The sequence below is a fragment of the Chanodichthys erythropterus genome, chromosome 20 (genome assembly GCF_024489055.1).
Source record: "Chanodichthys erythropterus isolate Z2021 chromosome 20, ASM2448905v1, whole genome shotgun sequence".
Classification (NCBI taxonomy): Eukaryota; Metazoa; Chordata; class Actinopteri; order Cypriniformes; family Xenocyprididae; genus Chanodichthys; species Chanodichthys erythropterus.
The window spans coordinates 10,633,139-10,755,443 of record NC_090240.1 but is presented as its reverse complement, the minus strand read 5'-3'; the positions used below and the strand labels follow the sequence as shown (position 1 = coordinate 10,755,443).

Here is a 122,305-nt window from a genome sequence, read left to right as displayed (position 1 = left end):
GTATGTCAAGTACAAGTTTGCCATTCAGTTTTGCTACCAAATAAAACTTTTTTTCTTTTTTTATTCTGAGTTATCAAGTAGCCAAAAAGTATTTTTGGTCCCACTTTATATTAAGTGGCCTTAACTACTATGTACTTACTTTTAAATTAATAATTTGATACAATGTACTTATTGTGTACATACATATTTTTACATTGTACTTATTAAAAAACACCTGCATGTAATTACATCTGTAATTAATTTCTGTAATAACATTTATAATTACACTGTTGACCCATCCCTTAACCCTTACCCCTATCCTTAAACCTACCCGTACCACCAAAGCTTTCCCTAACTTTACCTGTATCCCACCTCAAAAGGCAGCAAAAGTGTTTTTCAATTCAATATGAACCCAATAAGTACATTGTTCTTATTTTTTGATGTAAGTACATAGTAGTTAAGGCCACTTAATATAAAGTGGGACCGTATTTTTTGCTTATTTAACAAGTTGAGTGGTGTAATATCCTCTTGCAAACAGACGTTAAGGCCTTCAATCCTGCTAAACTCTTCAAAGTTTAGTTCCAACCCTAATTAAACACACTTTAACCAGCCAATCCATCTCCTCAGGATCACTTGAAAAATCACAGGCAGGTGTGCTGAAGCAGGCTGGAAATAAACTTTGCTGGACAGTGCGTCTCCAGGAGCAGGGTTGAAGACCTCTGCTTTATAGCATACTTATTTTCCTTATTATTGGACAGAGAGAAATTAAGGTTTTATTATTTCCTTCCTTCATTTTTTCTATGATTAGTTTATCTTGCTCTAAAGGAAGTCGCTGTTCATCTCAATGGAGAGCTGGCTGACTGCCACCTCACTTTGGGTAGAGCAAACCAGGATGCGTGCTGTCTTTTGGGGTGTGATGTCTAGGTAATGCCCTGTTTGTCTTTTTGGACAATGTCTGCTTGATTGGTGGGTCTCATTCAGTCCATTAGAGACCCATGTGTGGTTACAATTATCCTTTGTGTTCAGTTTAGAAAGACTTGCTGTGGCTTTTTGTTGGCTGTCTGTCTGGCACATGCAGGGACAGAATGTTCTCTTGCATTTTGTGGCATCCCGGCAGAGGGATTTTCGGAAGCTGGGCTTAAAGACGAGGTAGACCATTGGGTTGTAGAGGGTGGATGACTTGGCAAACATAGCTGCCAGGGCAAATGCTACTGGAGGTACCAAGTCTGGATCACTAAAGGCTGCCCACATCGATACCACAGCATATGGGCTCCACGCCATCAGAAATCCAATACATACTGCCACTGATAGCTATATGAAGAGGAAACACAAAAACATCAACACACATACATTGATACATATAAAACACATTGTTCTGTGTGGTTTGCAGCAGGGGCGTCACTAGGCCCTTTTTAGGGGGGCTTCAGCCCCCCTAAACTTCTGCCCAGCCCCCCTAAAAAAATATTTGATTAATAAATTTTTGATCGCTTCAGTCCCCTTTAAAAAAACTCATCTGAAACGGCGGCAAGCTGCGTCAAGTTTCGGCTCCTACCCTTATCTGAGTCTGCTTGGATTTAGCGCATATTTCAATCTGCAGGGGCGCCGAGCAGAGCGAACATCAGAGAGCACAAGGTGTGTGTCGTGTGTGCGTGCATTTATTGATAGATTGCTAATGCTATGATATTACATCTGCATCGGTGCAGTTCTTTGTCATAAATGCATTGCAGTTTACATAATGTAATGTTACTGGAGCATTGGGAGCACACGGGACGGCTCGGTTTCTCATCCAATACCAATACGTTTCGCTGCGTTCACCTTCAGCCCTTGTGTGATAGTTGTTTTTTATTCCTACAAAAATGAAGTGATTTACACCCATGAAAACATACTTTAGATTCAGAAAACGATCATGATTTATTTTAATTTACTTTTTACAATTACAGACATATTATAATGTATTTTGACATTACATTATGCAGCCATGCACAGAAATGACACACATCATTGTCTGAAAGCACTAACGTTAGATGGCCCAGAGAGAGAATGTGGAGTTATTTTGTTTTGTATTATTAAATATAGTTTTGTATTAAGTAATAATGAATCAGGAGGAGTGTCATACATAAATTAGAGTAAGCGTAGAGTAAAGGGATTTTTGATTTTCTTGATTTACTATTTATACTAGATTTGTACTTGATTTATAGAAGTGGCAAATTGATAATTCATGTTGTTATTTTTAATAAATAGAAATAAATATAGAACAGATTAATCATATTGCCAATAGACAATTACATTAATACATGGTTTGTCTATATTCTTAATGAATATTAGCTGGTTAGTTAAAATACTTAAAATGACATCAATTTTCATGGGGTGACTTTATGAATATCCAACCGTATTGTTGATTATAAAGGCTAAAAAGCTAAAAAAAACTAAAATAATTTATATTTCATTGTAGATGGATATACGACATTTTTTCTTGTCGTGCGGGAGTAGGTCTGCAAATGAGCAACAGTCAGTCAAATAATATTTTTTTAATCATACCCTTATTGGGGGCTGAGCCCCCCTAAAATCAAAATCCTAGAATCGCCCCTGGTTTGCAGTAAACAAAACAAGGGACATTAGGCCTGGATGCCCTGGATTACAAATGGTCAGATCTTCTGCTATGTACTTTTCCTTCTCTTCCACTTATCTGGGCTGTCCTGAGATGTGCCTGCTTCTCCAGCTAGTAAACACCTACAAACTACCATTGGTCTGTGGTAATTACATAATCTGCTCTGGGGCTCCTCCTTGTTTAATGTGGAAATCTTCTCCAGTTAATTTCTTCTTTCTTAAGTCCGACAAAGTCAGATGTGATAAAAACATGAACACACTGGAGAGCTACTTTATAGAAGAAAAGAAAGTCTAATTGAAAATGACACTGACAACATTGGCAATCACAACATGATTTTTTTCATGTTTAACTCTGTAAACCTGCTTGCATTAAAGCAAAGTATGGTAGCACTTTATTTTACAGTACGTGTACTTTCCTGGTACATATATAGTAATTATGTTGTACATACAGGTAAAAGAGTGGTAACACAAGGTACTTACCTGACATGTATATACATGGGAACTAATAAGAAACACTGCTGTACTTTCCAATGGTACATACATGGTAACTACTTTGTACCTATAGACAAATGTTGGGTAATAACAGGTGCTTACTTATAGTGTCCGTATATGGTAACTAACAGACACATTACTGTACTTACTAATGGTATGTAAATGGTGAATATTTTGTACTTACAGGCAAGTGTGGGTAATAACAGGCACTTATGTATGGTAACTAGTAAGACACATTACTGTACTTACTAGTGGTATATACATGGTAACTATGTTGTACTCACGGACAAGTGTGGACACAAATAACAGACACTTACTTAACTACTGTGAAACAAATATGCTTACCAAAATGATACACTGCAGTAACTATACAGCACTTCATAGTGTTAATACTTATCAAGTAGTCCTTTTTAAGCAAGGCTTTTGACACATGACAACTGAGTATACCAAGTACAGTAGTGTTACTGATGTGCATGTATGTCACCAAAATACCCCTATTAAGTGAATTATTGTCCTGTAAAGATTAGGCAAGTTGAACCGCAAAAGTATATCATCCAGTATCTTGTACCATGCTTATACCTCACCTTAAGTAATGTGTAATTTACGCCTTAACTAACTGGTATATTCACTTGTATGTTCATAATAAGTACATGGAAATAGGACTGTAAAGTAAAGTGAACCCTTGTACATAAACATTACATAGGAATTACCGTGATCTCATGAGAATACGTGTGTATTTTTACATAAAATGTGGTTTAACCACACGTACGTTTTCATACACACAAAAACATACAACACTGACGTATTTAGAGAACTAAAACGTAAAAATACTTACGTATTAACAGCAATAATAAATCAAGTAACGTAAAGTTTGAATGTAAATGAATTCCCCTGTAATAAAATCATGGGATTAATGTTTTAAGTCTGTTATATGTATTCAATTGTCATATCAATACATGTTTTCAGTCACATTTTTTTAATACAGTTTACTCATCTACTTAATATGAAATAACATTTCTGTTCGTGACTTGTAATATTTAGTTTGTTTGCTGTGAGACAGAAGGCATTTTCTCCTATGCAGCAACTGACAATACAACCATAAGATACATCAAAACACAACATACATTCACAAATCACACCCATTTTATTTGTTTGCTGTACTCCATATCTTTAGAATCCATATGTTTGTAAGGAACAGATTCAAATTCAGCCCTTTATCCATCAATCTTCATCTTCATTCTCAGCAGCAGCGACCATCACAGTCAAAGCTCGCGCTCGTTATAATTTAAATTTGAAAGTAGCGCCACCCTCGAGAAGCGTTACGACATGGTTTACGGCACTGATATCGAACGCTCATTGGCTCTCACCTGCTTCGTCACAGATTGCGACATGCCGTGTTTCAGTGGATTGACATTTTGAATGAGTGCGCGCCTTCACGTAGAGAAGCCGGATTCATCATATTCTGCTCTGTAAAAAAACTATTATTTACGGCCAAAGAGGACTGCGAGTGCAACTCATCATCATTTGGACTACTTTTGGTACGACCAAGCGGCAACCTCCCCCAGTTTCTTGTGAAGCCAATACGGAAGTTACTTAAACTGCGATTCATCGACTTGCCACTAGGGACAGGCTGCAAAAGGGAGCAGAATCTCATTGACCATCATGTTAAAACAGCCAAGTTTAGAGCAGAAAAAAACATGTTTACACTCTGGTTCACATTGTGTTTTGGTCTATACTGCTAATTTTGCCCTTCATGACAACTCTGAGGGGGGTGAATTTTTTTATAACTCATCCGTTTAAATTATATTAAGCCTTAAAGTTCTGCATAATTAAGGGCGTGGTCACTTGAGTGACAGGTATGCCGCTGCTGTCTGTGAGCCGTCATGTTACCTCAGCAGCTCATTTCAGCCACTGAATTTGGCATCTCAGTCGTATTTGTGCTTTTTTCTGGATTATTTTATACCATATATGGCTTGCTGCATACTTGAGACAGATGTCAGTCTGTGTACATGTGCTCGCATGCGGAACACACGTTGTTGGATCGTCGTGGCATTGGCTAAAAGTTTTGTTCCTGAGATTTACAACAATGACAATACCAGGAGGATATACAACTCCGACAGCACTGCTTGGATACTAGACTAAAACTGCTGCACTATTTTGAAAAATTATACTTTGGACACGTGCTCATTAGTTTGAGAGAACATTTGAAAGTTATACAGATATCTGGTAAGTTACCTATATATGTACGTATAGAGTTTTACATTATAAACAATGTTTTATGTTTTGAAATGGACATTACCAAGTGCAGCGGATTGGATTCTCTATTTCATTATAAAGGTATGAAATCCCATTTGATTTGTGTTATTTGCACACCCCACACAAATTAATTAGCCTACTGGTGTTAGAGCATATATAACGTTATCTTAAAATCACCGTAGATTGACAGTAAACCTTTAGTACTTTCTAATGATATTGTTATCTTTATTAATATTTTAGATAGTATCTAAGATAGATATGCTAGGCGGGCGTGGTTTCAGCAACAAGTCGCATGGGCTCCAACTATGTCCCACCTCTTTGCCCATTTTCAGTTATCCGTGAGTGACGTGCGGTCACGTGCAACTAAGATGGCCGCGGCCTCATTTTTGCATCAAAACTGCTGTTCAGAACTCTATGGGTGACGTCACGGACACTACGTCCATATTTTTTACAGTCTATGGGTACGACATTTTCGCAATAAATAAATTGTTGTGATTATGCTTCTTTGTCTGTCATTCTTTTATTTAAAACAGTATGGAGTTTTAAATGTTTATGGGTTACTTAAGTTTAAAGGTAGGTGTAGGATTAGCAGCTCAAAATATCGTTTTGATGTTATATTTTTAATAAAATTATCATTTTCATTTACAAAAATGTATGTTTTGTGTCTTTGAAAGTTACGTATGCTCTTACCAGGTGTAACTTGCACATTAACTGGTATAACGTTACTGGTAATTAACTGGTACGTTCAGAGTAAGTACATGGAAATAGGACTGTAAAATAAAGTGAACCATAAAGTGAACCCTTGTACATAAACATTACATAGGAATTACCAGCTCTTACCAGGTGTAACTTGCACATTAACTAACTGGTATATTCACTAGTACGTTCATAATAAGTACATGGAAATAGGACTGTAAAATAAAGTGCATCCTTGTACATAAACATTACATAGGAATTACCACCTCTTACCAGGTGTAACTTACACATTAACTAACTGGTATATTCACTAGTACGTTCATAGTAAGTACATGGAAATGTAACGAAATGTAGCGGTTATTAACCAATTTATGGATGAAATATGAATATAATAGTTCATAAGATTATGAATAAATTATGATTCATATATCGACCCAACGGGGAATTAAACATATATTGTGAATCAATTACAACGAATTATAATCAATTACATATATGATTAGTTCTGGTATAATAATTATTTAGAGAAATTGTTCGTTTGTCCATCAAACTAAGTCCCTCACAGAATATTATAAACAGAGTTATTATCTGGCCATGAAAATAACTTGCTATTATAACATCAAAGCATAAAGCGATCGAAAAACGTTAAAGTGACTTGGTTTTCAGCTGAAAGAACAAACAGAAAAATCGAGCGTGAATAACGTTTTAATATATGCAAACTACGAATACAGAGGTTATACATCTAAATATATATACAAGAAAATACACACCTATGTACAAGAGTGGAAGTAGAGAAGGAAAGAGAGAAGGCAAGAAGCAAACTCACAACCAGTCCTAAGCCAGCACGGAAATCAGTTTCATCATCTAAGATTGAGAAACGGCAGTATACTTGCATTGGTTGCGTGTGTCGAATTTCAGGTTAGCGCTGGTGCAGTTCGTTGGCTTCCTCCGTTCCGCGGGAAAGTTTAAACTGAGGACTTGAGAGTGAGTTTCGCTGAAAGATGGCGGTCCCGGAGCTGAGAGCGATGGCAGCGCGTGGTCACCGGAGATGTCCGGGAAAAACGTGCATGAGAGGCTCGTGAGACAATCGGGAGAGAACACACAAGAAATTGTGCGTCTTTGCTTTTATGACAGATAAGCCGACACACCTCCTTGAGGTGGGGTAGCCAATAACATGGGTGCAAAGTTGGCGGGAAAGCTTTCCCTTTGTTTGGCCTCACGACTTAATCCAAAGATTTATGACTATCAGATCAGATCTCCAAATGGAGTGTGTTCTTCACAGTATCATTAAACACATAGAAAAATGCATTTGTCAGCTGTGTGACATATCTCAGTGAATAGCTTGTGTCCGGAGCTTTACGGAGAGACCAAACTCGATAGGTCAGAAAGGCATAGGAGAGAAGTTATGGTTTACAGACAAAATTATATCGTTAAAATGCACACTAGCACAAATACACTCATTTAAACACCAGGAAACATGCATAGGCCCTAAAATATATGAAATATATATTTCAGCATAGTGGTAGTTTACAAATACAGTTCAAAATGCATGATTGTGGGTTTTTGTGTGTGTCTGTGTGTGTGTTTTTGTGTGTCCCTGTGTGTGTGGGGTGTTGGAATGTGGATCTGGTCAGTCTCTGGGGGGGGGGGGAGTTTTGAAGTCACCAAAGTGAGGAAGTTGCCGTTTTCTGTTTACTCTCTCAGGTCCACAAACCTGCCGACAGTCACAGTCGTCCGGAGCCGTGTTAGTGATTAACAAACAAAGTTCATCAGGTTAAAAGCGTTCTGAAAACTCCAAAGTTTGATTATCCAGATACGTGTGCATACGCTACAGATTTAGGACTGTAAAATAAAGTGCATCCTTGTACATTAACATTACATAGGAATTACCAGCTCTTTAACCTTTGCAATAATAAGCTTAAGCATTTTAAACAATTAGTAAGTACAGTAATTTGTCTTACAAGTTACCATAAATAAGTGCCTGTTATTACCCACACTTGTCTGTAAGTACAAAATATTTACCATGCATGTACTATTAGTAAGTACAGTAACGTGTCTGTTAGTTACCATATATGGACACTATAAGTAAGCACCTGTTATTACCCGACACTTGTCTATAGGTACAAAGTAGTTACCATGTATGTACCACTGGAAAGTACAGGAGTGTTTCTTATTAGTTCCCATATACATACATGTCAGGTAAGTACCTTGTGTTACCACTCTTTTACCTGTATGTACAACATAATTACTATATATGTACCAGGAAAGTACACGTACTGTAAAATAAAGTGCTACCCGAAGGGTAATATAAATTGCTATATGAATAACGTGTTGTGAATTGACTGGACTGCTGCGTTTAAGAGCTTGTGAAAACATATTTACATCTCTATGATAATATGCTTTCTTAACTGCTATTTTCTCACAGCTGTCAGTTTTGTTATGTGTATATTTTGTTTTTGAGAGAAAAAGGCACAGCACATAATTACATATTCATCTAAACCCCTGTCAAGATGGGAGTACTCAGAAATGAGGGACAGTTGGATCCAGATGCAGATAGGGTTTATTAAAACAACAAGATGCAAGAAAACCAGGAATCCAAGAAACAAGACACAAGGAACTGACCTGAGAGCACTGCCGTCAAATCCATGTACAACACCAGACAATAAGGGTCCATGAATAATCATGTACTAATACCTGAATTAATACTTAATTCAGCATGAACTTATGATTATTGAAAGCATGAACTAATCATGAACCAATTAAGGTGCTAACCTTAACTGAGACATGAGTCATAGGATTCATGCATGAATAACAGCAGCCTTAACTACATGTTGAGTTGAGAAGTATATACTTCCTGATGTTCTATTCATAGTAATTGCTTACTATAATACATGTCATTTGGAACTGCACCACTAGGGGGCTCTAGTCAGAAATTGTGTTGAGTAATGGGGAGAACAAGAATAAAAGTCCCCGTTTCTTTCTGTCAGTGGAGAGCCACCGATTCCATTAGAAACGTGGCAAAAAATTGTCATAATTACATGATAGTTATAGAGGCGACCGGAGATGCATGGCCGCAGACATGCAGATGAGCAGTCTTGCTGCATTGCTTGGGGACAGAGGACCAGTTTTATACTCTGCCAGACCAAGGTACTACTTTTGATGAAGCAATGTCTGCACTTCGGAAACACTTTGTGCCTAGAGTTAACATTGTAGCATGCCGACACACGTTCAGACAACGTGTGCAAAGAGCGGATGAGACTATTACACAATACATTGCTGCTTTAAGAGCATTAGCAGCCCCATGTGCATTTGGCCAAATGGAGAGTGAAATGCTCCGTGATGAGTTAATCGCAAATGCTTAGTTGACTGTGGTAAAGGACAAATTACTATTAGAGGAGGATCTCACTCTAGAGAAAGCTATTACAATCACATGTCAAGTGGAAGCTGCAGTTAAAAATTCTGTAATTCCACTGCTACTACCATGAAATCGGTACAAGCCATTGGTTTGGATACTAAGTACGGCAGAAGGGGAAAGGGGCCACGCTCAACTAAGCAGTCACAGCCTGCTTAAAGACGATCGGAGGATTGAAAACAAACAGCGACCGCCCAGCAACATCGCTTTAGATGTGGATCGGACAAACGTCTGGCAAATGATAAAAACTGCTCTGCTGCTAAAGTAACATGTAGACACTGGAAAAAAAAGGTTGTTTTGCTAAAGTGTGTAAAGCAGCGGTGAGTGAAGTAAGAAAGGTGGTAGTTTCAGATGTGATTGTGCTCTGCGTGGATAACATTAAACAATCTACTTCAGCCAATGATAAAATCACCTGTGAAGTGAATATTGAAGCACCAGGATGTAATAAACATATGTTACAACTGGTTGTGGATACAGGTGCGTCAGTTTCCATACTTCCAGAAGCTGCGTATAAGAAACACTTCTCACAATGCACATTAATAATAATAATAATAATAATAATAATAATAATATGTTTTATTTATATAGCGCCTTTCAGGAACCCAAGGACGCTTTACAGAAAGTTGCAATATAATATGAATACAAATAAGTATACAGTCAGTATCAATCAACCAGATGGAACAGACAAAGACGGTTAAATCAACATTAGACTTACAAAAAAAACAAGCACAGTGCTGGAAAGTTGAGGCAGACAATCAATTAACAAAACATAAAGTGAATAAGTGTGTTTTGAGGGCAGTTTTAAAGTTCTGAAGAGAGGAGATATCACAAAGGTTTTGTGGTAGCTTGTTCCAGAGCTTAGGAGCTGATATGCTGAAAGCCCTACCACCCACACTTGATAGACGGAACTTGGGTACAGCAGGTTTTCAGTGCTCGATCTCAGAGTACGGGCAGGGACATAGGGGATAATCATTTTGCAAAGGTAGGAAGATGCTAAGCCATGACGAGCCTTAAAAACTAGAATAAGAATCTTAAACTGGATGCGGTAATTAACAGGGAGCCAGTGTAGTTGCTGTAAGACAGGGGTGATGTGAGCTGATTTTTTGGTAAAAGTGAGGACCCTAGCAGCTGAATTCTGAATGAACTGCAAGCGATTTATGACTTTTTTGGGTAGACCATAAAGCAAGGAGTTACAATAATCAAGACGTGAAGTTATAAAAGCGTGAACAACAGTTTCTGCATCTTTGAGATTTAGTGAGGGTCTTAAACGGACAATGTTGCGAAGATGGAAGAAACAGGACTTGACAAGCTGATTGATGTGGGGTTCAAAACTTAGCCTAGAATCGAACAACACACAGAGGTTTCAAATAGTGGGAGAGGGTTGAACCAGGACACCGTCAATGTTAACAGAAAAATCGTGTTGGGTGAGATCAAGGGATTTAGGAGCTACTAGCAGAATTTCAGTTTTTTCCATATTCAACATTAAGTAGTTTTGAGCCATCCATATTTTGAGATTGTGTAAGCAAGATGTTAAGGAAGGGGGAGGAAAAACAGAGTTAGGTTGTACAGTGAAATGTGTCGTCAGCATAACTGTGAAAATTAAAACCATGGCGCCGGATGATCTGACCTAGGGGAAGTGTGTAGATTAAGAATAAAAGTGGACCAAGGACAGATCCTTGAGGCACTCCACGGGAGAAGGTGACAGAATGAGAGTTGAATTTGTCAATGCTAATGAACTGTTGCCTGTCTGTGAGATATGATTTTAGCCATTGTAGAGTTTCTGAAATGCCGATTGCAGACAATCGGGACAAAAGTACAGAGTGGCAGACAGTATCAAAAGTGGTCCAAAAGTACCAGAATGCTGAGAACACCAGAATCAGAGGCGAGGAGGAGATCATTCACTACTTTGAGAAGAGCAGTCTCTGTACTGTGGAGGAGGCGAAAACCAGACTGAAAGGGTTCCTGCAGATTATTCTTGTCCAAGTGAGTCTGCAGTTGAGTGGCAACCACTTTTTATAGGACTTTAGACAAAAAAGGAAGATTGGAAATTGATCTAACGTTACTCAGTACTGTGTCATCAAGGCCAGGTTTTTTAAGTATAGGGGTGATCATGGCTATTTTCAGTCCAGGTGGTACATAACCAGTCATCATGGAAGTTGTGAGAGTAAAGTTCGAGATTGGGTAGAGTATCTGGAAAGTAGAAGTTTCTGAGGGAGTTGAAGAAGAGAAAGATTGATAGATATTGTCAATTTTGTGATTTCACAAAGGTCAGAAGAACCATTAAGCAGTGTAGATGGTGGTTTAACAAGTTTGCTGATCTCAGAAAAAAGGGTCCTGGGTTTACACTTTGCTCTGTTTATAATATATTTGATAAGTAAGTAGCACGTGCAGTGTTAAGGGCTATTTTATATTGTGATATAAATTCAGCGTAGAGGGTAGCATGAGCAGGAAGACAGGTCTTCTTATAGAGACGTTCAAGACGCCTAGCCTTCGCCTTCATTAATCTGAGCTCTGGGGTGAACCAGGGGGAAGAATAAGCTGAGGGGACAGTTCTTGTCTTTAATGGGGCCAGAGCTTCCAAAACATTAGATGTAGATTCATTATATGATGAGAGAATCTCACCAGGACAACAGAGATTAACAGAGAGAGGCAGGGAGGAAGCAGCAATAGCAGTAGAGAAGTTGTCAGCGTCTATATTTTTCAGGTTTCGATAAGATATTGAAGATTTGATTTTTGATTTGGCAAGGGGGAGAGAGAAACTAAAGTCAATGAGTTTATGGTCAGATATGTCAACTTCGAGACCCTGGACACAAACATTGTTAATTCCAACAGTGCAGATTAAATCAAGGGTATGAGAATGGGAGTGTGTAGGAAAATCAATGTGCTGTGTTAAATCATAGCAGTCCAATACAGTCATAAAGTCCTTAGCAAAAGTACCGTCAGAATCCACATGAATATTGAAATCACCAAACATAATAATGTTATTATATTGAGCACATGCAATAGTAAGCAACAAGATATCAGAGAGAAAGTTAGCATGATGTTTAGGCGGTCTGTAGATCAGCAAAATCAAGAGTGGTGTGGGACCGTCTCGGTTACAAAGGTAACCCTCGTTCCCTGAAGGAGGGAACGGAGACGTACGTCGGACAGACCGACGAATAGGAATCTCGCCAGAGAGGCCAATCTACTTCGAGTGTAACTAAACGAGCCAATGCACATTGGCATGCAATCATCTGCATCAGCTGCTCGCCTCGCAGCGCTGGTATATAATGAGCAGCAGGTGCGTTTTATCTTCAGGTTTTCGCTGAGGAGCCGAACCAAGCAGGCGGCAGCACAGCAGGACAAAAACTGTGGCGACGGGACGTACGTCTCCGTTCCCTCCTTCAGGGAACGAGGCTTACCTTTGTAACCGAGACGTTCCCATTCAGTCGGTCACGTTCGACGTACGTCGGACAGACCGACGAATAGGAATCCCTACCAAAGCACCACAGGAGCTGCCCTCCTCCAGCGCTTTGTTGTAAGCCACCTGAACCCCCTTGCCTGCGGACGGTGGGACAGGGCTAACACACAGAGAGGGTCGATCACTGTTGTTCCAAAACCTATTCAGTGAGACTATTGGATAACGCTGGGAAAGCGTAACCTTCGTTTGAAGGAACGCTGCGGAAGCCACATCCTTCCCCGAAGGAGTTATGTGGAGAAGTACATATGGACTAACCCTGCAGGGCTGTGCTACATATGGAAGAACTGGGGTGACTCCAACTCGATAGAGATGGGTTCTCCCAGAGGGAAAGACACGGGCTTCGTTTAGGAGCAGCCGTGGAGAAAGCCATATGGGATCCCCGTAGGGTCACACATATGGAACCCAGCCTAAATCCGGTTCTCAGGGATGCAACGGAGTATAGGCCTGGCACCGGACGCTCCGCCACATCGGCTGCCGAAGGGTAACCGGAGGACTCGACAGGGTCTGCCTTGTAGGGACTCTCTGGAGCAAAGAAGCGCACGCAGCGCAGCAAGCCGACACTAAGCCGGGGCCTCTCCGTGCCTCTGACCTGAGGCGAGAACACGGGAGGAGACCGGCTCGACACGAAGGCTATAGTATCTAGCAAACGTGTTGGGTGTCGCCCAGCCCGCAGCCCTACAAATGTCTGTTAGCGAGGCGCCACGAGCCAGCGCCCAGGAGGATGCCACACCTCTCGTGGAGTGAGCATGCAACCTGAGCGGGCAGGGCACGCCCTGAGCTTGGTAAGCCAGGGCGATGGCATCCACTATCCAGTGGGCCATCTTCTGCTTGGAGACAGCCTTTCCCTTCTGCTGGCCTCCGTAACAGACAAAGAGCTGGTCTAAGGTCCTGAAGCTTCGAGTTCTGTCTATGTACAGTTGCAAGGCGCGGACTGGACAGAGCAAATCCAGGGCTGGGTCTGCCTCCTCCGAGGGCAGTGCTTGCAGGCTCACCACCTGGTCCCTGAAGGGAGTGGTAGGAACCTTGGGCACATAGCCAGGCCGGGGTCTTAGTACCACGTGGCTATCACCCGGCCCGAACTCCAGGCACGATTCGTCGACCGAAAATGACTGCAGGTCCCCTACCCTCTTGATGGAGGACAATGCCACCAGCAGCAAAGTCTTCATAGACAGAATCTTTAAGTCTGCTGACAGCAAAGGGAGCAATCTGGAGTGCTCTGAGCACCAGAGTAAGGTCCCAAGAGGGTATGGAGGGGGGACAAGGAGGATTTAACCGTCTCGCCCCCCTAAGGAACCTGACGACCACGTTGTGCTGACCAACAGATTTGCCATCTATGTGGTCGTGGTAAGCGGAGATAGCAGCAGAATGGACTTTGAGGGTGGAGGGGGACAGCCTACGCTCCAACCCTTGCTGCAAGAAGGAAAGCACGACACCGATCGAGCATCTTCGGGGGTCTTCTCAGCGAGAAGAGCACCACTCGACGAACAGGTTCCACTTCGAGGCGTAAGCACGTCTCGTAGACAGTGCGCGAGCCGAAGTGATGGTGTTAAGTACCTCGGGGGGTAAGTCACCTAGAACCTCCGCGTCCTGTCCAGGGACCAGACATGGAGTTTCCAGAGGTCTGGACGCGGGTGCCAAAGAGTGCCCCGTCTCTGAGAAAGAAGGTCCTTCCTCAGAGGAATGGGCCAGGGAGGGGCTGTCGCGAGGAGTGAGAGTTCTGGGAACCAGATCCGGTTGGGCCTGTAAGGTGCAATCAGCAAGACCTGCTCCTCGTCCTTCCTGACTTTGCACAGAGTCTGTGCATGTAGGCTCACTGGGGGAAACGCATATTTGCGCAGGCCCCGGGGCCAGCTGTGTGCCAGTGCGTCTGTCCCGAGTGTTCCCCCGGTCAGAGAGTAAAACAACTGGCAGTGGGAGGTTTCTGGTGAGGCAAAAAGGTCTACCTGAGCCTTTCCGAACTCTCTCCAGATCAGCTGAACCACCTGGGGGTGGAGTCGCCATTCTCCTGGCAGCGCAGCTCATGATAGCTCGTCGGCCACACGGTTGAGCACACCGGGGACATGAATGGCACGAAGCGACCTCAGAAACTTCCGACTCCACAGGAGGAGATGGCGGGCGAGTTGCGACATGCGACGGGAGTGTAGACCACCTTGACGGTTGATGTACGCAACGGTCGCAGTGTTGTCCGTACGGACCAGTACATGCTTGCCCCATAGCAGGCCTTTGAGGCGGCTCAGAGCAAGGCGTACTGCCAGCAACTCGAGGCAGTTGATGTGCCAATGCAGATGGGGTCCCGTCCAAACCCTTGACACTGCATGCCCGTTGTACGTGGCACCCCAGCTGGTGGCAGAAGCATATGTGAACACCACAGCATGCCGGGACACCTGTTCTAGGGGCACTCCTGCCCGAAGAAACAAGGGGTCCGACCACGGACTGAAGGTTCGGCGGCACTCCTGAGTGATTGGCACCCGGAACGTGCCGCGCTGCCACGCCCATCTCGGGACTCGGCCGTGAAGCCAGTGCTGAAGCCGTCTCATATGAAGCAGACCGAGCGGTGTTACAGCCGCAGCAGCCGCCATATGCCCCAGGAGCCTCTGAAAGAACTTCAGTGGGACCGCTGTCCTGCCGTTGAACGTATTCAGGCAGTTCAACACCAACCGAGCACGTTCCTCTGTGAGGCGTGCTATCTGCTCGACCGAATCCAACTCCATACCGAGAAAAGAGATCCTCTGCACCGGGGCGAGTTTGCTCTTTTCCCAGTTGACCTGAAGCCCCAACTGGCTGAGGTGTCTGAGCACCAAATCGCTGTGTTCGCACAACTGATCCCGGGACTGTGCTAGAATGAGCCAGTCGTCGAGATCTCCCTCCACGACCTTCGTGAAGACGCGGGGAGACAGGGCCAGCCCGAAGGGTAGGACTCTGTACTGATATGCCCGACCTTTGAACGCGAACCGCAGGAAAGGCCTGTGTCGCGGAAGGATCGAGACATGAAAGTACGCGTCCTTCAGGTCGATCGCTGCAAACCAATCCCGGGGACGGACGCATTCGAAAATGCGTTTCTGCGTGAGCATCTTGAACGGTAGCTTGTGAAGGCTCCGATTCAAGACGCGCAGATCCAGGATCGGTCGTAACCCGCCGCTTTTCTTGGGTACAATGAAGTAGGGACTGTAGAACCCTGACCTCATATCGGCTGGAGCGGCTCTATCGCATCCTTCGCCAGTAGGACTGCGATCTCCGCACGCAAGACAGGGGCATCGACATCTTTCACTACAGTGAAGTGGACACCCCTGAACCTGGGGGGACGCCGGGCAAACTGAATCGCATAGCCGAGCCTGATGGTCCGAATGAGCCAGCGGGACGGACTGGTGAGCGCTAACCAGGCCCCCAGAGACCGGGACCAGAGGAACCACAGGCGCACCTGCAGCGGGGCAGCGAGGTGGAACGCAGGGATGCGGCCCGGGGGGCTCTCTCTGCGAGGCGGCCCGAAGCGGCGTCACAGTGTGCTGTGCAACACTTACCTGCTTCCACGGGTGGACAGAGGGAGCAGTCGAGGCTTTGACTGCCTGCTGCTCGCTGCTGTCCGCTGGCGAGAGAAGAGGGGGATGAGAGTGGTGAGGTTTTTGCCCTCCCACTGCTCTCCGAGCCCTCTTCGGACCCGGAGATAGAGGAAACTGCTCTTTTATTGAGAATTTGGGTACCGCTGGCTGTTGGGCCAGCGACGGAACAAAAACAGAAGGAAACAAAAGATTCTCCACCCGGCCCTCCTCTGGGGGAAGGAGCGGTGCGGTCACCACCTCCTGTAGAGCAGTCCCCTCCATCTCCGGGTCGCCCGTCCTAGGGCCGCTTGGACTTGGCCTTGCCACCCTTCTTCTTGGGGGGTGGCGGGACGGGCTGGGCGCCCCGGCCGCGACCGGCTCCACGGCGCCGCTTAGCCGGAAGCTGCTGCTGCTGGGGCGTGGGAGCGGGGGCGGCCGCAGGGGGGCGCCCTCGGCGACGAGCAGTCTGAGGTGCTGCGGGCGGTGGTGGAGCAGCAGCTGACCGCCTCGGCAGGATATGACTGATGGCCTCAGACTGCTTCTGTACAGTCGAGAACTGTTGGGCAAAGTTCTCGACCGCGTCGCCGAAGAGGCCGGTCTGGGACACGGGGGAATTAAGAAACCTGACCTTGTCGGTATCCCTCATGTCCGCGAGACACAGCCAGAGATGGCGCTCCTGGACCACAAGTGTGGACATCGCATGACCCACTGACCGCGCCGTAACCTTCGTCGCAAGAAGCGCAAGGTCCGTCGCGGCACGAAGTTCCTGAAGAACTTGTGGGTCATGAACACCCGCCAGGTGGAGTTAGGGCACAGTTGCATAGCAACGGCCCGTTCCACAGGGGGTATGCGCGTATAACCCTTCGCTGCCCCGCCGTCAAGGGTGGTGAGGGAGGAGGACCCACCGACACGGTTTCGGGCAGTAAAAGGTGCCGTCCACGTGCCAGTGAGCTCTTCATGCACCTCCGGGAAGAAAGGCACTGGGGTGGGGGGCTGAGAACCAGCCCTTGCCACCCCGAGATACCAATCGTCCAACCTCGAGGGTTCGGGACATGGTGGAGGATTCCACACGAGCCCGACCCTGTTGGCGGCCCGGGAAAGCATTGCCATCATTTCCCGGTCTGAATCGGGCACAGTTGTCACTCCCGAGGGAGGCAGCTGCGCCGAATCGTCATCCCCGGAAGCATCAGGCTCACCCTCCGATGCAGCGATCGACATCCGGTCGTCTTGGGGAGCTCCGAAGGATACGGATGGTACACACCTCTGGGGTGGTCCACCGCGCTCCCCTGGCAGCTCTACTGGCTGCGGAGTGCAGGAGGGATGAGGGTTCCTAGGGGGTTGGTTCCCCGAAGGAAGCACGCTCACCGTGATCCTCAGGTCACCAGTGCCGCTGCCCGAAGCAACCCTCTGAGGAGGATTGGAACGAGGCAACGGCACTGGGACTCCGCCCCTTTGCAGGAACTGGAGTCTAGACCGCAACTCTGCGACGGTCATCTTCCCACAATGGGTACATGACTCGTCCACAAACGCCGCCTCAGCGTGCCTTAAGCCCAAGCACGCGATACAGCGTTGGTGACCATCCCGAGGCGCCAGGTAACGACCGCATCCAGCAGCACACAAGTAGAACGACATCTTTAAAAAGACGCGAACTACTCGTGTAAGCTCTTTCAGGGACTAACTCTCTCAGTGCCGAAGCACGCAGGGGAAAGCCGCTGCAGCACAGACAGGGAATGTGCAGCCTGTCGTGTGCACTCTCTTTGCAGACGCTGCTCTTACCAGCTGTGAGAACAGCTTTTTAGCGCTCTTAAAGCGCACCGTCACCAGCCGTGAAAACGGCCTTCACGCTGATACACAGCTTTTTTTTGCTCAAATAAAAAAGGCAAAACACAAAAGCAAAGAAGAAAAAATCGGCCCCGCTGCTGTGCTGTTCCTCCTGCACCGGACGAGAAGAGCAGTCAGAGAGAGAGCTGGCTCGTTGAAGTCCGTTCTTCAAACACTCGCTCGTAGAAACCACCGTGTTTGCTCAGTAGTTCGGCTCCGAAGCGAAAAGCTGAAGATGCAACGCACCTGCTGCTCATTATATACCCGCGCTGCGAGGCGAGCAGCTGATGCAGATGATTGCATGCTAATGTGCATTGGCTCGTTTAGTTACACTCGAAGTAGATTGGCCTCTCTGCCGAGATTCCTATTCGTCGGTCTGTCCGACGTACGTCGAACGTGACCGACTGAATGGGAACAGCAATTCTAAATGACAGATATTCAAAGCTAACAACAGCATGGAAGTCGATATTGATAGTTTTATATTTGTTCTTAATCACAGCTGCCAGGCCACCGCCTCTGCCAGTGAGACGTGGTTTAGACAGATGGTAGTATCCAGGAGGCGTCAGCAGGTTAAGCTCCATAAAGTCATTAGATGATTGCCAGGTTTCAGTGAGCAGTAGTATGTCCAACTTTCTTTCGACGATAATGTCATTCAGAAGTGTAGCTTTATTGGCCAGGGAACGAGTATTGAGTAGAGCAAAGTTATGTCTAAGGGGTGTATGAGTCTCACAGGAGTATGTCACATCTCTAGCCAGAGGTGTGAGAGTATGAGACACGTTATTGCAATGAAAGCGCTTGTCGTTATGGTGACACATCAATCTATGTGAGCGTATCACAGGTATTGAAGATGGGGAAATGGAGTGTTGAATCAGCCAACACTTAGGAGACCGATGAATTTAACGAGGGCGACGAGAAATTCCGAGGCTTTTACACCATTCATATGTAGAAAAATACAGCCAAGAAAAAGAGTTCATTTGGTGCAGTTGTGACGAGGTTTAAAAAAGTTCCATGTTAAACAAAAGAGAAAAAGACAAGAGATGAAAAGGGGTCTAGTGACCGCGAGTTTATTTATGAAGTACATTGCCTTACACAGTTCGAGACGAACAGCACTCGAACAGCTAATACGCAGCCACACCAAACACTGTTGCACGAACTACGTTAGCCAAGCCCAGGGGGGTACGATCGCCAGATCTGTCATGACCCGTGAATTCAAACGTACAGAAAACCCAGCAATGGGCACGGGCAGAGGGCTCGCGTTGAACAGAGGAGTGGGGCCGCACCACACACGTTAGCCAAGCCCGGTGAGGAAAACAAGCAAAACGCAAACAATGAGGAAGGTATTGAGCATTAAACCAGACACAGGCAAGCTTGCGGTGAAAATTGAGGCGTGTCACGAACACCAACCATACAGGTAAAGGCAAAAGTTTGTAAAAACCAGGAAAACAGTCCAGTAATGTTTGATGATTTTGTATCCAAAATGGGGAAAAAACACAAGAGAAAACGATGATTGATGTTGATAGTGATGGAGGAGACTGAAATAACGGTGATAGATTTGATCAAAACAAATAATCCAGACATACGGGTCAAGACAGTAACATGTTGTAGTTAGTAGAAAAAACGAGTCCAAAACATACAGACAACCAGCAACAAGGACAGGATGGTGATACACAGCTTGCAAACGGTTAGCAAACAGGAAAAAAAAAAAAAACAGTGAACATTGACGATGAGAAGCAGCAGCAACATTGACTAAGCCCAAAATCAAACTTGTCACATATGCAAAAGAATGACAACGTAGTCCCCACTACTTTTTATGTAGTGACTGCGGGATTTCCCTTGCTAGGGTTAGATTTGATTAGACTGCTGAACCTGGACATTGTAAGTGGAAAAGTAATGATGTTTTATAAACGTAGTTCAGGAGGAACAAGTCAAATAAGACACCCAATCATTACATCATCTTAATCATTACATCATCTCAACCAGCTGTCAACAATCTGTAATCAACGTATCTACCCAATCGGCATGAGTTCAGGCCTGTATATAATCACAGTCAAACTCACCCAAGGATCCTCGACAGTTTCCAGAATTTGGTGCCGCCCTAAGTTGCTATCATGTCCGAAGTCGCGTCCGATGAAGAATCTTTCATCCTCGAGGAATCTTTGCCACAATCCTCTGGCATTAAGAACCATTTTTCTCCAATCCAACGGCATTATTTCGGAGGGGCGTCAGCCCAAACAAACGGGTCCCTGCACGCCAAAACGCTGAGGCCTGTCACCACGTCCGAATCATCCACGATATCCTTCTGTGTATTTCCCTACTCTGGCCCATTCAATCATTACTGTCATAGAAAAATGACAATAAGGCAGCCGAGCACCAAGCTCGAGTCTCGGGCAATGCCGCCTCTTCCCGCGACGGAACGGGCCTTCTTCCAGTGCCAGGCCGCCGCAGCAGGCCTTCAGTAAACCCGGAGCCGCGCCGCGGCGCAGATCCAGTTCCCAGCCGGCTCACACTCTCCACTCCATCGGCTCAACCCCGCAAGAAGCACAGTTTAAATCTTTCTCGTCGTCTTTCCTGAATTTTCAGTCATTCCATCTGGATCAATGTTGATCGGGGGATTGTTTCTGTGACTTGCCATTATAAATTACTGTGCCGCTTCCTTGTGGTTAAACACGCAAACAGTGGCTCATATATCACGTTCAGTTCGCTCGCTGAATTACTATGAAACTCGGAACTTCTTGTCATCGCTGTTCTGCGATTTATCAACAAATCGCTTGGAAACTTAAAGTAATAGTATGCATTTCTGTAACTTCAACCCACAGCTTCACTATTGAGACGAGTGAATAAACTGTTATGTTGTATGTTCCTACGCAGTTTGATAAAGCATGGAATTTTTTGAGTATGATTTAAGTAATTTGAGTACCAGGTCTGGATAAGTATTGGGAAATAGAACTAAAAAGTAAACAAATAAATGTAATAAAAAAAATAAATAAATCATTCAAGCAGCGTGTTCATGGTAAATTTAGTGCTTGTTGAACACCATTGAATAAATCCAAGTTGCACATTTTTATTATGCAAAGCTCTTTTTACAAGCTAGTCTCTTTTGATCTTTACTAAATGAAGGTGCACGTGACTCAAACCAGCAACAGTTAAAAGAACAAACGATCATCTAAATCAGTCTGTAGCCTACTTTGCTGTTTGATGATTGTTCAACATCAATCAATTACAGTACAAACTGTAAACGACAGTATGGTATCGAACAATCGTGCCAGAGGTGAATATATGCTGGTTATAAAACATTTTAGGCTTATTAATAAAAATTAATAATCGATTTCTCAGCCTTGCACAGTTTTGCTGAACTCAAACTGAATTTATGGGCTTTAACTTAAATACAGTTAATTTCTAGGCCTCACCACATAAGGAAAAATTGGATATATATATTTTTTATTTGTTTCCATCTTCATAGCAGTTCCTGTTTAGAACAGTTTGGACCATCTATCTTTGCTCAGATATCTTCATGATGCGCATAATCCCGCAGGTCGCTTTTTCATCTCCTCTCTCTTGCTTCTTCGATTCATGCACTAGAAGACCGGCATCAGGCCACAGCAGCAGCGGGCCTGGGCTGGGCCCCAGATTCCCCACTCTCCTCCTCCCTCCGCCTAGCCACACACCACATACAGCTCCCTTCGCCCTCATGGCGAATGCCTTCCCTCCTAGCGTGAGGATGCCTCCGCTAGCGGAGCAAGCTCCGCTGTTTCAGCCATTTCATCCCACCGTCTCTTACCCTATCCATTGTCTGTGGCCTGTAGATGTTAGCGTGAGGATGCCTCCGCTAATAGCGCAGGCCCGGTCATCAGTCTCAAACTCTCTTTTTGTCTTTGGTCTACAGCTCAACCTCGGACCTTAGCGTGAGGCTGCCTCCGCTAGCGGCGCAGGCCCAGATGCCATATTTTACTCCCCAGCTTCCCTCTTTTCTACATTTCTTGTTCCTCCCCAGGCTCCAGGGACTGACCCAAGCGTGAGGTTGCCTCCGCTAGCGGCGCAGGCCCAGAGGCCTTATTGGACTCCCAGCTTCCCTCTTTTCTACACTTCTTGTTCCTTCCCAGGCTCCAGGGACTGACCCAAGCGTGAGGTTGCCTCCGCTAGCGGCGCAGGCCCAGAGGCCTTATTGGACTCCCAGCTTCCCTCTTTTCTACACTTCTTGTTCCTCCCTAGGTTCCAGGGGCCAGCCCGAGCATGAGGCTGCCTCTGCAAGCGGCCTCGGTCCCAGCCATTCCTCCAGCCTGCCTTTCCTGATTTTCTCTTCTCAACATTACTTTATGTATATCATGTAAACAGCATTAAGAACCTCCAAGCTCCCAGCAGACCACTTTTCCAGTAATTCGTTCCCCATAGGAGCAACAACCACAGCTGCTTAATAAGGCCTTTCCCAGCATCAGATTCAAACACTTGGTCACTGGTCATAAGAAGCTTTTAAGAACTACATCAAACTGTTTCCACATTAAAGAAGCCTAACAAACGCTAATCAGCTAGGTTTTCAGCTCCAGCTCATATTCTCACACATACCCACAAGCCATATCAAACTCAACTAATACCATCATTCCAATAAAATGGGAATGATCTCATTGCCAGTGCAGTGATGTCGCCTCGGCTCCCGCAGGAGCTCAATTCTTCTGGCCCTTCTCTCCACTGCCACAGCAGTGATGTCCCCTCGGCTTCCGCAGATCATTTATTCTGGCTAATTTCTCCACTGCCGTAGCAGTGATGTCACCTTGGCTCCCACAGGGGCTCAGTTTCTCTGGCTTTTTCTCTCCACTGCCGCAGCAGTGATGTCACCCCCGTTCCCGCAGGAGCCCAGCTCTGCCCAAACTCGCCCTCATCCAATGTTGCAAGAAATCTCCCAGTCTTAAACTAACCCTCTAAACAGATGATTCAAACCACCCAGTCAAATCAGTCAAACTTCAATCTGACACCATGAGTATTGAGCTCCCATAAGAACCTCAGAAACGGTATACATTTTCTATTCTCGTTCAACTATGGCTGGGCTTATCCGTCCGATCGCTGCGAGTATTGAACTCCCGTCGGACTGCGCAAAAGCCCTCTCAGTTGAAAATACCTAAACGTTTTGCATTTATGCCATCAGGGGCTTACCCCTCCATTCGCAGCGAGTATTGAACTCCCGTCAGACGTTGCTAGAGTGCTTACCAATCTAAAATAATTAAACGTTTACCTCACTGCCAGCAGGGGCTTACCCGTCCGATTGCTGCGAGTATTGAACTCCCGTCAGACGCCATGAGAGCCTCCCAATCCAAAATAACTAACGCTAACCTCTCTGCCAGCGGGGGCTTACCCGTCCGATTACTGCGAGTATTGAACTCCCGTCGGATGCCGCAAGAGCCCCCCAATTACTAAACGTCCTCCCCACCGTCAGCTGGGGCTTACCTGTCCGATCGCAGTGAGTATTGAACTCCCGTCGGACACCTAAAGGGGCCCCCTCAGCTGAAGCTACCCTTCTAGTCACCGCAAGTAACGAACTCCCGTTGGAAGCCATTCCTTCTCAATGTTCTGGCTGGTGGGGTTTTACCCATCCGATCGCTGAGAGTATTGAACTCCCGTCGGATGCTGCAAATCTTATCTTAGTTTTCTGGACGAAGAGGTTTATATTCATTGGTTCGCTGTGAGTATTTAACTCCCATCAGATAGAACCCTCCCGATCCGGCAGACAGCTTTCTCCTTGCAAACATCAGCCTTATTTTTATATTTTTGGGGGGTTACAGTTCCCGGCTGCTGTCCGTAGCAAACATTTTGCATTTTTGGGGGGGTACTCTGTGTTCGGGCCGATTACCGAGCTCGGAGCCCTCTCCCCGGACAGCACGCCAAATACGTTTACCAATTAATTTACCTGACTTATTTGTAAGTGTGAACTTGTGAAATGATGTTTTATAAACGTAGTTCAGGAGGAACAAGTCAAATAAGACACCCAATCATTACATCATCTTAATCAGCTGTCAACAATCTGTAATCAACGTATCTACCCAATCGGCATGAGTTCAGGCCTGTATATAATCACAGTCAAACTCACCCAAGGATCCTCGACAGTTTCCAGAATCCCTCCACCACCCCGTCTACTCACACTCTCTGGATTACTTCATATAATCTAAAAGGAGAGGGGGGGGGGGGGGTACTCTATGTTCGGGCCGATTACCGAGCTCGGAGCCCTCTCCCCGGACAGCACGCCAAATACGTTTACCAATTAATTTACCTGACTTATTTGTAAGTGTGAACTCGTGAAACGCACTGTCACAGACACGTCAGGTTCCAACCTCCACCAATCACAACGCACGCCATCTCCCGAGTACTGATCACCGCCACCTGCACCTCATTACCTCACTCATCATCACCAGTATAAAGCACACACACACACACAGCACTACTTGTCCGGTCTCGTTCGCATATACCCAGTGTGATGCTTACCTCAAGGACTACTCTTCATATACTTACCTGTCTCCAGCGTGTCTCCTTCCCATGGTGTTCCTTGTCTGCTGTGTGTGTGTGTTTACACCAACTCCATTGTTCTCCAGCGATCTCCAGTCTTCAGCATTACTCCAACTACAAAAGAAAGGACAGTAATTATCTCATTCATATCTACTCCACGAATTCCAAGTATCTGTTCACTCACCTGTTTCATCCATTTGCTCTGCTGTGGTTAAATAAACTCTACATTACCTATTACGTCTGTGTCCGTCTCCAGTGTACTGTAACAAGCACATAGACAATGCAATGAAATCTCACCTGCACCTTCTGAGACGACAGAACATTCCACAAGTCCTGTGTACACAGTGTCACCTGTATCTGCTACTCACCTCAGATGTGTGAAAGGATTCATCCACAAAGATCAAGTTAATTCAACAGTGACACCAGTACATCAAAAATGTTGATGCTTACCTCTCAGCTTCCGCAAGAAAGTGTCCACTGAGCTTAATCGTCTTCATACAGCGGGCATAATTGATCCAGTTGATGTTTCAGAATGGGTTAGTCCATTGGTGGTGGTACGTAAACGTAATGGACACATTAGACTTTGTGTAGACCTCCGTGAGCCCAATAAGAGTGTGATTATGGATTGCTAACCATTACCTCATATGGAGGATTTGTTTAAAGAACTTGCAAGTGCTTCACATTACAGTCAAATTGATCTGAGTTCTGCTTACCATCAGCTGCCTCTCCATCCTGACAGTTCTAATCTGACTGCGTTCATAATGCACAAAGGCCTTTTCCGTTTCACTCGGGTTCCATTTGGGCTGGCTTCAGCGCCATCAGCCTTCCAAAAAATGATGCAACTGGTCCTAAGGGAGCTGGAAGGTGTTCAGAATGACTTAGATGACATTATAGTGTATGGTAATTCTCAGGAGGCCCATGATAAGAACCTTCAAGCTGTTCGTCAAAGGCTAGTGGAAGTTGGCTTGCATATTAACTTTGACAAAAGCTCCTTCAACGCAGGCAAGCATTCTGTTCCTGGGCCATGTAATTTCTAAAGAAGGACTACGTCCCAGCCCAGACCACCTGACTGCCATTGCGGAGGCACTTCAACCTACAGACATGGTAGCTTTACATTCATTCCTAGGACTCACTTCGCGGTTCAACAAATTTCTTCCGGGGTCGGTAACTAAAAAAAAATCTTTGCATTAGACGTCTGCACGAGTGCACCTTTAGAGAACATTCAACCTTTGTGATCAGATTTTGGACGAGAGATGTTCTGAAACGGTCGTCATTCTGTTCTTGCATGGATAATAAAAAAAGATTTCAATTTGCAATATAGCTAGTAAGCCAACAGTTTTCGTTTATATGAATTTTTGGCTTAGCCTATAGTTTTGAGGGAAATGTTGTAGGATATTTAATTTAACCTATTTTTCTCTGTGATATTTAGCCTATATTATTCTTTGTGACATTTTTTTCTCTGACATTTTTTAGGGTGTTGACAACATCATAAGACAAATAACAAATCAAAATCTTGTATATGCAACATTTTATATTTGTTATCCCCAATCTCTTTCTTTAGGGGAAGTTTCTGGATGTAAGATTCTGGAAACAATCTAAATTTCGGGTTGGGAAGAAAATCACTATATGCGGATAGCGGGTGAACACAGAGTGAATTTTAGGCGGGAGCGGGTGCGTGCGGAATAGATCCTTGTGGGAGCGGGACGAAAAAAACAGTGTGATAGCTTTTGCTTCCAGGACGCTATCAATGTCTGAGCGGAAATACTCTACTGTGGAGAATGAGGCGCTTGCGTGTGTTTGGGCAGTAGAAAAGTGGACAACGTATGTGTGGGGACATTGTTTCTCATGTATGCCATTGAGCCATACAGACAGACTGAAATCGCAGAAATTCAGGTGCTTCTGACAGCATTGCACCTAGTGGACTTTAAAGCTGAATGCGAGGACTGTCCAGAGCTGTCACAGTTACGCCAGACAATTCAGTCAGGTTGGCCTAAACTGAAAAAATCTGTCTCCAGTGACTTGTGTCTATACTTACCTGTTAGACATGAATTGGCTGTTGAATCTCCATTGATTTTCAGAGGGAATCGTTTGATTGTTCCTATTGCACTGCGGGAACGCCTCATCCATCTGGCACATGAGGGACATCAGGGGCTGGTGCAAACCAAACAGTATCTAAGAGAGTTGTATTGGTGGCCACGAATGGATGATCTTGTTCACACAATCCTATCTGCATGTGTAACCTGCCAGGCCAGTGATAAATCAGCCAAAATGTTCACAGTTCCATTTCAGCATGTTGCTATTGACATAGTAGGACCTTTCGAGAAGTGAGCTATTGACTGTAAGTTTTCAATAACACTGATTGACTATTTTAGCAAATGGCCAGAAGTTGGTTTTGCTTCATCAGTAACAACAGGGACTGTTCTGAAATTTCTGACCATGATCTTTGCTCGAGAAGGAAACCCCTGCACCATCAAGACAGACAATGGCCCACAGTTCACTTCGTCTGAATTTGCTGATTTTGTGAAAACACAGGGAATGAAGCACATTAAGACAAGTGTTTATCACCCTCAGGCTAACAGGGCCATTGAACGGTTCAACAGGGTGCTTAAAGAATGTCTTCAGGCAGCTGACTTGGCTTGTAAGCCCTGAAAATCTGCAGTCCTAACCATGCTGAAGAGCTATCAAGCAATACCCCATGCTACAACGGGTGAGACCCCTTTCTGCTCTTGAGGGGCCGACCAATGAGAACAAAGTTGAATGTTCTTCTGCCTGAGGATAGCCTTGATCAATTCACTCAGGTCAGAGCATGTGTGACCCAAAGACAGAACAAAAGTAAATAATACACCGATTGTAAGAAAGGATCCAAATTCCTTAAAATTGCGATTAGAGGTAAGGTGAGAGTGAGGAAACCTTTTCATGTGAAAAAAGGAGAAGCCCAGTTCAATGATCCATTGTCAGTACAACAACAAACAGGACTGAGCTCTTTCATCTTAAGTGATGGGAAAAGATGAAATTCTGCACGTCTTTCACTATGCCCAGAAAGAAAGGAAAACTCTGTACAGGATGAAATAACTATTATAGGAAAGAAAATCTGCAGTAATTGTGGCATGGAGGGGTCAAAAACTAGCCCTGACGAAGGCCTGTGTGCCGAAACGCGTAGGCAAAATAAAGTTGATACTTAGCTCCAGCATCATAGTTTTTTGTTTATATTTTTGACCCCTCTGTGCCACAAGTGCTGCTGGTTTTCTTTCCTATACTACATATTTACCATTCCATGCACCTTGTTGGATGTGAAGTTGCACCAGACTAATTATATTACAGGGTGAAATAACTGAAAGAGGCTGTATAACGGAGAACACTGCTTTGAGTCTGAATAGGGGCTTAAGACAGAGATGCCCACCTGTGTGGACTCAAGAATATGTGATGGAGTAATGGGTCTGATAAGAAACAAATAATCAGACCAAGAAGATATGTAAAGGGTGTAGGCAGATCGCTGCCCTATCTTAAAAAGTAAAATGTATGTTAAAAGGATAGCAGTGTGCTAGAAGATTTCATTATGCTCCTTTGAAAAGCCTATTTGAAATGTTTTGTAAGTTTTCATTTGAATATGATTATTTGAGATATTTTTTTTTGTTTGTGTAAGTAAGACTTGAATAAGGTAATGATCTTATAAAAGAAGTAATTCTGTTTGAGTAATGGGGGAGATGTTGAGAAATATATAATACTTGATGTTCTATTCATAGTAATTGCTTACTATAATACATGTAATTTGGAACTACACCACTAGGGGGCTCTAGTGAGAAATTGTGTTAAGTAATGTAGAGAACAAGAATAAAAGTTGAAGCTTAGTGGTACACTGCATAGAGTGTGTTCTGTTTACAATTTACAATGTTAGTACATGTTTGATAGTTAAAGGTGCTAAAGAGGATCTTTTCGTCGACTGAGAAACAAAAGACTGTTACTGAATTTTTGAAATGAGCGCATGCGTAAGAACAACCCCCCTCCTTCAGAACTCATTTCAAGGGAACGCCTCCCAAAACTTGTGCACGAGTATTGGAACACGAGTGTTTGTTTACCACCGGCATTCGCTGTTAGTGTATTATTATGTCGGACTCACCGCAGGTAACTCATAATCTGCAGTTGTTACTCCTGTCTCCTGACAAAAACATTGCATGCAGCGCCTGTGGAGTGTGGAAAGTTACTGGAATGTGCAGCCGCGCTCGTCTCTCACAAGGAACGTCATGGCAGTGATTGACAAGCCAGAGGGCCAATCCGCGCACGTCTCTCACAAGGAACGTCACTGCAGTGATTGACAAGCCAGAGGGCCAATCATTGCATAAACGATTGGCTGATGTTTTTAAGGCCCTACCTTGTGCACAGATTATGTATATTAATATTATTCCTTTCAGTGCACCTAATAAATAGTCTTTTATCAGTTAGTAAACACAGTTTCAAGTAATATTACAAAAATGTATAAAACAAAACATCCTCTTTAGCACCTTTAATGCATTAATTAAAATGTATGGCTTATCAAACAGCCTCTTTAAGAAGGAATAAGAAGAAATCTGACTTTGAAACAAGTTTAGATAATATTATCAGAATTTAAACTTCTGACTGCAGCTTTGCCATAAACATTACGGAATAGCATAAACATTACGGAATAGCACAAAATTAATTGATTCTCCTCATCAAATGTAGAAAACACTAAATACGCTGTTTAGTTTTCTGCATTTCTACATGCTATAAAAGGTCTTTATTTGTTTTGTGATGTTGTCTTTCCCTTAAACTCACCCTCCTGCAACTTATGCGCAGCTAAATAAAAATTCAAAACCCACAAAGAACATTTGTGGTACAGTTCCCAAAGAAACGACCAAACTGGGATCATGGTTAGAAAGTTTGCTGGGATCAGTACAGTTCAATCTCCATCCAGACGCAGGCCGCGATGATACTGTATTTCCTCTCGCTGACTTCTTTAAAAGCCACACAACATCACTTAACTGGCCTGAACACTAGTTGTGTTAATGCATATGTATTTTATAGTAAGTTTATGATAAATAATGTGCTGAATTTAGTAAGTTGTTAACAGTGAGTTAATTATAATTGGGCCCTCTCAAGTAAAGTCATTACAAAATAATGCATTAACAAGACATGAGTTGATGTTAGTGTATGGTTAGTTAATAATGAGTTAATTATGATGGGCCCTCTCAAGTAAAGTCATGACAAAATAATGCATTAACAAGACATGAGTTGATGTTAGTTAATAATGAGTTAGTAATGATTGGGCCCCTCAAATTAAAGTCACGACACGATGCACTAACAAAACATTATAAATTAAAGCTGCAAGCAGCGATGAAAGGGCCCTCGCACCCTGGGCCACCACCACCCGGTGGCCTTAGGAAAACAGTGAATAGTGGGTGACATGCATGTAAGCAAGTAAATACAGTTGAAATATGACAAAGTCATTTCGACGTGCCACACTTCCTGCTGCCAACAGGTGGCACTTTGACTATTACTGAATATTGCCATGTAGATGTCTTAAGGGTAAGACTATTATCAATCATGTGAAGTTTGGAGCAGATCGGACATTCGGTGCATTCCAAATGGGATATATCGCCCTCCAAAGTTACATTCGGTGCATTCCAAATGGGATATATCGCCCTCCAAAGGGCACTTTGGAGTAAAAACAATCATGGCCGCCATATTGCAGGTTTGTTCCAAACCGAAGTGCTCAAAACTGGCCACTTCAAAGGGCCAGCTGATGGACACTTCGGGACCCCATGATCCTTTGCACAGGGAAGTTCTTTGACGTCACAGAATGGGTACAGGGGGCTCGGAGTTCGATTTTACCTATAAATGTCTGTATAGTATTTTTCTATACTACTGTAATATTTATACGAGTTAGATTTGGTACATTATTATGGTCAAAATTACATTGTACTTCAACAAAAATACTTTACAGCTCCCTTTATCAGTCCATTCAAATATTTCAAATACATCGACACAATATACAATATGGTGCGATAAACCAAAAATAAATAAATAAATAAACTAACGTTAAACAAAGGGCGCAGCTTGCACAATGTACTCTTCCTTGATTGTCTCGTTAAGATGACGCAGAAGTGCGTTTAAAAAAAAAAAAAAATGTTTTTTTTACCCCTACACCCTCAATCCCTTCGAAGCTCTCACTCCGGAGGGTAAACTCTTTGAAGGGATTAGGGCATAGGGATGAGCCCTTCCGAATGGAACGCAGGGATTGTTTGCCTGAGTTACAACAACTTAGTGTTTCGTGGCATTAATTGCATACTTTAGCACTTAGCCAAATGTTGCATGATTTAACGTGTTTCTAGTATGTTTGGTACTTCATGGCATATTTAAATGTGTTTCTGGGAGTGAATTATTGTGCAAAACGACATTTCCTGTTGCCCGCAGGTGGCACTATGACTGTAACTGAATATTGCATTGTAGATGTCTTCAGGTCAGATCTCTAATGAATCATGTTATGTTTGGGGCAGATCGGACATTGTATGCTCAAGTTACAACAACTACCTGTTTCATGGCGAAACATCAAACTAAAACATCAAACCGCCACGGACGCACCCTTCAGGGTGATATGGCCAGCAGCCATATCACCCTGTAGCCCAAGACCGGTTGCCCACTGAAGCTAAGCAGGGCTGAGCCTGGTTAGTACCTGGATGGGAGACCTCCTGGGAAAACCAGGTAGCTGCTGGAAGAGGTGTTAGTAAGGCCAGCAGGGGGTGCTCACCCTGTGGTCTGTGTGGGTCCTAATGCCCCAGTATAGTGATGGGGACACTGTACTGTAACAGACACCGTCCTTCGGATGAGACGTTAAACCGAGGTCCTGACTCTCTGTGGTCATTAAAAATCCCATGACACTTCTCGTAAAGAGTAGGGGTGTAACCCCGGTGTCCTGGCCAAATTCCCTCCATAGGCCCATACCAATCATGGCCTCCTAATAATCCCCATCCATTGAATTGGCTCTTTCACTCTCTCTCCTCTCCACCTTCAGCTGGTGTGTGGTGAGCGCACTGGCGCTGTTGTACTGTGGCTGCCGTCGCATCATCCAAGTGGATGCTGCACACTGGTGGTGGATGAGGAGGGACCCCTGATATGATTGGAAAGCTCTTTGGGTGTACAGTTGTACATATGAAAGTGCTATATAAATGCCTCATTCATTCATTCAGTGAAAAGTCAAGATCTTCGCAAATTAACGTCACAAAGGCCTTTAGATTAGACTGACCAAATATGATCTTTATCTGTTTAAAGCTCTAGGAGGAGTTTGTTAAAGTACAATGTCTGGAAATGGCAAAAACTACAAAAATTTTGCAGAGAAAATTCAAAATATCTTACTTCCTGTTGGGTTTTCAAATTTTGCACCCTGTTTTTGTAGGTATTGGGCTGTTACATCTGTCTACTGAATTTCATATCTGTACGTGAAACGTAGTGTGAATGGTGCTTAATTGAAATTTTGTAGGTGGCGCTATTGAGCCATATTGCCAGACCTAATTCTGAAACCCATATCAGATGTAAATTTTCACCACTTCTGACGAAAAGTTTCATCAGTTTCAAGCATGTTTAGGCCCTTAAAAATGTGATTCATTTCAGAGAAGAAGAATTGACTGAGCAATTACAATAGGGTCCTCACACTATCAGTGCTCGGGCCCTAATAAAATATGATTAGCAGTAAGAGTTTCATTGGGTTCCGAGCACTGATGGTGTGAGGACCCTATTGTAATTGCTCAGTTAATTCTCCTTCTCTGAAATGAATTGCATTTTTGAGAGCCAAAACATGCTTGAAAACTCATGAAACTTTGCACACGCCTCAGAAGTGGTGAAAATTTACGTCTGATATGGGTTTCAGAATTAGACGTGGAAAAATGATAGCGATAGCGCCACTTGCAAAATTTCAATTAAGCGCCCTTTACGTTACGTTACACGTATAGTTCTGAAATTCGGTGCACACATGTAACAGCCCAATACCTACAAAAAAGCCAATGGGTGAAAAATCTGTAAAACCAACAGGAAGTGAGATATTTTGAATTTTCTCTGCAAAATTTTTGCAGTTTTGGCCATTTCAATACGGTGTACTTTAACAAACTCCCCCTAGCGCCTTAATCAGATCAACATCATATTTGGTCAGTCTAATCTAAAGGCCTTTGCGACGTTTTATTGTGAAGATCTACAGTTTTCGCTGAAGGGCATGTCCGTGGGGGCCTGACAAAGTCTGATGTTTCGCCATGAAACAGGAAGTTGTTGTAACTAGGGCATACAATGTCCGATCTGCTTTGTTTGTTTGATAACAGTCCTAACCTGAAGACATCTACATGCCAATATTCAGTTACGGTCACAGCGCCACCTGCTGGCAACAGGAAGTGTGGCACTTTGAAATGACTTTGTCATAATTCTCCTGTATTTTCTCGCTTACATGCATGTCACCCACTGCTCACTGTTTTCCTGATGCCAACAGGTGGCGGTGAGCCTCGGTGCGAGGGCCCTTTCATCGCTGCTTGCAGCTTTAATTCTTATTCCTTTTCACCACCCATACAAAAAACAGATGATAATGGTTATCTGAAGCTATTTTATTATTTATTGACATCAAACATATATGGGCTCAAAAGAACAGACCTGTAAATACATGGAACGTTTACAATCAAATATGGTGTGTCCACAAGCTAATGCTAATCTAATGCTAATCGAACCATATACCATTTAATTGACAAATGCAGTTAATTATAGTTCATAACTTCCTGAAACCAGCTAACAGCAGATGGAGATTATGCTCGGTACTCTAGTGCTTTTCCTGCAGTTCCCGGATGTGAAATGTTGAAATTTTAACCACTGAATTTGTGGACGCGAAATAAAATGGACTGAAAATTGCCTGTTGGATATTATAGGTGAAATCTGAAAGGTGAATATGGATTAAAGGGGTCATGAACTGCGTTGGTTTATTGTTTTATTATGTTTCCTGGGGTGCACTTATAATGTTAGTATGCTTTTTACATCCAAAATTGTTATAATTTATAAATAAAAGGCATTTTTCCTACCCTGATTTTAGCCCTCTGGTTTGAACGCTCTGTTTTACGGGGCGTGTCTGCTGTGAGACTTCAGTGTAAACGGCCACTACTGTGATTGGCTGACATCTTTGAATATTAAATAACTTATTACTCTCTCTTTTAACGCATTTTTACTATTACAGCTCTCAAGGTTAACTAATCGTGAAAAGTGTTGCATTACATTTAGATCCATGGCATTATATTTAGATAGTGGCATGAAAGGTTGCAGAGATGAACACTGTGTAACCGAACACAGACGTGTTGTTGAGCGCATGAAAGCAGTGATCTCGTCATTGCAACTCAATTTCTGCACACTAACGAATCTTTTCATCTTCACTTACAGTGCAAACGCGATATAACTAAAAGATTTGTTGAATAAAACGGGAGTTTTGCGCGTGTGTCACTGATAAACTTGTGCTGTTTGATCGACAGCTTCAGTGTGCGCTGCTCCAGAGATTGCAAAGGGTCTTTGATCGCTTTCTTTATATAATTGAATCACCGTTAAATAACAGATTATTTTCATCCTACTAAGAGAAACAACGCAAGTTGCCGTTTAGTCACGGGTTTGATTTACTGACACACAGACAAAGAACATCTGACTGTACATGAATCATTAATATCAGATCAGGCATTAGAATTAACACTGTTACTCACATGTTGTTGCGTTACTGTTGTGTCCAGGCACTGCACAATATTTTGTAATCCTCAACGCTATGTTTATTGCTTGGTAGCTCGATCTGGTTTAGCACCACATATGTTATTTATGCGAGATTCGGTGGGTGGGGCTAAACAGGCAGTGATGAAGTAGGCGTTCATCAGAGGCGGTGCATGCTGCCCTTTGACATCATAGATCCCCACTTTGTAAATCCTGTTGTTTGCTGGGTCTGGTGTCAATTAAAGCTTTTATTGGACTAACAAGGACATTTTCAGCTCTAAAACTTACAGGATATTCTTAAAGTATGATGACCTCTTATATGTCAAAAGCTCAAGGAAAATTTTCTCAGTTCATCACCCCTTTAATGATTTTTTAACAATGAAAATGTGTGTGAAATGTTTTAAATTGAAATGTTCACAGCTTAAATATACAACCATGTTGAATTTCAGTCCATGAATGCAAGCCCTAAAAATACAGTGCATGAAAATACAAGCACTGTTAATGCAATGCATATTTTTTTTCAAGTAGTGCAATTTAACAAGCTTTTTATTTCAAAAACATATGGCATTGTTTTACTTCCATAAGGTTAGCTCTTCATTGGTTCATGATTAGTTCATGCTTTCAATAATCATTAGTTCATGCTGAATTAAGTATTCCCAGCAGGCACAGAACGTCATAAGACGTTAATATTTGGTAAAATTTAGGTCGCGACGTCTGGTAACCAAAATGTTGGTTTTAGGTTGTGGTTTTAACTAACCAAAATCCAACATCGAATCAACGTCTTAAACCAACGTCAAAATTACGTCAAATACTGACATTTAGTCGTCAGGTATGGCAACCAAAACCCAACGTCTTCTATACGTCAAAGTGGTAACGTCTAATCAACGTCAAACTCTAACATCATTAGACGTTGATCTTTTGTTATTTTAGGTTGTGGAATTTACTAACTAAAATCCAACATCGAATCAACGTCTTAAACCAACGTCAAAATGACGTCAAATACTGACATTTAGTCGTCAGGTATTGCAACCAAAACCCAACGTCTTCTATACGTCAAAGTGGTAACGTCTACTCAACGTCAAACTCTAACATCATTAGACGTTGATCTTTTGTTATTTTAGGTTATGGAATTTACTAACCAAAATCCAACATCGAATCAACGTCTTAAACCAACGTCAAAATGACGTCAAATACTGACATTTAGGCGTCAGGTATGGCAACCAAAACCCAACGTCTTCTATACGTCAAAGTGGTAACGTCTACTCAACGTCAAACTCTAACATCATTAGACGTTGACCTTTTGTTATTTTAGGTTATGGAATTTACTAACCAAAATCCAAAATCGAATCAACGTCTTAAACCAACGTCAAAATGATGTCAAATACTGACATTTAGTCGTCAGGTATGGCAACCAAAACCCAGCGTCTTCTATACGTCAAAGTGGTAACGTCTATTCAACGTCAAACTCTAACATCATTAGACGTTGATCTTTTGTTATTTTAGGTTGTGGAATTTACTAACTAAAATCCAACATCGAATCAACGTCTTAAACCAACGTCAAAATTACGTCAAATACTGACATTTAGTCGTCAGGTATGGCAACCAAAACCCAACGTCTTCTATACATCAAAGTGGTAACGTCTACTCAACGTCAAACTCTAACATCATTAGACGTTGATCTTTTGTTATTTTAGGTTGTGGCATTTACTAACCAAAATCCAACATCGAATCAACATCTTAAACCAACGTCAAAATGACGTCAAATACTGACATTTAGTCGTCAGGTATTGCAACCAAAACCCAACGTCTTCTATATGTCAAAGTGGTAACGTCTATTCAACGTCAAACTCTAACATCATTCGACGTTGATCTTTGGTTATTTTAGGTTGTGGAATTTACTTACTAAAATCCAACATCGAATCAACGTCTTAAACCAACGTCAAAATGACGTCAAATACTGACATTTAGTCGTCAGGTATTGCAACCAAAACCCAACGTCTTCTATACGTCAAAGTGGTAACGTCTATTCAACGTCAAACTCTAACATCATTAGACGTTGATCTTTGGTTATTTTAGGTTGTGGAATTTACTTACTAAAATCCAACATCGAATCAACGTCTTAAACCAACGTCAAAATGACGTCAAATACTGACATTTAGTCGTCAGGTATGGCAACCAAAACCCAACGTCTTCTATACGTCAAAGTGGTAACGTCTACTCAACGTCAAACTCTAACATCATTAGACGTTGATCTTTTGTTATTTTAGGTTGTGGCATTTACTAACCAAAATCTAACATCGAATCAACGTCTTAAACCAACGTCAATCCGACGTCAAATACTGACATTTAGTCGTCAGGTATTGCAACCAAAACCCAACGTCTTCTATACGTCAAAGTGGTATCGTCTATTCAACTAACTAAAATCCAGCGTCTTAAGCCACTGTCATATTGACGTCAAATACTGACATTTAGTCATGAGGTATGGCTACCAAATCCCAACCACTCTTAGACATCATAATGATAACGTCCACACAACAACAAATACTAACATCAGTAGACGTCTTTAGTTGGTTTTAGGTTGCACGAACCAAAATCCAACGTCAAGTAAACGCCATATTCATGTCAAACACTGACATTTAGTCATGAGGTATGGTGACCGAAACGCAATGTCTTCTAAACGTCACAATGGTAACATCCACATAACATGAAATTCTAACATCATTAGACATACTTTTGTTAGTTCTAGGTTGTTGTAATAACTAACTAAAATCTAACAAATGTATGGAAACAACATCATCTTGATGAGAGTAATCTGAGATTTAGTCATGAGGTACACTGTAAAAAAATAATTTTGCTGAAAATAACTGTACATATTTTTTCCTGTCATTTTAAATTCGGTTGTAGCTCAAATGTAGCTCATTATATTAAATATTTATGTCCATACTAGCTGTTTAGCATTCTTCTTTGTAATTTTAAAGTACATCATCTTAGTTTTATATTTAGGTGTATTTTTACATTTAAAAAACTCTTGTGTATTCAGAACACAAATATAGCTGACTTTTACATCAAATAATGCATAGTCTGTTTTTTAAAGAGACCCAGCTAGCACACAACGTCATAAGACTTCAATATTTGGTTGCATCTTGGTTGAGACGCAAGGTGACCAAAATTCAATATCAGTTCAACGTCTAATACTAAAATGTTAATTTGATGTACAATACTTACTTCATTAGACACTGATATTTTGTTGGTTTAAGGTTAGATTGTAAAGTAACCAAAATCCAACATATAGCCAACATTTAAAATTAATGTGAAACTGACATCAAATGCTGGCAAGTAGTTAGTCGGTATGGTGAAATCCAAAATCCAACGTCTCAAGTCAACGTCAATTTTGACATTGAATACTGATATTTAATCATCAGGTATGGCAACCAAAACCCAACGTCTCCTTACCATCATAATGGTAATTCCCGAACAATTTCAAATTCCAAAATCATTTGACATTAAACATTGTGTTGGTTTTAGGTTGTAGTATTAACTAACTGAAATTCAAACTTAAGCCAACATCTGAAGCCAACATCAAATTAATGTCAAACACTGACATTTAGTCATCAAGTAAAGTAACAAAAAATCAACTTCAAGTCAATGTCTCAAGCCAACATTAACTTACAATTGTGTGGACGTAACATATGTCTCTAACCAATGTCAATTTACAGTGTACTTTTGTTCATAAGATTATATGATATATGTGTTGGAAAGTACAGTAAGTGCATGAAGACAATGCAAACATTACTACTGTTTATTGTACAGTCTTGTAATTAATGTTTTATTCAATGTATAACTAATTCCTTTGCTTTTTAATTTGGTCTGTTCTTTATATTATTATTATTTTTTTAAATAAAATAGCTAATCAGATTGATTGCTGCTTTCTTGGAATTTATATCTATATCTATATATATATATTGTCACGATCATTGCCCGTTCCTGTTCACTCCGGACTCCATTTCCCATAATCCTCCCTGTCAATCACATGCACTCACTCCACCAATCACCTGTTGCCACATACAGCCATGCACACTCCACACTAATCACCACACCCAGCTGATACTCATTACCAGGACTATCAATGACTCACACACACACCACCTCACAGCGAAGTCTTGATTCACCCTGTGACAATTACGAGCGTTATTTCCCTGTCTGCCTGTCTGTTACCGTTACTGTCTGTTTCCTGTTTATTGACCCATTGCTGCCTGTCCTGACCCTTGCTTTGTATACCGACATGTGAGTGATATCTGCCTGCCTCAACCTACTGCCTGTACCCTGACTACGATTCCGCCTGTTCTTTACTGTTCCTGTTTGTTCCTGTTTTGACCCTGCCTGTACGACCACTCTACTTTAATAAAAGCTTGCACATGGATCTTATCATGACTCCCGCATCGTTACATTATATATATATATTTATATTTATATATATATATATATATATATATTTATCCACCTGAAAAACAGTTTAAATAAAGTTTAAACATGTAGGTTTTTCATTATTATATTTGTTTGTTTTAACAATTCTTCCGGCTTTTAATCATGAAATTCGTTCGATTTGATGCTTTTTTCCTTTCTATTTTTTTCAAGCGCATTAGTTATGCAGATGTAATACTGTAACGTTCAAGTCGTTTAATCCAAGACATCCACTTCCAATCAAACATGGTCATTGCACACTGAGTCCGAAATTCGCATGCGAAACTTTCGCACGTTAAAAAATAAATTCGACCTCACGTTATGTCAATCGCGTTTGCACACTGCCTCCGAAACTTTCGTCCGTCAAAAAAATATTCGCATCAGGTTCGATTTTCTGCGTTTTTCGCATCCGTGGCACGCATTTTGAGAGACGTTTTGACAATTCAGAGCCACCGTACGCGAACGCAATCCAGAATGCCAGCTGACAAGTTGAACCACGTTGTCGACAGCACAAAACAGCAGCACTGAATGACATACAACGTGAGGAATACAAAAGACCGAATATAAAGACAGATTGTGCCAGTAGTAGCTAAAGCATCAAACAGAGCCACTGACATCCTGAAGTAATCTTTGATACGCTCGGATGATGAGGTGAATTCTCCTGTCTCTCTATGCAATCTCGGGATTGAATGCTTCCTGTTTCTTTTTCTCTTTTTAAGAAGAGAGGAGACAACTTAATAGACCTTTTTCACAAGAATCGGAAATCACGTGACGCAGGGTAAAGTTAGTTCCGCTATGCGTCTACGGCTATTACATTGATATGCTCTTTTCTCAAATATCGCTTCTTACCTTTTCTGTTTTGTCTGTTTTCCAAATAGCTTTTGTATAATCTACAAATAAATTATTTTCTACTTGTTTGTAGCTTATACAGCCACTCAGACCGTTGATCGAATTTACCGGAAGATGGATTTATATCACCAGCTGTCATACAGCAAAGGCTATGCAGCTACGCATTCAGCAATTTCCCAGATCGTATTACGTACTACGAACATTTATATAATTTATTAATTAAAAAAATTAACTCCCAATATATACTTTAATGTGGGATATAAAGTCGTGAGATACATAATAATGTCGTGAGTTTAATAGCTACGTTTTAAAAAATATATAGCATGTCTCATATGGCATCACATCCCACATTCAAGCATATGTTATAATTAATCCTGATCGATTAAAATGATTAAACTAAGACATAATTTCCAAAACCACACTGTACACAACTATCAGTCTTTGCATGTTGCAATAGCACAACAATGCTGCGCATAATACACACTTTAAGATGATGATGACAGGAAAATGAGTGAGAGATGACTGAAGTGTTTATATCCAGAAATATCATGGTGCGAGCAGTCCTGCTTCACGAATCAGAGGATCAGGCTTGTGTGATAAGGGATCTACCAGTCGATCATTTCCCCAGCACGTCGCTAAAAACACTCTATACATCTCATTATGTGCATACTATCCACCCTAAATAGTACTGAATATTAATAATGTCACATAGTATGCACGTTTAGACAGACACTGTCTTTACAGCACATGGAGCGCGATAATGCACAGCCGCGCCAAACATACACGAAGAATATAACCAGTTTAACCGCCATCACTTCAAATTATTTATTAAATTTAGCTCTTAATGCGAGCTCTGTAGTCTCACCAATAATTCACCAAGGCCGTTCAAACATTTCCAAGACATTTAATTCGTAAAACGACTTTGATTCCCGAACTGGTTCTGATCGAGGCTATCTATCACTGTAACCGGAAAATCTTTTACACTGCGTGGCTCATTCCGGAAGCCAAAAACCCGGAAGTGTGAAAAAGGTCTATTGTGCTCACTGCTGCTTGAAGACTTCATTTTGTATTGTTTTGCGATTTGTTTAAAATATGCCCCAGACAGGGTGGGTGGAGGTGGCAGGAAAAAAAGCTGTGAATAAAACTGATGTTAATATGTTTTGAAAAATATTCAGTTCCAATAAGGTTGGTGTTAAAATTTTATTATTTTGAAAATGTTCTGTTCCAATAATGGTAATAATAAAACAAATAAATAAATCATATTTGTTGTAATCCAGTTCATCTCTTTGTCATTTTTCTGATAAAACCACCAAACATTTGTAAATTCCATTTTCAAATTAAGTTAAACTATTCTTTTTGCTAATGTCTTAAAATTTAATAATTTGGTGTAGTCTCACATTGGATCTTGATCTCTCTTCTTGGTATGTTTTTTTTTTTGTTGTCTTTTCTCTCTGAATGAAAATTTTTATTTTACAACAAAATTGAAGGTTTAATGTCATGCCAACAAAATCCATACTAACCATATCTTTCTTTAAAGTTGGAATTTGACAGCTTGACAATTTGTTGTTGGTTTTTGACAGATACCGATTTTGATTTTATTTTCATCAAAGCGCAATGTCTCAGATGTAGGAGTTCTGACATCAACCCAATTTAAATTTTCAACCAAAATGCAACATATGTTGGACGTAGCAGATTGACGTCAGTCAGACGTTGGTTTCTGACATTAAATCAAATTGTAATTTTCCACCAAAATGCAACGTCTGACCAACGTTGGAGATTGACGTCAGTCTGACGTCTGGTTATGACATCAACCAGATTTTCATTTTCAACCAAAATGCAACATTTTACCAACGTTGGAGATTGACGTCAGTCTGACGTTTGGTTATGACGTCAACCAGATTTTCATTTTCAACCAAAATGCAACACCAACATTGGAGATTGACGTCAGTCTGACGTTTGGTTATGACGTCAACCAGATTTTCATTTTCAACCAAAATGCAACGTCTTACTAACGTTGGAGATTGACGTCAGTCTGACGTTTGGTTATGACGTCAACCAAATTTTCATTTTCAACCAAAATGCAACGTCTATCCGACGTAGTGGTCCAACGTCAATCTGACGTTATATTGACGTCCGGTGCCTGCTGGGTTAATTCAGGTATTAGTACATGATTATTCATGGACCCTTATTAGGGGCCAAGCCCCGAAGGGGCTGTAGCCCCTATTGTAATTGTACGTTTTCCCTTTTATTATTATTATTCTTCCTCCCGAATGGGAGTCTATGGCAGCCCTATCAACGGAACATGAGAAAATGATGAAATTTGGCACAGTTGTAGAGATGCTCATGAATAGTGATTGGACCAAATTTGGAGTCTCTAGAACCAACTCTATAGCGCCACCACCAGTTCAAAATTTCAACATTCTAACGGTTTTAACATTTGAACTGTTTGTCATAGAAAAATTAAATTTAGTTCATCTGATTCGTCTCTTCATGCTGATGCTATTCAACATCTTACATTAAGTCTCCACCCATTACAGTAGCGCCATTTTGAAAAGTACAGTATTTGTTTTTTTCGCTTCTCCTCCTTCAAAATTTGTCCAATTTTGTCCAGACTTTGATCAGGTGATCTTTGGACTGAGCCGCACAGAAATGACTGAACAGATTTTTTTTATTCATCTTTGTTCAAAGGTTATGATGTCACGAAGTTAACGAGGTCGACCCAAAATTAGTATAGAGGCTGTATCTCGGCCAAACTTTGAGCAATCGAAACAAAAATTGGTACCCTTCATCAGAACCATGGTCTGAGGGTCTATGCCAAACTTGGGAACAGCGCCACCTACAGGTCATGAGATATGAAAAATGGCTATTTTGGCCAATAACTTTTGAACAGTTTGTCAGAAAATCAAGATGTCTATGGATTCCTTGGATCATGCCGAATCCGACGATACCGATTCTGTCAATATTGGATGAATCACGTGTCCGCCATTTTGAATTTTGTCATAAATTGCGATATCTTTTAAACAATTTGACATATCTTCACAAAAATTGGTATGTATGACCTTTAGAAGGTCGTGAAGGTACCTGAGAAGTTTCAGCACAGCGCCACCTACTGTTCCACAGATGTAATGATTATTTAAAAAACGCTTATAACTTTTGAAAACACTTTCCAAAATGTGTATGCTTCATGTCATTTTATTCCCTGGCTTATGCCGATTCCGACAATGTATCATTTGTCATTTTCCTTAAATGTACCTGTCTGCCGTATTGAAGTAAATGAAAAACAGTTTTTTCGCTACTCCTCCTACAAATTTTGGTCAATTTTGTCCAAAATCAGCTCAGATGATCTTTGGACCGAGCCGCACAGAAATGACTGAACAGATTTTTGATATTCACTACCATTTCCGAGATATTCATCTCTGAATGTGACCTTGCTTGTGTTTGTTGTCTTATGCTAGTTAGCTTAGCACAGTAATTGCTTAGCATGCTAAACTATTGCTATTCTTTCTAATGTGGTCTTCAGTCAACAGGTTAACCAAAACTTAGTTGGCATTAAATAACTTTGCATACTAATATGGTTAACATGCTATGAAGCTTTTTTTTTGTGAACTCTTTCTCACACTGAAACCTCTGCTTAGCATACTGATGAACTTGCATGGCTGATTAGCTCAATGTGTTACGCCACGGATCCTGAATGCTCTGCATCGTGGGTTCGAAACTCAGTGTGACAAATGCCCAGACCGCATGAGGTACTGTGGCAGGAAAAGATGCAGAACTTGTGTCTGTTCTAGGCATTCTGCCTAAAACTGGTCTAATCTGAAGCTATCACATGCAATTCCTTTATGTCCAAATTCGTAGTAATTCTTCTTCCCCCTGTATGGTAATCAATGAACCATAAGAAGGAAAATTATCAAATTTGGCATGCTTGTAGTGATAGTAATTAAAAGTAATTTGACCAACTTTGGAGTATCTAGGACTAAGTCTATAGCGCCACCACCAGTTCAAATATTCACTTTTGTAAAGGTTATAACTTTTGAACCCTTTGTTCCAGAAAAATGAATGTCAATACAACTGATTCCTCTCTTCATACTGATCACATTCAATATCTTACATTAAGTCTCCACCCAGTACAGTAGTGGCCATTTTGAAAAGTACAGTATTCCGTTTTTCGCTACTCCTCCTTCAAAATTTGTCCAATTTTGTCCAAACTTTGATCAGGTGATCTTTGGTCTGAGCCGCACAGAAATGACTGAACAGATTTTTTTTATTCATCTTTGTTCAAAAGTTATGATGTCACAAAGTTAACGAGGTTGACCCAAAATTGCTATAGAGGCTGTATCTCGGCCAAACTTTGAGCAATCAAAACTAAAATTGGAACACTTGATCAAGACCATGATCTGAGGTTCCATGCCAAATTTGGGAACAGCGCCACCTACAGGTCATGAGATCTGAAAAATGGCTATTTTGGCCAATAACTTTTGAACACTTTATTAGAAAATCAAGATCTTGGTGTCTATGGATTCCCTGTGCCATGCCGAATCCGAGGATATCAAATTCGTCAACATCGGATGAACCACGTGTCCGCCATTTTGAATTTTGTCATAAATTGCAATAACTTTTAAACAATTTGACATATCATCACAAAATTTGGTACATATGACCATCAGAGTGTCCTGAAGGTACATGAGAAGTTTCAGCACAGCGCCACCTAGTGTTCCACAGATATAATGATTTTTGCAAAATTGCTTATAACTTTTGAAAACATTATCCAAAATTTGTCTGCTTTATGTCATTTTATTCCCTGGTTTATGCCGATTCCGACAATGTGTCATTTGTCATTTTCCTTAAATGTACCTGTCTGCCATATTGAATTAAATCAAAAACAGTTTTTTCGCTACTCCTCCCACAAATTTTGGTCAATTTTGTCCAAAATCAGCTCAGATGATCTTTGGACCGAGCCGCACAGAAATGACTGAACGGATTTTTGATATTCGCTACCATTCCCGAGATATTCATCTCTGAATGTGACCTTGCTTGTGTTTGTTGTCTTATACTAGTTAGCTTAGCACAGTAATTGCTTAGCATGCTAAACTATTAAATTCTTTCTAATGTGGTCTTCAGTCAACAGGTTAACCAAAACTTAGTTGGCATTAAATAACTTTGCATACTAATATGGTTAACATGCTATGAAGCTTTTTTTTTTTTTGTGAACTCTTTCTCACACTGAAACCTCTGCTTAGCATACTGATGAACTTGCATGGCTGATTAGCTCAATGTGTTACGCCACGGATCCCGAATGCTCTGCATCGTGGGTTCGAAACTCAGTGTGACACATGCCCAGACCGCATGAGGTACTGTGGCAGGAAAAGATGCAGAACTTGTGTCTGTTCTAGGCATTCTGCCTAAAACTGGTCTAATCTGAAGCTATCACATGCAATTCCTTTATGTCCAAATTCGTAGTTATTCTTCTTCCCCCTGTATGGTAATCAATGAACCATAAGAAGGAAAATTATCAAATTTGGCATGCTTGTAGTGATAGTAATTAAAAGTAATTTGACCAACTTTGGAGTATCTAGGACTAAGTCTATAGCGCCACCACCAGTTCAAATATTCACTTTTGTAAAGGTTATAACTTTTGAACCCTTTGTTCCAGAAAAATGAATGTCAATACAACTGATTCCTCTCTTCATACTGATCACATTCAATATCTTACATTAAGACTCCACCCAGTACAGTAGTGGCCATTTTGAAAAGTACAGTATTCCATTTTTTCACTACTCCTCCTACAATTTTTGTCCAATTTTGTCCAAAATCAGCTCAGGTGATCTTTGGACCGAGCCGCACAGAAATGACTGAACGGATTTTTGATATTCGCTACCATTCCCAAGATATTCATCTCTGAATGTGACCTTGCTTGTGTTTGTTGTCTTATGCTAGTTAGCTTAGCATGCTAATTGCTTAGCATGCTAACCAGTTGTCATTCTCTTTAATGTGGCTCTTCAGCTATCAAGTTAACCATGAGCTTCATTAGCATTAAGTTAGCTTAGCATGCTAATATGGTTAACATGCTAAGTAATGCTTTTTTGTAAATTCTTTCTTACACTAAAAGTTCTCTTCCACAGATTGTTGAATGTGCATCCTCAAGTAGCTCAATATGTAAAGCCAGTTACCTGATGAGCTCTGCACCCCAAGATAGTGGGTTCGAATCCCAGGTGGAGTGGTTTTATGAAATAGTGTGTTTTGATTCCTTTACTGCCTCTTGGATTAGAAATAAATGCTTTTTGTTTCATGCTGTGTTCATTTTCATCTAAGCTTATGTACATTCTGAGTTCATTTTCGCCCGTAATTCTGAACCAGCTGTTTCATGTTTGTTCATTTTCTGCTGTTTTTCCTCTTCCTGCTCTGTATTGCGCTACAGCATGATGAGCTGCAGAATGATCTAAAGTAGTTATTAAATATAACATTCAGTGCAGTTTAATAAAAATTCTTCATTTTGAGTTCATTTTCACATGAACTAATGAACTTCGGCAGGTGTGCCAACATTCACCTGCACAGTGGTGCAATGAGATGAGAAATGGACACTGGACTCGGAGGTCGTGGGTTCGAATCCCGTGTGGGGTTCCTTTATACAATTGTGTGTAATGAGTCATTTTGATACCTTTTTTATCCAAATAAGCATTGTACTAATCTTTATTCCTCTTGAATGAGATACAAGTGTTTTTAGTTCATTCCCTGTTCATTCTCTGAACTTCTATTGATTTTCATTTCATTTCCACCTGTCCTTCTGAACCAGCTGTTTTGCATGTACATTCAATTTCTGCTGTTTTTGCTCTTCCTGCTCCGTATTGCGCTACTGCCCCTTCTGGGGCTTGGCCCCGAATTGCTGCTTGCAGCTATATTTGTAAAGTGTTACTGATAAATTAACTAAATTAATAACTATTGATTCTTACAACAGAATGAATCAATACTGAATTTACTTAAGCTGGACAATGACACCATTTTCTTTAAGAGAAAATTAAGCCAAAATTATATACCAGATATGACACAACTCTGGATCAACATGCACCAATGCAAATCTTCCAATATATCCTAATCATTGTTAACATGCATTCATTACTTCAGTAAACTCATTGTTTCTGCTTTAAATTAATACATTGTTTGAATTAATAGATTGTTAACTAATCTTGGAGTAATCTTGATGACCAACTGACTTCAAAGACCACATTGCAAAGACAGCTCGTTCATGCAGATTTGCACTATACAACATCAGGAAAATCAGGCCCTTTCTAACAGAACATGCAACACAACTTCTCGTTCAGGCCCTGGTCATTTCTAGGCTTGATTACTGTAATGCTCTTCTGGTTGGACTGCCATCATGCACAATCAAGCCTCTACAAATGATTCAGATTGCTGCAGCAGGTCTTTAATGAGCCCAAAAGAGCACACGTTACACCTCTCTTCATCTCTCTGCACTGGCTACCACTTGCTGCTCACATCAAGTTCAAGGCATTGACGCTTGCTTATAGATCTACCACAGTCTCAGCACCCCCCTCACTAAAGGAGCAAAGGCTCGTGGTACCATCACAGAGAGGTACAAAATCACTCTCCAGAACATTCTCGTACACTGCTCCATGCTGGTGGAACGATCTTCCTGCCTTCATCCGGAATGCAGAATCCCTGGCAATATTCAAAAGACAGCTAAGAACTCATCTCTTTCGTGAGCACTTAATCTCATCTTAAAAAACAAACAAACAAACAAACAATCAAAAAAACCTATACTTTCATTACCACTTCCTTTAATCCCTCTCTATTGTAGCTTATGATACTCTGAGCAATGTCTGAAATTTGTATTGTGAGCACTTCTTGTGTCTTCGTGATGACTCACTTATTGTATTCCTCACTTGTAAGTCGCATTGGATAAAATCGTCTGCCAAATAAATAAATGTAAATGTAAAACTAACTGCATGATTTGTATATGTACATTTCTGAAATTACATAGCTTGCACCTCTGATAACAGATCACTCCAAATTGTACTATTGACATGCATTTTCTGTAAAACCGCTTTGAAACGATATGTATTGTGAAAAGCACTAAACAAGCGAGTTTTTTTTTTTTTTGGATTTAGAGAAATTAACTCGTTAGACACCCCAGTCTGCAGGACTTGCCAATCAACACTGCCGATTAACTCTTACCTTGACAATAAGTGTTTGCACACTGGAGATTTTGTTTTGAGGAGAGACATGCTGCTGCACTGCATGCTGGGCCCCCCGGACTGTCACAAGGATGAGAGTATAGGAGAGGATGATGATGGTGCAGGGTACAATGTAACAGAAGAAGAAAAGGCAGATGATGTAGATCATGGCAGGTGTGCTGTAGCTGGGAGCGTGCCAGTCAATACAGCAGGCAGTGCCGTAAGGCTCTGACCCGTACTGACCCCAGCCTGAAAGCGGACCTACTGCAAACACTGCAGCATAACACCACACTCCAGCCACCAGGAAACGCGCATGGGACGAGGAGAATTTATTACCTGATAAAACACACAAAAAAATGGCAATTATCAAAACAGCATACTGTCATGCAGCCTTAACAATATCTGCAGTGTGTAGTATTTATACTGCACATGCAAATTTCTAGAGGTGAGCGTGAACGTCATGTCACCAAGTGTTTCTTCATCTTTGTTGATCCTAGAACATTCCAATCAACCAATCAGATTTTAGGGACAAGTTTATAGTTTATGTCAAGTTTAGTCTTACAACCATGGTTAGGTGCTTCTACATCAGTGTTATCCACCTATCATTTCAGCATTTTAAATAGACAAATAAGTTGCCTGGATCATAGTAGCAGAGTGATGCTTCAGGCTCAAATAAAAATGCCAGAGGTTTGCTGCATCCTCCCCACTGAGCACTCAAATCTGACCTACAAGACTGTAAATCTTTGTAAATCTGGAATTCAAGTCACGTGTTTCATAGTATATCGCAAAATGTGTTGAACTCTATTAACCAATTCTCTTATTTTACTAAATCACATCCTACAATAAATGTAGTATATGAAATTTTAATTTCTAATTGCTGAAACTTTCAAGCAAAATAGGACTTATTTAAATGTTCAATATGGCACTGCAGCTTCAACACAACAGAATCATAATATGTGAAAAAATGAGTCAGAGCCTCAGTAACATACCGTAAAAGAGGGCAACTGAATCTGAGGTTCAGAGTTAGCCTGTAGGAAAATATTATCGCTCTAGTAAAGGAAAGGGTTTAAGTATACAGCTAAACTCACTCGCAGCAATGATTGAGTGAGAAAGGTTATAATCACTTTAGCCTTTGGCATCAAAGTACCACCGTAAAAATACAGGAAAACTTGTAGGAAATGAAAAAATAACTTATTTAAAGTACTAAAGTATTTTACAATGGATAAAAATAAGCAATCTACAATTAGCAGTTCGCAGTCAGAGTGGAGTGCATGTGTTAATCTGACCATAGTTCAAGCTTTCCTAGTTTACCAACATGAACCAGCACAGTCACATACATCTAATCACGTCTTATTCAATCAAATGTATTATTTCTGTAAAATAACTGCCCTGAAATGTTAAAAATGATATTGAAAATCAACATTTAAAGGAATTTCCCAAAAATTAAAATTCTGTCATCATTTACTCACCCTTGTATAGTTCCAAACCCATAAGACTTTCATTTATCTTTGAAACACAAATAAATATTTTTATGAAACCCGAGACATATCTGTCCCTCCATTTGAAGGTCCATTACACCAAATATTTGACTGTTAATGTCTTCTGAATAGACTTTATTCATCAATCAGGCATAACATTATGACCATTAACAGGTGAAGCGAATAACACTGATTATCTCTTCATCATGACAGCTGTTAGTGGGTGGGATATATTAGGCAGCAAGTGAACATTTTCTGATCCAACAGACAAGCTTCTGTAGCTCAAATTGCTCAAGAAGTTAATGCTGGTTCTGATAGAAAGGTGTCAGAATACACAGGGCATCGCAGTTTGTTGTGTATAGGGCTGCATAGTCGCAGGCCAGTCACGGTGCCCATGCTGACCCCTTTCCACCACCACCAAAAGTGCCAACAGTGGGCACGTGAGCATCAGAACTGGACCACGGAGCAAAGGTGGCCTGGTCTGATAAAGGATGGCCGGGTGCGTGTGCGTTGCTTACCTGGGGAACACATGGCACCAGAATGCCCTATGGGAAGAAGGCAGTGTAATGCTTTGGGCAATGTTCTGCTGGGAAACCTTGCGGATGTAACTTTGACATGTACCACCTACCTAAGCATTGTTGCAGACCATGTACACCCTTTCATGGACACAGTATTCTGGTGGCCGTGGCCTCTTTCAGCAGGATAATGTGCCCTGCTACAAAGCAAACATGGTTCAGGAATTGTTTGAGGAGCACAACAATGAGTTTGAGGTGTTAACATGGCCTCCAAATTCCCCAGATCTCAATATAATCGAGCATCTGTGGGATGTGCTGAATAAACAAGTCCAATCTATGTAGGCCCCACCTTGCAACTTACAGGACTTAAAGGATTTACTGCTAACATCTTTGTGCCACATACCACAGCACACCTTCAGGGGTCTAGTGGAGTTTATGCCTCAATGGGTCAGGGCTGTTTTGGCAGCAAAAGCGGGACCAACACAATATTAGGAAGGTGGTTATAATGTTATGCCTGATCGGTGTATAATGAACTGCTTTTGCACACACATAAAGCAAGTCAAATATTGTAAACAAAGAATCAAACAAGAATCAATGAGGTTTTTTCTTGCATGTTATGCAAGCATGTTTGATCTTCCACAAGAACAATCTGCTTGTTGAGTCATGACATGCCAAATACTGTTTCCGGGTCCAGATCTACATTAAGAATACTATCTCAACAGCCTTTTGTAAGCACTATTCTTTTATAGGACAGCATCTAAGCTTTTAAAAATTCACTATGTACACTATCTGGCCAGCAATATTTTAGCGATTCAGAAAAAAAGAATCACTGTCTGGCCAACTGAGATATGGTGAGGTGATAAAGGTTAGATCATGACTTTTTGGTAGTACTACAATACACTGTGAGGGTTATTTAGCACTGTCTGTTGTTTGCTATTGGGATCTGATAAGAGCATTGGACCCAGAAATAGTGACGTGATGTCAGACTTCAGTCGGATGAGGTTTGTTCTTGTGAATCAAGCAAATATGGTTGAGGATGGTTTATCATATTTGATGTCCTCTATGTACGTATGTGCATTGATCAATGTTTATATGTGAATAAAAGCTTAACTGAATCTGTTCATTATATAGTGTGACTGCATCTTTTCAAAAGACTAAATCAACAAATTATTATGGATTTCTGTTACAATGTCTTCATGAACTTTTTGAACAATTAAATGTTTTGGCAAAATGGTCTTTCAGCAGAGGGACAAAAATCTCTTAGGTTTCTTAGTTAAACAAAAGTCTTTTGGGTTTGGAACAACATGAAGCTGAGTTGTTGATGAAATAATTTTCAATTTTGGGTAAACTGTCTGTTTAAAATGAAACGGTTCATTTTGAATAATTGTATATATAATTAATTTTTATAATCTGGGCCTCAAAAGAAACCAACTAAGAAGTCCTGCTGTAGACATCATTCCATTTGACTTCACAGACTATTTAAAGTGCAAACCAGATAAAACAACACAATACCTTAGGGGTGCAGTTAGGGGGAAGAAATGCAAAACATAAAATTGCTTGTTGTTTATTATTAACATCATTTATTATTATTAACATTTGTAAACATCAACATTTACATTTACATTTTTTAAAAAAACAGTTTTAAATAAAATGCCTGCTTGGTTTAAATAACAAAAATAAAATATATAAAATAAAATAGAATAAAACAGAAGTTATCCAATAAATAAAATAATTTTCAAATAAATTAAATAAAATATAAAATGTAGTAAAAAATAAAATGTATAAATAACTATTTATGTATAAATAACTACAGAACAGTAAATCTCAGTTTGTAGGCCTACTCAGATTTCTTTCTTTTTTTTTTTTTTAAGAACCTAACTTTTCCACACATTGTATAAAGAACAACATTACAATTCCAGCTCATAGCCCTGTTCAGTTTCATTCAACTTTCATGTTTTTTGTCAGAAAAATTAACTTGTCTACACTGTCCACAGAAAGGGAAGATCCGCTGGCAGTAACAATGTCTCCTGCTGTAGAAAATACCCTCTCACTAGGGACAGAGGTAGCAGGTACAGCAAGGTAGCGCTTTGCTAACTTGGCAATAGGAAGATATGTGGACTCATTGGTCATCCATCATACAAGTAGGTTGGAATCCAGGGAAATGCAGTCCACTGCCTTGTATGAGGGAACCTCTTCCTTCACCAGCTGCAAAGTAGGCTTTTTTCCCACCTGAGTCTTGAAGATCTCACCAAACAGTTGAGCCATGGCTGGCTTCTTGACAGGAGGAGATGATTCAGATGCCTCTGGGTGTCCTCTCTCAGGAGATTAACTGACTGCTGTTGCCCCGTGGCCTCCTCACTCTGCAAAATAAAATGACAAAACTTTAATATCTGTTTACTACTGACACTGTAGCAGCAAGTGTTTCAAATTAAGCAATGAAGACATTTTATGTGCAAGAAAATGAATACCTGTTTTTCTTCCATGGTTACAATCTCTGTGATGAGGCTGTTGTAGATTCTGTAAAAACAGGCATCATCCACATGAAGAAGGGCCTTGAACGTTGGGTCAACATCTCCTGTTTGCTCTCCAATATGTGTGCTGCTGTTGGGCTACGGTGAAAAAAAAAAGACATTCTGCCTAGCACTCTTTATACCTGGCTGAGTCCTGTTGCTTTCTGTGATGCTAAATTAATTGTGTGCACAAAGCATCCAATTTGGGGGTCCAGTCCAGCTTCATGGACTGAATTAACAATATTTCTAGCATTGTCTGCTGTGACAGGAACTGTAGTTGCTGTTCTCTCCAACTTCCATTCCAACACTGTCTGATTAAGTCCCTCTGCCAGATTTGTGCTTGGATGTTGTTCATAAATGGGTCGAGTATGCAGAACATGACAAACCATGTTCCAGTCAGGGGGTGATGCGATGAGCAGTCACTCTTAAGTAGCTCTCGTTAGCTCTTGATGTCCACACATCAGTCGTGAGTGTGACAGCAGATGCCTTGGCCAAGCCGTGGACAACAGTAGCTTTTACTTTTTCATAAAGGGCTGGTATGACTTTCTGACTAAATTGTGGATGAGAAGGAATTTCATACCGGGGCTCCATCACCTTCAATGTGTTTAAAACCTGTATTTTCAACAACTGAATATGGTCATAGATCTGCTGCTATAAAAACGCCAATGGCATTTGTTATTGCTTTGGCCTGATCTGAATTACCAGTGGGAGGCTGTTTAAATGACGAAGGAATCAGCATTTGCACTACACTCCCTTTTTTTTTCTTTTAGCACTGATATCCAAATCAGAGTCCTGCATGGGTCCTGTTTGATAAACCTGCACCCGACCCGCACCCGCAGTTATTAAAAGCACACTCGATCCGATATTCGACACAAATGCTAATTTTAGCCCGTACCCGACCAACATAAAAACTGCGTCCCGAACCCGCATTAAATCTACATGAGGTAGACAAAAAATCACTTCATCATCTCATGTAGCCTAACACAAGCAATAAAACCAACATTAGGCATTCTATATGTCGCTGCTTTTAATTAGACATTGCATTAAACAACTCAAGTAAAATAATAGAACAGAGAATGTTTTAGTAGGCCTATTAAACTGTAAGCTTAAAGCTAGTAAATATTTTAGCAGATTCACTCAGCATTTAAACACGGTTGTCTCTTCTTAAACTCAGCAGGGTTTACCTGGCCACATCAGTGGCGCATTGCTGCCACACACATAATATTTTTTTTTTCCCACTCAATTATGTTAATTAACATCTTTTATCGTAAAATTGAGATGTTATGTCATTAAAACGTCATCTTTTCTCGTAAAAACGAAATATGTAGTTAAAGGTGCAATATGTAAGAATTTTGCAGTAAAATATCCAAAAAACACTAGGTGTTACAGTACACTGGAGACGGACACAGACGTAATAGGTAATGTAGAGTTTATTTAACCACAGCAGAGCAAATGGATGAAACAGGTGAGTGAACAGATACTTGGAATTCGTGGAGTAGATATGAATGAGATAATTACTGTCCTTTCTTTTGTAGTTGGAGTAATGCTGAAGACTGGAGATCGCTGGAGAACAATGGCGTTGGTGTAAACACACACACACAGCAGACGAGGAACACAATGGGAAGGAGACACGCTGGAGACAGGTAAGTATATGAAGAGTAGTCCTTGAGGTAAGCATCACACTGGGTATATGCAAACGAGACCGGACAAGTAGTGCTGTGTGTGTGTGCTATATACTGGTGATGATGAGTGAGGTAATGAGGTGCAGGTGGCGGTGATCAGTACTCGGGAGATGGCGTGCGTTGTGATTGGTGGAGGTTGGAACCTGACGTGTCTGTGACAGTACCCCCCCCCTCCACGGCTCGCTCCTGAGGGCCGAGAACCCCGACGCCATGGTGGACGTCCTCTACCCCGCGGTGCCGGCTTCTCAGGGTGATTGTCGTGAAAGGTTTGGAGTAAACTGGGATCTAAGATGTCGTTCCTTGGGACCCAGGAACGTTCCTCTGGACCATATCCTTCCCAATCCACCAGATATTCAAGTTGGCCACCACGACGTCGGGAGTTCAAGATCTCATGAACCTCGTAGGCAGTTCCGTCCTCCAGGATGAGTGGAAGGGGGGGTTCGGCGGGAACCACGTCAGGTCCTGTGGGGGAAACAGAAGGGCAGTGAGCCTTGAGTAGTGACACATGGAAAGTGGGGTGTATACGATACCCTTGTGGCAGTTGAAGTTGGTATGTAACAGGGTTGACCTGCTTGATGATGGGGAATGGGCCAATGAACCTGGGACTCAGCTTTTTGCAGGGCAGATGCATTCTGATGTCCCTCGTAGATAGCCAGACCAACTGACCAGGTTGGAAGACAGGGGTGTCAGATCGTCGAAGGTCGGCTACCATCCTGCGTCTGCGTAGGGCTCGTTGCAACTGATGGTGAGCTGAGTCCCAGACCCTCTCGCTCTCCCGGAACCAGTAATCCACAGCTGGAACGTTGGAGGGTTCCCCATCCCAGGGGAACAGTGGGGGTTGGAAGCCGAGTACGCACTGGAACGGAGTAAGTCCTGTAGTAGACTGCTTGAGGGAGTTTTGAGCGTACTCGGCCCAACCCAGGAACTGGTTCCAGGAGTCCTGGTGGTCGTGACAGAAGGTACGTAGGAAGCGGCCTATTTCCTGTACCTTCCTTTCCATCTGCCCGTTCGACTGGGGGTGATAGCCGGATGTCAGGCTAACGGCCACACCTAGGAGAGAGAAGAAAGATCTCCACACTCTCGATATGAACTGTGGACCTTGGTCGGAAACAATGTCCTCTGGTATTCTGAAGTATCTGAAAACTTGATTGAAGAATACTTCGGCTGTCTCCATGGCAGTTGGTAATCCTGGGAGTGGAATGAGACGACAGGATTTAGAAAAACGATCAACTACAACTAGGATGGTGGTATTACCGTCTGAAGCAAGGAGATCGGTTATGAAGTCCACTCCTAGGTGTGACCATGGGCGTTCTGGAACGGGCAGAGGAAGGAGTTTTCCAGATGGCAGATGACGAGGTGACTTGGAAATGGCGCACTCCCTACAGCCCCGCACGTACCTTCTGACATCAGAAGCCATTCCTGGCCACCAGAAGCGTTCTTTTAGCAACGAGAGGGTTTCATTGACCCCCGGGTGACCAGTACCAAGTGACGTGTGAGCCGAGTGAATGGTGGGAGTGCGACTAGTCCGTGGTAGGTAGAGCAAGCCTGGTGGACAGCCCGGCGGAGGGTTTGTGGAGGCATTGGAGGAGGGGATCGTCTCCTCGGACCAAGTGATGGGACTTACTATGAGGGAGCTTGGGATGATAGGTTCAGGTTCCTCAGTTTGTTCCTCAGGAGCATGGAGTCTGGAGAGAGCATCCGCTTTAACGTTCTTAGTCCCTGGACGGTAGGAGATTGTATAATTGAAACGGGAGAAAAACATAGCCCAGCGGGCTTGTCTGGGGTTAAGTCTCTTGGCAGACCGAAGGTATTCGAGGTTCCTGTGATCTGTTAACACCAGGAAAGCATGTTTAGCACCCTCCAACCAATGCCTCCACTCTTCCAATGCGAGTTTGACTGCTAGAAGTTCCCTGTCACCGATGGAGTAGTTGACTTCCGCCGGGCTGAGCTTGCGGGAGAAGAAGGCACATGGATGAAGTCTACTCGGTGTCCCCTGCTGATGCGACAACACCGCTCCCACTCCAGTCGTTGATGCAACAACTTCAACAATGAAGGGTTCTTCTGGGTCTGGATGTACGAGTAAGGGAGCGGTGGTGAAGGCTTTCTGGAGTCTTTCAAAGGCGTTGGTGGCTGCTGGAGTCCAGGACAGAGACTTGGGTTTATTTCTGAGGAGACTGGTGAGTGGATGGGTGATAGAACTGTAACCTTGAATGAATCTTCTGTAGAAGTTGGAGAAACCTAGGAATCGTTGGAGCTCTTTTATGGTTGTGGTTGCTGGCCAGTTAGTGATGGATTCCACCTTCCCCTCATCCATCCGGATGCCACTGTGGTCAATGTGATAACCCAGGAATGAAACGGAATCTTGATGGAATGAACATTTTTCAGCCTTGAGGAATAGATGGAATTGACGGAGACGGTTGAGGACCTCCGCAACGTGTTGGCGATGTTCGGCCTGGCTCCGGGAGTATATGAGAATGTCGTCGATGTAGACTATGACAAATCGGTGGAGAAACTCCCGGAGCACCTCATGAATAAAGTCCTGGAATACGGAGGGGGCGTTGACCAGTCCATACGGCATGACGAGGTATTCATAGTGTCCAGTAGGTGTTATAAAGGCGGTTTTCCACTCGTCCCCCTCACGTATCCGGATGAGGTTGTACGCGCTGCGGAGGTCCAGTTTGGTGAATATAGTGGCACCACGGAGATGTTCCAGGGCTGCTGGGACGAGAGGAAGGGGATAACGGAACTTCACAGTGATTTTGTTAAGTGCTCGATAATCTATACATGGCCGCAAGACTCCGTCCTTCTTCACCACAAAGAAAAAGCTGGAAGCAGCAGGGGAAGTAGACGGTCTGATGTAACCTTGGGCGAGGGCTTCCTTGATGTAGTCTTCCATGGCCTTCTCCTCCGGGATGGAAAGTGGGTATATCTTACCCTTTGGTAACACTTGGGGATATCCACTGAACGTTGTTCCATTGGACTTTCGATGGAAGTGGCACAGAGAGATAGATCAGGTGGAGATGATGATGGAAGAGGAAGTTCCATCAGGCAACGTGAGAAGCAAGTGTCGCCCCACTTCAGGATTTCGCCCGATTTCCAGGAGATGGTGGGATTATGCTGCTCCAACCAGGGGCGCCCCAGAACCACGTCAGCCGTTGATTCCTCCAGAACCAGCATATGAGCTTCCTCACGGTGTAGAAGACCCACTTGGAGAGTTACTGGTCCAGCCACTTTACACACGCTCTTACGACTGAGGGGTCTACCGGTTATAGAGTTGATCTTGTAGACTGTCGGAGACGGAGTGGTTTTGAGTTGAAGTTGACGACAGATGGCCCCAGAGAGGAAGTTGCCGGCAGACCCCGAGTCGAGGAGCGCGACCACTGAAATAGAGACATTGGCGGCAGTAAGAGTGACAACAGTGGTAAGTGGTTTCATTTTATGTGTAGCGGGAATAATGGCACTCACCAGGGGTCGTGGAGGTCTAGTGGGGCTTGTAGCAATGACATGCCCAGGTTCACCACAGTAGAGACAGAGACGTAGAGTCAGACGACGGCGTCGTTCTTCAGAAGATAATCGTGAATGTTCTAGTTCCATGGGTTCTTGGGCTGGTTCTGGAGTGCTGACGGGTTCGGATCGACAGGAGGGCACGTTGATGTTGTACTGGTCCTGGTGCTCTTGGATGCACGCTTGCATGCGAGTGGCGCAGCGTATGGAAAGCTGGATGAACTTCTCAAGGCCGATGTTATCCTCGCATGCAGCGAGATGCAGCCGTACCCGAGTATTCAATCCTTGCCGGTAGGTGGTGATAAGCGCTTGTTCATTCCATCCGCTGATTGCAGCAAGCGTTCTGAACTGTAAAGTATAGTAATAGATAGACATAGATCCTTGTTTAAGATTATAAAGTTTCTCACCAGCAGACGAATCAGTGATGGGTTTCCCAAACACCTCCCGGAAGTGAGAGATGAACGCTGAAAATGATTGCGTAACTGCACCCTGTTGTGACCAGATGGAATCAGCCCACATTAATGCTTTACCGCTGAGTTGAGAGATGACAAAGGCAATTTTAGATGTATCACTCGGGTACAGGTGCGGCTGCATCTCCAGGACCAGTGTGCATTGCAGCAGAAATCCGCTGCAATCCTCCGCCGATCCTGAGTAGGGCGCCGGTTTGGCCATGGGACTGGCGTACGGAGGCAGTGAAGGAGGAATGTTGACAGTGCTACCGGTGTCCGCTGGTGCAGGTGAATGAACTGGATCAGGAGCTGGTGGTGGAGAATGGACAGTTAATGTATGCCGAAGCGTATCCACCAGCTCCTGAAATGGATCCGGGAGGCTCATGCTGGGTTGACTGTATTGGTCTGGTCTTCTGTTACAGTACACTGGAGACGGACACAGACGTAATAGGTAATGTAGAGTTTATTTAACCACAGCAGAGCAAATGGATGAAACAGGTGAGTGAACAGATACTTGGAATTCGTGGAGTAGATATGAATGAGATAATTACTGTCCTTTCTTTTGTAGTTGGAGTAATGCTGAAGACTGGAGATCGCTGGAGAACAATGGCGTTGGTGTAAACACACACACACAGCAGATGAGGAACACAATGGGAAGGAGACACGCTGGAGACAGGTAAGTATATGAAGAGTAGTCCTTGAGGTAAGCATCACACTGGGTATATGCGAACGAGACCGGACAAGTAGTGCTGTGTGTGTGTGCGCGTGTGCTTTATACTGGTGATGATGAGTGAGGTAATGAGGTGCAGGTGGCAGTGATCAGTACTCGGGAGATGGCGTGCGTTGTGATTGGTGGAGGTTGGAACCTGACGTGTCTGTGACAGTAGGCCAGTGTTATCTATTTTGTTCACTTGAGTACTTACAATATGCCAAATGTTTCCAACTATTTGTAAATCGTGAGAAAATTGCAGTTTTAACCAAGGCTGCAGGACGTGTGAGGAGTCGCCTTTCAATGCCGTCATACCCGCGTTACCCTCGGTTTTATTTTGTAGAAACCATGGAAACACCAAAGACGCTTTAATACATTACATGTTTTAATAGACAAGTGAACAAGTGTTTGGTTATGTTTATAGACAGAAATTGTTGTTATATAGCTCAACACATTTAGGCTAATTGTTTAAATCTAATTTTCTTTGAGTTCTTTGCGAATACCATGCTTTACCATGCCTCAGAGAAAAACAACTATTTTGTGAAGTAGCTAAAATAGCATAATCAGATGCAGCTTTATTTTTAGTAACAGTAATACAGACTTTTCTCCATCATACAATACGTTTTAAAATTAATTGCATGTCATTTATCAACAAAAGCCATTTAGCATTTAATATGATATTCTAAAATCAAACTAGCTTACGGCAGTGTGCAACAAGTGTCTCACAGCAGCCACCGAGTGAACGCACAGAGTAACATTATAACATCATTTTCAACACTCTCAAATGTATCTAATATGATAAACAGAGCTGTGTTACCTCATACTCATGACCGGAAAAGGGCAAGCAGCGCCGGCAACTGTGGCATAATAAAAGTTTTGCTGCTCGTGAGGCGTGTGTTGCGCAATTGCTCCAGCAGCCTCATTCAGCTCCCACAACACAACCTGCTCTGCTTCGTACTACAGTAACGTTAATAATCGCATTCATGAACATGATTTCTTCCCAATTCTATTCCACCGTCCGTTGAGGTGAAGACCATATGTCCCAAGCTATGCCTATGTTTTTAATAAGCCTTTAGCGACCTCTAGCGGACAGAAAATTTTACATAGTGCACCTTTAAAACAACATCTTTTACTGGTTAAAACGACATATTTTCTCATAATAACGAGATATTATGTTGTGAAAAACAACATATTTTGTACATGACGTTTACGTTTACGTTTACCTTTAGGCAATCTGATCTATAATAGAGAATTTATAGCCTAGCCTAAATCAGTGCCTTTATCACACTTCTGTGCTAGCGGAAGCAAATATAGTGTAAAAAGCAAGCAAATATAGTATAAAATACCTTTCGATGCCTGTATCAATGGCTGTGCCCAAAGAGTAATGAACACAATATAATTGTTTTATTGGCATATATCCCCATTTGTAAATGCAGTTTCTAATAATAAAGCACAATTTTATCATTTAGCATTCCTTATTTTCTGGAAAACAAGCCACACATGATGTCACATGCATCAGGTCAGACTTTTTAAGAGGAGAAAAAAGGTCACCCATCGGGTACCCACCCGTGTGCAGGTCTCTGATCCACATTCATGTGGTGCTGTTTCAAATGAGTTATCAAGTCTGACGTGTTGCCAGAAACCTACATGATCACTGCTAATCCACTTTATCCACCTGTCTCTGTCCATTGTCATAATTCACTGGGAAACCCGAAATGTTCTGAAACAGGAGACCTTAATGATAAGGAAGGGTCTGCAAGCTCTGACTTCTCATTTGGATTGGCCATGATGACATTCACTAGCTAGAGGCTAGGCTAAGTGTGCGGTGTGTGTGTAGTGCACTGAAAGTGTGAGACAGAGAGTAAACAAACTTGCGGTCCGCCACTTAATATGTTCGTGTGGGAACTCAGATTTGATGTATGTTCTGCAAGTAAAACAAGGATTGCATTCGGTACATATGTGCACTAAACCGAAAGTCCTGTAACGAAACGGTTCGGTATGAATACGTGTACCGTTATACTCCTACAATACATGTAACACAGTGCAGAAGTCTGCACTTTAAGGAAACTGCTTTACAGTCATATGGTTCAACACAAAAGAATGAATTCCAGGAAGGATTTGGCTGCGTACCTGCATTTTAAAGGTATGTAAGAATTTTCATGTTAAAATACATTCTCTTAACCCAGCTTATTATTTATTGACTACTTTTAGTATGCCATTTATGGGTTAATCTCGCCAAAGTGTAAACTCTTTCCAGCCTAAGTTTGGGCATGGTTACTATAGCAGATGGAGCCAGAGGGCATTCAGCTTTGGTTACAAAAGTGCAAGCCAAAATTCGCTTCATTTAATTCTTCAAAGTGACCATCAAAGTGACAACTCTCATTCATTAAACACAAGCACAAATGTGTAAAATGTTCACGAAACTATCATAAAAATATATAAAATGACACATTTGATGGATGAGCTTTATGATGCTGTGGTATATTGTAAATGCTGATGAGGTTAAATAATGTGAAACATTCAAAGGCCTTGATGTTCTAAAGGAAATGTCACAAGAATTACCTTTTAAGGCCAAGATTAGTCATATGATGGTCATTTCATCTGTACAAAACTCAGCAGTTTAAATGAATAAACAATTAAAATAGTTCACCCAATGACAATGGAAATTCTGTCATGATTTACTCACCCTCATTATTAAAAAAAAAAAAAAAAAAAAAACCCTGCATGGAACACAAAAGAAGAATCAAGGAGATCAATGATGTCAAACCTGAAGTGACAATTTCATACAGCATATCTAAATAAACATGAAACCAAATTAGAAAGCCATTCAGTTTGGAAACAATAGGGGCATGAGAAAATAAAGAATTTTCATTTTGAGTGAACTGTTCCTATAAGGAATAAATGTCTATCATCAAGAAACAACTCTTTCAGAAGAATAAAGTTTGCTAACTTTGTCAAACTGGAAAATAAATTTCATGTATGATAATGTGACATGTAACAAAATGATCACAGCCATTTTACACCACCCAATCACATTTTAGGATATTATAGTGTATAACCATGTTATGTTGTTTCTCTCTGCAGAATGTTTTCATTAGTTATCTCGAGATGAGGGATATTCTGTATAAAACTGTAAGTTAAGTTTAATTTTAAGTTTAAGTGCCTTAACTTCGTTTTAAAAAAGTGGTTGGGACAGGAATGTATGTGTGTATGTGTATGTGTATGTGTGTGGTAGGAGGGGGGTGGGGGGTTTATGAAGATTGCATATCACAAATATACAATTGCCTGAAAACATTCACAATTTAATGACATAGAATTCATGTTTAATGGGATAGTTTCAACCTTACATCTACAATAACAAAATATATTGTTAGTCTCGAGAGTGTTTACATTAGTTAATAAATATATAGATCTGCACAAACTATTCATTAGTCCTAATGGGCTAGTGGTAGAATTTTTGTTAAGCATGCCAGAGAATCTGGGTTCTAATACGGCCTCATATAGCTTTTTTTCTTCCTCTTTAGATGTTCATCAGTGACTGTATATCAAAAGCAGGGAGGAACACATTATGTACATTTTGTTTTGTGATTTCACAGGAATGTATAGAGTGTCTCCGCAATGGTGTTAAGCGAACAGTTTGTCAGTCTAAGCCAACACATGCTTGCCCTGAAGTAGCGGTCAAAACCGTCAAGGTATGAGCCCTGTATGTATAGCCCTGTATTTCTTTCTGAGCCCGATGGGCCAACACTTATTTACGGCCCACAGACCAGGCTTCGGGACGATTTTCACATCATAGCTCAGAGGCGGACCGGGCCGGGCTATGATTTTTGATGCATAACTACTTATGGAACGAACGCGGCGCCAGTTCCATTTTTTCCATAAGTAGAATAGAGAAGGCGTAGAACATATGCGTAGAGCATACAGCGTCCTTTTTTTGAAGAATGCGAAAGTGCGGTTTTGGCGGAACCCCTTGTGATTCGATCATTTGTTTATATAAAGCATATACATTTAATTTTTTTTTATTATTTTTTTTTTTCGAAAATGACCGATTGTTTCGCTAGATAAGACCCTTATTCCTCGTCTGCATTGTTTAACCCTCGGGGGTCTGAGGATTTTTGGGCCCCTGGAGAAGTTTTGACATGACCTGACATTTGGGCTTTTTTCAGTTGTTCATAAACATATTAATGGAAAAAGTGTCATTACACTGTATTCAGCACAAACTAGGCTACAATAATATGTGAGGAACATGTATGTACATGTTTGTGTTTTTGAAGGAATAACGTTTATGCAAAAAACAAAAAGCTTAAGTCACTGAAATAAAGATATATTAAATCTGTGTTCACAAGACTTCTGGGTATTGGAGGTTGTAGACTAAAGTTTTTGCTTCAAAATGAGGTAAAAATTATGCTGTCTGCTTGTTCATATAAAACAATAGAGGGATTTAAATTTTCTAAAACACCTTTGTTCAAGAAACACAGTATGCGTGGAGGCGTGAATCATCATGAATAATGGGTGATTCTCACCTGAGAAGACAAAAGAATCGCATAAAGAGCTCTAATGACCTGCATAAATAATGAGCTCTTTCAGACAGGTAGGCTGTGAAAAAAACCTTTGTGATCATGTTTCAAGCTCATCATGGTGTATATCAAACATACAGAAAAACAGCAATATTGTGAAATATTATTACAATTTAAAATAATGGTATTCTATTACATACTTTAAAATATAATGCATTTCTGTGATGCAAAGTGTCTGAACAATTATGCTACATCTATGGCATTTCATATAGGCTTTTAGCTTAAAAGCATGCACATTTGGAGAAATATTGATGGATTGTCATATGTTTATGTCAATTTTTTATACAGAGGAGTAATATTTATTCAATATTTATTGTCATCACTGTGAGCACTGGATACTGTTTTCAATTCATACTTGCAGCCGGAGGGCACTCTGTACACCTTTAGTCCACAAATTCATCTAAAGAAGAACAGGAACCAGGAACTAACGGCATATTCTAGAGGTCGCTAACCATGGCTTTAACATCCAGATAAACACTTTTCAAGACAATAAATACACGACTGAGACAATGCATACAAGTTTTGTCTCAGAATTTGCGTCTGAATAGCGCTTGCTCCATGGGCGTGGCCGCATTAGCGGATAATGAGCTGAATCATGGACTTCTGACATGGCTCCCTTTTCATACATTACATAAACACAGAATTTTTGTTTTCAATTTGACTTACACGATTTAAACACTTACACTTTGTTTCTTCAGTAGAACACAAATGATGATTTTTAACTCCAACCATTGCCGTCTGTCAGTCAAATAATGCTAGTTGATGGGAACTATAAGAGTAAATAAAACTTGCATAGACAAGTCCAAATTAAACCCTGCGGCTCGTGACAACACATTTATGTCCTAAGACACAAAACGATCAGTTTGTGCAAGAAACCGAACAGTATTTATATCATTTTTTACCTCTAAAACACCACTATGTCCAACTACGTTCAGCATTCGCTTAGTGAGGTCTGATCGCGCTCTGACAATAGCAGTGATGTCTAGCACTCGTTGAAGTATATGCGCAAGACATCACTGCCGTTGTCAGAGCGCGATTAGACCTCACTGTTTTAGAGGTAAAAAATTATATAAATACTGTTCGGTTTCTCGCACAAACCGATCGTTTCGTGTCTTAGGACATCAATGTGTCGTCATGAGCCACAGGGTTTAATTTGGACTTGTCTATGCAAGTTTTATTTACTCTTATAGTAGAAGTTCCCATCTACTAGCATTATTTGACTGACAGACGGCAACGGTTGGAGTTAAAAATTATCATTTGTGTTCTACTGAAGAAACAAAGTCACCTACATCTTTGATGTGCTGGGGGTAAGCAGATAAACATCACATTTTTGGGTGAACTATCCCTTTAATGGTTGCAACAAAGGCTGCATTATGGGTAGGCTTAAAAAAAAAAAAAGAAAGGTGATCCAGTTGGGTTCGGGCTGAAAATTCTGACAAGATGTCGGACACGGACCGGGCAGGGCCTGAGCGTCTCGAGCCAAGGCCGGGCTAGGGCCTAGATTTGTGGCCTGTGCAGGGCTCTAGTATGGTGTGACCCTTACATGGCTCCAAGGAACCCGCAGGAGGCTGGCTAGAAATCCGCATCTTCAGAACGTGACCTCTTGGTGAAAGGGGGTGGTCGCTCACTGCCAGACCACAGCCAGTATGACCAAGAGACTGAGGAAACTGCCCTTTTGTTGATAATTTGCGGAACACAAAAAACTCTTTTAAAGGAAACAAAAGATTCTTCACCTGTCCCTCCTCTGGGGGAAGGACTGGTGCGATCACCAGTGGTTCAAAGCAGCTCCCTCTATCTCCGGGTTGCCAATTTCAGGGGGGTGCTTTGATGGACATTCGGAGGGTTAAGCAGTGGCCTGAGGAAGGGGCTACATCACCTTCCTGATGGGGGCTCGATGTTTCACCCGAGATGTTGTTTCTGGCCACGCCAGAGCAGGTGTAAATGCCGCAGGGGGATGCCCTTGGCAACGAGCAGACTGGAGGCCAGCTTTCAGCGGCAAGAACAGCGATGTTCGATGGCCTCCATATGCTTTTGGAATGGCAAGAACTGCTGGGCAAAGTCTTCGACAGTGTTGCCAAAGAAGCCGCCTTGTGAGATAGCGGCGTTGAGAAAATGTACTTTGTCGGCATCCTGTATCTCTGCAAGGTTTGGCCAGAATGCCGTTCTCATCCTCGACATCTGGTCCTCGCTCGGAGCCCTGAATGAAATGCTGGGTCTGCCATGAGAGAGACCCGCGGCATCATCCAGGAGCTTGGCAGCACGAGACGCACAACACGCTAGAGGAGTGGGAGACCAATGGGACTGGCCTAGCGGAAGAGCTCCCACTGTAGCAAGTCGTTATTTATTTATTTATTTTGCCACACAAAAAGTATTTTCTTCGCTTCATAAAATTAAGGTTGAACCACTGTAGTCACATGGATATTTTAAGACATGTCTTTACTACTTTTCTGGGCATTTAAAGTGTAAATTAACTTGCTGTCAAAGGAGGCCTCACTGAACCATCAAAAATATCTTTATTTGTGTTCCAAAGATGAACAAAGGTCTTACTGGTGTGGAATGACAAGAGGGTAAGTAATTTTTTTATTTTTGGGTGAACTAAACCATAAGGATCTATTAGCCTGCACCATCTAGAGTTTCATGACAGAACTTTGTATTTGTACCCCTTAAAAATATTATAATTATTGTACATTTTTCTTTCTGACAGTGAAGCAACTTAATATAACATATAGAATTCAATTAATATGAGAACACTGGTGTGTTTATATTTGCTACTGTACAATTTCACTCATGGCTCATCCAATCAGATTACAGAGCCAGAACCATCTTGCTTTAGTAAGAGGTTGTGTTTGTGCACAGCACTCATTTGACTCTCCATGGATTCTAGGATGTTATATAATCATCTTTTGCATTCTCAGTTTTTAAAGGTCTTCACTTCTTTTCCAATTCATGAGCCTGAATTGGCTCTACTCTTCCAGAGTTTGGAGGTTCCATATAGTGTCATCTGAATGGATCATGTTGAACATTAAAAAAATAAATAAAATAAAATAAATAAAATAAATAAATAAATAAATAAATAGACAGATAGATAGATAGATAGATAGATAGATAGATAGATAGATAGATAGATAGATAGATAGATAGATAGATAGATAGATAGATAGAATTGTTGGAGGTGTTAGCTATGTAGTGCTTAGTGTTGCTTATATGTTTGATATATTTTAAATTGGCATAAAGGTGGAAGTGTTCCTGATATTTTTGGGCATTACTGTATATTTTAAACAAAATATAGAAATAGTACAAAATGTAGGCCTTTTTAGAGCAAAAAAAATGAAAATATATGCTTTTTCCATTTGTTTTGTTTTGACATGTAGCTCATTTATTCATTTGGCAGAGATTTCTTGTGCCTGTTTCACACAGCATGAGTAAGAAGAAGTGGAAGCTGAGTGGAAGCAGCACACATTGTGTTTTCAGCAAGCGCACAAGCTTACTGGTACCATGCTTTTGTTTAGAATCATCAGCATACTCTGTGGTGAAGCAATAATGCCCACTTCTCCCACACACACCATATAATATGCTTTGTAATGAAGTTTAGATGCTTCAACTTAAGCTATACTCATACTTTAAATTTATTTAAAATGCTTCTGTGTTTTTGGGCAACTCCTAGTCTTGGTCTGGACTCTATCGCAGCTTTCCAAAGACCTCCCAAGTGGACGTTTGACTGACATGTCACGCAACCAATCACAGTTTGTTTTGTATCGCATTATGTTTAGGGGCGTGAAAATGTAAAGTCGATGTCCCTACAATAACAGACAGGTGTGCATCGTAAATTATTCTTTCAAGCATGTTGTGCAAGTTTACAGCAACAATGGAGCCACGAAATTCAATACTTTTGAAAATCCAGCGTTTAGTTGATCCTAGTAAGCACTCGTTGTCACAGTTGTAAGCACGATGACATTCTTTTTCCACGAGGGTGTCTGCAGTCATGGCATTTGTTTCCAGGCGGACCATTAAAGAATGCGTTACACACGTCTCCTGGACATCCTGTAGAATTCAACCAACCAGATGACGATTTCGAAAATCCTGAAGTGTTTCCAGTTAAGTGTGCCATATGCATCAGATGTTCAGCCAACGGTCCATGGGCGTGAAGTCTAAGGCTGAGACAAGGCAACTCCTGGCAACAGTGTGTTATTGTTTGCTTTTTTTTTTTTTCTTCACAGTTCTGAAAGTCATATTGTAACTATGCAAAACACAGGGAACATCATGCTTTTATGGTGAAATTGCTGTTTTCTACGGTGGCCCAGTAGTGCACAACACAATGAAATTTGAAAAGCAAACATAAGTTCACAACACAACTAAATCGAGCACGATGCAATGTAATAAAGCCACAACATAATGAAATAAAGCCACAACACAACGAAATCAAGCCACAACACAACGAAATCAAGCCACAACACAACAAAATCAAGCCACAACACAACGAAATCGAGCCACAACACGACGGAATAAAGCCACAACACAACGAAATCAAGCCACAACACAACGGAAATGCTCCCGACCACTAGGGGGCTCTAAGAGCTCGGTAAAGTTAGTTTTCCTTGCCACTGTTCGGCAGTGATATCAATACCACCACGATTAGTTTTAACAGTATGTAACCACCGTATATAGATATTCTGTCCCAGATGCCTGTTTCATCTACGCAAAACTGACAGATAGCTAACAGGAGTCAGAAAAGGTCAGACGCGGGAGTAAAGTTGAGGGTTTTTACTGTTATGTTCTTTCCTCTTCTTTCTCTTTTTTGTAAAACTGAAACATACAAAGATTACAAATGTCTTGTTACAGAATGTTCACGAATAAACATGAATGAATTTACAGCATTTACAATGTTCTCTGAACGCACAACTGGCTGCATTCAACTTCGCTTAGTATTATTGTTGTTCGTGAATTACCATCGTTAGAGAATAGTTCAATTTAAACTCAAACTTATTAATTACAAATATATACACATATTAAAAGAAAGGTAACAACTTACAGGCAAAGCCTTTCCAAGGCACAAAACGTAAAGGAAACAGAGAGCCAACCGCATGGAAAGAATCTGGAACACTGCGACTATTTCCTGGTTAACCTCTAACCCAAGAGTCACATGACCTAAACCAACCACTAAGAAAACAGCTCACAGTCATCAATTTTCTTTGTTGTTACACCAAACTGCCACAAGATGGTGCTAAGAAATAACAAATAAATGTATGCCATGACACTCCCCGCCTGGTATTGTTTCGATACCACTATATAACCAACTGAGATAAAGGGAATGTTCATATAAACCTCACAAAATATCAGTCCTCTGTTGGCAAGAGAAGAACAGTTTCTGATATAGGTCTGAGGAATGTCTTGATTGTCCCATTCCTTGCAACTCTTAGTTCAACTGTTCTCACTTTTCCATCACTGCTGGTGAAAATCTTTGTTACAAGAGCCATAGGCCATTCATTGCGCTTGGCTTGAGCATCCTTAAGAAGGACCACATCGCCTTCTCTTAGATTTCGTCGTTCCCTTTGCCATTTGCTTCGGCTTTGAAGCGTTGTGAGGTATTCACGCCTCCATCTACTCCAGAAATTGTTGGCAAGATGCTGTACCCGTCTCCATTGCTGTCTGTGGAGATTGGTTTCCTTGAAGTCACCTGGAGGTGAGAGGACTGAATGACCCTTTTGAGTTAGGAGCATGGCTGGCGTCAACAAGAAAGGTGAGTCTGGGTCTAAAGAAATAGGAACAAGAGGTCTTGAATTGACAATTCCTACAACCTCTGCCATCAGAGTAGACAACACTTCATGTGTCAAGCAGGAAGGACTGATTTGCTGGAGCATGGAATCCAGTATGCGCCTGGAGACTCCTATCATCCGCACCCAGGCTCCTCCCATGTGGGATGCGTGAGGTGGATTGAAGACCCATGAACAACCTTCTCCACCCAGATACCTCTTCACACTAGGCTGTTGAGAATCGGTTAGCACAATTTCCAGCTCCTTACAGGCACCTACAAAATTGGTCCCACAGTCCGAACGAATTTGTTTTGCAGGCCCTCGCAGAGCAAAAAACCTTCTCAAGGCATTTATAAAGGTGGATGAATCCATGCAATCAATCAGCTCGATGTGTATGGCACGAGTACTCATACAAGTGAAAAGAACAGCCCATCTTTTGCTTTGTGCCTGTCCTCCTCGTGTGCGTCTCGCGACTACTGTCCAGGGTCCAAAAACATCAAGCCCAACATAGGTGAAAGGGGGTTCAGTGCTCAGACGATCGAAGGGTAAGTCCGCCATCATCTGCTCAGTTACCTTCCCACGAAGCTTGTTACACATGACACACTTGTGTAGAATGCTGTTGATAAGCTTCTTGACTCCGACGATCCAATACCCTGCATTGCGGATAGCGGATTCAGTGAATACACGACCCTGATGCTTGACTCGATCATGGTAAAGCTCCACCAGAAGTTTTGCAGCATGACTGCGTCCTGGAATGATCAAAGGAAACTTCTCTTTGAGATCCAGAATTGCATTCTTCAGCCGACCTCCTATCCTGAGAAGGCCTCTGCTATCTATGTAAGGGTTCAGTTTTCTCAGAGCACTGTACCTGGGAATGTCATTTCCTTTGGTAATGCAGGTAAGCTCTTCTTGGTAAGCTTTCCTCTGCACACTCTTGATTATGACTTCCTCTGCTTGCAGCAACTCCTTCGCTGTACGAGGCTTAGCACAATAATGCCATGATCTGCAGGTTCTTTCTGTATCATCAGACGACTTGTAAGTCTGAGCAACATGTATGAGAGAAGCTATCGCTCTGACTAATGATCTCCAAGAAGAGAATCGCTCGAATCGTTGACATTCAAGATGAGAATCATCAGTAGATAGGGTAGTAACAAGAGGACGAACGTCCACATCCAACTCTGGCCTGATGAGGTCGAATTCCTCCTCCAGTGGCAGATTCTGATGCACTTGCAACAGGAAGGTGGGTCCTGTAAGCCAGGTAGTTGTGCTCAACAGTGCTGCGGAAACAGAGCGGGTGGCATGGTCTGCAGGGTTATGCTTTGTAGAGATATAGTGCCATTGTGTTGGGCTTGACACTTTGCGGATACGTTGCACTCTGTTGGCTACATATATGTAGAAGCGTCTTGTCTGGTTATATATGTATCCCAGGACAACTCTGCTATCCGTGTAAAACTCCACAGCATTTAAAGAGAAGTCCAGCTCATTTATGATTATCTCTGCTAACTCTGCAGCTAGAACCGCAGCTCCTAATTCCAGTCTGGGAATTGTATGAGCAACTTGTGGAGCCAACTTCGCCTTCCCTAGGACAAACCCAGTGTGACATGCTCCTTCTTCATCAATTACACGAAGATATGCTACTGCTGCAATCGCTCTGACAGAAGCATCTGAGAAAATATGAAGTTCCTTTCTCAGAGCTGTAGAGAGGCTAGTATGTACATACGGTCTGGGAATCTCCAGCAGTTTGAGATCTCCTAGGGATTTCCTCCATGCATTCCATGCTTCTTCCTTATCTTCAGGGAGAGGAGAGTCCCAGTCAAAAGCCTCACCTGAGAGTTCTCGTAATAGGAATTTCCCTTCAATGATGATAGGGGCAACGAACCCAAGTGGGTCGAAGAGACTGTTGACAGTAGCAAGTATCCCTCTGCGAGTAAAGGGCTTCTTAATGTCTGTTACATGAAAGGTGAATATGTCTCTCTTCACATCCCAACTAAGTCCGAGACTACGTTGGATAGGAGTTGGGTCGACTTCCAAGTTGAGATCCTTAAGTCCCTTTGCAAGATCTTCGATTGGGAATGCGTCCATTACTTCCTTGCTATTAGAAGCGAACTTATGCAGTCTCAAATTCGAAGTGGCCAGCATCTCCTTTGTTCTTGTCAACAGGTCGATTGCTTCCGCAGCTGCGGGTGTTGACAAAAGTCCATCATCGACATAGAATTCTCTCTCTACAAAATGTTTGGCGTCTGAACCATACTCCTTCTCATCATAAGCCGCTGCTCGTCGAAGACTGTAAATGGCTACAGCAGGAGATGGACTATTTCCGAAAACGTGCACCCTCATTCGATATTCAATGATCTCTTTGCTGGTGTCATTTTCCTTGAACCAAAGGAAACGAAGGAAGTCTCTATCTTCCTCTTTCACAATGAAGCTGTGAAACATCTGCTCGATGTCCGCAGTTACAGCTACCAGCTCCCTTCTGAAACGCAATAAGACTCCTAAGAGGCTATTATTTAAGTCTGGACCAGAGAGAAGAACATCGTTCAAGGAGATGCCCTGTTTTTGCGCACTAGAGTCGAAGACAACTCTGATCTGACCAGGCTTCTGTGGGTGGTACACCCCAAAGATAGGTAAATACCAACATTCCTGGCCTTCTTGAAGAGGAGGGGCTACCTCGGCATGGTCACGATCAAAGATGTTCTGCATGAAGGCAACAAAATGAGACTTCATCTCAGGCTTTTATTCCAGTGTGCGCAGAAGAGAGGATAGGCGTGTTAATGCCTGGTCTCTATTATTAGGGAGTCGTTGGCGAGGTGTTCTGAATGGGAGTGGTGCGACCCAGCTATTGCTCTCATCCATGAACATCTCGCTATCCATGATGTCAAGAAAGCGCCTGTCTTCAATGGACAATCCGACTTTGTTATCATCCTTTGACCTCTCGAAGATGGTATCCCCTATTACGTAGTCATCAAAGATGAAGGTGTCACGTGCCAAAGATACCTCAGGCAGAGGCTTGATGTCAAACTTCTCCTTGACGCTAAGCTTGTTAGGACATGGAGGGAGTAGAGAAGGACGTCCATTATCAAGTACATGGGTGCGGTAAGTACTAAGTGCTGCAGACCTGTGTACAGATCCTAAGCAGACGTCTCCTACTACGACCCAGCCTAGGTCTAGTCTTTGCGCATAGGGTGCATTATTAGGTCCATTACGCTGCTCCCGTACTTTATGAACCTGAAGGATGTCACGACCCAAAAGAAGAAGAATTTGGGCTTCTGGATCCAAAGGAGGAATGCAATGAGCAATGGGCTTTAGGTGAGTGTGCCAGCGTGCTGCGTCAGGAGTCGGTATCTCTGCCCTGTCATCCGGCATATTATTGCATTCGATCAAAGTTGGCAATTTCACCTTTGTCGCTCCATCTAAAGACTCTATAACAAATCCTGTGGCTCTCCTCCCTGCCATCTCTGTCACACCTGCACAGGTACGTAAAGTGTATGTTGAGCTCTCTCCTTTGACATGCAACAAATCGAAGAACTTGGTTCTAGCGAGCGATCTATTGCTCTAGTCGTCCAAGATCACATAAAGCTTGATCACTTCTTCTGGGTGGCCTGCTGGGTAAACTTTAGCCAAGCAAATCTTAGAGCAGGACCTTGAATTTTTGCCATAACCACAAACCTCCGTACATTTGGAAGTGACAACAGGTTGAGGTCTGTCTATTTCTCCCTCCCCGCCATGCTCAGATAAAGTTAAAGGCGGCGGTCCTGGGTGAAGTGCTGCAACATGAGCATCACTGCTACATTCCTTACATTTAATAGCTACTTTACAGTCCCTAGCCAGATGAGTGGTAGTAGCACAGCACCTGTAACAAACCCCTTTCTCCTTTAGGAAAGTCTTGCGCTCATCTAAAGGTTTGCTCCTAAAACCTCTGCAACGTTTGAGAGGGTGGGGCTTTTTATGAATTGGGCAAGTCTTATCCACATCATCCAACTCACAGTTTGAGCTGCTTGTCTGACTCGCAGTACCTGATGAAACTTCTGTCTTGTGAGAATAGACTGGACCTTTCACTTGCCTCTTGACTGGCTGCTCCATTTTCAACACACTATTGATTCCAGAAGCCAGAGCAAAACTCGGATCGTTGCGTGTTCGAGCCTCTCTGCATATGAAATCACAAAAGAATGAGAATGGAGGAAAGGCAACTTGATGTACAGTTTTGTACTGAGAACCTTGAGCCATCCACTTCTCTTGAAGACTGTAAGGTAACTTATCTACGATGGGGGATACACCTCGTGCGGTGTCAAGATAAGTAAGTCCGGGTAGGTAGCCTTCGTGTTTCGCAGACTCCACTTCCTGTAAAAGATCTCCGAGCTCTCTAAGCTTTTTGGCATCCTTGTTGCTGATCTTTGGAAAGCTGTCGATCCTGTCAAAGAGGGATTTCTCAATAATCTCTGGAGAGCCATAGCAATCTTCCAAGCGCTCCCAAGCCTTTCTTAACCCTTTGAGCGGTACGGTCCCACATATGGGATTTTTATTTCTGTGCCCCTGGGCGTACGGTACCACATATGGGATTTTGAACGTTCAGCGACGTCACATAACTGCCAGATTCAAACTGTGCTTTCGCGCTCTGGCTGCGAGACGGACGCGCGCAGCTCTTGTCATATATCACAGCTATGCAGCGTTTTCAGCCACATAATGTTTCTTTTAAGGTTTCAGACATTTAAATATCCATAAGCACTATTAAAACAATACATTAAGAGTTTTATAAAATACACACTGATGTCAGACATCAGTGGAAGCAGCAATAACAAATATAATTTGCCGACATTTATTCATATCAGACGCACATAATGGGCCTAAGTAACTATAAAGTTTACTCTATTATTCTTCCAGTTCACCAGCCACTTACTTGCATATATTTCGGGAGAAATTGATGAATTCACCTGCTGTAAATCCGACTGACAGGACTCTGTGAACTGCAGCGCAAACTAAGATGGCGGCGCCCATCTCGCATTATAGATCAAGATAAAGATCATTTATAAAGGTTTTAAAACGACAAAGCACACTCACTTACACATATTTGAGAATCGGAATATCATATAGTTGATGACATGGTAAGCAATTTTGCGAATATTTCAAATATAAAAGGAAAAACTAAATAATAGCGATCCATCTGTCATACAGTGTTATTGTTGCTGCGTTCAGCGCTCGTGACACGCAAGACGCGTCGCCATGGAAACATTAAAGGCAAACGTTCTAAAATAACGGTCGCCTTAAAAAAACTCACTCTGGGGGGACAGATAGAATATTTTAAACTCACGTTCGAAAGGGTTAAGCCTGTGTCTGGATTACCTGTATGCACAGCTCTGATCCTTCGTACATAATGCGAAGACTGTTCTCCCAGCCATTTCGAGAGAAGGTCTAACTGTTCAGTGGCTGACAGGTGCAAACCTTCAATTGCGTTGGCAAAAGATGACTTCCACGCCCAATAATTCTCAGGACGATCATCAAACTTGAAGAGACCCGAGTTAATAAGCTCTCTGCGCGCTAAGTACCTGGCGATCTCACTCACATTAGCGTCATTGTTGAATGATGGCTGTGGTGTTGTCTTACATGGTGAGGAGGTGAATGGCGGTGCTTGGAATTTATGGCTAGGAGTTTGCAATGACCTCTGAGGCTGCTGCGTTATACTCTCAGTATCAGGTTTATTGTAGGAATCTCTTACATCCCAAGCAGTAAAGCGGTGCTGTCTTTGGGGTGTTTCAGGCTTCAACACATGAACAATGGGCTCTAGAGGTGATTGGTATGGTTCGTCTCCAACAGGTGGTGATAACTCAAGTTGAGACTGATGCATGACGTAATCACGAGTGCGATCAGAAATCTCTCTCACATCAGAAATCTTTTCTCCGAGCTCACTTTCTGCTGCTGCCTCCAGCACCTTTGTCTCAGCGAGGGCTGCTGCCACCTCACTCTCATGCTTTAGCGCTGATAGAGATGCTTCCATGCGAGCCTCCGTCACTTTCAATTGAGCCTTTTCAATCAAGATCTCAGATTCTTTTTTAAGGAATTCAGCCTTGGCCCGTGTAGCTTCCAACTTGGCACGAGCCTTGGCAGCAGCAATGCTAGCTGATGAGCTTCTAGATCTATTAGTCGAAGCAGAGCCTATAGATCTTGTTTCTAATGCTTGGCTTTGCTCTGTAGCTTCCTCAATCTCCGTAACTTTCTCCGCCATCATGTATTGCTGATTCTGTCTAGGAGTGCAAGATGTGATTTTCAACAAAGAATAATGGAATTAGAGCTTGCTTTCCTTGAAATGTTGTGCCCGCTGTACGGATGCCTTTTTACTATTCTGTCCCAGATGCGTGTTTCATCTACGCAAAACTGACAGATAGCTAACAGGAGTCAGAAAAGGTCAGACGCGGGAGTAAAGTTGAGGGTTTTTACTGTTATGTTCTTTCCTCTTCTTTCTCTTTTTTGTAAAACTGAAACATACAAAGATTACAAATGTCTTGTTACAGAATGTTCACGAATAAACATGAATGAATTTACAGCATTTACAATGTTCTCTGAACGCACAACTGGCTGCATTCAACTTCGCTTAGTATTATTGTTGTTCGTGAATTACCATCGTTAGAGAATAGTTCAATTTAAACTCAAACTTATTAATTACAAATATATACACATATTAAAAGAAAGGTAACAACTTACAGGCAAAGCCTTTCCAAGGCACAAAACGTAAAGGAAACAGAGAGCCAACCACATGGAAAGAATCTGGAACACTGCGACTATTTCCTGGTTAACCTCTAACCCAAGAGTCATCAATTTTCTTTGTTGTTACACCAAACTGCCACAAGATGGTGCTAAGAAATAACAAATAAATGTATGCCATGACAATAGACATGAAATATTAATTCAAAATCACCTACATGCACAATAGCTTCATATTTATACCTGTGAAAGATTTGACACGCTACCACGGCGAATGATGAAGGGAACGTCTGCAATTCCACCAAGTGGTTAAAACGTATAATTTGTATTAATTAAAATTACTTTTAACATTTAAAAACAGACATGTTCAAATTCCAAAGCTTGTCAGTCTTGACAACATGAACTAACAAGCTTTGGAATTTGAACAAGTCTGTTTTTAAATGTATAAAAGTCATTGTAATGAATACAAATTATACGTTTTAACCACTTGGTGGAATTGGTGGATGTTCCCTTTATCATGTGCCGTGGTATCGCGTCAAATCATTCACAAGTATAAATATGAAGCTATTGTGCACGTAGTTGTTTTTTAATTAATATTTAATGTCGTTATACAATGTTTACATACTTAAAACTAATTATGGTATAGATATCTTTGTAAGACTGTCTACTTTATAGAACAGTGGCAAGGAATACTAACATTACCGAACTCTAAGAGCCCCCAAGTGGTCGGGAGCATTTCCGTTGTGTTATGGCTTCATTTTCGTTGTGTTGTGGTTTAATTTCGTTGTGTTGTGGCTTTATTTCATTTTTTTGTGGTTTAATTTCGTTGTGTTGTGGCTTTATTTCGTTGTGTTGTGGTTTAATTCCGTTATGTTGTGAACCCATGTTTGCTTTTTTAATTTCGTTGTGTTGTGCACTACTGGGCCACCGTAGTTTTCTCATGTCAAATGATTTTGACCATAAACAATGCACTGTCAACTTTAATCAATGGTGAGCACTGCAGCAAAAATAGACTTACTGCCAAAATGATCACAACATTGCTCCTATAGGATGGGCTGGCCATGATGCCAGTTAAATGGTGTAAGACAGCTCTCTTATCACAGCAGCTTGGTTCTCCTTGACATCTTGCTGAATGAAATCGGGGGTGAAAAAAAAGCCCTTCATCAATCATTTGTTGGGTTGGTTTACATTTAATAGCAAGAGTCATGGTTGGGTGGCAATTTCAAGGCTGCTGCATTGCAGAAATTGAGCCGCTGCTCATCACACTCCTTGCCCTGTTTCTCCTCTATATGCTTGGTTTCACCATATGACTGATAAAACAAAGAATCAAACTGCATATATAAAAAACACAATTTGTCTCTGCAGGACCAATTCATTATAAATAAATAAAAATAAATAATACAAATCTTTATCCTCATGGATTTCTCAGTCTATGTTCTGTTCCAACAATAGTTCTTATCCAGCCAAAATTTTCTTCTATGAATGTTTTCCAAACATGTGGCGACCGTGGATTATGTGGCGACCGTGGCGCGAGTGCCGGCCTTGAGTCCCTCATGGAGGAGCTCCGGGAGCATAAAAGGAGGAGCGACTACAGTGAAGGATGAGAGAGGACCAGGTCTGGACTTTACGTTATGTTTTATTATGATTGTGTGGCCGGCAGACGTCCGCGAGGGTCTGCCGGCATTACTTTCGTTTTGTTTGTTTATTTTAAAACGATTTAAAATGATTAAAGATTTGTTGAATGTTCGCCGGTTCCCGCCTCCTTCTTCCCGTATATACGAACTGTGTTACAGTTGATTTGTAACTTTTTTCAGTAACATTAAAATGTCCAGTTTCCTTAATGTTAATAGAGGGTCATTTAAAAGGTTCAGTATGATGTTCCTGGAACATTCGAACACCTGCTGTTACCAAGCATAATCACTAAAGGAAAGAGAAAAAACAAGAACAGAAACTACAACTGACTTCCAGCCACAGCCTTAGATTAAATCAACTGAAGATAAAAGAAAACATTAAATCTCTCAAGATCTCAGCAGCATTCTCCACAACCAGCATTATGAGCTTCCCTTATTACTAAGCAATTTGATTTTATTTCTTTCAAACATGAAAAAAAGTTCTTGTTGAGATAAACAGAGGTTGAAAATGTTCATGTTTGATTGAAAATAAGTTTCGTTTAAAGTCATTGTGATGGTGAACAGTGTTTTCTTTAGTTGGACTCTTGACCCTTGACTTTTGTTAACTTATTTTTCTTTCAGCAATTGCAAGTGTTCTCAGCACACATTTGAGTATTGCTCAAGAAAAAGAAAGATGAAAAATCTGATTGTCATGTCTGTTTTAATGACTATAAAATGACTATATCTAATAACTATAAAATAACTATCTAATAACTATAAAATGACTGCTTATTCTGTAGGTTCATGACTGGTTTAAATATTGTTTGAAGTTGAAGCATTAATAAGTTAAAGATTTTTAGTGATATTTGTAAATTCAAAAAAATATCATGATATAATGGATCATGTCAGTTATTATTTCTCCATCTGCCATTTTTCAATATTGTCCTTGTTGCTTACCAAGTCTGATGATTCAGCTGTGCAGCTCCAGACATTAAAACTGCCTGCCCTTGTCTAATGCCTTAAACATGGGCTGGTATATGCAAATATTGGGGCTGCACATATTAATGATCCCGACTGTTGCGTCACAGTCGGTGTTATGTTGAGATTTGCCTGTTCTTCAGAGGTCTTTTAAACAAATGAGATTTACATAAGAAGGAGGAAACAATGGTGTTTGAGACTCACTGTATGTCATTTCCATGTACTGGACTCTTGTTATTCAACTATGCCAAGGTAAATTCAATTTTCAATTTTATGGCACCTTTAAAAAGTAATAAATTCAGCTGTTGTAATAGAAAGATCACTTGTAACACCAAAGAGATTTGTGTGAGATCTTACAAAAACACTACACCTCTTGTGTAAAAGTTGAGACACACTTAGACATCAGCACTCATCATACAAACCTCAACAATGGTGACAATAAAAACAAACAAAAAAACAAAAACAAAAAAAAAACAACAAATAAAAATCTAATTTAAATGGTAAAGGAATTAAACTGCATAATTTATTCATGCTGCAATGCATGAGTACAAAATTGACTTTCAAAAACAAACCCACCGTAAAATAATATATATTCACTGAAGTACAAAGTGTGACCGCAAGCCCCCATATCCACCATGTCATGTTATGTAACAACCCTTTTTTGTTATAGGTCTAAAGGTTATATAGGTCTCCATAAATCCTCTTAGTTTATAAAGCCTGTCTCAACTATGTTCTTATAAGAGTTAAGTTATAAGCAGTTTTTTTTCTGTCATTCTTTCATTTTTTCATCTCCTTTTGTTGCTGTCCTTCTCTTGAGATGTCTTGTTTCTTTGTCTGAAGCACTGGCTACATTGTTTTCATTCTTGAAAGGAACTAGGCTGGCTTTGACATTTTCAACACAATTACTAGCCTCACTCTACACAAAATACTGAAAGATCTTTTTTCCAGCTGTGTTCAACTAAAAATGTTCATCTGCAGCATCATGGACTGTCTCCTGTCCACTCTAACCAATCAAATTCCTGTGGTGTGACAGTGGCAGTCCATCACTGGAGGCAAATAAGGCTCAGCCTCCCAAAGTATTTATATATATATATATATATATATAAATTTCATGTTTATTAAATCAAATTAAAACTTTTTAAAAAATTTTAACTATTGTACATAACTCAGATGCATAAAATGTGTAATGTACCATTTTTTTCCCTTTAATGTGCAGTAAAAATATTAATCACAGCAAAAATGCCAAAGGAGGCTGACAGAAAAACTCCTCTTATGAGTAAACTGAACAATTATATTAATTAATTTCCTTGAAACATGTGGTTGAAATATCCTACACTCAAAAACATGATTTTTGATGCTGTTCAGTTTATTTAAACTTAAACTTATTTTGATTCAACACCATTGTATCAGTTTTCTGGTTTAAATGTGATTGATTCATGTTAAATTGACTTGAAACGATTACTCTTTGACTTAACTTGATGTTTTCATATTGGAATAACATGTTTCAATCAAGTAAACCCAACCAGGACTTTTTCACTTCCCATCATGCTTTGCATAGGGGCTAAACTAGGAGTGTAAATTTTGAAATAAAGTTTTATTTTAAGCAGTTTTTAGGAAGATGAGAAAATTGAAAGACTTTTTAATGTTTATTGTTCTATCATGTTGGTATTTAAAAGTTTCTGTTAATTAATAGTTTTAGGGTTACCATTGTGGTGAATTGTTGCACTTGTGCTTGGGTTGAGGACCTGCTAACAAACTTTCAAATTACTTTAATAAGAAAGTAATCACTGTGGTAGTGCTCTGGGTTGCATTTCCCAAAAGCATTGTCACCAATAAACTTATGATCAATTTAGGCTTTACAATGTTTTTGGTTAAGGCAATTTAGGATGAATCCAGTATCACATCTAGATTTCTAACACAGAACATCACAAAAGTTATATAAATCACAAAATTAAAAGAATTAATTGTAAAAATCAATGTATATGAAAACAATTTATTTTTTATTTATTGCTTTTTATTTATTTTCCAAAACATTGCAAATTAGTTGGGCTGACATAGTAAATAAGTTGAATCAACCTTAATAAAGTAAGTTGACCCAACGTAAGTACATTAAATTGGAATAACAGAATTGCATAATGCTGAAATAAAGCAACTTAATCATGTGGAAATCCTTTCCATGATTTTTTTATGTTCGTTCAAAGAGTTATGTTTTTGAGTGTAAAAGGCAAAAAAATGGATGTAGCCCTCATCATTATCAGAGCCATCAGCCAATTAGATTTCACTTTAGTGTTCCATATATCCATATCCACGTCCATATTACTCATGAAGCCTACTTGTGGCTCATGCAACAAGTGAAGGTAAAATTTTTGGCCAAACAAAATTTGGCCAAAATACTGATGCAGTCTAAATAATTGAAAGATCTCAAAACAAGTGAAAGTCTAAAATGACAAGAAAGTTGTAATGCCACACCAGCAGAGCCAAATACAGGAAATATGTCATGTAAGTGGTCAAATGCAAAGACAGCAAGTGGGGGTTTTTTGACAGGGCATGTGTGTTTGCTCATTGCGAATTATTGCCAGTTAATCTGCCTTACCGAGCGTTTCCATTGTTTTCTGCCTGATTGTCTTGTGTATGATTCTGCCTGATTTTTCTTGTGTATGATTCTGCCTGATTTACACTTGTTGGATTATACCTTTGCTTTGGTAGCCTGATTTAGACTGATGACTGTGTTTGGACCTTTTGCCTGTTTACTCACCTCTGCCTTTTGGATTGCGTTTGTATATGTAACCAGATTGGACTGCTACTGTGGTTTTGATCTATTGCCTGGCTTAACGTTTCTGTCTCTTAAACCTGCTGCTAATAAACACCCGCAAATGGATTCTAATGCTGCCTAAGCCTCATAGTGTCACGATCACCGTCAGTTCCTGTCACGTCCTGGACTACATTCCCCATAATCCTCTCTGCCAATCACCTGCACTTACTCCACCAATCACTACACTAATCACCACACCCAGCTGCCATGCATTACCTGGACTATAAAAGACTCACACACTCATCACCTGATCGCGAAGTCTTGTTTTCACTTGTGTAACATTTCTGAGCGTTTCCCTGTATCCTGTCTGCCTATCTGTTCTTGATCCTGTCTGGTTACCCGTTTATGATTCCTTGCTACATACCTCTGGACTGTTTATTGTTTCCTGGACTGTGAATGATATCTGCCTGCCTCGATCTACTGCCTGTACCCTGACAACGATTCTGCCTAGCCCTTGCTGTTCCTGTTTGCCCCTGCTTAGACCCTGCCTGTACGACCACGCTTACTTTTGTAATAAAGCTTGCAAATGGATCTCTGCCTCAGTCCCGCTTCGTTACAGAAGTAAGCGTGGTCGTACAGGCAGGGTCTAAGCAGGGGCAAAGGGTACAGGGTACAGGCAGTAGATCGAGGCAGGCAGATATCATTCACAGTCCAGGAAACAATAAACAGTCCAGAGGTATGTAGCAAGGAATCATAAACGGGTAACCAGACAGGATCAAGAACAGATAGGCAGACAGGATACAGGGAAACGCTCAGAAATGTTACACAAGTGAAAACAAGACTTCGCGATCAGGTGATGAGTGTGTGAGTCTTTTATAGTCCAGGTAATGCATGGCAGCTGGGTATGGTGATTAGTGTAGTGATTGGTGGAGTGAGTGCAGGTGATTGGCAGAGAGGATTATGGGGAATGTAGTCCAGGAAGTGACAGGAACTGACGGTGATCGTGACATATGGCGCCGGCAGAGCGAGAAGCGCAGGTGGCGCCGGCAGGGCAAGGAGCGCAGGTGGCGCCGGCAGGGCAAGGAGCGCAGGTGGCGCCGGCAGGACAAGGAGCACAGGTGGCGCCGGCCGAGCAAGCAGCTTGGGCGTAAGAGGGGGAAGAACGGAAGAAGCCTTCCTCCTCTTCCTCTTCCGAGGATGAGGCAATGCGGCCATCTTGTCCGTAGACACAGGCGATGCGGCCATCTTGTCCGTAGACACAGGCGATGCGGCCATCTTGTCCGTAGACACAGGCGATGCGGCCATCTTGTCCGTAGACACAGGCGATGCGGCCATCTTGTCCGTAGACACAGGCGATGCGGCCATCTTGTCCGTAGACACAGGCGATGTGGCCCTCTTGTCCGTAGACACAGGCGATGCGGCCATCTTGTCCGTAGACACAGGCGATGCGGCCATCTTGTCCGTAGACACAGGCGATGCGGCCATCTTGTCCGTAGACACAGGTGATGCGGCCATCTTGTCCGTAGACACAGGCGATGCGGCCATCTTGTCCGTAGACACAGGCGATGCAGCCATCTTGTCCGTAGACACAGGCGATGCGGCCATCTTGTCAGTAGACACACGCGATGCGGGCGGCGGGCTTGAGAGCGAAGCGTCCGGCAGGCTTGAGAGCGAAGCGTCCGGCTGGCTTGAGAGCGAAGCGTCCGGCTGGCTTGAGATCCATTTGCAAGCTTTATTACAAAAGTAAGCGTGGTCGTACAGGCAGGGTCTAAGCAGGGACAAACAGGAACAGCAAGGGCTAGGCAGAATCGTTGACAGGGTACAGGCAGTAGATCGAGGCAGGCAGATATCATTCACAGTCCAGGAAACAATAAACAGTCCAGAGGTATGTAGCAAGGAATCATAAACGGGTAACCAGACAGGATCAAGAACAGATAGGCAGACAGGATACAGGGAAACGCTCAGAAATGTTACACAAGTGAAAACAAGACTTCGCGATCAGGTGATGAGTGTGTGAGTCTTTTATAGTCCAGGTAAGGCATGGCAGCTGGGTATGGTGATTAGTGTAGTGATTGGTGGAGTGAGTGCAGGTGATTGGCAGAGAGGATTATGGGGAATGTAGTCCAGGAAGTGACAGGAACTGGCGGTGATCATGACATAACGCCCCCCTCCCGGAAGGCGCGTCCTCGCGGCGTAAAAGGATCAGCTAGGGAGGGAGGGTGGGTGCATTGGAGACCTGCATGCAGACAGGAACGGGGTCCCCAATGCAGGTCCAGGAACTCGGGCAACCATGGCGAGTCCGGAGTGTCGGAAAGCCACGGCAGGTCAGGTGGCTCGGGCGGCCACGGCAGGTCAGGTGGCTCGGGCTGCCACGGCAGGTCAGGCGGCCTGGGTAGCCACGGCAGGTCAGGCGGCCTGGGTAACCACGGCAGGTCAGGCGGCCTGGGTAACCACGGCAGGTCAGGCGGCCTGGGTAACCACGGCAGGTCAGGCGGCCTGGGTAACCACGGCAGGTCAGGCGGCCTGGGTAACCACGGCAGGTCAGGCGGCTTGGGTAACCACGGCAGGTCAGGCGGCTTGGGTAACCACGGCAGGTCAGGCGGCTTAGGTAACCACGGCAGGTCAGGCGGCTTAGGTAACCACGGCAGGTCAGGCGGCTTGGGTAACCACGGCAGGTCAGGCTGCTTGGGTAACCACGGCGGGTCAGGGTCCATAAATGGCCAGAATAGTTCAAAGGCCGATGACGGCAGTGGCCGAGCAGGGTCCCCACCCACAAGCTCCCCACCCCTAGGTATACTGCCCCCCCCCAAAAGTTCTTGGGGAAATCAACGGAGGCATTGGCGGGTTCATGGGCAAGGAGCTCGGGTGGCGCCTGCAGGGCAGATGGCCTGAGCGGCAGCGGCAGGACAAATGGCCTGGGTGGTGGTGGCAGGGCCGACCAAGGGTGCTCCGTGGCCGTGTCAGGGAGAGCGGGCAGCTCGGTGACGGCCTCCGTGGCCGTGTCAGGGAGAGCGGGCAGCTCGGTGAAGGCCTCCGTGGCCGTGTCAGTGAGAGCGGGCAGCTCGGTGACGGCCTCCGTGGCCGTGTCAGGGAGAGCTAGCAGCTCTGGGATGGGCACAGGCTGTTCTGGAACAGCAGCGAGCCGCTCTGTGATGGCAGCAGGCTCGGGCTGCTCTGGGACGACAGCGGCCGGCGAACTTGAGAGCGAAGTGTTCGGCAGGCTTGAGAGCGAAGCGTCCGGCTGGCTTGAGAGCGAAGCTTCCGTGGGTTTCGGAATGCCAGCTGCTCGTGCTGTAGTCAGTGGAGGATCATTCATGCTGGAACGCAATCCTCTCCGCTCTCTGACAGGACCAGCGACGTGACGTGACTCTGGGCGATCAGCGGAGACGTGACGTGACGTGACTCTGGGCGATCAGCGGAGACGTAACGTGACGTGACTCTGGGCGATCAGCGGAGACGTGACGTGACGTGACTCTGGGCGATCAGCGGAGACGTGACGTGACGTGACTCTGGGCGATCAGCGGAGACGTGACGTGACTCTGGGCGATCAGCGGAGACGTGACGTGACTCTGGGCGATCAGCGGAGACGTGACGTGACTCTGGGCGATCAGCGGAGACGTGACGTGACTCTGGGCGATCAGCGGAGACGTGACGTGACTCTGGGCGATCAGCGGAGATGTGACGTGGCTCTGGGCGATCAGCGACGGCGTGAACTGTTGCTGTTGTGATGGTAGACGCCATTTCGTGCGTGTTCCTTGGCGCGGTGGCCATTACGTGATTTACCATGGTGTCGGAATCCTCCGCGACACCCACAGTAAAACGTGAACCATCAGATAACAGGGCAAAGTCCAGGAATTCCACGAACGACCCTCGGGGACCATTGGTAAGCAAATAGTCCTTTAGTGGTTCATTTAATCCATAACAGAAAAAGTCCATGAGGGCACAGATAGATCAGGTAGATCAGATAGGTAGGCAATATCCAAAAATTTCTGAATATGTGCCTCGAGGGTACAATCACCTTGACGCAGGCTGACGAGACACCATGCTGGATCCATGCTGAGGCTGGACATGCTCAGAAAAGCTGCTGGATCTTGATGTGGCGAAGTCTTCTGTAACGAAACGGGACTGAGGCAGAGATCCATTTGCAAGCTTTATTACAAAAGTAAGCGTGGTCGTACAGGCAGGGTCTAAGCAGGGGCAAACAGGAACAGCAAGGGCTAGGCAGAATCGTTGTCAGGGTACAGGCAGTAGATCGAGGCAGGCAGATATCATTCACAGTCCAGGAAACAATAAACAGTCCAGAGGTATGTAGCAAGGAATCATAAACGGGTAACCAGACAGGATCAAGAACAGATAGGCAGACAGGATACAGGGAAACGCTCAAAAATGTTACACAAGTGAAAACAAGACTTCGCGATCAGGTGATGAGTGTGTGAGTCTTTTATAGTCCAGGTAATGCATGGCAGCTGGGTGTGGTGATTAGTGTAGTTATTGGTGGAGTGAGTGCAGGTGATTGGCAGAGAGGATTATGGGGAATGTAGTCCAGGAAGTGAAAGGAACTGACGGTGATCGTGACACATAGTTACAAAAGAAGTTACAACATCCTCTGAAAATTCCTTCATGTCCTACCATTGCTGTGTGTTTTCTAGGGGTGACCCTGAATAGTCAACAATTCGAATCTTCGATAGGAGGAGTCTGATTCGACTCCCAATCTCACAGTTGAATCTTCGCAGAGGTTTTATGAAACAAGATATGGGGGCGCTAAATATCTGATTTTACATAGACATACCAGTTCTTTCCCAATAGGTTAATACAGCCTATTATGTTAATAATATAAATAAAAATGTGAAAAGAAAGAAGCTTTTAATATATTTTTCATATGCGTGAATGAATCCAACCCCCCCTGTGACCGATTTAAGTTTCACTTCCATGATCCGTGACCGACAGAGGAGCATCTTTGTGGCAGGGATTAAATCTTTAACAATGTTTGGGATAAAGTGTACAATTGGATGCACTTTGAAATGGTAAAAGATGATCCAAAAAATGTATGATGCAAGTTGTGCCAACAGCTCATGTCCTAGAACTCAACAATGACAAACACTGCGGTGCTCTTCTGCCGGCCAACGAGCTGACCATAGCGCGCTATTTGAAAATACTCAAACGGACACAGGCAGATCGATTGAAAGACTGGATTTTTCTCTCTCAATCAGGTAGGGTAGCAACAAGTGATTTCAAACTATTTCAGCCAGATGTAATTTGATTTTTGGATGCTTTGACTGTTTAGCTAAAAAGACTGCCACTCCAGTTTAGCGTTTCTTGCCTCTGCAGTTAAAAAGACAAAGTTGACAATTCAGGCTATACGTTCATTATTTTAATAATTGCTTTAATTTTAATTAATGTATTGATCACTCCGGGTTATTTAATTTAACTATTTGTGGCTTGTGTTTTGAATATAGGCTATGTTCCCCTGAACTTCAGGCATTTTGCAGTTTGACTTGATCACATTTAATTTTTTTAATTAGGCTATTTTTTTATTTATTAGAACAGTATATTCTGTTCTAATTCAACTCTGTAAATTAATGTTTGATAAAATAATTTTTTGTTTTTTGGTGCATCAATGTTGTGCTGTAGATTAGTTAAAGCTGCAGTCCGTGATTTTTCCTCTTTGTCGCCATCTCTTGTTTGAAACCTGCGATTGCAGTCATATGTGGAATAGATATCTGTACGTGCGACAGCTCGTCAGCGCGGATGAATCTAATGCTTGCTGTCAGTCACCGCACTGGTGGATACTGCACTTCAGAGTCACAGATTCTACGTCTTAAGTGTATGACCTATACAAGAATTTTCACTGGAAAATAGCATCTGAACAAGTAAGTAACATTTCTGCCACTTTTGTTCTGACCAACTGAGGAAAAAAGCATTAGGCCTACAATAAATCGTGCTGTCAATGATGATTAAATCTAACCATCGCTTAGCTCGGATCACGTCAAACCATGCAAATTATTATTACTGTTATACTTTGTTCTCAGTAATCAGCATTACTATGACTATGTGTATATTAGCGTTACCTGTAGATTTCAATTTCTGTAGCCACTCAACAGTCCAAAGTCTTTTGCTTTTTGACTACGGGTGAATCTCCAGTTGTCACTGATGATTGTCATTTGGACCTTTCTGGATTACAATCTGCCATCAAAATGATAAGTTTAATTATTTCAGCTGCTGTGAGAACAGGCTATAAATGATCCGCTACCAGCTGCGTCCTCACGTGATAAAACCGATTAGCCTGGACTTCTTTTGGTTTACGGACGTTACGTAATGACGCACAGAGGAACTGCTGTATGCTCAAATTTCCAGTGGAAATCCACCATGTCACTCTTATTATAAAACATTATTACAAGCTTACCGTTGTGAATTGAGACAAGAAAATTAGATAGTTTTGAACACTGGCTGGTCATGTACAAAAATTGATTTTGGATCATTTTTAACCAAAAAAAGTTAAAAGTTACAAAAAGTTAAAAGTTTTAGAAACCCACTTTAAAAATGACGGTCAAATGCAATAGATCATCATTAGGACATGGTAATGGACCCTTTCTTTGTCCATTTGTTCAGCTTCTTAATGATTTTAGTAGTAACATTTAACATAGATAGGCTTTAGCAAGTTATTGACAACATTATTTATATTATACTTAATTTTTATGAACATGCACGCGGCTTCTGTCTCACGCACAGCATAGGCGGAGGGTGAACCGATGCCAGGCTAAGGAATCCTTAGTGCAACCCATCCTTAAAGTGCCTTAATGTACTAAAACACTGATATTAAAAGATCAAATTCAGTTTAACCCTTTTTGATTATCATACTATATACAGACGAGCAGATGAGCCCAGAATGTGAACGCAACGTGTTCTCTTTATAATGGTTTTCGATGGGGAAAAAAAACGCTTAATGAGAAGCCTCATGTTGCATTCATTTTCTGTGTTCATTTGTTTGTCTGTACAAAGTATGCATTATCAATAAGGTGTATATTGAATTTGGTCTTTTAATATCACTGTCTTACGACATTATATCTTACTACAACTTTTACCTGGTAGAAATGACTGGCAGGCAATGGAGGAAATTGTTTTGCCCGCCAGGGGGGCGTTCCCCTTTGGGCGTGACGTCACGTGAAAACTATCAATTGGCTGATGGCAGTCCTATGGCATCACATGGAGTGCCTGCATTACATGTCATGAACTTAAGAGTTGCCTGAAGGCAGACGCGCAGGCATGCCTGAAGCATGCCAACATGACGCAGCATCTCTTTTCCTTTGCAGGGAAGTGCAGGTAATGAGTTGCACACATAACCCTAAGTTGTTCCTTTTTGAGGGAACTCGATGGTGCGTCATCATGTTGATGCTATAGGGAACATTAATTAAGGAATAATTAACGACAGGCCATTGAATTATTAGAAAATAATGCACACCCTGGGTGTTATGCGGCCATGATGCAAAGCGAAGCGAAGCCTTTACACCTCAAGTTTGCATTATTTTCTAATAATTCAATGGCCTGCCGTCAATTATTCCGCTTATACTATGGTTACCACATCTGAAGACACCGTTCTGATGTTGTATTTCAAGACATTTTTTCAGGTTTTTGTAATTTCTTACGCATCTCATCCCAAGCTAATGTGTAACGTCATTTCAGAACTAGTAACGGAGGCTTGAGCCATTGATAGCAGGTTATTTATGTAGTTGAGAGAGAGTGAGTGAGAGAGAGAGAGAGAGAGAGAATAAGCATATGTGAACTAGCCTACCTGAGTCTGTGCATCTCTCACGGCAGCAGTGTCTCTACTAATAGTGTAAGTGTAAGTTTATCTTTCTCAAGAACCAGTTATTACCTGGTGAGAATTGTCATGTAGCTTTTAAGTTGCTAAACTATTTTACTGAGTAATTAGTCAGAGCAACGCTGACAACACATTTCTGTGCGAGTGTGTGTCCTGTCCATAATGTGTGTGTGCGTTTGAGTGAGAGAGAGAGAATGAGAGCAGGAGAGAGTATGCGCTTTCAGGACATGACATAAAACATATTTTGTGGCAAAAACCATGACAATAATTTGTTGTTTACTATATTTATTTTCTTGGTTGGTGTCATTGTGGGTTTTGTTTCTTTTGCTATTGTAGGCTGTAAGGACCTTTTGAAATAACTTAAATCATTTGGCGAAGTGATTTGGAACTGTAATGCGTTCAACACCTGCCTAGAATTACTTTAGCCATGTGTTTCCCTGAAAATAATTGCACACCTTAGAGCATTCAATAACCAATCAGATTTGAGCATTCAACAACTCCATTGTATAATTAAATACTTAACTGTCCACTCTAAAGACATGCAACTATTGCCCAGTAAGAGCCCTTCACTTTAGGTTTACACATCTACATGTTTAACAACTTCAACCATACTCTGCTCCTGCCTCTACACCCTACTTCTTGGAGGGGGTGTGCGGGTAGCCACACTCACCTTCTGACCATCCCTCCAGGAGCTAGTCCCAAGTGATGGGTCAGAAGGCTTAAAAGGAGTCTGGACTGAGCAATGTACTGCCTGAAAGCCCTGATGAGTTTAGCCAAAGATGCCTGTCCGTTTCTGTTATGTACAGAAAACAAAAACAAAACAAAAAAAATAAATTAAAACATGTGTAATGCTCAATCCATGGAAGATGAAGATGACGAGGACGACACAAGGATTATTAAATAAGACAGCCAGCATGCTAAAGGCTGGCAGTGTGTACATATACCAAAATAACAAACAGCTGTGATGATAATCAGTTTCCATAGAAACTAATGAGTGGCAGGAAACAAAGACAAAGAAACACATAGCTATGATGAATGAAAACAAATTAGCAGTCACAGACACTCATTCTTAGTTGAGGTGTTTACATGAATGTTTTTCAATCTGATTGAGCCGTCAATCTGATTAAAAATGGATTATTTGCGTGCATGTAAATGTAGCCATTGTTTTTGTTCCAACATGGCAGAGACCTGGAGCATTACGTGGAGGAGTTCCCTGACATCTGCCATCTAGCCACCTGCGACAACGTCTGTTTAGTAGAGGGATTTCGCTGTGCTTTGGATGAAGATCTCCACTTCGTCATGCCCCATGGCGATCCCTGCTGGACCCTGAGTAGTTACATGAACTTTGCGCTGTGGACGAATGGATCCGCATTCACAGTGGGCAAAGCGGAGGATTCCAGCAGCCTCTTCCAGCCACACCCCACAGACGTCGCGCAACCAGACCCAGAGCACAGCCCACCAACACCCCGCACTTTGGAGACAACAACATCAGAGCCCCCCGCAGACGGAGAGCTTCTGCTTGCCACGAGCATGGAGCCTGTGACAACAGCACCCACTAACTGCCTAAATGTGAGTCTGACCAGGGGTGTGAGCCGGCAACAGCTGTCTATGAGGGAATTTTGGTGTAGATTGACACTGGGGAAGGCTGGCTAATAGACTGGGACACTGTAATACTGCCTCCCACCCTACCCCACCCCACCGTGATCTATGTGCATTTTCATCATCATAGCTGCTTTTCTCCAGCTTAGAGACTGAATCTTTGTCCTGTATAAAATGTGATCTGTTATCAGTGGTCCTGTCCAACCTCCCTCTCCCACCTCCACTATCTAGCACTACCAGTCCTCCGCCCAGTCTCAGCTGGATGCCTGAATCCCTTCATCTTCCCCTGTGACGCCTAGTAACAATATGAAGCCTTAAGGTTGTGTAGTGTCCAGCCTCGCCTGAGCTAAAGGATCCTGTGGCTCTGCCTCCGGCCTCTGATCCCCTCGTTCCACCTCGGCGCGTTGACCTGTCGGCTCCACCTTGGTCAGTCGTCACCCTGCCTGCACCACGAACTTGCAAGCCTCCTGCTGTGCTCCGTCTCTCCACCCCTACAGTGACCCCAGCGGGCTCCTCCTTCCCTCCAGCTACACCTTGGTCCTCGGTCACACTGGATTTGCCTCAGTCCTCGAGTGATTTGGTTCCATCTCAGACGTTCATCGCTGCGGCTTCGCCCAGGTATCCAGTGCCAGTGGTGTCGCTCGGGTCCATCAGCTCTCTGTCGTCACCCTGGGATCCCCTGACATCGGCTCTGTCTCCATCAGTCGTCATGCGGAGGTCGTCGGCCACGCCTACACCTTGGCTCTCCCTCCATCGATGCCGCCGTGGACTGTCGTCATCACAGTGCTCAGGGTCTATACCATCTGGCCACTACTCCCATCATTGCCCCCATGGATGCTCCCACCATCTGTTCTTCCGTGGAGTCTCTGCCTGTCTGTTAATGCCAGCCCTTCACCTACTCCTCTTCACCAGCCCTTCACCTATTCCTCGACGTCCTCCAAAGCCTCCACCCATCTTTCATTTGGCTTGTACTTAAGATGCTGTCTGTTCTCTCCTCAGTTGTCTGTTCTCAGTAATGCATAAGTTAAATTTCTTCATTTTATACCTATTGGATTTACCTACTGAGTTTATTATTGAAGACTTTTAACCCAATCTTCTTCATCATCTTCTGCTATTAATTTTATTATTATTGTTTTTATTTCTAAGAAAGCTGAACAATATCTCTTGCAGAAGTGAAGCCTGGGGTGAAGATAGAAGATAACACACCCGTGGATGGTGGCGACTTTAATCACTTGGCTCACCTCTGCTGCCTCTGGTAAATGCTGTTCATAAAAATACTTATTCCAGGCAGACTTGCAGCCAAAGGATGGAAAAAGTGTGCATTAAGCTGATTCTGCCTAAAGACACTCATCACAAATCAGTTTAGAATCAGCACAGATAGACGATGAAACCCACAGAGGGGCAGTTGATTTTTAGTTCCTAGCATGCTTTGTGCTGGATCGGGAGAAATTAATTGCTAATTTATGTGGTTTTGATTAAAGGGAAAGATTAAAGGGAAAGTTTAATGTTCAGTTATGTTTGACATTTAAAAGTGTTTCTGTTATGTTAGTTTTTGTGTTTACCATTGTGTGTTTGATTCACTCAATTAATTCAAATAATGTTGTTTTAGTAATGTTTATTTCATTAATGTGTTCATGCTAGTACTGAGACTAGTCTCTTCCTTTTCTCATTTTCTTATCCCATATGCTACATAAAAAAATAAATAAATGCATAAACATGGTCCCCTTTCACGATACCTTCATGAGTGGCCACATGAGATGCATTTGATATGTATTTTCACATTATATTCTGCTTGATTGTCCTGTGTACATACAAAGAAAGGTCTTACCATAGTTGGGGCAGCAAACTTTGAGCCAGCACACAGAGGACAGTACGGTCAAGTTACTGAGGCTGCAGATACCAAACAAAACTCCACAGAAGGCATAACACATACACATCACCTCTGTGAACAACCACCTGAAAAAAGAAAAAAGATAGCAATCTGTAATGTCATTAAAGACTGGAGTGCCCAATCCTGTTCTATGTGTATTTAGCAAGTGTTTCTGAAGATATTATTTGGCTGGTTCAGATGTGTTTGATTAAAGTTGGAGCTGAACTTTGCAGAAAGGTAGACCTCCAGGAACAGGATTGGTCACGACTGCATTGTGAACAAAGCAACTACATATTTTCCAGTTTTCCAGACCAACAGAATACCCCCCAGTGGCTCACTGTTTTTGTTTTTTTTATGTATTTTTTTTTTTGTTGTTGTTGTTTTGTAATTATTATTAGTTATTTATTGTGTTGTGATGTCAAGAGCTCATCTTTTTACATTTTTAGATTGACACCGTTCTTGAGGTTTGAGTGTCAAATGTTCAGGTCTATGTACAACCTTCTAAAAGTTTATACCAGAGAAGTGATTATGACTTACTAGAAACTAGATAGCATAATTGACTTCACATATAAAGTGATCTACAAAATTATATGCTGTATATGTAGGGCGACCAGACGTCCCATTTTTTCCGGGACAGTTCTGTATTTCAGCTCTATTTTTAGAGTCCTGACTTTGTGCTTTATTTTATCTTTCCTAAAATGTCTTTATTGCTGAGCAATAGTGCGAGAAGTAGTCTTCTGTCATGTGAGAATAGCCTAATAAAAGGTTTGCCAATCATGTCATAATATATTTTGGAAAACACTATTACTATCTAATCACAATTCCCCATCGATTAACTTGTGGTTGGTGAGTGTTTCAGTGGTGGAGAGTGTGGAGGAGATCAAATTGTTTTACTTGATTTACACAATTTAGCTTATTATATATACTAACTCTTGACAAGCATACAGTAAATACTAACACTGTCCAATCTGTCCTCTTGAATACTGGTTTTTGCATTGCAATAATAATAAGCAAACTATTTAAAGGGTTAATTCACCCAAAAATGAAAATTATGTCATTAATGACTCACCCTCATGTCGTTTCAAACCCGTAAGACCTCCATTCATCTTCGGAACACAGTTTAATATATTTTAGATTTAGTCCGAGAGCTTTCTGTCCCTCCATTGAGGGATGTATGTACGGTAGACTGTCCATGTCCAGAAAGGTAATAAAAACATAATCAAAGTAGTCTATGTGACATCAGTGGGTTAGTTAGAAGTTTTGGAAGCATCGAAAATACATTTTGGTCCAAAAAACCCCCAAAAAATACGACTTTATTCAGCATTGTATTCTCTTCCGGAATCCTTTCCATTGAATTGATTCCATTGAATCCTTTCATCTGTCTGCGTTGGTAATGCACTTTTACGTCGTTGTTTTTGGCGATTAGGACATCCGCGACATGCACATTTACGCACCATTTTAAAAAATATAGCAATACCAAAATACAAACAATGTAGAATAGCTTGAATACAGTGTGCGTCTCCCTCAGACTGTAAACGAAGCTTGGGCGCACCGGATAACACGTCAGCAGTGTCTTACGTCAGCAGCGTCACTACGGAGTCGTGACAACAGACCCGGAAGAGAATACAATGCTGAATAAAGTCGTAGTTTTTGTTGTTTTTGGACCAAAATGTATTTTCGATACTTCCAAAACTTCTAACTAACCCACTGATGTCACATGGACTACTTTGATGATGTTTTTATTACCTTTCTGGACATGGACAGTCTACCGTACATACATTTTCAATGGAGGGACAGAAAGCTCTCGGACTAAATCTAAAATATCTTAAACTGTGTTCCGAAGATGAACGGAGGTCTTACGGGTTTGGAACGACATGAGGGTGAGTCATTAATGACATAATTTTTGGGTGAACTAACCCTTTAACATTACATTAAAAACAGCAGAATGGTTATTCTGTACTCATGCATGTCACTGTTTTATTTAAGTTATTTGACTGAAAATGTGTCTGGCTGCAATAAACTGTGCATCCGGGAGTTCACACACTGAATGTTTGAGTGATAAAGGTTTGGATTTCTGTACACAGTGACGTGAGCACTACGTTCCCCCTCATGGATCAGAGATCAAAATCAGAAAATAAGGAAAACCTAACACTGAATAATGAAAATGAGTTTTCATGATTGGTTTAGAATCATGCTAGGGAATCTTTTTTGTTCTTTAAAAAAAAAAAAAAAAAAAAAAAAGAGAACAAGCAGACGCTGTCTCTTACCCTAAATGAATAATACAGTTAAAGTGCATAGAGAGGGCCCCTTCTCTATTCCTGTTTTTTTTTTTTTTTTTTTTATAGTTCAATAAAAATTCATATTGCATTGTCATTTGATGTTGACATAATTTCAGGCTTAATTGACTTTACCTCATTTCATAAGTCTCACTGCCTACTAAACATCACTGAAAATCATTTCTGCAGCCCAAATAATAGAGCATGGCGCTAATAACACCAAAATCATGTGTTTGATTCATACTGAATGCATGACATGATAAAGTACTTTCAAGTCAATGTAAGTTGTTTTGGATAAATGCAAATATATGAACAGTTTGAACAGTTTTTGTTCATAAGTATACATAACCAATGGGGAAAACCCTGGAATAACAGCTCAGATGAAGGAAGCTAATGTGTATGTGTCACAGTCACCGTCTGTCTCACCTTTCCCGGACTCCACTTCCCAGCATCCCTCCTGATCCACACACCTGCACCCAGTCAGCTCATCATCTCATCACATGGATTCCCTGCACCTGCACATCCTCATCAGCATTTCCTTTTAAAGACTCACTCCTCCTGCATTACTCTTGACTTAGTTTAGTTGGTTGTTTCTGTTCCTGAGTGTTTTTGTGTTCTAGAAATTGTAAATAAAACCTTGCTGCTTCAATTGATCCTGCATCTTCTCCTTGATTACAACCAGCCCTGACAGAAGGACAGACCCTAAGGATATGGATCTAGCAGCAATAAACAACACTCTCCTGGCTGAGGACCGCCTGTGCGGACTGCAGCAGAAGGGCTGGCCTTTGGAGAGATATGTGGAATGTGGTGTTTCTTGAGCTCTCCTATCAGGTGAGCTGGCCCTATGCCTCCCTTAATGTCTATTTTCTGATGGGACTGGATAAGGATACAATTTGGTATAGTGAACCTGCTTGTTATTTCTCCCTAGTCAAATCGATAAATCTTGTTCTTTATTTAAACGGTTCTAATTTTGAAGTTGAAGAGGTTAAAGTAAAAAAAGTATCCTCCTCATCCAGTCCCATCAGAAACAAATGAGGCCTCGCCAGCTCACCTCACGCTGGTTCCCTTCACATACTGCTCCACTGGCTCTGTCCATTCTTGCTCACCTGTGTTTCCCCATGGACGTTAATGGGCTTCCAACAGCGCTGACCTGGGGGCCAAGGTTGCAGACCCAATGTCAACACCTGTCAGATCAGCGCTGAATCCCCCTCCCTTCCAGCTATATCTGCTAATGCCATCCCGGTCCTCAGTCCAGTGAGCAAGATGGCCGCCAGCCCAGAGTCCTTTCTCAAGATGGCCACTGCCATGGCTGAACCCTCAGTCAAAATGGCCACCGCCACGCATGAGCCCTCAGTCAAGATGGCCGCCGCCGTGCCGGAGCCCTCATTCAAGATCATCACTGCCATGCCGGAGCCATAAGTCAAGATGGCCGCTGCCGCCACGCTTGAGCCCTCCGTCAAGATGGACGCTGCCACAACTGAGCCCTCAGCCGTAATGGTTCCCACCCATGTGCCCCTTGGCCTGTTGGTAGAATATGAGATGTCCTGGAACCCACGAGCGAGCCCGCTCCAGCCCACGAGCGAGCCCGCTCCAGCCCACGAGCGAGCCCGCTCCAGCCCACGAGCGAGCCCGCTCCAGCCCACGAGCGAGCCCGCTCCAGCCCGCTGATCCTCCCAAAGAAATTTTGAAGGGGGCTATATACCTGTGGCCGTAGTGCCCGAAGCCACGGAACGGCCGGCTCCTCTACGGCCTCCCGACGACCTACCCTGTATCACCCGGTTCACCCATCACGTCTCCAGGACGCCCTCCCTCTGGGTAGGCACGTCCTTGCGCCGTTGATAGATAACCAGGAGGTGTCACAGTCATCGTCTGTCTCACCTTTCCTGGAGTCCACTTCCCAGCATCCCTCCTGATCCACACCTGCACCCAGTCAGCTCATCACATGGATTCCCTGCACCTGCACATCCTCATCTGCACTTCCTTTAAAGACTCGCTCCTCCTGCACTCCCTTGTCTGTGCTCGTCTTAGTTTAGTTGGTTGTTTCTGTTCCCACTCCTGAGTGTTTCTGTGTTTTAGAAATTGTAAATAAAACCTTGCTGCTTCAGTTGATCCTGCATCCTCTCCTTGATTACAACCAGCCCTGACATTGTTTATTCTGCAAGTGTATATACTTTCATTGGAATTCATTAAGTGTTAGTTTACATGTCAGGATGTCTACCCAACCATTTCACTGCCCTAACCCACACGGTATGCATTCTTATATTTTATCTAGCTAGTCTATGTAAAAATGTGCTAAGAAAAACATTGAGATCCCTATGTTTTATTCCACTCCATTGTCCAGCATCCTGTGTGAATGGTTTGCATAACAGGGCTTGAATAATGCATGCTGATTCCGAGATTATGTAGTAAGCCAGAATTTACATTTAATCATTTAGCAGATACTTTTATCTACAGCAACTTACAAATGAGGAGCCATAGAATACCACATTGTACCTGTGAATTTTTATTACTGGACATTCAATAATTAAGGCATTACTGTTTTTGTTACCACCCTGAAATCTCAGATTCCCGTAGATGTACAACCATTCATGTAGCGGATATCTTCTGATTGGAAGTGATTGTGTTGGTTTGTGTTCAGCGTCTGTGTAAATTTGCTTTTGTTTGAAAAATGTACAGGCTTGCCCATTCTGAATATTGATTCTCTGTTTGATAAATCCCCAATAGCTTGAAACAAATAACTATTTCATATTCTTTATTCCCTAATCTAAGCTCTTGTCGAGGGGCCCTTCACTGCAGATAGAAATCCAAACCCTGAAAAAAAGTGAAATGACTGTGTCATGTATTTACAGTGCATTTTACATTGGTCTAATTGAAAATCACGGTTTCCATGATTCCATGGTTTCAGTTTGTCTAAAAGCACATAACAGCCCCTATACATAAGAAAAAAATATTTTAAATAGTATTTTCTCTTGATACCATAGTGTTGATGTACAGAAAACATTGACTAGCTTTACTAACTGCAGAAATTATTGTGGGTTTTATTCACTTTTCTGGTGTTTTTTTTTTTTTTTTTTTTTCCTCCCCTGTACATAACTGAAAATACTATGCATATCATAAGACATCACAATAAACATTAAGGTGCTTCAAAGTTGTCTTTATTTATAGTAAGTTAGCTGAATTAAACACTGACCAACAAAATGTGATTTATCTTAAATTTGAGAGTAGAAATTTCGCTTTAAGATAATTTAGCTTTTGTTTATGGTAATATGTTATAAACTTTTTTTTTTATTTATTTTTTTATATTGAACTACGTAAAGTAACGTTTTGGCTTATGTCTATTTTTTTTTTTTTTTTAATAATCTTTTCACTTTGTATGAATGTATTTATCTTTGGGAAAATAAATTAATATTAAATCAAAATTTAAGGTTTGAACAATATAATTATATACAATATAATTTTAGAAAAACTAGAACATTTGGCTTATAATCATTTGCATTATAAATCAGCTATCTGTGTACACGAAACATGTTTATATTTAAATTCTAACATTTTTATGTCTCTGTGTTCCAGTGCTCACATTGAGATTTCAAAAACAGAGTAGTTACTACATGATCAATGACTATAGCTTACTACAAAAACAAAAAAGGGGAAGAAAAAAAGGAATCAAAAGCCCCAGTCATCAGAGAGTTCAGTCTCTGAGGACACGGAGCCTGCACTGATGTGTTTCCAGCTGTTAAAGTTGATTTAATTTGCTTTTATTATGCTGATGGCTTTAAGAGGATCAGAGAGAGAATGAGATGACCCTCTTTATTAAGTCTCAAGAGGACATACAGTACTAACATCTAAAGGAGAAAATAAAGATATGTATATTTAAAGATATAAGATATGTATATATAAAGAAAGAGGGGAAGACTCTTATTATATAAGAAACATCCCTGCTGTGAAAGAGTTTTACCTGTGAGCGAAAGCAGAAGGAATAGCGAAGGGAAAAAGGAAAATGGTCATGCCCAGATCACTGATGGAGAGGTTGATGATAAAAAACTCAGCTGGCTTAAGAGATGACCTCTTGCGATAGGCAACAAACAATAGAGTGGTGTTTCCCATCAGAGACAGCACACCTACAGTGAAAGAATGAAAGAAAGGAATACACAGTCAATAAAACAATGAATGAATTTTCTCTGAAGCTGCCTTAAAGTGTGTTATGAAAAATGCTATACAAATAAATGTGACTTGACTTGAGAAGATAAGGCTATTAAAAGTAGTATGACAGACAGAATAATTTTTTTTAAATAACTTTTTTTTTAAGGATTAAACAGAGACTAATTTAGTCACTGAAAGCGTAATCAGTATCAGTTCAATAAATGCACATGCATACATTTCTTTGTTTTTGTCAAATTATATTAATGGTTTGGTTCAAACCTTACATTTTGATTTAATATTTTAATTAATTTTAATTCTAAATTAATTTTACCATTTGCATAATATGCAAATATAATATAATAAAATATAATATGCTATAATATGAAGATAAAAAGATAAGGATTTTGATAAAACTAAATATTTTGTCCATTTCTGTCACCTGATGAAGTTTTAGTTCCTTGCCACTGTTGGGGACACTTAGGCCTGGTTTTACAAACAGGGCTTAGATTAAAGTGTTAGTTCACACAGAAATGAAAATTGTCATTTATCACTCACCCTTGTGTCGTTCCACATCCGTAAGACCTTTGTTCATCTTCTAAACACAAATTAAGATTTTTTTGTGAAGTCTGAGAGGTTTCTGTCTCTCCATAGAGATCCAAAGCAACTACCACTCCAAGGTCCAGAAAGGTAGGAAAAAGACATCATCAAAGTATTCCATGTGACTCCAGTGTAAACTCAATTTTATGAATGCTTTGTTTGCCCAAAAAACAAACAAACATAATTTACCACTTTATGTACAAAAATATTGATCTGCAATGCAAGTCTGTTGTGTGCATCAACACAATGCACATGCACGAGAGTTAACGAAATTGAGTTTAAGACACTGGAGTCACATGGAGTCCTTTAATGATGTCTTTTTACTACCTTTCTGGACCTTGGAGTGGTAGCTGAGTTGGATCTCAATGGATAGACAGAAACCTCTCAGTCTTCATCATAGAGAGTCATTTGAGTTCTGAAGATGTATGTAGGTCTCACGGATGTGGAACAACACGAGGATGAGTAATAAATGACAGAATTTTCATTTTTGGGTGAACTAAACCTTTAAGCCAGGATTAGACCTTAGTTCAATTAGGATATTTAAGTAGGTTTCATAGACATGCCTTAGAAAATAAAAATAAATAAATAAATAAATACAGATGTGCATCTTGAAGCAAAACAATGGCATTGACATATTTTAATATATGTCACTGCAATTTGCTTTCAGTTAAAACAGCTAAAACATGCATTTTAGTCTGGAAACAGGCTTAAGCCTTGTCTGTGAAACTGGGGGTTGTAACATAAGTCCACTGGAGGTGAGACTTGGCTTGGCGTGACAAACATGGCATGAACAAATGCAACAATGATTACAGGGACAACAAAGCTAGACAAGAAAACAATGAAACATGAGGGCTATTTATACAAAGAGACTAATAACAAACAAGGAACACCTGTGAACAATCAAGGCAGTAACCCAATCAGAAAACAAAACAAAGAAAACCCATGACTAAGACGACCAATAGGCTTGTTTGACTTCATGCAGTGGTGCACAGACCGATCAGCAGCTGAATTGAAGAAGTGCATGCTTAAGAAACGGTAAGAAATTTTGTCCGACTTGAGACAGCGCCGACGCAATGTGACTGTGACATATGGCTTCAAAGAACCGCGAGAGCGATTCGAGAGCAGTCGACTGAGTCAGCCATTGCAGTTTCTCAAGAGCAGCTGCACAAGCTCTGATGACAACACAGCTGTTCCACGATTGGCCGGATTCATCACATGACAATGATCACGTATGTTTTGTGTTTATTCTCGCACCTTCAGTTCCACTAATGCTCAAAAATCTGTATTTTTATAACAGTTAAAGATCTTTTCATGTAGTTGTGATGTTGTATTGTGTCATGTTTATCAAAATAAAACTGATAAAAAGCGCAGACCCCACTACATTGGTATTTCAATAATATATGCTTCTGTTGAACTTTATTTTTGTAAGAACAGACGCTGTAAGCAGTATAAAGTATTGAACGAACATGTGATAAAGTATGCAAACGCAGCACGAGCATCACTGCGGGAAGCAGAAAGTGTCTGACTTCACGTCTCTGTTTTCAGCTCCTCCCCGCCTGCATGCGACTACTCTCGCCAATCGGTTGCATCCAGCCGCAAGCTGATGTCGAACACACCTAACATTACACATTCACAAGGGGAGCACATGGCAAGATCACATGAAGAGCAAGGCAATCACATGACAAAAGGAAGCACTTGGGAAACAAGTAACAAACAAAGCAGTGAAACATAGCAGGAAACATGAACATAACACCAAAACAAGACATTACAGGGGTTAATATTCAGCAAAATTATTGATTTGACTGCGCTGACACTATTTGATTATAGCTTTACAGCAGAATAGAACTCTGTTTGCATCACTGAATATTTATTTTCCAGTTTATCACTGTAAAGTTGCTTTGAAACAGTCTGTATTGTATAAAGCCCAATGTAAATAAAGGTGCATACACACATTTGGGACACACTAATTTGAATTTTGAAAACTATTTAGGATGGATAGTATGTGAATGAGAATGAACCTCATTGGTTCTTGCTGAAGCTCAAACGTTCTGTGTAACATGAGAATGAACTTCATTAGTTCTTGCAGAAGCTCAAACGTGCATGTAACACACGAGAATGAATCTGGTTGGTTCTCGCATGTCAAGCAAGCATGATTAATAGTGAACAGGATATTAAACATGTTAATTACTATTATATCCTTTATAATAAGATGCTTGCAGGAATAAAAACAATGTTTAGCAAGTCATTTTAGATTACGTTTGACAGACTTACCAAAGATGATGTAGATGGTTCCCAGGAGGAAGTCATTCTCTTTCGATATTTTGGACATAAACAAGTCAGATTTAGATGAGTTTTCCATCTGCACAGAAGAAGATGAGGAGCAAATATAAGACCACATCCAGGCCTTTGTTTTAAATTCCACACCTTCCTCTTAATTTTTAAAGTTCATGTTGTTGGATTCTGCCTTTTTCCCAGAATTGATCAATGCATTTCCATTAGCACCTGCTCTAGTCTAAAAGATGAGAAGGTCTCCGGAAACGAGAGTCTCATTATGTCTTATACCATAAATCAATTTTGCTCTGAAGTGCACTCAGTCCACATAGCGAAGTTATGTAGCATGTGTGCATTGATGCATAAAGCACACAAACACACGCACACGCACACACACGCACACACACACACACGCACACACACGCACACACACGCACACACACACACACACACACACACACACGCACACACACACAGGTTTGTTTTGCTATCAAAGTGAGGACATTCAATAGGTGTAATGTTTTTTGTACTGTACAAACTGCATTTTTACATTTTTAATAAAACATTGTTTAGTATATTTTTAAAGCTATTTTAAATATGAGACTCATGAAATGTCCTCATATTTCATGTTTATGTCATAATACCAGTGTAATACCCATGTTATTATACAAATTGGTGTCCTCATAAATCACAACAATGTGCACACACACACACACACACACACACACACACACACACACACACACACACACACACACACACACACACACACACACACACACACACACACAGCACTAGATAATGACCGTATGTGTAGGGACTCTGAATAAAACCAATGGATGGGTTTTGTGAAAATAGTGAACTCTACAACAATCTTATAATCATACTGGAGTAGTTTAAGTGGAGCAAAGGGAATATTCAGAGACAACACATGCATAGTAATATGTCGGCACTTCCATTGCTTTCTCATTACTAACACATTTTGCTTTCCTCCACTTTCATCTTGAGCTTGCGGGCACCTGACCCAGAGGAATATATCACACACAACAATTGATCCAGCGCTTCACATCCTCTCTCCTAGCCTACGGCAAGATATTTTATCATACAAAATATCGCTCTTTGATATCAAGAACAGAACATTTATATGCATCCCACAACCAACAGACCACATCCTCGTAGTTCATTCAGGAAATGCCAGTTACACGACATTTGATTTATGGATTTGTCAGGTGTGTTGTCAGCCAGATTAAAAAGTGTAAGTCATTTGATTGATGCTCTTGAGTGTTTAAAGCTGGTGGACAGCAGAACGTCTTGCCAGCATCCAAGTCGGTTACCTCTCTCACAAGCAGTTATGCTTACAAATAAGATCATTAAACATCTGTCACAAAGCATATGTTTAACATTTCATGTTTGATGATAAAATTAATCTTTTATTTCTATGTTTAAAAAGGCCCTTCTTATCATCAAACAAAATTCTCTTTCAGTATAACAATAAATCTGTGATTTGCTCCTTGGTGAGTTTTAATAATAACATTAATTTTGATGGTCCCCTTTAGACATTCAAGTCATACAGGTATGGAAACCTTATAAGGGTAAGTAAATGATGATGGATTTTCATTTTTTGTAGAACAATCCATTTAATATCTCAAAAATTGGTTGGAAAATATGGGGTGATGGATCATTCAGTCATCCATTTATGAACAAAATCAAAATAATACTAATAATAGCAGTTTGGCACCATTTCAAATGGGTCACTTTTGCAAAACTGTCTCTGATTCTGTCCTGGTAAGAACTCAAAAACCGCCATATCAGTGCTTAGTCTATGAATAATATACATGAATAATATTAATAATCTTATATTAAGGCTTTTCAAAAGAGATATATGGGTACGTCTAGTTCACTCAGTGAGTATTTATCATGATTTAAAAATAATAAGATTGATTCCTATTTTTGCATTACCATTTTATTAAGCTCCGATTATAGGACCATTAATTTGTACAGATTTTTAAGTTTTTTGCTAAATGGTACGTATTTTACGAGTTGCTCGTATGAATGAATGTACGAATGACCAACCCCTAACCCCGTCCCTAAACCTACCCATCACTAGGGTTTAGACAAATCGTATGAATTCGTACAAGTGAGGTCGAACTAACCTGGTGCTCATGTGTGGTTTGAGGTAGTTATAGTAACTCCCCCCCCCCCCATACTTTGGGAGGGGAATTACTTTTGAAGTATTGGTTTATATTGTATTAGTACAGTATTATTGTATAATATTATATAAGTGTTTGTGGTGGAGAGATTCAGATTCAGAAGTCAGATTAGCAGGTTGTATTTGTATTGAGATTTTCCACGACACCAGCTTGTATTCTAGTCCATTTTAAAACTTCAAATTGCACGTTTTATGTTATGTCTTGCTTTTGTTAAAGCATTAGTGAATGCAAATGTACGTGTGTTTTTACATGTTTTCCTCTGATTAGTTTGGTTGTGAATTACATAATATTACATTAGTGTGTAAGCACAAATTTTCCCAGCTTGCAGCCTCACACACAGTTTATGCTAAAGAGCTTTCAAAGGCTTTGTTTCCATATTTCCAAAATCCCTTTTTACATTTTGCCACAAGTTTCCCTTTTTTCTCTTGGTCTACTTGCATAGGAGCAAATGACGGCTCAGAAAAAAAAAAAACTAAAAAAAGATATAAACAACTTCATTCTCAATCCCATCACATATGCAACACATTCTATTTGCTACTAAGTACATACACACGTGTATAAAGTCACCTCCTTTGCAATAAGTCATTTTCCACAAGTCATTTCAACAAGTGGAAGAACTTGCTGGCCTGCACAGAGGCATCTAACACTTTTGGGGTGAATTGGAATGGAGATTGTGAGCCATTTAGAAGAATATGATGAAAATGAATATTTGAGACCTCTAACTTTTGATTGCAGAATTTGGATTTCTAAACCTGTGGTAAATCTTTGGGTGAATCTGAGCAAAGTTTGAGACATTGCTGACATGCCTTCTGAGAATGCAGAGGAGATGTACAGGTATGCAAGATCAATGCATGGGAGAAAACATCTGAAAAACAGGAGACTTCCCAGTAAATCTCATTGCCCTCTAGGAGAAAATGTATTCTTTTTTTGATTTTCAGTTTAATGAGAACCATTATCAGGCTCTTATGAATTCGGACCATGAATGAACTACATGAGTTACAAAGTCAAAAGAATCGCTTTCACCAGTGGTTCCCAAACTGGGGTACGCGTGGTGACACAAGGGGGTACTTGAACAAAATGCTGAGTAGTTCATTTCTACCTTAAAATAATATTAAAATCGAGCATGTATTTCTAACTGCCAAAATGTTGTAAATCCAGTACATTTGATGAAATTACCTCATCATTTGCAGTCAAAAATGACTGTATCCACACAAGCAGCATGCATATATAATAGATTGCGTGCAGTCTGCAGCCTTAAATCGCGCTAAATTACTCTTTCTCAACAATGCACTTTTGTAAAAGCAGAGATTTAGCACTTACTCGCATGAAAAACAAATAGACACAGATAGTGGATTGATATCGATTAAGACTCAAACTTTCTTCGATACAAAAACATACCTTGTGTGAGTTATTGTATTTAATGATGAAAACGAGCAAGAATGCAATTCCAAATATCCACATGAGTCATGACTGCAAACGTCAGTATTGTCAGTATTTACTCTATTTTGCAATGAAACAGTTCTGACGAAAACCACAGCAGAACTACGACGCACGTCTGTGTTTCGCAAACAATGCTGCGGCTTTGAATGAATCGTGAGTCAATTATTCAATGATTCATTCACAGCCACATGCTTCGTTACTGAATGAATGACTCGATGACACACTCATAAAAAAATGAGACGTGACTTGCTGCCACCTACTGGCGGTTTTAGTTTAATATTTAAAAGTTTTACTTAGTTTTACCATCATTGCATATTTCTCTATTGAACATTTTTTATTTAAAACAATATTTATTTTATAAAGTTATTCATAAAGCTAAAGAGAGGGGGTACGCAGAAGGATGGTAATCCCTTCAGGGGGTACTCCAAGCTAAAAAGTTTGGGAACCACTGGCTTTCACAGACTAAGAGAAAATGAACCAAGAGAGAGGACGAGAGAAATATGTAAGGGTGTATGAGTTTAGATGAAGATAGATAAAATTTGCTTTAAATAATAAATAAAGAAGGGAAATTCATGATATTCAGGATTTAATTAAAGCCAATGAAACAAGGGACTTAAGTTACAACAATAAGCCTGATTATGTAAACAGGACATAAATGATTATCTTCCGTCCCTGAGGGTGCATATGGAGAGACTGTCCTCTCTTATAGCTTTAGTATTACATCCTCCAAAGGAACATACAGAAATGAAGATTCCCTATCCTCACAAGCTGCTCTATTTATATTAATAATCTCTTCATTTATACAGCGTTCTCTCCGTAAATCACTTAATCAGCTGCTCTGAGAAAAATAAAAAAATAAAAAAAGAGGCCATTATACTGACAGATTATTTACGGTCAAAACCTGATCATAGCCTGTCTCTAAAAAAAGGGGTGGGGGGGTGTTCACTATTCATGCACACTGATAGCGCGGTTTATTTACACATGATGTCTGCATTGTTTTAGCTTCCCATTCACTATAAGGATTATGCAAATCAGGTAATGACACAAACCCTGCAATGGAAAGTTTGTAAAGGATGCAGCAGACCACTATGATGGCATTCTTTACATGGAGGTCAGAGACACATTTATCCCTTAGTGTCAGCAAACTCCTGGTGAACCATGGATCAATTTAGAAAAAAAAACAAAACAAAGAAAAATCATTCATAACAAAGTAAAAAGATTAATTATAATAAAGGCCATACTTAATATATTTTCTTTAGGCATAAACTAAAATGTTACTGTAACGTTTAAGCTCTGCTTCAGTTTCAGTTCCATGGACTTTTACTTTGTGTCGCCTTGTTTTACCGGGTTTAGTTCCTGTTACTCATGTGCCAGTTTGTTTTCATAGTTACTGATCATGTTGTCCACCTGTGTCTTGAGTTCCTCATTATCCTTTAATGCCTTCTGTTTCCTCATTTCTTTTGAGTATTTTCTTTGGTTTTCAAGCAAATCTGTTATGTGTGTTTTTCTGTGCGCTAAAGGGATAGTTCACACAAAAATGAAACTTATCCCATGATTTACTAACCCTCAAGTCAAGTCAAGTCACCCTTATTTATATAGCACTTTTTACAATGCAGATTGTGTCAAAGCAGCTGTATATAATTTTTCCTTTTAAAGAATAGTGTCAGTGCAGGCAGATCAAAAGCACTGTTGAATAAATTTCAAGGATACTGTTGAATATCAAATGTCAAATTAAATTAAATTAGGGCTGCACGATTAATCGTATTTTATCACGATAACGATATCTGCTTCTCTTGATTGATTTTAAATAATCGTCACGATATTGGCCCGCTCAATGAAAATGAACATAATTTGGAAATATTGGAAGTAATATTAGGAATTTCGCTGTTTTATCTTTTGAAGTTCCTAAAGGTTTTACCAGTTTTCATAATGTTGATCAGCTAGAAATGATTTTTCTTTGCTTTACGAATTTGCCGGGCAATTTAAATCTGGTTTGTCTTATTGCAAACAAATTGTGTTGCTTTAAAATCTAATGTGAATACATATTACAAAGCACTCACCAAAACCATGTTTTGTATTGATTTGCCATCTAACGAAGTTATCATAGTTGGTTAAATTTAAGTCTTTGTGCCACCTACAGACCTTTTGGGTGAAGTGTAGGTTGGTAAAGAACTTGCAAAATAGCCATAGTTTCATTACTCTTTTGATAGAATAAACATGATTAATAATCGTGATTATAATTTTGAGGAAACTGTGGCACTGGCTGTCGTGTTGATGATGTCTTCACAATGGATGATCTAGTCGACTCGATCTCTGCTGATACAGGGCTGCGTTGTGGTTGTGTCAAGGCACCGGTCCTCGGTCTCATCTGGAAACGGCCCCAAATCCGGTTGACTACGGTAAACCTCGGGATAAACAGAAAGACTAATATTAGCGTAGATGCCATTCTTTTTCTGATGTAACAAGTACATCTGGTGTTATTGTCACGGTAGGAAATCCATTGTTTCCTCCGTGTCATGTTTTGTGTTGTTGTTGTACTCACGTAGTCTCCATGTGCTCGTTTGGTTGATTGTTGTCACCTGTGTGTTGATTGTCTCGCTCCAGCTGATCCTCATCTCCACTCAGCTACATATACTCACTCATCTCTCTGTCTGTTGTCAGATCCTCATTCATGTCTCCACTGCCTAGTTGGTTTACCGTCTTCCGTGTTCGTGTGCTGGATTGTATTCGTGTTGTCGTCTTCGTGTCAGTGTTCCGGTCTGTTCCTGGTTTCATCCATTGACCGTCTTCACCTTCACCTGCGACTTCACCATCCAGCTCTTCTCACGCCACCGTAGACCTTCGTTGCCATTGCCCACATTCTGGACTCTGATTTCAATAAACTTCTTCTGATTGCCTGCAATTGCTTCCTCCTCTTTTACCAGCCGTCACAGTAGGATCTGACCTTCATGGAAGCAGCAGGCGATCGCTCCCCATCTCATCTAGAGGAGTTTTTGCAGAGAGCCGTTGATCGCATGGATCACCAAGACAAGGCGATAGATGAGATGGGTCGAGCTTTCCAAGCAATGGTGACAAAGGTGTCCGAGCTCGCTCTCCAGGCTCAGCGACAACAACAACCGCCACCCGCTGCGCCTCCCACGCCACCCACACCGCCGATTGTCTCCGGAGGGATTTCCCAGTCCGAACCACGCCTCCCCATCCCTGAGAAATATGCGGGTGAGCCAAAGTTTTGTCGATCATTTCTGTCTCATTGTTCTCTGCACTTCGCCCTGCAGCCCCGCACGTTTCACACCGAGGAAATGAAGGTGGCATTCGTCTTGTCACTACTGACGGGGAGGGCTGCCCTCTGGGGGACGGCGGTGTGGGAAAACCAAGACAGCTGCTGTGCCTCGTTCCACGCCCTTTCGGAGGAGATGAGACGGGTCTTCGACCGCTCCGTCGCCGGGAGGGAGGCGGCTAGACTTCTCACGGACCTACGTCAGGAAGACAGGTCCGTAGCCGACTATTCTATTGAGTTCCGCACCCTGGCGGCGGAGTGTAAGTGGAACGAAGAGGCGCAGTGGGATCACTTCCTGCATGGGTTGGCTGACCGCATCCAACAGGAGATCCGCGCCGTCGAGCTCCCCACTTCTCTCAATGGCCTGATCGACCTCACCATCAGAGTAAACAACCGACTCGACCAAGCCGCCAGACGGAGGGGAGAGCAGTTCTCGCGACCAGACCGGAGGCTCAGCGTCAGCGCTCAGAGGTTGCGGTCAGCCCACCGGGAGATCTTGAACCCATGCAGGTGGGGCGAGCTCGGCTCTCCCGGGAGGAGAGGATCAGGCGGAGATCCCTGGGACTATGTTTATACTGCGGCAGCCAAGAACATCACATCCAGCGCTGTCCGGTAAAAGACCAAGCCCGATAGTAAAACGGAGGCTACTATCGGGTGGGATCTCTGCCAGGAAGACCTCATCTACATCGACACTCCTTCCGGTGAGTCTACGGTGGTCCACCCACGCACTTGATCATCACGCTTTGTTGGATTCTGGGGCAGAGGGTAGTTTTATGGACTGTAAGTTGGCTACTAAACTCAACATTCCTCTCACCTCCCTCAAACACCCCATTGCACCTTTTGCACTCAACGGACACAGACTGCCAGTCATCACACAGACCACTGTACCGGTTTCTCTCATCACATCTGGCAACCATACGGAGGAGATTTCATTTTACATCACGGACTCACCTCAATCCCCCATTGTTCTAGGTCACACCTGGCTCCAGAAACACAACCCCAGGATCGATTGGCGCCTCGGATCGGTGGTTAGCTGGAGCGAGGAGTGTCATTTGTCTTGTCTTTTGTCTGCTGGTGTTAATGTTTCTGAGTCTGTGTTTCAGGGGGAAGCAGTGGATTTGGCTAACGTGCCCGCGGAGTACCACGACCTGAAGGAGGTGTTCAGTAAGTCTCGGGCTGATTCTCTTCCTCCTCATCGTCCCTATGACTGTGCGATAGAGTTATTGCCAGGAACTTCTCCGCCTAAGGGCAAGTTATATTCTTTGTCTATTCCAGAGACGGCGGCCATGGAGAAATATATATCCAGTTCTCTAGCAACGGGGTTCATCCGCCCTTCTTCTTCTCCAGCGGGGGCGGGGTTCTTTTTTGTGGGAAAGAAGGACGGATCCTTGCGACCTTGCATTGACTACCGAGGGCTGAACAACATAACGGTAAAGAATACCTATCCTTTGCCGCTTATGTCTTCAGCTTTTGAGAGGTTGCAGGGAGCGTCCGTTTTCACTAAATTGGACTTACGTAATGCTTATCATTTGGTCCGTATCAGGGAGGGGGATGAGTGGAAGACTGCCTTTAACACCCCTAGAGGCCATTTTGAGTACTGCGTGATGCCTTTCGGGCTAACGAACTCGCCGGCAGTCTTCCAAGCACTCGTCAATGACGTGTTGCGAGACATGGTCGATCTGTTCATATATGTTTACCTGGATGACATATTGATTTTTTCTTCGTCTCTCCAGGAACACGTGCAACACGTACGACGAGTGCTTCTGCGGTTGCTAGAGAATGGATTGTTTGTCAAGGCGGAGAAATGCGTTTTTCATGCACAGTCTGTTTCCTTTCTAGGACACATCATTTCGACTGAGGGTGTTCGCATGGATCCTGAGAAGGTTAAGGCTGTGGTAGATTGGCCATCCCCAGAGTCTCGCAAGGCCCTGCAGAGATTTCTGGGGTTCGCCAATTTTTACCGGCGTTTCATTCGCAATTTCAGCCAACTAGCCGCTCCTCTGACCACCTTGACCTCCCCTAGTTTGACGTTCAGGTGGTCAAGCGCAGCCGAGGCTGCGTTTGCCAAACTGAAAAGCTGCTTTGTTTCAGCTCCCATTCTCGTCACCCCTGATCGCTCACGTCAATTCATAGTGGAGGTCGACGCATCAGAGGTGGGGGTAGGAGCAGTGTTGTCCCAACGCGCATCCTCAGACGGAAAGGTGCATCCTTGCGCGTATTATTCTCACCGTTTATCTCCTGCAGAGGTTAATTATGACATTGGCAATCGAGAGTTGTTGGCAGTCAAACTTGCACTGGAAGAATGGCGTCACTGGCTTGAAGGGTCGGGTGTACCTTTCATTGTATGGACGGACCATAAGAATCTCGAATACATTAGAACCGCCAAAAGACTTAACTCCAGGCAGGCTCGGTGGGCATTGTTTTTCGGTCGTTTCGATTTTACACTTTCTTACCGGCCGGGTTCCAAAAACATCAAACCCGATGCTTTATCCCGTCTTTTTGAGCGTTCCGATCGTACTGCTACTCCCGAGCCCATTTTACCGGGGACCATCATTATCTCCGCGCTCAGATGGGAGGTCGAATCGAAGGTGTTGACTGCCTTAGAAGGGGTAACGCCCCCCGACTCGTTGCCCACCGAACCGATTGTTTGTGCCGGAGGGGTTACGGTCAGACGTTCTCCAGTGGGGTCATTGTTCCAGTGTTGCTTGTCACCCAGGGGTTAGTAGAACTAGGTTTCTAGTCAAGCAACGATTTTGGTGGCCTGGTATGGCTCGTGACGTCCACGACTTCGTCTTGGCTTGTTCAGTTTGCGCTATTGGTAAGACTTCCAATCGACCTCCAGATGGGTTACTCTTACCGCTGTCTGTCCCTTCGAGACCCTGGTCCCACATTTCGCTAGATTTCATTACCGCCCTCCCGCCCTCTAAGGGCAATACGGTGATTTTAACCGTAGTGGACCGGTTCTCGAAGGCGACTCATTTTATTCCCTTGCCCAAATTACCATCAGCCAAGGAAACAGCGGTAGCTGTCATTGACCACGTCTTCCGTATACATGGCCTTCCGACAGACGTGGTTTCTGACAGGGGTCCCCAATTTGTGTCCAAATTTTGGCGAGAATTTTGTAAATTGTTAGGAGCGACTGTTAGTCTTTCTTCCGGGTTCCATCCCCAGAGCAATGGTCAAACCGAGCGAGCCAATCAGGATGTCGAAAGGGTTTTGCGATGTTTGGCTTCCAATAATCCTTCGTCCTGGTGTCAGCAACTCTCAATTGTGGAGTACGCACACAATTCTTTACCAGTGTCATCTACGGGCATGTCTCCATTTAAGTGTAGTTTAGGGTACCAACCACCTAATTTTGTCAGTACGGAATCCGAGGTTTCGGTCCCCTCCGCACACGCACTAGTCCAGAGGTGTCACCGCACCTGGACCAGAGCTCGCAGAGCTCTGCTCCAGGCTAGGTCGCGCACCAAGGCTAAGGCCGATCGCCACCGGTCGAAGCCTCCCCGTTACGTCGTCGGTCAAAGAGTGTGGCTTTCTACCCAGAATATTCAGATGCGTTCCGTTTCGAATAAGCTTGCTCCCAAATTTATTGGCCCGTTTTCTGTTACCAAAATCATTAATCCGGTAACAGTGCGTCTTAGCCTTCCTCCGGCGTACAGGAGGGTTCATCCCGTGTTCCATGTGTCCAAAATTAAACCGGTGATTTTTTCCCGTCTTAACCCGCCTGCCCCGGTTCCCCCCCGCCTCGTATCGTTAATGGGGAAACCACATATTTGGTTAATCGTATTCTGGACTCTAGACGGAGGGGACGCGGATTTCAGTACTTGGTGGATTGGGAAGGTTACGGTCCGGAGGAGAGAAGGTGGGTTCCTGCTCGGGACATACTGGATCACCGCCTTATTGATGATTACAATCTACAGGTAAAGCAGGCTGGGAACGTCAGGTGACGTCCTAGGGGAGGGGTACTGTCACGGTAGGAAATCCATTGTTTCCTCCGTGTCATGTTTTGTGTTGTTGTTGTACTCACGTAGTCTCCATGTGCTCGTTTGGTTGATTGTTGTCACCTGTGTGTTGATTGTCTCGCTCCAGCTGATCCTCATCTCCACTCAGCTACATATACTCACTCATCTCTCTGTCTGTTGTCAGATCCTCATTCATGTCTCCACTGCCTAGTTGGTTTACCGTCTTCCGTGTTCGTGTGCTGGATTGTATTCGTGTTGTCGTCTTCGTGTCAGTGTTCCGGTCTGTTCCTGGTTTCATCCATTGACCGTCTTCACCTTCACCTGCGACTTCACCATCCAGCTCTTCTCACGCCACCGTAGACCTTCGTTGCCATTGCCCACATTCTGGACTCTGATTTCAATAAACTTCTTCTGATTGCCTGCAATTGCTTCCTCCTCTTTTACCAGCCGTCACAGTTATAGGAAGTGTTCCCGGTTCCGGCTGAACTAATTTATGCAGCCTAATAATCCTTTAACGGATTTGAAAATATAAATATATGATGTTTTATGTGTATGCCAGGTTAAAGAGATGCGTTTAGTCTAGATTTAAACTGACAGAGTGTGTCTGCACCCCGAACAATGCTAGGAAGGTTGTTCCACAGTTTAGGTGCCAAATAGGAGAAGGATCTACCACCTGCGATTGATTTCGATATTCTAGGTATTATCAGCTGGCCTGAATTCTGAGATCGCAATAAACGTGAAGGACTATAATGCATTAAGAGCTCCCTTAGGTACTGGAGGGCTAAACCATTTAGTGCTTTGTAAGTAATTAACAAGATTTTAAAATCTATACAATGTTTAACAGGAAGCCAATGCAGTGACAACAGAACTGGGCTAATATGGTCATACTTCTTAGTTCTAGTAAGGACTCTAGCTGCTGCATTTTGTATGAGCTGTAGTTTATTTATCAAGCGGGAGGAACAACCACCCAGTAGAGCGTTACAGTAATCAAGCCTTGAGGTCATGAACACATGAACTAACTGTTCTGCATTCTTTATTGAGAGCATATGTCGTAGTTTAGATATATTTTTAAGATGGAAGAAAGCGGTTTTACAGATGCTAGTAACATGGCCTTCAAATGAAAGATTGGTATCAAAGAGCACACCCAGGTTCCTAGCTGATGATGAAGACTTAACAGAGCAGCCATCAAGTGTTAGACAATATTCTAGGTTATTACATGAAGAAGTTTTTGGTCCAAAAATTAGAATCTCTGTTTTTTCTGAATTTAGTAGTAGGAAATTACTGGTCATCCAGTTTTTTATATCAGCTATGCATTCTGTTAATTTTGTGAATTGGTAAGTTTCGTCAGGGCGTGAAGAAATATAGAGCTGAGTATCATCAGCGTAACAATGAAAACTAACGCCATGCTTCCTAATGATATCTCCCAAGGGTAGCATGTACAGAGTGAAAAGCAATGGTCCTAGTACTGAGCCTTGCGGTACTCCATATTTAACTTGTGATTGATATGACATCTCATCGTTTACTACTACAAACTGATAACGGTCAGATAAGTATGATTCGAACCATGCCAATGCAATTCCACTAATGCCAACATAATTTTCAAGTCTATTTAAGAGAATATTGTGATCGATAGTGTCAAATGCAGCACTAAGATCCAGTAACACTAATAGAGAGATACAACCACGATCTGATGATAAGAGCAAATCATTAGTAACTCTAATGAGAGCAATCTCAGTACTATGGTATGGTCTAAATCCTGACTGGAAATCTTCACAGATACTATTTCTTTCTAAAAAAGGAACATAGTTGTGATGAAACTGCCTTTTATAGTATTTTTGACAGAAAAGTAAGATTTGAGATCGGCCTGTAATTGACTAATTCTTTAGGATCTAGTTGTGGTTTTTTAATAAGAGGTTTATTAATAGCCAGCTTAAAAGTTTTTGGTACGTACCCTAATGACAAAGATGAATTAACAATATTAAGAAGGGGATCTATGTCTTCTGGAAGCATCTCTTTCAATAGCTTAGTTGGTATAGGGTCTAACATACATGTTGTTGATTTTGATGATTTAACAAGTTTAGACAATTCTTCCTCTCCTAAAGCAGTAAATGAAATGAATTTTTCTCAGGGACACTACAATGCAATGTCTGACACGATACTGTAGTAGACGGTTGCATGGTTATAATTTTCTCTCTAATATTATCAGTCTTGCAAGTAAAGAAGTAAAGAAGTTCATAAAGTCGTTACTGCTGTGCTCTTTGGAAACATCAGAAGTTGAATCTTTATTTCTTGTTATTTCTCAAGCCATCCTTGGTGTATATGACATTCTTCTTTCAGACCAATACAATCTGAGTTATATTAAATAATGTCCAGGTTAATTCATGCTTTATAATGGGAGTGGATGGTGGCCCAAATTCTAAAGACAGAAAAAAAAAAAAAAATGCACCCATCCATTATAAAAGAAAGTCCACACGGCTCCGGGGAGTTAATAAAGGTCTTCTGAAGCAAAGCAATGAATTTGTGTAAGAAAGATATCCATATTTAAAACTTTATATCTTGTAATATCTAGCTTCTGCTAACTGTCATAAGCGCGTTCACGAGAGAGTGGTGTCCCAGCTTATGACGTAGGACGCAGGTGCAGCGTGAGCTCTGGTGAGAATATGCTAGTCTCGTGAGAACCAAGTTGTGTACAGTGTAACTGTGGTGGGCCGCCAAAAAACAATTAACAATTAAAATTTCGATAAATTGTTTTTAATTAAACTTATTCAGGCACCAGACAGGTATAGGCCTGCCAAAAAACAAAACAAACAAAAAAAAAAAAACAGGATAGCTTAAAATAACCTTAAATAAACTCAAAATATTCACAGTGTTTTGTCTCTTTTTTTTCCCTACTCAAATTTTTACTTAACACAAATGGGTTTACTCAACACAACACCACAAAAAAGAAAACTGTCAAAACTAGTTTGATACAACACTAAATAATAATTTAAAAAAAAGCCACAATCAAATAAACTCCACACAGTAACTCCAACTCAACTTCTCTCCCACCACTCTCAACTGTGTTCACTTGTGACGTCTCTCCCCTTTCCGGTGTGTGAACCTCACCCTTATATTTGCTTCCCCCATTAAGTGATATGCACACCTCCCTTTAAAGGGTTAGTTCACCCAAAAATGAAAATTCTGTCATTTATTACTTACCCTCATGCCGTTCCACACCCGTAAGACCTTCATTAATCGCTGATTCACTATGCTCCGATGCTTCCTGAAGCAGTGTTTTGAAATTGGCCATCACTATATAAGTCGTTATTTTGTTTTTTTTTGGCGCACCAAAAATATTCTCGTCACTTTATAATATTAATATTGAACCACTGTACTCACATGAACTGATTTAAATATGTTTTTAGTACATTAATGGATCTTGAGAGAGGAAATGTCATTGCTCCCTATGCAGGCCTCACTGAGCCATCAGATTTCAACTAAAATATCTTAATTTTTTTGTGTTCCGAAGATTAACGAAGGTCTTATGGGTGTGGAACGGAATGAGGTTGAGTAATAAATGACAGAATTTTAATTTTTGGGTGAACTAACCCTTTAACGTCATGGAGTTGTGCAATAAAAGTGAAAGTAGACAAGTGGCATACAGACTTTTCCGTTTTGCCACAACAGCAAAGGAAATCCACACAAATTGTTTGAGCGATACATTTTATTAGTGTTTAATGGTGATTTCTTGTGAATATTCAGGTTGCTTCAACAAAGCTAAAGTCTTGAGATTATGTGCGCCGACATCAAAGGGAGATGCACCATTAACATTTCACAAATTCTCTGTAAAGGATCCTGAAAGATTGAAGCTATGGCTGTTTGCTGTTTGCGGTTCGCTAGAATGTAAATACACTCGTGGAAAAATTTTATAAATGAGTGCTGTGCAGTTAACATTTCCGCTCCAGTGATTACAAAGGGCCAATTGAGGAAAAAAACAGCATATGCTGGTAAGGTAGGTTTTGAAGCTGGTTTGCTGGTTAACCAGCATATGCTGTTTTTTTCAACAGGGTATTCAACAAATACTGTAATATGATGGCTATATGAAGTTTTTAAGTAATTGTTCATGTAACTGTTGTAAAGTTGTTGTTTTTTTTTTTATTTGCCTATTATTATTATTATTATTATTATTATTATTATTATTATTATTATTATTTTTAATCTCTACATTGCAATTTAACATTTAAAACTATCTCAACTCGGTATGCCAACAAGCTGACTGTAAAACAAATACATAGAGTGAATACAGCTAGCCCACACCTATAAAAACAATAATATTTACACACGCACACACACACACACACACACACACACACACACACACACACACACACACACACACACACACACACACACACACACACACACACACACACACACACACACACACACACACACACACACACACACACACACACACAAAAACTTACTCCACAGACTGTGTACCACCAAGTCCTTCAGGCCTTGGTCAATGCCTCCAGTTTATACAATGTAAGGAGAATACTACTTCGAGTACACTTTGGCTCAACAAAGGGCAGAAAGCCTTCATATTGTGTTACTCAGCAGTGCTCAGTCCTCTCACCGTCAGCATCAAAAACTTCTAAAGGTGGCATTCCAAATGCCCATTCTTGGCAGCAATCACTCTCAACCTCTGTTGGTATGGCTTTGCATCTCCCTCATGAGTGCCATTATGGTGGCGTGTTACGGTTGTGAGGCGGCTACTGGAGCTGATCCGCGGCTACTCTAGTCAATGCAGTGTTTCAGAAGCGGCTCGCCATGCAGCATTGATAAAGATAGGTGGCAAATCTATTTAACAGACGCCGCAGATGCTGTTGTTTGTGCCGCTGCTCCTGCAGCCTCCTCCATCTACCGGAGGTCCTGGTTGGTAGGCCTATACTCCGGTTCAAACAAATATGTCTGGGCAAAAAACTCCGTGTCCTCTTGGCTTATATCGAAATCCTCCAACATTTTTCTTTACAAATCCTAGTTTTGTACTTTTAATTTGTGACCGGTATTTTGTTTTGCTCTCTCCTCTGCGCTTCCTTGTTCGTTACCAGAGCTCACGCTGCACCTGCATCCGATGTCATAAGCTGGGACGCCACTCTCTCGTGAACGCGCATATGACGGTTGGTGGAAGCTAGAGATTACAGTTTATGAAGTTTTAAATATGGATATTTTTCTTACACAAACGCATTGCTTCACTTCAGAAGGCCTTTATTAATTCCCTGGAGCCGTGTGGGCTTCTTTTATAGTGGATGGGTGCAATTTTTTGGACTTCAAATTTTGGGCCACCATCCACTCCCATTATAAAGCATGGATTACCCTGGACATTATTTAATATAACTCCGAATGTATTCATCTGAAAGAAGAATGTCATATACATCTAGGTTGTCTTGAGGGTAAGTAAATCATGGGGTTTTTGGGAGAACTATCCCTTTAAGATCACTGTATATATATATATATATATATATATATATATATATATATATATATATATATATATATATATATATATATATATATATTTACTTTAGCAGTTGATTCTAGACTTCCTTGTGGAATTTGGTCAAGGATCGAACTGTGAACTATATGAGTCATTTACAGCAATTCAAACCCTGTTTACCCTCTCCACCTTTCATTTATAAATTATATGATCTTATGAAATACTCAGAAATATCTGACAAACCAGTGCCCTCATGAAGAGCCTGGAGATTAAATTAATTAAAAGTGTGGTATGTGTAATTAGCCTGCTCATCTCATCAATGTCTGAGACCAATTAATGGGACTACCATTGTAAAGAAGCAATAGCCTGATAAAACCTCAATTAGTGGAGTTTACTAATGGAAACAGTACTGTTACTATTGCTCAAATTCACTGTGACAAACGCATAACCCTTAGTAGTAGTATTAAACTTCAATGTGTATTTGTAGGAGAGGTTTGCAATTACTTTTCTAAGCGATAATACTTGATGTGATAAAACAGATTTATGAATTCGGTCACACTTTAGATTAGGGTCCAATTCTAACTAGTAAGTTTTAACTATGACTTTGACTCAAACTCCTAATAACTGCTTATTAATAGTTTGTAAGGTAGTTGTTAAGTTCACTTTCAAATTAAAACTTCCTGATCATTTAAAAGAAAGATGAATGTCTTTCTTTCTTTAGTCGAAAAGAAATTAAGGTTTTTGATGAAAACATTCCAGGATTTTGTCCATATAGTATACGTCAATGGAGCCTAAACAGTTGAAGGTCAAAATTACAGTTTACAGCGATCCCAGACAAGAAATAAGGGTCTTATCTAGAGAAAACATCGCTCATTTTCTAAAAAAAAAAAATTAAAAATTTTATACGTTTTAACCATAAATGCTCATCTTGAACTAGCTCTCTTCTTTTTCTTCTCTATTTGAATTCCAGCCGTGTAGACACTGCTAAGTGTATTACTGCCCTCCACAGGTCAAAGTTTGAACTTAATTGTCATATACAATATGCTAGTGCAAGTATGTACACTGCCGAAATTCTAATAGAGGAGAAGAGAGATAGTTCAAGATGAGCATTTATTGTTAAAACGTATATAATTTTATTTTTTAGAAAATGAGCGATGGTTTCTCTAGTTAAGACCATTATTCCTTGTCTGGGATCATGTAGAAGGCACCAAATCTATAATTTTTACCTTCAACCTTTTGGGCTCCATTGAAGTCCAATATATGGAGAAAAATCCTGGAAAGTTCTCATCAAAAACCTTAATTTCTTTTTGAATGAATAAAGAAAGACATGAACACCTTGGATGACATGAAATTTTAATTTGAAAGTGAACTTATCCTTTAAGAAAGAAAGAAAAAAAAAGACCTTTAACATCTCAAATGTTTCTCCTTGACAGAACACTGTAACACAAGGTGAGTTAAAATTGAGAACCCATTAGCAGTTTTATTACAAAAGTGTCAAACAAATACAAAATAAACAAAATCAGATGATGACTTGACTTGAACAAAACCATGAACAGGAACTCACCAACAGCAGGTTACACAAACAAACCTGTAGACAAGGCACAATGGAAACATGAAGGCTGTATACACACTAATTACACAAGGACTAATTACATAACCTGAAAGCAATCAAACAATGAACCAATCAGAACAAAACGGATGATGCAAAATAAGCACATGACAAGATCACATAATATTGTAAATGATTATATCATTTATATCGTTTTATATTGTAAATGCAAACATTGATGCTGGAATCTTACATCTTTAAGAAACGATTTAGTTTTCAGTCAGCTAGCCCCATGCGGAAATGGGGGGGTTGTGTGTCATTGTTCTATGGGATGTGTTAAGGCCGTGTTTTAGCGTAGTATGAATCACCTAAATAACATTTCCAAAAATCCACATATGGCATTCCTGTTCTACAGAAAAAAATAAATCATACCAGTTTGGAACAGCAATAAGGTAAACAGCTTATGGTATTTTTTTTTTTTTTTTTTTTTTGTAAATTTTCTTTTTTCTCCCCCCTGGAAACAATTCTCATTACTAATATTATCACTTCATTCAAGATCTGTCAATGAAAAGAATGTGTCCTCAGAGATTTCTATTGTCTCGCTCTAATTCTGAGTCCCAATTCATGCTGTTTAATTCTCAGACAGCTGCAGTCAGTGCTGTGATCTCATATCCATCATACTATACTTATACTTTAAAGTGGAGGGTTTCCTCACAAACAGACTGACTCATCTCTACTAAGGATCATCTAGGGCAAGACTGGGAAGAAGACATAAGGAACAACAGAAAAGACTGACACTGATGAATGGCATTTAGAGTAGAGATGTTTGATGTGTGATCAAACTTGACATCCAAGCGGGATCTGAGCATTGTTGCATTCTATTCAAAAGTCAGTTATCTATTCCTGTCAAACGCCACCTCAGCAGATGACTCTCTTACTGTGGAGTCAAATGCCTGCTCTCTGCTTTCAATGTGTTGGTGTTCTGCCAGACCAGTGTTTGTTGTGCTCTTTTTTTTTTTCTTTTTTTTTCTCTGTGAATCTGCTGCTGTAATGCCATGGGCCAACATCAGAGCACATGAATACATCACCAGATCACCAGAGAAAAGGCTGTTTGAAAACAATAATGACGTCAACATGAAGAACTTTGCAATTTGCTAACTATTTTATTTTAGTTATTAGTTACTATTTTATTTTAGTTATTTTTATTTATTTATTTTTTTTGCACTGAGGGAGTGGGTTTTGAATTTCGTAAACTTGTAGTATGTTTTTTATAGAAGGGTTAAATCTAATCTGTCAAAATATCAAGGACAATTTTCCTTGATATTTTGACAGATTAGATTTAACCCTTATATAAAAAGCATACTACAAGTTTACGAAATTCAAAACCCACTCCCTCAGTGCAAAAAAAAAAAAAAAGTATTTTTTATTATTATTATTATTATTAAATTAAATTATTATTAATTTATTGTTATTTGAGATGTGCATCTTTACTAGTTTCAGATGTGCAGGATTCACACAATTTGTGAAATTCAGCTTTCAATGAATGCCTGGACTGAGCTACATGGTTGTTTGCAGTAGCACTTTATTTTACAGACCTGTTTCACATGTACATACCATATACTTATTGTAGTAATTACAATAAATAGTTACTCCTGAACCTACCACTAATCCTAACAATAAACCATGTAGTTACCTTTTATTATCCAGTACTTTCTTGGTAAGTACACTGTAAGTACATTGAAAGTGCACATATACTGTAAAATAAAGTGCAACCATTGTTGCTATAACTCTTAGAAAGAAACTGTTGCCGTATTATCATAACTGCTGTTTCAGAAGTGTTGATGCCAAGCACTTGAAGCCATTTTCCTAAGTCACAAAGCACTAGTACAGAGGTCTTCAATCCTACTCCTGTAGACTCACTGTCCTATAAAGTTTCCATCCTGCTTCAGCACACCTGCCTGTGTATTTTAAGCAATCCTGAGGAGCTTAATTAGCTGTTTGATTAGGGTTAAAGCTAAACTCTGCAGAACAGTGGAGGTGCACTCCATTCGACCGTAAGTGGACTGTGAAGTGGACTTCACACTGTATTCCGCCATCTTGAGACTACAATCCGAAGGGAGCAAACATGTTCAGTTCGAAGGGCACTGCGAACAGCATAGGGAATAAGGGAACATTGATACATCACTACATCTTTTGTTGAAATTTGAAAGTAAATTACAATATTTATGTTATATCATAATCTGCATGACCCCATCATTGCCTTTCTTTGATGAGTGCAGGGAGTTCCAAATGAGCCAAATATTGTCAGCGAAGTCCACTTCAATGGGTATGCTGTGTTCAGGGAGCAGGGAGCAGTCAACACTGTGTAGGGACCCTGTCAGTCGGAACTCTTTGGGTCTCCATGGGCAGGGCTGAAGACCTCTGCACCAGCAAATATCATTTGTGTTCTAGTGGGAGCACTAATAATCTTTCTCATGAACCCACTGTTGCTTCCTAACTTTCTTTTCATGTGTCTGCTATCACCCAAATATCTTTGGCAATGTTCTGAACACATAAGTTGCATCCCAATTGACACAATATATACTATCTACTCATCCACTATGGACGCAACCGTGAAGTGTATGAATTTTATATGG

The 122,305-nt window shown here is 41.6% G+C and overlaps 1 protein-coding gene and 1 pseudogene across 1 annotated transcript; one reads left to right on the top strand and one right to left on the bottom strand.

Moving 5' to 3' along the window:
- Window positions 1–798: 798 nt before the first annotated feature.
- On the bottom strand, window positions 799–101,861 carry opn7b (opsin 7, group member b). The gene is made up of 5 exons (XM_067372122.1): window positions 101,753–101,861; window positions 98,700–98,862; window positions 92,427–92,554; window positions 47,975–48,309; window positions 799–1,290 (listed from the first exon to the last, which is right to left on the bottom strand). The coding sequence occupies exons 1-5, from the start codon at window positions 101,838–101,840 to the stop codon at window positions 799–801; spliced, it is 1,206 nt and encodes a 401-aa protein (XP_067228223.1). The 5' UTR covers window positions 101,841–101,861.
- On the top strand, window positions 31,362–31,478 carry LOC137009993 (5S ribosomal RNA; annotated as a pseudogene).
- Window positions 101,862–122,305: the final 20,444 nt, after the last annotated feature.

Coding starts and splice junctions, on each gene's coding strand:
- opn7b (XM_067372122.1), bottom strand. CDS start 101,840: ATGGAAAACTCATCTAAATCTGACTTGTTTATGTCCAAAATATCGAAA. Junction 98,863..101,752: donor AACCATCTACATCATCTTTG/GTAAGTCTGTCA, acceptor CTTTCACTGTAG/GTGTGCTGTCTCTGATGGGA. Junction 48,310..92,426: donor AGTTTGCTGCCCCAACTATG/GTAAGACCTTTC, acceptor GTGTTTTATCAG/GTAATAAATTCTCCTCGTCC.